This window comes from Saccostrea cucullata, unplaced genomic scaffold (genome assembly GCF_032062105.1).
Source record: "Saccostrea cucullata isolate Sc308-1 unplaced genomic scaffold, CSIRO_AGI_Scuc_v1 ctg2088, whole genome shotgun sequence".
In the NCBI taxonomy this organism is placed as follows: Eukaryota; Metazoa; Mollusca; class Bivalvia; order Ostreida; family Ostreidae; genus Saccostrea; species Saccostrea cuccullata.
The window spans coordinates 1-144,179 of record NW_026920228.1 but is presented as its reverse complement, the minus strand read 5'-3'; the positions used below and the strand labels follow the sequence as shown (position 1 = coordinate 144,179).

The window sequence follows — 144,179 nt, the reverse complement described above, 5'->3', positions numbered from 1 at the left end:
ATTTATTATCTCAAAAATTTCTGATTTAGTGATTCTTTCTTGGTTTTTTGTTGCTTTTATTTCTTAATCTGCCTACTTCTTTATGCTTTGTTATTATTGTAATTATATGTCACTTTATTGTTTTCATATTCGTCTTTATTGTAACAGTTTTTTTATCCTTATACATTTTGCCCTTATAATGTTGCTTTAATTTTTGTAATTCAGTTTTACTGTTCTTTTTAATTGATACAGTTTCTTAAATGATTATTTCTATTACAAAGTGAATTCATTACACAATATTGAAGTAATCAATGAAGACGATATTTGTCAAAATTTAGTAGCCGCATTATAACGCTAGGTGGCAGGGATATTGTTACAGTAATTTTGTTAAATATATGTAAACAAGCTTTGTGGTCACTGATGTTTGTGTCAGATTTTTAATTTTCTGCCTCAAATATGAATTTTTCACGAACTTAAGAATAGGGTCTATCAGAGTTTTTGTAATGTGATAATTCCATATTTATTTTCTCTGAAAGCACACAGGAATATTCATGATTTTAAATTTCATGATTTTGATATACTTTAAGAATATGTTCATTGAAAGGCCCCACTTTTTATAAAATTGTTTGACATATCACTTATTCTTTCAATGGACCATGAAAATTTTCCCCAAAAATCATTGCTCGAGTTTGGTGGACGATAAACACAGCAAATAAATAAGTTATTGTTTGGTTGTTCGATTTCGCATCATTTTGTATCTTAACTTTAACTTTAAAGCTGATCTTCACAAAATGTGAAAAATGAGAAACATTTAAATGTAGGAAGCATATAAAATAACTATATATTCCTAAAAAATTGAAGAAAAAAAAGAAGAAATATACATGTACTAGGTCAAATTTAATTCAAGTGATACCAGTACTTATTGATGTTTTCTTCGATCAATTTATGAAACTTTCATTAATTTGAAATATGATGCATATAAGGAGATTGCCTCTTTGATGTATATTTTGTAGATTGGAGAAATCAGCTGTGTGTTGTGAATAATTAATAAAGGATGTGTAATTATTAATTGTTTAATGTACAATGTTTGTAAACTACTAGTATGTGATGTAGTACCTGGAATATGGAATTAAATATTTTTTGTATCAAGTTTTTCCTCATTTTTCCTTAGATAAATTATTTGTTTAAGAGCAGTTTGAGCACCAAAGAAGATGAGGGAACAGGGCATGCAGAATGCCTATAGCTTCAGATATTAAGAAATCATATTCATTTTGTTATTTAATAATACATGTATTATTATTTAGATTAAGTTCTCATTATTGAAATTCATAAAAATTATTGACAAACCAAAACTTTTACGGGGAAAATTATCTTGAAAAAAAATTATTCTTTCATTCGAAATAATGTGGGATTTGTCGAGTTGTGGAATTTAAATCATGTTTTGATATGACTAAACAGACTTCAAGTATTTCTCGGAAAGATACGAATGTTTTGCCAAAAAAGTGTACTTTAAGGTATAATGGGTCCTTGCTCCATGTTTTTGTAAATAAAAAAAAATGTATATTTTATTGCAAACTTTTAGTATTATCCTTCAAAAATAGGAGCAAAGACCCCCACTGATATTCGTGTTAAAGTATGAAAAAATACTTTAGTGTTAAAAAATGAAATATCTTGGAAAATTGTGATGATTAATTGAGATTTAATTTTTCTCTTCATGAATTGTTACACTATAGGCACTTCGCCCGCCTTGTTCCCCCCATCTTCTTTATAACACCCACCCTCACATTTGAAAAAAAAAAGGATATTGGTTTTGCACCAATTGGTCAGTCTGTTATTGATCAAATAGACATCAAACTCGTACATTAATGTACACCGATACATCATATTGAGTTGATGTCCTCTATCTGAGTTAAGAGATCACCCGTGGGTTTCCGACGATCAGTGAAGAGGTCAATATCAAAGATCATATGGGTTAAACTATAATTATGAAAATAGAAAAATGTTGTCTGTAAAAAAGATTAAAGGTCAAGCCAGGGTCAAATAAACCTGGTCAATAGGATGATTTTTCCAGCTCAGTATAAAACAAGAGCCCCACGGGCCATATAGGTCACCAGCTTATTAATGCAACAACTTTTTAACAATTGGATTTGGTTTGTGTTTTAAACTATATTGATTGCTAATGCATTGGCATGCTTACTTTGTTTACTCGATACCTAGAGGTAGATCAGAGGAAAAAATAGAAAAAAAAATGCATTTCTGCTATATACTAATAATCAGTAGTGCCCCATCCCACAGGAACCACCTTGTGGCCACATATTTTACAATTTTCGAAAAGGCTTGCTCATCACAAGTGGTTGATTAATACCAGAAAAGCAGATTTTAAAGCATTAATTCATTTTCAGAATATCTACCCCCGTGGTACTCCTGACCCAGGGTCCATGAAATTCATCATTTTGGAAAAGACACTTTTCTTTATCATAAATATATACATGTACATGTAAATTTTAGATCATTGATAAAGTACCCAGGGGCAAAGGAAATCTTCAAAGAATTAATGTATTTTTTTAACACAAGAACCCCTGACCCAGGGGCCCTGAAATTCACAATTTTGAAAGAGGCATCCTTCCTAATCATAACCATGTAAATGATTAATTGATAAAGTACGCAGAAGCAGAGGAGAAGATTTTTAAAAAAAAATTAATGCATTTTCACTAAGTACTATTCATTCATTTTCCTATTGCACTAGTTATGGTTATTTGGGTCATGTGCATCTCCAGATTTATGAAGTACAGTTATAATACGAGAGGACCATTGGTTTGGATAAATACCACCTGCTGAACAGCTATTGAATACTGAGTAATCTTTGCCAGACTATCAATGAATGAGTTTTTCCATATTTCAGCATATGATTACATATTGTATTCAGTTTAATCCTGGGGGTGATTTGGTATACTTTAATATTTATTATCTCAGAAATTTCTGATTTAGTGATTACTTAGTCTAATTCATTGTTCAGAGTACATATTAGATTATAGTTTAGAAACGTTCCTCTAAAGTAGCAATGCCTGTGTTAAAACAATTTTAAGGCTATCATTTAAAAAAAAAACCGCTAAATTCCACGAATAATTTCACATGCATTGAGTAATTCGACTCAAAGGAAAATGGGAAGGGATTTCTTGGTATGTAGCTTTTTATTTTTATCAAATGACCGTGGAATATTACAATTCCTATTTCCTTCAAATTTCTACATTTTCTATGATGATCACTTTAATAATACTATCGGTTGCTCCCTCATCCTAACCAAATATATCATTTGACAAACAGCTACAACTTAATATTTTTCTCTGTTGTTTGTATCAGCAAAAAACACAAAATCATTATATAATTCTTAAAATTATTCTAAAATTCTTTTTTTATGCGTGTAAGTTTCCTTTGGATGATATCATTAATTTTGTTGCGGTTCTGAATCCACACGACTAGCTATCCTTCAACACACCCAAGTTACTTATTTTTTTGGATAAAATCTTTTCCTAGTATTAAGTATTTGTGTTTTTATATTTCCATTCATCGTTGCTCTATTTCAAGTCCCAGAAAACTAGTGCTAATTGTAACGGGGACCGTAACGACATTAATACGCTCCCCAATAACTTTTATAGTCATATTCCCTGTAAGCTTTTAAATAAGACAAACTCTATGCATTTGAGACTTTAACAAAAAAAGTGTACTATGTTCATTCAAATTTTATCATTGCACACTTACACATGTTAATGCATGTGCGTATGACCATATCATATTGTCTACACGACCTATATATTTTAATATGCTAAATATCAAAGTATTTAATCCAAAAGTATAAAAAAAAAACGCTCATTCAAGTGTATTTTTTATTTTACCCATTTCATGTGCATGCACGTGTATACATGAGTATGGTGACCATACCTTCTTGTAGAAGTCCATTACATCTATCTATGTTCTAAATTTCACCCCATTTGGTTGAAAACCAAGGGAGTTATAGCTATTTAAAGTTTCAGCCAATCAGATTGCAGCGCACGTACACGCACATGTATGCATGTGCATGGTTACCATACCTTCTTGTAGAAGTCCATTATATATATCTATGCTCCAAATCCCATCTTGTTTGGTTGAAAATCAAGTTTTATAGCTGTTTTAAGTTTCAGCCAATCAGATTGCAGCGCAAGTACACACACGTTTATGCATGTGCATGGTGACCATACCCTCTTGTAAAATCCATTATATGTATCTATGTTCCAAAACCCATCCTTTTTTTTGAAAACCAAGGGAGTTATAGCTATTTGAAGTTTCAGCCAATCAGATTGCAGCGCACGTGCATACACGTGTTTTCATGAAAATTGCTATATATCATATTGTAGGATATCGTGGCTATGGCTATGTTGAAAATTTCAAAGGATTTCGTCAAAAAACAAGAAAGATATTGAGACTTTAGTTTCAGCCAATCAGAGCAAAGCGCACGTGCATGCGCGTTGAGATCTTACTATTTTGACCATGTCATCTTGTCTATACTACTAATATATCCTTACATTATGACGCATTTATATAGCATTTCGTCAAAAAATATTTAAAGTTAAGTCAATATACCTTATATTGGCCATTTAACGTGTTGCATGTGCTCGCTCTTGCAAGCATTTGCGCGCAAAATGACCTTCTTTCGGCAAATCTACATAACATCCCTAGTGACCCTAAAAAGGTTTTACCTAAGTCGGATGTGTAGTTTACAAGATCACTCAAAGACAAAATTTTCCCAGGAATAATAATAATAATAATAATAATAATAAAGAAACAGTGTTTTTATATTTGCATTCATCGTTGCTCTATTTCAAGTCCCAGAAAATAATGCACATGGTTTAAAATGACACCAAATTGTATTTCCTTGGTGGTTTCATACGTTCATACATGTAGAATTCTTTAAATAATAAATATACTAGTATACAAAAATTTCTCTGTAAATTATTTATAAAGAAAGCAAACCCTGAAACAAGACCTCTTGTAATACTGAAGGTGAGATCTTTGACTACTCTTTAAGCAGAATGACAAACCATGCATGCTTTGGTGCATGTAAGCAAACAAAAGTCATAATGTTCGTATATTTTTTCTTAAATGTGGAGTCAATAGCAAATTTTTCTTTTCCTTCCGCTATTTATCTTTTCTCCGTCTAGATTTTTTTTCGAGATTTCTGACGTCATATGTTTGTACATATAGATATATAGGATAGCTATAATATTATGTATTTTCCATTTCAAATTGAATTTCCATTTAAAAATCTCTTCCTTATATATTGATTTTTTGTCGACCACTTCTGAAGTCGTCAGCCAGTGATTCTTGTAACTATTCACAGATAGATTTCCAGACTTTGTAACAAATGGTATTTATTGACTTGATTTTTTCAATAAAACAATTTACATGTAGTAAATCATAACAATTATATATATTAAAATAGAAAACAAAACAAACTTCCGGCTACGGTCAGCACCGTCCGATTTAAACAACTTACATATCATTGTTATCAATATTGGACCAAACACTTAGGCCATATAAAGCTCGTAATTTCCCATATTTGTTGTTAACCCCTACCTACATTCAATTGAAACTCTGTACCTCACTCCAAGGTCCAGAAAACCTGATATATTATGCTGACTATATAACAGTTGCATATAATTATAAATATATCAATTATTTATTTCTACATCACAATATAATGTAGCATATAAAACAAATAAAAAAATTTAAAATTTTGCTAGTACATATATAGAAATTTAACAAGAAAAAAATCACTCTTACAATACATTTAACCTAGCTAAAGCACCAAGGGAATGGATTTCTGTTCAGCATTACCAAATGTATGGAATGCCAACATAATTGTTGTTATAAAGTATCAGCTTATGAGCCTTACACACATAACTCAGTTTTTTCCTCGGAGGAATGAAAAACAACCTGGAAGAGGTTTCAGGAACAAGTTTATAAATCCCTGAGAAAATGGAAGCTGCATGGATTCACTTGGAAGGACATTTGCAAAGTCTCCAATCCCATTTTTTCGTTATGATGAAGATGATGTATGCATAAACTCGGTCTGAAATTTACATCAGCTGTCATTCAAATGAACTAAATGTTTTTTTGGGCTAAAAATTCCTGTAAATTTTGAAATTTTTTGCTTTTTTGAATACTTTGTAATAGGTCTAAAATGTTATCATAGTCCAGATGTTCCGGGTGCCAATCCCCCTGGGGTATCATTCTGTAGTCGATCTCGTCATCGCGAGAACAGCACGAGACTATGATGGTTCCCACTATCAGAATTATAATGGTGATAAGCATTAATATCCCCGCAATCAATAGACAGGTGTGCTCCACAGCCATAATAAAGGTTTCCTTAACATCTGAAAAAGAGGGAAATAAGTCTGAATATCACGTTTAAGTGTGGCATGGCTCAAGTTTACGTGCATCGACTGAATATCACTATATGTATATTCGCGAAACTTATGTACTCAAGATAGCTTTTTCCTGATAAACATTTTCACGAGCTGTGATCATTGTGATATATAAAATCCTTTACCATTACAAATTCTTACAAATCATTGAGCGAGAATAAATATTCGAGAGCAGACAGACTCTCAAAATTATACAGCGAAAATAAAGCTCCCGCGAATAAAGGTGATTAACAGTACTTACACATGCATGAAACATTTTATATACGTGAAAATTTTGTACCTGGGTGTATTTTAGTGCACGTGAAAGCGAACCCGCAAGATTTGTGCGTAAATATTTTTGCTCTTAGTAAAACTTGACATCTAGCCATACAGACTGTGTATGAATTAACCTTTTTTCATATTGATCCATTACTTCTAGGGTGTATTTTTAGTCGTGTTAACGCGTGATAAAATTTACAAAAAAGACAGAAATATTGAATTTATTTATAGATAACATATCATCATTGGTTTCATTTTTAATAATGCATCTTTACAAAAGTATTTTGAAGAACATTGACCTCAGTTGTATTATTGATATAAGATTATTATTTTAAGTAGCATCAAAACAACTACATGTAGTTATTGTGCCTGCATGGGAGAAACACTACACTGAAGAGCAGGTAGAAAGTCTCAAGAAATATTTTACAAAATACTTAAAAGAGAAATGAGTAATTTAAGGTACACGTAAGGGAGGAAATCGACGAATGAATGCGAAAACTGTAAATATACGTAAACTGTAAATATACGTAAACTGTAAATATACGTAAACTGTACATGTATATATACGAAAGGTGTGGTCAGTCTAGGAATTCAAGATCCCTTGATGTTAAATATGATCATTATGAAAATATGTGCTGTAAATGGAAAAAAGAAATACCTTCCAGGTAAGGTGTGACGTATTGCGGGGAGGATAGATTGTCCCCCGCTTCCACCCCTCTTAGTTGACAAACTGCTTCCTGTAAATATAAATGAATTGTTTGAATTATCCATCAGAGAGGTTTATGTAAAATTTTACTAGCATATATGATTTTAGGTGTAATTTTTATAAGATACTGACATCTTGAATAGAAATCAAAGAGTCAAAGAGCTGGTAAAGTATTCAAAGTGGGTTTTGCTTCTTGAGGCTGAATTGCGTTATATACCATGAAACAATTTAAAAGCCATTCTATATGCAGCAACTAAGTGGTTTTATTTCCATAGCAAATTACCAATATCGGCAAATATTTCCTTTTTTTAAATAAAATAAAATATTTTTTTTTGGGGGGGGGGGGGATAAGACATTATAGTGGAAATAAGAAAGCTACACAAAAGTCATGTAAATCCTTATGAAAATTTATACATTTAAGGGGGCCGACTATAGTTTCCATTGCGCAATATTTCGCGCATCACAGTAAAATGAAGCGTATTCACTGTTTTAATGCAACTTTTTTCGCTTAATTATCAAAATTAAACAAAATTAAGAAAATATAGGTATAAATATGTAATTACAATTTGATATAACTGATTTTTAACCGATTTTGCAATTGATAGATAGGTTGACGTCGTTGCAGTGTGTTTTTGACGTTATGATAATCTGTAGCTCTTAAAGGAAGGGGTAATAAAAATATTATTAAAGAAAAGGTAATAAACATACGCTCTTGAAATTTAAAACATAGAAATTTGAGAATATCTCCAATATTTTTATTATGTTTTCATGTGAATCCATTGCGTACGTCATATTTTGTAATACTCTACTGGTAACAAGATGGTAGATTTTTTTGTTTCTTTCATATATTGTATAATATAGTATTACTCATCAAATATTATAGTTTGAACAAAATGTCTATTGTAGTATTTGTATAATTTGCTTTAAAGTGCTAAAAATTGGCATTTTCCTATATAATCCTATAGTAAATATACCTGTATTTTGAGACGGTCCCTCAAAAATACCTGGACGGTAGATATCCCCCAAACTTTGCATGTACACTGAAGTTAATGTAAGTTATATACATGTATGGTATAAAAATGAAGAGTTTCGCTATTGTAGTTTTCACACAATAAAACTATAGTCGGCCCCCTTAAAAAGTAAAATGAAACATACGAAAATGAAATCTGACTTTATTTTGAGTCAATTCTAACTCGTGTTTGTTTTTTTTAAATTCTCAAACAAAATTATTAATAAACATTTTCTTGTCGAAATACTAGTAGCTAGGTCATTGTGTGATTGCTGAACCCTCCACCTCCGCTCCATCGAGTACTTATAGTTTAGATCCAGTTTCGGTGCCGTTTTATCTCCGTTAATTAAATTGTCAGAGTATCAAGATTATTTATTGAATTAAGAACTGACTTTGGACATATCAAGTGAGTTGTGACACTATATACTCTAGATATTATACCTTTCTTACTGCGTAAATAGTCTTTGTTCACATATGTCAAAATCGCATAAACACGTGTCGCACTATAAAAATAAATATCTCTTCGATATCAAAACCATTCAGCTAGAAAATTTACTAACATGACTCAACTTTTTCTAACAAATTGTACAGTCTGCTTACCTTCAAAGTTTTTAATATGGTTAATGATAAAAAACAAAAATATCCAGTGGACAACATAATAAAGATATATGCGTGGCAATCCTCAATATATAAAATATACTATAATATACTGTTATAGCAACAGGTTGATAATCGTCGATGTTATCCCGTGAACACGACAGATGGTGGCTTAATGAAGTGCATGTAAGTGACGAGAAAGTTGGGCGCGGATCAAAAAGCCATTTGATTCTTCGAAATATTTGGTTTTATATAGTTCGGGGCATAAAACATGCATGCATCATAAATAAGGCTGTGTTGAATCTGACAAAAATATGCGTTGCACCAAACTAAAACTGAAATCATTTTTTTTTAAATTTTAAACTTCCTATAAATACGGACTGGAAGCTACAAAATACATGACGATAAAAATCTGATATGTTTATGTACGGAAAGAAAAATTGTTATCTTTTAATCTCCCGTTGTACCGGGTATCATCTCCAGACTTCTTTAAATTACGCAGTGTAGTGAGTGTACATATTTGTCAAGATAACCTTTTTTTTTTTACTCATCTTTTAAATCCTTAACTCATCTTTTCCCATAAATACCAGTAGACAAATGGCAAATACATTAGATTATAAATGACCATTAAATACCTATCCTGGTGAAAATGGCATAAAATTTGTATTTTGTGATTACTTGCGTTTATCTGATATACCAAAAATAACATAAAGAGAAAATTTTATCCTCGTTAGCGTATTGTCTTTCTGACATACTTTCTTTTTATCAATAAAAATATGCAATATGACTACTATATTGATAAATAGAAAGTATGTCAGAAAGACAGTATTCTGTATAACATTATACTGTCTCCTAGCGGCTCGTAATAAATTAATGGCAAGTGGTCAGTATTTCTATTACTTTACATACATATGTTTTTAACCTGAAATACTTTACAAATTTACATCGTATACACATGCTTATAATAATACATATACATGTGCAAGTTGAATACTACGTATATTAATTAAGACATTAAACAAGTTTAATTTCCTAATTGCAAAAAAATCTTCATACATATAGAGAGTACTGTTATACAAATCCAAACATTAATTTGAAGTGGTTGGGGGGGGGGGATTGTAATAGGCAAAACTCTTTGGGATAAAAGAACTATGTACAACAGTTTAAGAGGAGTGGTGCTGACAAGCTGTTCATCTCTATATTGTAAATATGGCCAAAAAGTCTAAGTTGGAAAGTGTGGAAATTCCCGGAAAAATAATGGAATCGGAATTTCTTGGTAATATGCACATCTACATATTGTGTCCTAAATATCTACAAAGTTTGACGAAATTCTGTGCAGCGGTTTATGAGGAGTTGCGCTGACAAACTGTTCATCTCTATATTCAAGGTATGGCCAAATGCCTAAGTTAAAAAGTGAGGAAATTCCCGGAAAAATAATGGAATCGGAATTTCCTGGTAATATGCACATCTACACATTGTGTCCTAAATACCTGCAAAGTTTGACGAAATTCTGTGCATTTATGAGGAGTTGCGCTGACAAACTGTTCATCTCTATATTCAAGGTATGGCCAAATGCCTGAGTTAAAAAGTGCGGAAATTCTCGGTAAAAATAATTGAATCGGAATTTTCTTGTAATATGCATATTTACACATTGTGTCCTAAATATAAAGTTTGACGAAATTCTGTGCAGCGGTTTATGAGGAGTTTCAAACTGTTCATCTCTATATTCAAGGTATGGCCAAATGCCTATTAAAAAGTGTGGAAATATAATTTTTCCTGGTATTGTATTTGTGTCCTAAATACCTGCAAAGTTTGACGAAATTCTGTGCAGCGGTTTATGAGGAGTATATATATTCAAGGTATGGCCAAATGCCTAAGTTAAAAAGTGTGGAAATTCAAAAAATAATGGAATCGGAATTTCCTGGTAATATGCACATCTACACATTGTGTCCTAAATACCTGCAAAGTTTGAATTCTGTGCATATGTTGCGCTGACAAACTGTTCAATATTCAAGGTATGGCCAAATGCCTAAGTTAAAAAGTGTGGAAATTCCCGGAAAAAATAATGGAATCGGAATTTCCTGGTAATATGCACATTTACACATTGTGTCCTAAATACCTGAAAGTTTGATTCTGTGCATGTATGGGGAGTTGCAAGACACTGTTTTAAAACTAGTGTATTTAAGATATGAAACAAGTTTAATTTCCTTATACAATAGAGAGTACTGTCCTTTAGTCGTTGTAGGAAATAAATTGTCGTGCAACTTCCCAGTAAGCATATCAGAATAATACTAGAAGATTAAGATACGTGTAAATATACCTACTATTTTCACGTCTAACGGTGAAGATCAAGTGTTATATTTCATTGTGTTGTTTTAGAGGTCGTTTTTCACATGTTTTGTATATATAGAGCAAATATCATACATACTGTAGGTAATTCTATATGTACACGAACATATAATGTATAAAACGAGAGAGAGAGAGAGAGAGAGAGAGAGAGAGAGAGAGAGAGAGAGAGAGAGAGAGAGAGAAAGAGAGAGAATGTTCTGAAAAAGAAACCTGCCCATGGAACCATTTTCATAATTCTGCATGTACGACAAAATTGATAATTATCAAAAGTATTTGCATATGTACATGTGCATGTAATTATATATACTATAGTATGTATATGAAAGTGCAATTCAAACTTTCATGGCACAATGCTTTTTGTATAGACGCGCTTTCGATCTTATACTAAAATAACACGCAGAACTTTCGGCATGTCCAAGCCATTGCCGGTTGTTTTCATTTAAAAATCGTAAACAACATTGAGGTGAATAATAAATAAATCTGACTTACGTATAGACTACTTGAAATTTTAGCACTGGAATCCCTGACTGTGCACGTCAGTTGGTCCATTGTGGCGAGGTGGTGAGCTAAAATCAAAGATCTAGGTATTCAGTATACACTATACAGCATTCCATGTGGGCCATTTCGTAATTTACATGATCCTACCTGATCATGCCATTGTTGCTAACCAATATAAAAGTAAACATTCCTCAGGTGTGTCGAAATTAGGTCGAGCGTTAACTCGCGGGGCAAAAATGTAGAAAACCACCTTATATCAACACATAATTACAGAAATATTATGTGCATACATATATGCAATGTTTTTTTTTTTCACTTTCGTTATCGAGTCAACGAATTCCACCCTGCTATCTAAAGTTATTGTTTTCAGTTATTACTACCAGTTTATCTTTCTATTGAATATTGATTAAATATTTACAATCGATTCACAATGTCAATTTTGAACAAAAAGTTGATAATTCTATTTTGCCTTCATTCTTTTCATGTATGCATTCCATATCGAAAGCTTCCTTTTTTTTCATTAATTAATTCTGTTCAAATCTTTGTGTAATAAACATGATAAATGCTTACCGAAAAATTATTTAAGACTTAACGCTATATAAGAAGGATAACTCTGCATGCCTTCCACGATCTTTTGAGCTCCTGCGACATGTGCGTGACATGTACATGTATAGGATTATATCACAAGTAAAGTTCCTCGTGAAATAATTTCTTCCTGCATGTAATAAATCTCCAGTGATAATGTCAAGGACTAAAGCTACATGTTTCCAGATTTGATAGACTAGCTCTGAAACAATTACATGTAGAGGTACTGTGAACACTGAGCTCACAAAATGATACCCTCGCCTGATTATAATGACAAAATCCGTATTTTGCTTGGTATGTAGCAAGGGGGGGGGGGGGAGGGGCTGACCCCTCCCCCCGCTTTTTTCCAGACATACCCACTTTTACTATATAGAACATTTTCATTGAAAGGCGGTTTGCCCTAGCCATTTTTGGTTGCAGAATTGTTAAAAGGGAAAAAGTTAGACCCCCTAAATAGGATTTTTGATCTAAGACAGATTTCCTGCTTACCTTTCAGGTAAGTTGATTTTTTATAACACCCCCCCCCCGCTTGGAGGAGCTGCAGATGGGATGAGTACCCATCAATATTATAGAAAGAATGGTGTCCGTGTTTTGGGAAATCCAAAATATGGGTCGAAGATGTGTTTTGGGAAATCCAAAATATGGGTCCGATCATAAGGTAAATTAGGAGGTGATCAATGGAACTATGTAACAAAGATTAAGAGGAGTTGCTAAAAATACATGGGTACCCCAAACTGTAGAAGACAGACGGATGGACGGACGGACACCCCGATCACTATATACCCGCTCACTTTTTAAGTGGAGGTAATATAACCGGTGACGTAGCATCGTTTTTGAAAGTTGGGGTGGGGGGGGGGGTGGGGGTGGGAGGTAGAGAAAAACTTCCGAACTTATCTGGAAAACATCTTGACTTGAAAAAAAAGGAAAACTGTCCAAACTCAAAAATCTTATTTCGGGGGGGGGGGGGGGGGGGGGGGGGCTTTTCTTTCTATACAATTTTATTTTTGCCCAAACATAATACATGATTAAATGTACTGCAACAAAAAAGCTGGGGACAACCGGACTCTCAGATAAGCTTTAACTGTATTACAAAGTTGTGACTGGAAAAAATGGGGGAGGAGACGCTAAACAAAGCAAAAACTTGAAATGGCCTAATTTAAATTGACAGCAAAAGTCTGATTGCTTTTTATAACACCAGAGAGAGAGAGAGAGAGAGAGAGAGAGAGAGAGAGAGGAGAATACTAGTATTATATACAACAGTAAGTTAATTTACAAATTCAAATATAAATTACTTGAACATAGTGTTTTAATATTTATTTTTAAATATATTTTCAAAGGAAAATAAAATGTTACCTCCAAACAGAGCCGAACGATCCATGTCTTCTGATGTTCTGTATCCAGTGCTGATCAATATGGTAACAGACGAGAAATGATTCTAATTAATGTTAATGTCTATGTAATATATCAATTATTGTTTACTCGTACGATGTTACTAATTATAGTTCCTACACTAGACTTCCGAACATAGTGTTTAATGAGACTCTGCATCACAGTCACGGTATATTATATAAATTATGAAAGGACGATATTTATAGATTGTGACATAACATTTGTCTTTATCTTAATTATACCCTTGACTCACTGCTATACACGTGTGTATCGTGAAAACTGGACTTTATCCCATATTTTACGTACATAAGTGCATGCAAAATATACACATGGGCTTTTCCATATCAACACGCACTCCAATAATAATTCAATAACATACTATCTGCACTCATAAGATAAATCTCGCAGGACAGCGTATATAACAATTTGATATCATTTCCCATAAAAGCTGTAAATATCTCGTGCAGTAGGATTTTTTTTTTAAATATATATAAAACATGCAATACATATATATTTAAGCCTAATTAAATGTATTACTAAATACATGAACAGCACCTCTTAAAAACACCACGCAGCTTTCATGCTGAACTGAACAGACACTATTAATCAAAAAAAAAAAAAAACACTATCGACTGCTTACATACAGGTATACATTATTTGTTTAACTTAGTATGCTTACTTTTATAGAATTTCTTCAAGAATACCTCAGTCTTCCAATTTTCTGCCCGTAGAACGCGAGGGTGGGGGTGAGTTGGGGTAAATGTTCCTTCAATGTTGTTTGCTTTTACGATTTTTTTTTTTTGGGGGGGGGGGAGTCCCCCCTCTCTCTTTTGAAACCCTTGCTACAAACCTGATAGTGTATATTTTATCTGACGAAGGGCAAAATGCTATTCTTATAGAGCTAGATTCCGGAAGAGTTATGTCCGTTACCCTTCTGCATTATATATTCTTTTCTTTTTTGTCAAATTATTCTAAATCACTGGGATAATCATCTGACCTTGAAGGAGGTTAAAGTTTTTAATGCTAAAACTTTAAGTTGGAACAACCAGTTTCTTGTTTTCGTCCTTTTGAAAGTGGCTTTTGTGAGTGCTTTTTAACCTAAGCTTATATTTGTATATAAAGATATATTAGGCCCGTAGCAGCGTACGTGTTACCGAGACCTTGCAAATAGACCCCCCCCCAAAAAAAAAATATATATATATATAGATAGATAAAACAAGACGTGTTTGTGAAATACTGATGCCCTCGTATGACAACTTTTGGCGAAGATTGAAGTTTCTCAAATTTAAGTCAAACTAAAAGGTCAAGATGAAAGTGTTTTTACGAAAAGAAATGACTTGTTTCAATGCATATACCTGTGAAACATGAAAGCCCAAGCACTAACCATTCAAAATTTATGGCAAAGTTTTAAGTTTTTTTGAGTGGGTCAAACGCCAAGGTCATGGTCAGAGGGTCAAACTAAAGATATATCCGGGGGAAGACCTTGTCATAAGAAATACAATTTTGAAATATTAAAGCCCTAGCACCAACTGTTCAAAAATTATGGTGAAGGTTTCTGAAAAGTATATCAAACTCCAAGGTCAAGGTCAAAATTATTGGTATCCAAGGGAATGTCTTGTCACAAGGAAAATACCTGGAAAATCAAAGCCCTGGTACAAACTGTTAAAAAAACGCCCAAGGTTAATTTTTTTTAAATTGGTCAAACTCAAAGCTCAAGGTTAAAATGTCAAACATATTTATCTCCATGTAAAGGTCTTGTTACAGTGAATACACATATGAAATTTGAAAGCCCTAGAATTAACTGCCCAAAAGTTCTGGGTTAGTTAAAAGTTGGTTTTTTTTTCTTTACATAAAGGTGGTCAAACTCAAAGGTCAAGAGGTCAAATATTTTGGAACCCAAAATGGAATACTCCTGTGAACATTAAGGCCATTATATAAACTGTTAAAAAGAAATGTCCAATGTTAAAGTTTTTTTTTAACAATATTGGTCAAACTCAAAGTTCAAGAACAAAAGGTCCGACATATGTATATCTATGGAAAGGTCTTTTCACAGTATACACATGTGAAGTTAATTTGAAAGCCTTGGAATCAACTGCCCTAAAGTTATGGCCAATGTTAAAGTTAGGTAAATATTTGCAAAAGTTGGTCAAACTTCAAGGTAAAGAGGTCAAATATGCTGGTACCAAAAGAAAGGTCTTGTCACATGGAATGCACATGTAAAATTATGAAAGCCATAGCAAAAACCAATCAAAAGTTATGGGTACATGTAAGGTTATTAATTTTTTTGCGGACAAACAGATAGCTATGCATGTAGACAGACGGACGGACGGGGTAAAAACTATATATCCTTCGATTACGAGGAGCTTTAAAATAAGACAGAGAGAAAGATGTATTAAACATTTAATCTAACGTCATCTTAACTTCAAGGTGTACGATTCTCAGATTTTATTAGCACGCAGTGTATGGTTTGTTTTGTATGTTAAAATTTCTTTTATTAATCACTTGAATTAACGTACAATTATAAACACTGATGCGGCAGACTATTCGCGAGAAAACTCTTGCATTCCTCAGACTCATCAATTGGAAATAAATTCGGAAATAAAACTTTTATTGGCGTCATGCGCAGAAGAATCGATGAAACAATTCGCCAGTCACCTGTCGCAACAACCATACGGTTTTTAACCAGAAGTACTTATTAAAAGATTAACACATTCGTTTTTCACTCTTATGTCAAAATTTAAATTCCCTTCCTTTACTGTCCGATTTTATTTTCAATTATTGAAACCCGTGATATGCTTCACCGCAGGTGGTAAATTCATTTTTTCCCAATTCATTTAATGGGGACCTGCGACAAACATTGAATATTGGTTGAGCGATAATAGCTATACCAAAAACATAAACTAATTCGCCCCAGAGCCGTGTAGGTAATGAAATCCGATTTAAGGAGATTTAACTTTTTGTTCGCAATCCTTGAATTTCGTCTCGATTGAGTCTTCTCGTGGTCTCCGTAGCGACGTTCATATCATGTGACCACCTTAATCTCCGTGTTTTGTGCAATATGGCTATCAGTATTTAGAGACCCTATGGATCCGTTATTGTAGAAGATACCGTATTATTTTAGAGTAATTTATGGATTCATTAAAGATACGTTAGGTAGGTGTATTTTTTGTTTATATACTCTGTCATAAGTAATCATACATGTTTGCTATTAAGGATGTTTCGAACTTTATTTTGATTCTATTTTATCTTAAGATATATTAAAAATGTAGACTTGTTTTTGTTGATTTTGTCAAAATTGCTGTGTTATATGAGAACATCAGATAAAAAATAAGCAATTTACAAAATGGTAAAACGTGTATATAATTGTGATATGAATAATGATAGTTAAATAAAACAAAAATTACAGAATAAATGGATTCTTTGGAAATCGAATACTACTGTAGTAGTTAATTTACTGATAAGTTGAATATATAATCATTTTGTTATAATTTTGTAAATACATTTGCACAAATAACTTTTCGGATAAACTAATCTTGCTGTGATACTAGTGTTTCTTCAATTGTAAAATAAAAAAAATTTAGCAAGATATAAAAAGGTGGGGTATATTGAAAAATCGGATTTCATTGTTTTCAACGCATTAAAAAGGGCAAATTTCCGTTAGAAAATCCAGAAAGCAAACAGCAGTGCGGGATATATCCATAAGTCCAATGATTAAGGTCTATTTGCTAGCTTATTCCTAGCATTGATTTTAACTCTCGTTAGGAATTTTAAAAGCTCCTGTCTCTCAGTATTGGATTGAAAAAGAACCCGAGTTGAACAGCGACAAGATCTATTCACCTAGAACAAACCCTGTCAGTTTTCTAATGTCTGGTCGAAGAAAATAATACCTTTAGAAGGAAATGTTTTATATCGATCAACTCAAGTTTTGTCAATGGAAAACATACTTTTTTACACAGCTGAATTATTTAAAGCAGAATAACGATATGTAGGATTGTGTTTGTGCATATTTTAAAGTCTGAAATAAACCGTTTTCTGTTTTTCAAACGTAAAAAAAAAAAGAACAAAAACATGTACATAAATAATGATTTTTCTATTTTGCACAGAAAAAACCCCCAAGAAACCAATATTTTGTGTTAATGTATTGAAATTCTTGTAGATGTTTATACATAGATAATATATTCTGCATGCAGTTTGAAAGTCTGAATTTAATTTCATTTGTACTTATATGGGGATTAAGACTGTGTTTATATAAGAATTGCAGTATTGTTCGCCAGACTCGACGGGGTTCCCCACTGTAATATAAACAGCGATTATCATTTCCAATATTTGAATGCGATATCCGAGGCAGGCTTTAAATCCGTACCCCATTGTTAAATCAGCAATATATAATTCAAATGTCGGTGTTGTTAGCAATTAATATATCGAAATTCAACATTTTTCAATTGTGTTTAATCTATCAAGCTTTTTAGAAGTTCGAACTGAGGAATATAACTGCATTCTAAGTAGAGGTTCTGAGCAAGGATAATTTATATAAAACGTGTACTTGTTAAATGTTAAATAAATTTTCATGTTGACATAACGATTAATTCAAACAATTTAAAAAAAGCACTGGAAGTGATGACTGAAATAGTTGAACGTAAATACAGGTAAATAATTCAGAGCTGCTGTTGGAACTCGATGTTTGATGCTCAAAACAAAATTATTTATTCTAAAAAGTTGTATTCATTACATGTAGATATTTCTGTTGTCAACAAGATTAAGTCTCTTAACCAATACAAAAGTAAACACACTAATAATTTTTACCATAACCAAGTTTTAATCCTATTTTTTTTTTCAGATAGTAGTTAGAATATAAAAAGAAAGTCCAAGATGGCAGCTACGACGACGTTGCCAAAGATTACCCGTACCCCCCTCGCCACCCCCGTCCCTCCCACAATTCAGCGCTCCAATACTATGTACGGAGCCTACCCTCCGCGGGAACTCTCGAGCTCCATGAGCCTGGTCCGTATTCCTCCCAGGGTCAATCCTCTGGCCCCACCCCCGCCCCGAAAAAGAATCCAGGATCACTGGGAGACTGTAGAGCAACACTGGCACAACGACCAGAGGCGGATCTTAATGCAACAGCGGGAACACCAGCGGTACCACTCGGCCTGGGCCAAGGCTTTCTACGGAGCACCTGCCGAGAAAGAGCAATACAGGTCAGGGACTTTATATATAATATATATTAGCATATTTATCTTTGATCAGAACAAATGATCTGATTTATTGTGATATGAAAGCACCTGACATCTTTATATACATGTAGTTAACTGTGTCAGCTTATTTCGTTTATCTGGTTATTGTGTCATATATTGGCTAAAACATACTAATATCAAGCAGGACTTAAAGGCAGATTATTAAAAAAACACGAGCTTTACTTAATGTATTTTGTAGAAATGAGGGATGGTGTAAACTTTGAGTAGAAGGTAAATGCTAGCTAGATGCAATGTTATTAAACACAAAATGTACCCAGCATTCCGGTTCATTATTTTTTTGTGTCTTCGAATCTGTTGAGGCAACTGACTATATATAAAGCTATTCGTTTGTGTAACACACTTTAAAATACGACCACAAGTACCAAAATTAAAGACGTTTCCCATGGTCAATCGGTAATTATAAAATTCGTTCACTTGAACTGTGCATTTGTAGGACTACTATTTTTAATATTCTCAAAAAAGGAAGTTAATTATATAATGTCATTCTTTTTTATCTTTACAAATTGTGCATACTTCATAGGGCTTTAAAATATATCTTTCAATGGTAAGGGAAATTTCAGTTAACAAACCGTTCTTTCACTTCAAAAAACCTGTGATATATGTACACTCAGCTCAAGGAGGGGGATGTTAGCACAGCTTGCATTTGTGTTTCTTTAAATGTCATCATATCGAAAATTTGAATGAGTATCAAATACGAGCAGATTACCTGTTGCAACATATACCGTCATTACTCTTGATCAGGTGTTAAAAATTTCTGTTTAAAATTCTCCGTATCTAGGGACGCCTGATAGCGGAAGAAAAATGACCCCCTCTTACGTAAACTGTTTCGATCGTTAATCGTGCCTCGGTGTTCAATACAGTTTAGAAGGAACATTTGTAAATTTTAATTCCTTTGCAAACGAAAGATAAGCTTTTTCTCCAAGTTAATGTAGTCAGTTAGCGAGGCTGATTAGAAGAGCCTGACACTTTTGCTGGGGAGGTCTTATAAAGGCGACACGAATGTTCACTTGAGAATGCCACCCAAACGCTTGACTGTGATTAAATTGCCAAGGAAGTCAAGAACTTTTTGAAGGTCTATAAATCTCTCATCCATACGTAATGAAAGTTCTTATTTTTATACTATCAGAAAAGGCACTAGTTTTTTGTATGTACCAGTACACCTTAATTTCGACTTTAAACATCTTATATATAGATCTAAACTTCTCGCTGAACGTGCAAAATGTTAGCCTGCTTTTTAATGTTTAAAACTTAAATTTTCAAGTTCAATGGTTAAAAGAGACGTGTTTTCAAAATATGTATATTCTGTACGTATATGTTTTGTGAAAAACTTTCTGAAGAAGTCAAAAGATTTTACTTGTTTTGTAAATTTAAATGTCTAGTTTTTCTTTCAATATCGACGTTGTCAAGAACATAAAATTTAAACTCTTTCCTTTCAGTTTAATTTGACTCTCTTCACATTCCAATCAAACAAAAGAAAAGATCTGAATTCAGACAAAAAGAAAAAATATCAGTAAAACTTCAAAGGAAAGGAAAACTGTTAGGTCCTACGGCAAGTTCTCCGTATAAAAATGTGTTAACTTATGAGATATCTATTCATTCATTAATTTTTATGAATTTTTGAGAAATCTTTCAGTTCTGTAATTGGGTGATAGTTTTATCGCCATGGAACAGTTTACCTTAAACCTCATCAAACGTTAGGGAATTGACCATACATAAACCTGATCAAATGAACGTTTTAAATAGCATGTGCAGATGTCTCCTGGTAGTTCAAACGCCCGATTCCTTTTCGTTGGATACAGATTTAACCAAGAGGAATCTGGAATCGGTAGCCCCGATATATATCCTCGGGCTCAGCATAAGGCAAATTAACACCCCCTCTAGTCAGACCGCATTACGACCAATAAACCAAGATATTAAACACAGTGTCTGGCCTAGGTCAACATTGACTTTGATATAGACTGACAGTGTTCTATATTTCATAAAACGATGGTTTGTTTATCAGAAGTTTAATCTAGAGCATAAATTGAAAATCGAATACTTGAGACCCACCCAGAACGACGAAGAGAAGTATGTTCCTAATTTACCTTTGGAAAAAATATTGCCCAAGTAAAAATATTTATCATAATCTGTTAACTTCTTTCACATGAAAGATTTTCGTTTTTTTTTCATTATTAAACATTTTAAATTGGTCTGCATATTGTGATTTGCAGGTCTTTAATTAAAAAATTTCAGAAAAAGGACTTACTTAATATACATCCAAATGGGATAATATATGCATGATAGTCAATATAACATCAAAAGTAGCGAATAATACATACAAGGCACTTTCAAATTAAAGGTACCCCCCCCCCCAAAAGAAAAAAATCTATTAAACTGAAATGCACAGAAAAACATGTCAGTCCAAAGAAGTTCATTTCGATAATATCCAAATCGTGTTCAAGTTGTAAGTACACGCGTTTCAGATATCCTTCAAGCATAGGATAGAAAAGCGAAAGTTCAAACTTTTGGTCTGTTTGCTTTTAATTCAGTTAATTCATAATTAAATTATTAGTGATTGTGTATTTTTAACTGTTACCACCACTGAGACGATTCATAACACAATTTTTTTCTACATTACTTGTAAGGTATGTTTTAATTTTGAAAATAAATATTGGCATCGTCCATCCAGGTTAATGAGCAATTTAAATTCAATTTATGTAGAAGATATCTTGTGAAGTACTCTAGGAAGACAAAATTAAAGACTTAAAGTAAATTCTTGTCGTACATTTATTGATCCTAGCTTGCGATATAAATGTACATTGTTCATGACTTTGAATACAAGCGGTATATCATTTCGATATACATATTTATACAGACCTCGTATATAGCATTATCCTCAATACAGTTGGATAACTCTCTATATATGAAGTTTAATTACCCGCAAAGCCTAAATTTAACTTTCAAGTTTCCTTGTCAAATACATCTTTTTCTATTTTGTGACACAATATGTTAAGACTGGGAGCTAAAATAACTATTCAAACTTTTATATAATCTGTATTTAAAACTCAAATATGAGAGTTATGTAAAACGTTTACAGACCTACTTATAGCATAGATGAGAGGTTATAGTTTCTAACAAGGGTCCCCGCAAGGAGGAGTATCCCCTCGCAAAGAGCGTATCTATCAATCAAGGCAGTATTCCGATCCCGATGCAAATTACGTCATTTCCGTCTCGTAAAGCGCTAACTCATTCACAAACGAACACACAAGATTGTTTTACTATATCTTCTTCACCCCTTTGTGAGGGATAATAATGTTCATTATAGCATACCCTTTCATATTTTTGTTGGTCGTGGTTCTTATTCGACCAAGATTTCTTATTCGACCGCCACCGCATGTTGAGTTTTATTATTTACATCACGAATTAAATTTCCTCACCATCAACGTGTAAAAACATATCAACTGACAAATTAGATTCCATCAACATCTACATGTTCAATAATTTCACTTCTTCACTTTGACAGAAAACACTTTCGTGACGTTCTGAAACAACAAATGGCGGATCAAGACCTTGGTAAGAGCCTCGCTTTCAAAGAAAAATGTATGGAAAGCACGCAGTCCATTGCCTACGACAACGACTGTCGACAGAAAGACTTGGATGCCTTCATCAAAAAACACAACTACTTACAAAACTTCAGGGATGGAAACAAGGACGTAAGTTGATTATATAATAAACAAAATTATAGATTTATAAATTACATGTTTTTGAAAAGTACATGTGAAATGACAGTACAACTGAAGGAAATAAAAAGTCGTTAAAAGAAGATGCCCCCTTAAAGCCATTTTCTCTAAAAAGAAATATTTGTACTGTAAATATAAAATGCTAAACATAAATCATAATTCTGGGAAAGGAAACTTACATTTAAATAATTGCTATTTTAATACAAAGGAGTGAAAAAAATACATATTCTGAAGATTTTTTTTTTTTGCAGATGATGGAGAAAAAATGGCAAGAGTCACGAACCAACCGATTTTTGGAGCAGAGAATTGACCGAGAACGACTCCGATATAACCCTATCAACTGGTCCTGTAGTCTCAAATGATTCTGTACTAGAATGCTCACAGTTTTAATTCATGTTTACCAAGAGGGCATTATTTACAAAATAATGCACCGTCGGAGTTTTAGAATTGTATTACATTACCAAGAGTGTCTGTTATCTACAGATATCTTTCTATAAATTACATCACCGTTTTCATCACTCGGTTTCTTTGACTGTTTTTTTTAAAGAAAAAGATTTTGAAATCTAAAAAAAAAAAAAATAATTCACAACACAAATTTATTACCAAATTTCTAAGCATAATATGCCTATGACAGTGGACTCTATTTCAGTAATTATACTTCTTCAAAACTTTCACAACATTTATATTCATGCCTATTTTTTAATCTTTGCATATCTTACTGCTGATATTTTGTATCAGGTGTTTTAAACCATCAGTGTCCAATGACTTCAAACACAGTCACTGACATTGTGTGCTAGTGTGCGTGACTTTTTAGATGTGAATTCACCCTCTAAATATTTGCTCAATCCATGCCTTATCTTATATCTTCATACATACATTGCAAGACTAAAAAAATCACTATCAAGCTACTCCGACTCCTAATATTATCTTCGGTTTTATTTGAGTATTTCGTGTGCTTCTGTTCAGAGTTGTCGGTCCTGAAAGAGAAGAGCGGCTACTCTGGATAGATTACATTTAGGTGTGTTCAAAACACAGAAATTTTTGACCATGTGATATATTACTGTGATGAACAAAAGTATTTATCGTATGTTACTGCATATCATAATCATCTACATATTGTTATCAGTATTATAACATGAAATATATTTTATTTTTTGTTTTATTGTTGTAATATTTTTAATTAAAGTGCAGAATATCTGTTTTTATTTTTGATTGTACATACTATAATAGTTGTATTTTGGACCTTTGTACATTTACTTATTTCATTCTAATGCTAACCTAAAGGCTAATTGAAACATCAACAATTATATTTAAATAGCTCAAACCCAGGCATATATAGGGTACATGATATATGTGTCTTTCTTTGATAGATTGTAGATTATCAATCTTTCAGATGAAAACCATAGATTAGAATACACACTGTTGCTAACAATTGTTTCATTTTCTGTCTTATTAAAATCTTATGTTCTGGTGAAAATTTGTATACAATTTATTCCTTATGTTTCATAAGAAAGATAACTCTTGTGAAGAGAACGAATTCGTGGACCTGTGACATTTTTATGACCTTAAACACTGTTTGAACATATTCTTGTAATAATTTATATATGGCTTCTGAGATACAGGACAAAGATTAGAATACAAAGATTGCCTTATTATTAGAATACAAAGATTGCCTTATTATTAGAATACAAAAATTGCCTTATTGATGCCAAAAATTGTTCATAGCTAAATGTCATTGACTTAAAACTCAATGAATTTATTGCTCGCACAGTGTATTTCAAATAATTTCATAGATTTCTTTAAAAATCATGTGATTCAGGTTTTACTTTGATAATTTTACTTAGATGCATTTTGCAATCAATAAATTGAAATTTTCAAAAATATTTTTTTGAGGGGGCTTTAATGCTTTATATTAATTATTGCTTTCTATGTGTCCATGTATATTTATATTTATTTTCATAATTTGATAAAGCTTAAATTTGGTTCTTTGAAAAGATTTAAACGAAAACCTTTGATTTCCTTTGAGGATCAGTGTCCTGAATGAAGTCAAATGAAAAAAAATACCTTGAGAATTAAAACTACGAGACGAAAAAATCTAATCCGCAACTTTGGTCTAAAATAAAACTAGATCAATAGGAGATCGATCAAAGCGTCTAACTTTATATACATATCTACATAGAAATAGAATATTTTTTCTGCAAATATTCTGGTCAACAGAGTCACACAAATACACAGAGGGCTCTTAGCATTCTGCGACAAAACGGATACCCGAGTTGTTTAAATCAATTCTTCCAAAAGAGTCTTTTGGAGCGCGATATGTCTGACACACATTTTCTATAATGATATCAAACCGAGGATCTAGAGTGTCAATAAGAGATGACGTAGAAAAACTGACCCCAACCGTGTATTATACCGGGGAGGGACAGGAGTTAGAAGATGGAAGAGAAGTACAGAATTGACAAGTAAGTGGTCGTCTTCACAACTTCTAGAATTAATGGAAATCTTTTAACCACTGTGTTGTTTTAATTTACATCTAAATTAAATCTCACAATGCTAAAGATAAATCAAAATAAACTATAAAATGAATTGCAATTGGTATTCATTTGAGGACAATCCGATTAAAGACATACGCAACGTACATGTGTAAAAAAAAATCTACACTGCAACTTTTCCACTGCTACTTTTAAAAGATATTTGCAATTTTAAATTATAGTACCATAAGGCCACAACAATTTTATTTCTTGTTCGTCGGACATTTGATGAAAAAAATTACGGGCAAGCGGTTAAATAATAATATTATTACTCTTTTGTAGGCATAATTTTTAGGCGGAGCGTGAAATAATTTGAGCGGTCAATTATATTTTTTTCTGATTTGAAGAGTAATCAGATTAAAATTAAGATAAATAGAGCGGAAATGGAATAGAAAACGGCACAGAATTCCCATGGTGCGGGAAATTTAAATTAATATTATTTATATAGTTTTGTTTAAACACGAGCGCGCGGGTCCGACGAACAAGAATTTTAATTGGTGTGGCCTAAGATGTTTTTATGGAAAAAAAAATCAGCATACAATACATTACCAAGAGTTTTAACGAGAAATAAATGAAAATACTGACATTTTTAAAGAAAAATTAACGTAAAAATAGTTTTAGATGGCATTTCCCATAAAATTTGATTTAAAGGATGTGTACAGTATTATCAGGCATCATAAAATCACGAATAAGGTCCTTCAATAATAAGAACTTTTAAATTAAACAAGAAATACTTGACATTTAAGTTGCGTATATCCTTAAATATAATTTTATTAATTAGTTGGATTTTATATATTTTACATTGCACGACAAATTGTTGATTACTTCCAAATCGGTAAAGGTTAAAGAAGGAAATATATAACCATGGTAAAAAAAGATTCGGTCATTTTACCTGACAATTAGTCAAAATGGAAGAAATTTTTAATTAGTTTGTTACACGAGTGTTGAAATAACATCAGAAAGCATTTCAGTATATGTGTAACATTTTTGACGATTCATTCTTACCCTAACAATGATCTGTATCCCCCCTTTCTCTCTTAGGGAGAGGTGCGTGGAAGGAATTAGTTTTCCTCACTCATCGCTTATCCACTTGTGACTGTGAATAATCTTCAATTCTAACCAAAAAATTGTTTATCTGTTCATGTAATACAGCCTTTTATTTGTTAAGATGCGTGTACATTTAATTTTTCCCTTTTTAGACCCAAATTTCTGTCAGTGTTGAAGAATCAGATACTAGAACATGAAGTGAACAAGAAGAGAGATTTCTGGGAGAGAGCAAAGGAGAGCGACTTTTATATAGATATAGACAGAAACCATGTTGATAAAGAAAGACAATCCCGAATAAATAAACGAATCTATCTACAACAGTTCAGGGATGCAAATAAAGAGGTAATAAACAGCAACGTTCTACTTCAGTTCTTACCATAATCTTTTCCACAATGTGCTTATATAGTGAAGCTGAAAGAAAGACTGTTAGATTATAAATAAGGATACAAAATGTATTTTTGCATTGTACAAGCACATTGATTCCTCATGGAAAAAATAAAAATATATTTCAGCTCAGCTGCAACAATTGCACCACCATGGGGTACACAATCTGTTGTTTTATTTCCTTTACAGTTAATGGAAAAGAAATGGATGAAAGAGAAGAATGAGAAATATTTAGATGATAGAATGGACAGAGAGAGATTAAAACTGGAACCCATCAACTGGACAAGGACGCTACACTGAAACAAACTAAAGAAACTGTTCATATATCTTAAAACAGCTAAAAATGCTGTATTATTAAAAAAGAAATATACTGTAAAAATATACAGTAAAACAAATATCCAACATATATAGCAACAAATACTGTAAACTACAAAACATACAGTATCCTTTTGACTTGTCTACCCTCGTACTTACGTAACATGGAACAATTGTATTTCTTGTTGAGTTTTGTTGATTGCAATAAAAATTGTTGAATCTTAAGTGTCTCTGAAATTTAATTTAAGGCTATATATATATTCAATATTTTTAAAATTAATTTGACGTGACTTTTGATTAAATTGACTAAAATCATACTGATATTGAAGGTTTTCGTCGTTTTGCATTTTGATGACTACTGATGAAATTAAAAAAAAAAACCTATTAAGACAGATGCATGAGAAAAAGCACCCAATGCACTACTTAAAAATAATATTATATTTACATGTCTGTCTCATTAATCACAGTTATATTGACCTTGATCGTGTTTTGCGGGTTCAGGGTCATGTTACAGCCTTAAGATGCTAATTATAATGAAGAAGGGCAGAATGAAATTTAAAAGTTATTCTCCTTTGTGATATCATAACACTGTATATGGTATGACTATATGTATCAACAGTGTTTTTTTTATTCTTTCTTCAAAACACACCAATCCCAAATGTTTGTCACAATCAACACTCCACTTCTCCGTTAAATTTGGCAAAATTTCTCCTCATGAAGGGAACACAGTAAATAATACCGGGTCCCTTTTTCATTGATTATTTTTTATGCCCCCGTAAACGAAGTCTCGGGGGTATATAGTTTTTGTCGTGTTCGTCCGTCTGTCTGTCTAGCTGTCTGTCTGTTTGTCTGCAAAAACATTAACCTTGCCCATAACTTTTGATTTAATGGAGCTATGACTTTCATATTTCACATGTGTATTCCTTGTGACAAGACCTTTCTTTGGGTACCACAAAATTTGACCTTTTGACCTTGAACGTGGAGTTTTACCCACTTTTACGCAAAAATTCTAAATTTTTACTTTGGCCATATCTTTTGAACAGTAGATACCAAGACATTTATCTTCACAGATATATTTTTTATTGAAAGACCTTTCATTGGATACCAACAACTTTGACCTTGACCTGGGAGATTTCCGTACTTATGAAAAAACTTTAACCTTGGCCATAACTTTTGAACAGTAAGGGATAGTGCTTTCATACTTCATATATGTAATCTTTGTGAAAAGACACTTCACTGGATACCAAGAACTTTGACACTTTGACCTTGGAGTTTGACCTACTTATAAAAAGCAAACCTTGACCGTAACTTTTAAAGGGTTAGGTCTAGTGCTTTCATCCTTTACATATTTAATTGTTGTGACAAGACCTTTTATTTGATAGCATGACGTTTGACCTTGACTTTTGAGTTTGATTTACTTTTTAAAATTTTTAACATTGTCCATAACTTCTGAACGGTTTGGACTAAGGCTTTCATACTTTACATATTTCTTCTTTGTGGCAAAACCTTTTATTGTATACCAATTACCTGGACCTTCTGACCTTGACCTTGGAGATTTCCGTACTTATGACAAAACTTTAATCTACTTTCATATTTCAGAATTGTATTTCCAATGAGCTTGCATTTAAGAAAAGTTTAATCTTCGCTATGTTGCCATACGGGGGCATCAGTGTTTCACAAACACATCTTGTTTTTATCACTTTCATTCCATGCAAAATCATTTCTTACAGGAGTTGGCATTACTTTTAATTGCACCAACTTTTTCAGTTACTAAAAAAATTTACTAACATAATAATATCCTTGTTTTATTACACGAACTATAACATTATATACATTGTAGTTTCTAGTAACAGAAAATTTTGGTAAAATTTATGTGTGCATATTTCCTGAGGTCAAATTGATCATTTCTGCTGCTGTCTTCAAAGTTATCTCTCATTCCCTGAATGTTCTGAATCCAAAGTGACAATAAAATTTTTTAAGTGAAAATAGATTCTTTATTTAAAAACTTTTTTCATATACATGGCAAAAAATATTTCAGAGAATTTATTTTGTTTATTTTGAACATTAAGAAATGCAACTAAAATTGACGCACAAACTAAAGCGGCTAGAATTAATCTTAACCATAACGGCTAAATCATTGTAGTTCGGAACAGAAAACTTTCAAATTCACTTCAAATTAAATGTAAGAGAAACATTTTAAATCAATAGCATGTATTTTTTTTAAACAAATCTCGAAATATTTCCACAAAATTTAATATTTACTTAAACTTTTATACGTGGCGTATTACGAAATTTCTTAATGTACTTATGAACACAATTTAAAACTTGGCTTATAAACAAAACGTGAAGCAACCCCTGGAACAGATATACATACATGAGACAGAGGACTGATTTAATACAACAGACATATAACAATACAAACGGAAGGACCGTCCAATTCTGAAGCTGATAAAATCAGTATATTCAAAAGCTTAAAGAACCTTTTTGAATAAACATCAGACGAAAAATGTCTAAAATGTTCTCTGCAGTTATTTAACTAACTGATAAATCAAATAATACAAAAAATGATGACAGAAATTAAATGAAAAATAAACAAAACAAGAGTATATATATGATAAACAAGTACATATGTACAAAAACAGAGGCAAACTTAAAAGTACATTCAATTTTCATCCAAAGATGTCCGTAAAAAAACAAGTCCACCAATTAAAATTAAAGTTGAAATGGTGCAGCGATGTTTTAAAAATAAAATGAAATTAAGATGTTCTTATTAAATTTTCAATCACTACGAGTCTAAAAATAAATAGTATTCAATGGTCAAAACAAGTTACTAGTACTCAAAAGGTCAATTATTAAAGAACTCCTTTAATATGCAGGGTTATGTTCGGTTTCTAGCGTCAAACCAAATACAGCCATATATTTTGAATTAGTCATGTTAGTAATAACATGTTTACATACATATTTTGGTAATTTTCATCTGCATAGATAGTTATTTTCAGTACGTGTTATTACGTATTCAAGAATGCCTTTTAGTACCAAAAAGGTTTTTAATTCGTTTTCCGGTATCTGCAAACCAAAGACGGTATGGCTTTCTTTTCACTTTCCACATGGAGTCGCGAACTTATTTGTTTGGTCTAGCAGAAGTTCTTATCGTCTTGGACATGGTGGAACCGCCGATAAACAGATTTCTGGTTTGTCGATCCCGATCAGACAGTGCTTGTACGACCTTGTACAGTTCATCCAGTCGGTCGTTCTGCTTTCGCAGTGCATCTTGGTAGGCTTTGTCCTCTTGACTGGCCCGTTCCTGTTGGCTGTTCAGCAGTTTCTCAATCTCACGGGAGAGAGTGTCAACACGCATCTTCAGGTCCATCTTTTCGCGCTCGGTTCTCTCCAGCTCAGCCAGAAGGTCTTCTTTGTCCGCTACGAGTTGGTTGATCTTGCATTGATCCTGGATCTCGTTGTCCTTGAGAACTCTGTTGTCACTCTCCAGTTCCTGAACCCGATCTCTAAGCTCAATTATCTGTCCACGCAAGACTTCTCCCTCGTTCTTCAAAGTGTTGTTATCTTTATTCAAGACGGACAATTTTTGCCATCTCTCGTTTTCTTTCTCGCGCATCTGAGAATGCGTATGTTGTAGCTGTTCGTATTTCTGCTTGAGTTGGAGGTATTCCTCTTGGTAGGCTTGAAGACTTTCAATACTTTCAGATAGAGCATTCAAAGCCTTCTGGTTTCCTTGTAAATAGTTTGCTTTTTCCTGCTCCCATTCTTGCTTGAACGTCGCCAGTTTTTCGTCGACGCGCTTGTCGATGACGTGATCAATTTTCTTCTCGATTCGAATTTCCAAGTCGATCCTTTCCTCGTGGCGCCTCCTCTCGAACCCGTCTAAAAGATCATTGGTCAGTTTACCACTGAACTCTGCAAACATATGCCCCACCGCTACCGTTACCCTGTCTGCGATTTTGGCGCCTCCATAGTGAGGATCGTGATTTGATGACGTCTTCGGTCGACTGATTGGAGAAGGGCTCTGGGGGGCGGGGGATTCAGATTTGAGTGTATCCGTGTCGTCGTCAACAAGGTGGTAAGCGGGTTGTCGGTATATCGAGGTCTTCGATCTCGACACTTTCTCTGGAACCCCGGCCTGTAAGATTGAAAGAAAATGCATGAAAATTGGAAATTGACCAAAAAATTACTCAGTCAAATAAATGTCAGCTAATTAACTTTTTTATTAATCAATATTCTGCTTTCCTTTCGAATTATTCATTTTTTCCCTCCGTATTCACATATCAGGTACTCACATTTGTTTCTGTGGTCTGTTGTGTTAGGACAGCTGTCGTTGGGCGGGAGATGCTGGTCTGGGGTCTGACGTATGTGTCACGTGCTACAGTTGTTTTTCTTCCAGGAACTTAAAATAAATTTTGAAATAATTCATAACATCTCCTAAATCCATTCATTAAATTATAATTCTTGTGAACAGATAAATCGACCCTATCAACGCATTTTAACATTCATGTGTATCTGGATGTCCAAATTTTTTGCAGTTGTTAAAAAACAAATAGAATTCAAGTCAAATTTTCACCTTTTCTCCTAACTTCTCCCAAGTAATGTGAAATTCATTATCCATATACAGACTGCGAATTTTTGCAAAGTCATTTCATGAAGCATTTTGTTTCACGATTTAATGCAACTATTTCATTGTTTGTAAATACACCAAGATTAATTAGTTTAATTGATAACAAACATAGATAGAACTTTAAAATCTAAGGACAGGAATTTACCAAATTTAAAATTTTCATTAAATATACCGATTTAACCGTAGACCGATTTACAGCTCGGTTGTATAAGTTAGATGGCAAGTGCAGATACAAATATGCATAGAAAAATAATGGAGAAAAGCGAATAAATAAATCTTTCGGGGTTTCGTGATACATTTTCAACACCTAATATATCTTTTAACACCTACCATCTTTCTGTAGTTTTTCCACGATATTGAAGAACCGCTCCTCCTCCAGTGACGCAATGAATGCCGGGAACGTTCCGGGGCCCGGGGAAGCCAACAGAAACTGTATAAACTCGTTGAATTTTTTATGTGGTGTTGGCGGCTGAACTTTTTCAATCCTTTCTCTTTGTTCCATTGTCAAAACATTTTTCTCAACAAGACGATCAAGAATAGGATCCAAGTATCCTAACCGTTCTTTCAAAAACGTTATGTTCGAAGTAATTCGCTTCCTTTGCTCCGAATCCATGTTAAAACTTTTAGCAAAAAAAGGGTCCAAATTGAAGTCCGTCGTATCGTTTTAAACTGTTCAGTCTTTGAGTCAACTCTTCTATCTGTTTCTCTGAATGTTCAGGAAGGGTCTGTTTTTGGCACAATGCACAGTTCCCACAGCCCGTGGTTTAATATCTCCAAAACATCAGAAGGACTGTACATAACATGCGTCCTGACTTTGCTAAATGTTTCAATACATAGTTTGACCTGGGGCCTCTTTAAGGGTGTGTACAATGCTTGATAATTATCCTGCGTTGTATATGAATTAAGTTTGAACCTTGATAGATATATTTTTTTGTCCAATATCGACAATTTTCTCACATTTGATGGAACAAAAAGCAAATTACTAGTATTGCAAAGGTGAAATGAAATACACATGTATTAATATACAATTAGTACATAATTTTGGATTACTTATACGTGTATATTTTAAGCTGTTTAACATCAACAATTGACGATGTATTTATTGTAATATAACAATGTTATGTACGGTAGAGTAAAAAAAATCGTTCACATATTTAAAGGTAAATTAAAAGTCTATATCTCAGTTCCCTAGAAGCCCCCCAATAAAAATTTAAAATACATCTTTTTAAAATATACAGTGTCGAGTGTCTTCGTTTGATGGTATTGTTTTTACTCGAATAAAATCCCAATCGGATCATCGCATTCTAATGGCGGACATCACTTAAAACAATGGAACTTGGTAAAATGAGTTCCCGACACTGATGGCGGTGATTATAGGATACGATAAGCGCGTGGCAATGTCACAATCACTATTCATACGCCGCTGACGTAAGAATAAAGTCAGGGATAATGTACATGTAATATAAGTTTACACTGATCAGTTCGGGTCAAATATTTCCCAAAATTTTCCTTTATAGTTCTGGCGTAGGACCATAAAATATATTACCCGGTTGGAAATATTAAAGCGCGTTTGCCCTCTCTCTAGCTACCGACTGGTTCAAAACGGACAGACTCGAAACTTTTTTTAACCTTGAAGAAACGATATTTTTATTTTTTATTCCTGAATGAAATCATTCCGTCAACATCGTATACTGAAATTTTCTGGAAAACCTCTCCAACCTAAACATGCAATATACCGACCTAATAACCCTGAGTCAGGAAGGAGTTGACAAACATTTAAAGTTTCAAAAATGGTCTTATGTGCAAGAGTTTATGATGATTTCTTCCCTACATACTTGATTCTTTTGGTTTTTGAATTTTGAATTTTGAATTTGATTTATTGAAATTGTTCATTGCACTTTCAATTGCTTTAAGTTTTTTGTACAATTTAATCCCATATACAATTTATTCAGACTTTTAGAGTTTTCTAGATCGTTACAAATATACGACAGAAGTGAATGGAAAAATAACCTTCATCGTGAGATGTCGAGGTTCATAAATAGATGTATTTACTTTCTGATTGATTCTGAAATATCTGTAAATGGTATCAAGGTCAATTGGGAACATAACCTGAGAGAGCATTAAAGATATAAATTCTTAGAGACGTGGAATGTGCAATAAAATTGTGCAATGTTTATCTTGTAGCGCTATTCGCTGATTCATTACATGCCACAGTATGCCATAAAAGTTTTTATTTATAAGAGCAAGAAATTGGTGTGATAAATGCACAAGTCTACTTTTGGGTAACGCACAATTTTTTTTTTTTTAATAAAAAGAAATTTAAAGTTTCACGCGCTTCAGAGACTAGGCTAGTTGTGGAATTGGCATATTCTGTTACGTCAATCTACTGTGACGTCACAATAGAACAGCACGTAAAACTTGAATCGGAATGCTGCAATGGCGATGAAAAATCGAATAAATAACGATTTGCACCTTCCATATCTCAAAAGAAAATTCAATTTTGCGACTCGAAAGCAAATTTATGAAGGTAAGATAAAAAATATTTAACGGCATCCTTTTAGTTTATTACAGAGAGCAATATTTTTCAATTCGACCTTTGTTATCTTGTGCAGGACCTCGTAAAAGCATCACCGTATGTAAAATAAAAAAAATCAAAGTAGTAAACATTAGAAACAATAAAAGGTAGAAGTAGAGATCTTAGAAAGTTAATTAGTTTGCAGCATTAATATACAAGGCTAGTGATGCTAAAATTTCATTAGCTGTACAGTTTATTACCGGGTTTACAGCGGTGATTGGGAATCAGTATTTATTCAGTCTTCGATTTTCTCGCTTTCGCATATTCCGGTAAAATAATTGTATCTGGTACATATGATGATGGGAATAACAAGAAAAAGAGAGACAAGACGAGGTAAGGGAAATTCCATTAGATTTTTAAGGGGTAGGTGTGGGTCATAAAGTAGTATACCACAGATCCCAAAAAGTAAATCTTGTTATCCCAGCCAGCTTCTTGTGTTTTGTAGTTGTTATTTAGGCCTATTATAAATTCTTTTGTCACTTGATGAAAAAAGAAGGAAGTTTATATTTATTTTTTGGAAAGAACGAGGGCGCTTTTGATTGGCATTCGGCAGGAATCTGGGCGTACTTGAAAAGTGAAAATTTTATCCACATGTAATATGAAATTTTAACATTCATTTTATTTATCGGGTTCCTGTGAATTGGGAAAGGAAAATTATTTCCCGATAGTGAGATTTGATTTGCTTAAAAATAACTTCAAAATTGGCTAGATCGGGCATTTAGTACAAAATGTTACATTTTTAAACACGTTTTTCTAAAAATTTTCTAACTCTGGGTCTTCTCTCCATGATTTTGAAACGTTATTTGTGTGTATTTGAATTAAAAGAAACGAACATACATTTGTAAAAAATGGAGAGAAGACCCAGAGTCCAGAGACCATGAAAAAAACTTTTTCTAAAAAATCCAATTGTGTAAATGTTGTGCTTCTTTTTCCTTTTATAACAAAATGAGTATGTGTAGCCGTAATAGCTCAGTATGATGGGCTACCTGTTTAGTGCACCATAAATAATTTTTTTTTGGTTCGAGCCTCGCATGGGGCGTTGATTTTTTTTAATGCCAACAATCAATTCTTTTGTCAGTTACAATTTATGTACCGATTTATTCAAATTTTGAATTAGATAAATTTTGGTTCAGTTGCACCAAGAGCGAAATCAATTTCGATCTTCTATTCTACTTACACTTTGATGTACATGTACACTTATCGTACGTCTTTTATCTAATAGGTGTTTTAATAATTTTTTTTTGGTGAAGCTTTCCTTTGTTATTGTATTTCCTAAGAATAACGGGTATAAATATTACAATCTGATATGGTATTCCAAACTTAATGAAAGAAAAATCCTATGGCTGTGTTTGTAAAATCTGACCAGCTACGGTCAGCCAACCAAATCATGGACATCTAAACCATAAATATTTCGTAGAAATGATTCCTGCAGATCACACGGCAAATGCGCCCATCTTCTTTGTTTTTCATGTTTATGCATGGCTTGAAACTGAGAAGAAGAAAAAAAGCCTGGTTTGACAGGAAAATTGAAATTATGATAAGCTTAAATATACGGTTTCATTTGAGATTCGTAGCCATCAATAAAAAATAAATGGATAAATGGAAAGAAAATAGAAGTCAAAATGTTACCGTAACTCGTTCTTATAAAACGTTACAAAACATTTTAAAGATTAATTTTTGACACAAATAAATTTTTAATTCTTGTTTATCACTTTAATGGCTGTTTGAATTTATATCTGAATAATTCCATGCTTTTAAAGTGAGCTTTGAAGAGAACTTTACATTTGTACTTTAAAATGAATAATTCTGTTTGTGTCAAAGACATTTTATTCTCTTTGAAATAAAAAAAAATCGATTACGCGCATGTATAGGCAAATTTAGATGTGTCAATCTTTTATGCAAAATTAATTTAGTTTTATCATTATACAACCACGAAATTCTGTTAAACAACCACCACCGGAAATAATGCAAAAAATTAGCTTGTTGCAAAAATATTTTTCCATCATAAAAATAATTGATAACATAAAACAGCTTTCTTTTCTACCCGATGCATTGATTTGGATCGAATTCAAAGAAGTAAAAAAGCAAATGAAGGTGATCGGATCAAAGACGGCCAATAAACCGAGGCCAATAATTAGAAGTCAATATTAAGGAGGAAATTGAATGTAACATTAAAAGGGGTTCATTTTATTTAAGTCGGAATTAAAGCTAACGGTACAGATCAAACAGAATGGAACATATGAAATATGAAATTCACTTGAAATAAAGAGAAGAATAATCGATTTTGTATAAAAGTATCTGTGCATAGTCTTATACAATACACACGATGTGTTATTATATTTAAAACATTATCTGCGTCCAAATGTTATAAATTAAAAATTTGCAATTTGCTTAAAAACATTGTTTATGCATTAATGAGAAACTATATGATTATATGTATATTTCTTACCAAATTTAATGACATTTTCTGTTCTCCTTAATCGAAAGAAGCTCGATCCGCCGATTTTCCAAATTGTTGTAAATATGAGAATGTCTATTAGTATCATGTGTTTTTTTTCTGAGACGATAGTTAAGCGAATGAATGGAAAAATATGGAAATATATCGCATATTGTATGAAGATATGTATGATGAGATAAAGATATAAGGTACAATAATACACGTGTTCTTTGTGGTCATTGCCTATCAGAGGTATCAAATTCAATGATCATAAATGGTCTGTAACAATTCTATAATCAATGAAAAGAAACTTTTCTAAAATAAATCATTATTCATAAAAAACCTGCAGCTTTTAATTTTGCTTACATGTGCTTGTAATTTGTAAAAGGAAATTTCAAAACTCTGCTCAATATAGCCGAGTCAAATATATACAATGATTGATTATAAAATTCTGTAAATGTAATACTATAAAAGTGTAAGAATGATTTTCTTTACATGGCTTGTCCAAAATATTTTCGTGTTAACCATTGTTCGTATGTATTTTTAGTCACTCGAGATGCCATGGGGAACTATATCGTTCCCCCGGAGGGAAAACCCCTGACGTCACTTGGTGAGTATCTGTTTGATATCAATATTCGGTATTTCTGAAAAAAAAGGTTACTAAATATACAAAATACAACTCACGCCATCATGCATATAAAAATATCAATTTTTTTTTTAGGTTAGGAGGGGGTCAAGCTCTATTTCAATTTAAACAGGGGGATAAATAAAAGAGAAAAAAAAATGTTTAGTAAAAGGAAATTCAATAAGAAGGGATATCTAATGTTTGTACACATCTATCATTAATATACAACATAGAATTATGGACCCCGATAAAGAGAAATGATACCAACACCTAAGGTACTTTAATATATGGGAAACTTTACAGAAAGTTGAGGGTTTTGGATCCGCCTTTCGGGGGGGGGGTCTTTAATATTAATACGTTTTGGAAAATACGTTTTGTACAAAGTGTATAAACTGTAATTAAAAAGATCTATTCAAGCGATTTTGCTCTTCGTATACATTAAATTTTGAGAGAAAAGCCACTTGCAAACATAAAAGAATCATATACACGTTTCGATAATCTTGCAAATAAATATATAATCTGACTAATTACAGGCATCTCAGGATATTTTATGTTCTACATTTTCTCATTAACAATACTTTCTTTTATTTTCAAAAAGTAGGGTAAATATATTTAATTTTCGATATAATCAACAAAAGGGGTAAGATTTATTCATTACTTTAGAACCGTCAACGGTCAAACAGAATTGCATTCGAACGTCGGAACTGCCATTTAATTGCTTGAATAATGCAATTCAATCGTCTGGCACTCCACGTTTTATGTGCACTCTAATGAATTGATAATGCTGCTGACAAAATAATGTCTGGGACAACAGTAACGTTTACTGATTCATAAAATAAAGGGGTCGATAAGCACTGCAATACACTGATCGATTTTACTGTATAGCATTGCGTTTTGTGTATTGGTTATTTAAAACTGCTCGATTGAAAATTAAACGAAGAACTGTTTAATTTAATGATCATGTGCATCGAAACATAACACTCGTTTTCTTAACATCGTATTATCTACAAAACAATGTGATCGCATGGAATGTTTTAAAAACAGTATCTTTTGATAGGTAAAAGTTAAGTACATGTACATTTATACATGATAGATTGTGTTTTGGAGATGATATCCATTTTGTCAATGCAGGTATTTTCTCATAATTTCCTTCCATACATGTATATAAAATAATGTTAAAATATGATTAACAAAGCTCTAAACAGTTACGAAAAGATATATCATATAAAGATGAGTTTATCTTGCATTTCATTTTCAAATTGGGATTCTTGTCATATTTCTCCAGGGAAAAATCCAAAAATAAATGCATGAATAACAATAAATCAATGTTGCTCCTTAAGTATGCGAAAATGTGTGCAAGTTTACAATGTTTTCGCATATATTTGTCAAAAATAATGTTTTATACACGTTTAATCAAATTAAGTCAGTTACACTGTACTTATATTTCATTTACTCTATATCACACCAAAGAGCAGATCACTCTAACTACATAAATCTACAAGGGACTTCAGTAGGCCGTCTTTATTGTTTCCTTAAGTTAAGATCCCCCGCCCCTTCCTAAAGTTAAAAATACTAATTCAAGTGCCACTAATATACATGTTCGTTATCTACATAATACGTATCTGAATCAAATAATTTATATTTTTTATTTTAAAAATAATGAAAAAGTTATACTAAAACGAAAAGCCGACAAAATAACCTGCTAATCAATCATTTGCACGGGGTCTTTTTTTCTTTTTCATTTTCAGATAATGTGAATGTCTGAGAGCCATATAATAATCACTAATACATTCCACATATAACGATATATGTCAGAAGACCTAAATCACAAAGTACAGTAATGGATTTCCCCAAATTTGATAATCAGTGCCACTGTAGCCGAGGAGAGATAGATTCTCATGAAGATATATTGTAATAGTGGATATCGATATCCACCATTACAATATTTATATCATTTAAAGCCCAAGGTCATATTGGGGTCACTGTCATTTCATTACCCCGATCTAAGGATAAGGAGATCCATTAAAGTTTTTTTTTTTTACATAAAAATATATATAGTAAAATATTTTCATTATGAATCATGCGCAATAATTAGTATATGTAAGCTAAACCAGTTTCGGATAAAGTCTAGGATTTTTCCACCAGAAAAAAGCATGATAAACAGAGATTTGCCTGCTATTTATATACATGTATATGCAGTCTATATGAAAATGTGGACTTTTGTTCTTTTTGTATAAAGTAGAGTCTTGTCTTGAAATGAAATAAAATAAATAAATAAATATTTGAGTGTTTTTACACGTTTTTATGCAAAATTGCTTTAATTTTGTAGCACGAAATATTTCCAAAACCAAAACCAAAAAAAAAAAAAAGCTCGAAAAAAGATACCTAAAAGTAGATTTCAAGAAACTTTAGGACTTGTTGTGTGTTTTCACTTCATTTAAAAATTATTTTTATTTTATTTAAGGTGATCCAACCCCTGGACCCGCGGATTATCTACCTTTAATCAGTCATAAGGAATCACTTCCCCATTACTCTATTTCCGGAAAACATCAAACAAGAAAAGGTAAGATTCGATATTTAAAGAGAAAATTAAAACTCTTCAGCTCTTTTTTGAATACAAAATTATTACATGTAATTTTATAATGCTGTATTTCAAATACGCACAAGTGTTTTTTTTAAAAATGTTTCTGAATGAAATAATTAAGAGCGATCATATGTGCATATGAATGATATAAAAATACATGTATAATTTGTCATTGACTACAGTCTGTAAAAACCAATAACATTAAAGCATAGCATCTTCTCTTAAGAGTGTACATCGATCCCGACTTAATTATTTGCGTCACTTACGTTAGGCACACACTAACTCACTCATCCACTAACTTACTATAGACACAAACTCACTCATCCACTAACTTACTATAGACAGTAACTCACTCATCCACTAACTTACTATAGACACTAACTAACTCATCCACTAACTTACTATAGACTCTAACTCACTCATCCACTAACTTACTATAGACTCTTACTCACTCATCCACTAACTTACTATAGACACTAACTCACTCAACCACTAACTTACTATAGACACTAACTCACTCATCCACTAACTTACTATAGACACTAACTCACTCATCCACTAACTTACTATAGACACTAACTCACTCATCCACTATCTTACTATAGACACTAACTAACTCATCCACTAACTTACTATAGACTCTTACTCACTCATCCACTAACTTACTATAGACACTAACTCACTCATCCACTAACTTACTATAGACACTAACTCACTCATCCACTAACTTACTATAGACACTAACTCACTCATCCACTAACGTACTATAGACGCTAACTCACTCATCCACTAACTTACTATAGAGACTAACTCACTCATCCACTAACTTACTATAGACTCAAATTTTGTTGCGAGTGGGTTTTAATTAAAATAAAATCGAAGAAATTAATAAAGTTATGAGTATTTTTTGCTTTTTGACAGACAGTGGTAATCCCGGCCCCTCAGATTTTTCTACCAGCGGGGACTTGATCTGGAAAAACAAAACAGTTACTTTCAAAGGAAGAAGTAAATGTTCATTTGACGAAGAAGGTGAGATGGTTTTGTGTAGAATAATTAAGTATTCCTATAAGCATAAATAATTTTGGGATCGAATTAAAGACATCCAACAGACTGCCTAAATAACCATAAATGTACATAGAGAAAAAAAAAATCACTTATATATAATACTACGCATTTGACAAAGAACTTAATGTATCATTAAGACTTCTCGTTGTTCCAGTAATGAGCATAGGTACTTTTTATTTCACTCTTAGCTGAGAAGTACTGTACAGTTATCGGACCAGCGAAGTACAACTCTAGCTATCAACAGGTAGGAAATAATTGTGGTCCAAAATTTAGTATCGCCCACAAGCAGCGTGCTGACGTCTATACCGGTCCCCCCAACAGTCAGGTTCAGCCCGTGGACTCCCAAGGTAGGCTATGGAATACCGAGAAAAACTTTACACCAGACACTTCACAATTACTATTTTATTGGTGGTATATAATTTTTTTATATAACATAATTTCAATTTATAGGTTTTTCAACACCCGGACCGAATTATAGACCAAATTCCTCTTACTTCGGTCGAGGTCCAAAGAAATCATTTGGAGTAGCAAGGACGACAGTTTGGAAGTACTCACCAGGCATGTTATCAATGATTTTCCTCAAAAATTAATATTCTGACGTCCATGTACCCGGCCAGACTTTCTATATTAAGCTACATGTAACGTTTATGACGTAACGTCAGGAATTGCTACTAATAGGAAATAATACGCTCAATCCGTTTAGAGCTTACATTTACAGTACAGTCTTGATAATAAACATGTAGTGTTTCATATGAAAGCAAAGGATTTTTTTCTCACCAATAATGTTGTAACAAAAAGAAGTATTATTACAAGGTATGTACACATTGACAGACTACAATATTCCGGAATAACGTCAATTTTCGTCCTGTCCCGTTGTAACAGAAAAATACCTTCAACAGATTTTATTTTAGAAAAAAGTTGAAAAATCTTCTCGCATCTCTTTGATAATTTACAGGATCGTTCACTTACATCATATTTAGACATCCTATGTTTGTTGTCAACCTCTGTTAAGAGAATAGATACCCACGTCCTTTGAAAAAAGTCCTTCAAGATGTCCCATTCAATGAAAATTTAGTGTAACGCATTTTCCATCGTGAAAAAAGAAAAATTTGTCGGTAAAATGTACAAATTTGAATTGACATACAATGAGTACTTTTAAACAACAACTTGTTCCAAAAAGATAATCAAAATTTTCCAGGCGCTAAGGTTTTTAATCGAACATAATCTGTGTCTTGCAAATATGTCCCGCTGCGTAAATGACGCAATGTCAAATATATATTATTTAATAGTTTATTAACTTATTCCGAATTCAAGAGGCAATGTTTATTAAAATTTATATCAGTGGAAAGTACTGAGAAATTACTTTTGATACATAAAGGTTTCATAAGATCTTACCGGTTAATAAGAAAATTACTAGAGAATCGAAATGTCTTGCAGAAATGTCCCCAGCTGCTTAAAATGACGTATGACGTTCTATGAATGCACGATTTGGGACATACGTCAATGTGCATTTCCTATTAATTTATTTGCGTATTGTTGTACCCTTCATACTTAACATGTTCATCTTTGATTATCACTTCTCTGTATCCTTAAACTGCTTTTTTCTGTTGATTTTTTTAAATGATCACCATAAAACGATTACTAGTATCGCATACAAATGTAGTTAAAATTTTAAATCCATCCAAGTGCAGAATTTTCAATATGCAAGAGAGAAAACAATGATAGAAAATTAAAAATACAGCGTAGTTTGTTTTGATGACCTGCTTCATCGAAAAAAGTATATTTACCCAAGGTTCTGTCAACAAATTACTATTAATAATTACTTCAATGGGATTACATGTAATTCTTTAAACACTGCACGTTAACAATTCATATTGACGTTTTGACGTTACAACGTTGAGTGGCAATTCCTGACGTTGCATCTTATGCCTTCATTCCAGGTCCCTGTGATTACATTGTTAACCCGACGTCACGTGGTCCGTCCTACTCCTTTGGTTGTAAACTGCCGCCCCCTCCAAATGTTCAACAAAGTACGGTTAAGTGATGGGATAACTAATTGATAAAAAGTAATCAATTCATAAACAATTCTTCTGCACTGGAGTTCAAAATAAAAACTTATTTTTTGTTAATGTCTGCTGAGAGTCAATAACTTGTATACAATTAGAATTTATATATATACTCTGGATCCATAATTTATCAAAATTTCCAACTGAAAACAAAATTTATATGTAAATTTCTGCACACCGAGCTGATGGCAGATTATGTATTATATCTGTAGCCGTTAATAAGGACAGCCCTGCGCCGAACACGTACGATCTCGGTACTACTATTGGTAGAGCCACGTCTGTAATCATAGCGAGCAGGAGGCAGGAGAAAGACAGAGACACAAGTAAGTAACCTTCATTACCTCAAGTTAAACAAGAAAGCACCATTAATTACCTCTCCTGTTAAACAAGTTAAACCGATGTAAATTTGCATAAAAAAGAGAAAATACGAAAAAGTTACCTATTTTCTTACCTCGCAACCTTAATTACCTCACAGATTAAACAAGTAAGCAACCTTAACTACGTCTCAGGTTAAACAAGCAAGCAACTTTAATTACGTTTCAGGTTCGACACGTAAGCAACCTTAATCACGTCTCAGGTTCAACACGTAAGCAACCTTAATTAAATCTCAAGTTAAGCAAGTAAGCAACCTTAATTACATGTACATCTCAGATTAAACACGTAAGTAACCTGAATTACGTTTAAAGTCGAACAAGTAAGCAACCTTAATAACGTCTCAAGTTAAATAAGTAAGCAACCTTAATTACGTCTCAGAATAAACACGTAAGCAACCTTAAGTCTCAAGTAAAACAAGTGAGCAGCCTTGATTACTTCTAAGGTTAAATAAGTAAGCAACATTAATTACTTCTCAGGTTAAACACGAAAGCAACCTTAATGATGCCTTAGGTTTAACACATAAGCAACCTTAATTATGTCTCAAGTTAAACAAGTATGCAACTTTAATTACGTATCACGTTCAACACGTAAGCAACCTTAATTACGTCTCAGATTAAACACGTAAGCAACTTTAGCTAAGTTTCAAGTTAAACAAGTAAGCAACCTTAATTGCGTCTCTTGTAAAAGACTTTAGCAACCTTAACGTCTCAGGTCAAACAATTAAGCAGTTTTAATTATGTCTCAGGTTAAGCAAGTTAGCAACCTTACTTACGTATCAGGTTAAGCAAGTAAGCAGTTTAAATTACGTCTCAAGTTAAACAAGTAAGCAACCTGAATTACGTCTCAAGTTAAACAAGAAAGCATCCTTAATCACGTCTCAGGTAAAACACGTAAGCAACCTTAATTACGTCTCAGCTTAAACACGTAAGTAACCTTAATTACGTCTCAAGTTAAACAAGTAAGCAACTTTACTTATGTTTCAGGTTCAACACGTAAGTCAAACAGGTAAACGACATCAATTATCACTCAAGTTTAACAAGTAAGCAACATTAATTACCTCTCAGATTAAGCAAGTACAAGTAACCTTAATTACTCAAGTTTAACACTTAAGAACCTGTGATAATACCTCTCAAGTGAAACAAGTAACAAGCACCCTGAATGACCTCTCGGACTTAACAACTGAACTCTATATGAATTACATCTTAGGGTAAATAAGGAAGTTTCTTCTCAGTTTCAATATGTTTATAGTTCCTTTTTAAATTACTCTGAGGTTATATAATATTATTAAATTTAATTCACCAGGACGATTAGAGGATGTTTTAGGATAAAAATATTCTTATATAAATATCTTGTTGCATACACTTGCACAATAATTGATCTATAACGCAATATTTTTATCTTTATAATCTATGATATGATTTTATATGATTTGCTTCTCTCAAAGATATATTTCCATCAGTGCATAGGGGTCCTTCGAATGTCAAAAGGATTTTCTTACAATATATGAAAAATATTTGATAAAAAACCACATTCTTTTTTAAATTTTCAAGGTGGACCATCTCCTGCACGATATTACCTTCCGGAATCCCTTATCAGAGACAACAAAGCTACAACCCTGGCATACAAGTGGTTTGATCCTGAAGGTACTGTAACGAAAATCCACCCTGATCACAAGTGAATGATATTTCATAAAACGTCCAGATTGTGGCGCCAGTAATGTTTCAGAGTCGAGAATTAGACATCTCATTCTGAAACAATCATTGATTTTGAGGCTCTGACAAACTATATAGGTATATAGTGTAAATATAAAAACCTTTCAGTTTTTAAAGCCAAAGAAAATAAAACTTCACTAGAATCATGAGTCAATATTTTGCGAGATCAATGATGGATCTGAATAGTTCTAGTAGCCACATAGGGGTTCCCCGCCTCGACCTGAAAAAGACGCTGAGTCACAACGATCTCAGTCCGCGGACATTCTTCACCACTGGTTCAAAGTCTGACATACTGAGTCCGCGGTACTTCGAGGACACTCCGGCCCCTAATTCTTATCGAATGAAGACCACTATAGGCAGTACACCAGGAGTATCATTTAAAGGTGACCGGAAACGAAACTTCGATTCAGCCAGAAAAGAGGCTTGTTTTCTTCTGCCAAATTTAGTAGATGATACGCCCGGTCCAAATGCTTACAACGTGGAAGAAAAGTTTGGTTTTGGGAGTAGTAGAGCTTCATTAAAAGGTCGTCGAAGTGGACCGTTTCAGTCAAATCGAGGTCAAATGCACATAACACCCCAGTTTGATGAAAGAGGCTCAAGACTACTGGGCCCTCAAACTTACGATATACCCTCATCAATCGGAAAAACGCAAGGGGTCTCTTTGAAAGGAGATCGTGAAAGAAACTTCAATGAAACACCAAGACTGAACTGTGGGTTCCTTCTTCCAAAAACTATAGAGAAAACGCCTGGGCCCGGAAGTTATAATATTGGCTCAACAATGGGAGTTCATTCCCCGTCTCCGAGTTTTAAAGGTAGTAGAAGTAGCCTTGGTCCATTTCAGACCGACACTGGCCGAACATATATCGGTCCTGAATTGTCGACAAATCGAAGGAACGATAAAATGTACGACGTTCCTGTAGCTGTCGGTACCACTCCGGGTGTGTCAATGAAGGGAGATAGGCATAGACAGTTTGACACAGCTAAGACCCAGAATGCTGTGTTCTTAGTTCCGGATATGATTGATCAAACTCCAGCACCAGGAGCATACGAGATTAAAAGCACAATCGGAGCAGAAACTGCAGCAGTATCGTTTAAGGGATCACGTGCTGAAAGCAGAGCACAAACGAAGCAAAAGTCAAGACAGCGGGCATTTGTTGAAATGAATACACCTGGTGTTAGTTTTAAAGGAGACCGAACCCGACGATTTGATCACCTGAAAGAATATCACGCTACATTTTTACTTCCTGCTGAATCTAATGATGCTCCCGCCCCGGGTTCATACAACATTAAAACAACAATCGGAAGTGGTTTCAATGGTTTAAAAGACAATCGGGTTCGGGATCACTATGGTGGACCATTCCAAGGAAACAGTGGTCCAATGTATATCAAACCCGAGATTAACACAAAAGATAAAACACCAGGACCAAACGATTATAAAGTGAACAGTTCGACTTTGTTTTCTTCCCCTGCCGTCTCCCTCAAGGGGAGGCGACTCAAATCCCTTTTTGGAGGTACAAATGTTTGAAGAGTGTGTTTGCTGTGTTCGGGGAGGTTATAGTAGTGGCTACACGATTCCTTAAAACCGTGTTCATCTTAGCACAAATACAATCTATTTTTTTCAGCGATATTTATTAGCTCACCTGAGCCAAAAGCTCAAGTGAGTTTTTCTGATCAAAATTTGTCTGTTGTCTGTCGTTTTCGTCGTCTGCGTCGTCGTAAACTTTTCACATTTTCATCTTCTCAAGAACCACTGGGTCATTTTCAATCAAATTCTTGGGTGAAGGGGATTCATGTTTGTTCAAATGAAGAGCCAAGTCCTCTTCCAAGGGGAGATAATTATGAATTAATAAAAAATTAATGTCATCTTTTAAAAATCTTCTTATCCATAACCATTGGGTCAGGAAAGATGAAACTCATGTGGAAGCATCCTCAGGTAGTGTAGATTCAAGTTTATTCAAATCATGACCCCCGAGGGTAGGACGGGGCCACAATTGACGATCAAAGTTTTAGATAGGCATACATAGGAAAATCTTTTAAAATCTTCTTCTCCAGAACCACTGGGCCAGGAAAGATGAAACTCATGTAGAAGCATCTTCAGGTAGTGTAGATTCTGTTTTGTACAAATCATGACCCCCGGGGGTAGGGCGGGCCACAATGGCTGATCAAAGTTTAACGTAGGAATATATTGGAAAAGTCTTTGAAAATCTTCTCCAGAACCACTGGGCCAGAAAAGATGAAACTCATGTAGAAGCATCCTCAGGTAGTGTAGATTCTATTTTGTACAATTCATGATCCCGGGGGTAGGGCGGGGCCACAATTGACGATCAAAGTTTTACATATGAATTTATAGGAAAAATCTTTGAAAATCTTCTTCTCAAGAACCACTGCGCCAGTAAAGATGAAACTTACATGATAACATCCTCAGGTAGTGTAGATTCAATTTTGTTCAAATCATGACCCCCAGGGTAGGGCGGGCCACAACTGACGATCAAATATTTACATAGAAATATATAGGAAAAATCTTGGCCAGGAAAGATGAAACTTATGTGAAAACATCCTCAGGTAGTGTGCCGGTAGATTCAAGTTTGTTCAAATCATGACACCCATAGGGAGGACGGGACCACAATGGACAATTAAAGTTTTACATGGGAATAAATACATAGGAAATTTCTTTAAAACTCTTCTTTTAAAAAACCATAAAGCCATGATTGGTCATATTTTTATAGCATCCTCACGTAGTGTTGATTCAAGTTTGTTCAAGTCATGAACGGGAAGTAGGGGTTGGGTAGGGTTGGCCACAATTGGGGATCAAAGTTTTTATCAAGGAATTTTTTTCCCCAAGAACAGAAAAACCATGTTTAATCATTTTGATATGGAGGCATCCGCAGGTAGTACAAAGTCATATTGGTTCAAATGAGGGCTCCTGGCAGGGGTAGGACTGGGCCACAATTGGGGGGGGGGGGTGTCAAATGAATAAACAGGAAAAAAATCATCTGCTCGAAAATAGCAAAGGCATTTGTTGTATGGAAGCATCATCAGGTAGTTGGTAATATAAGATTCCAGACCCCCCAATGTAAACTTCTCAATACTGAAGTGATTTCTGCTTTTATTTCCTAGCCAATGTGCTCAGGTGAGCGATGTGGCCCATGGGCCTCTTGTTTTGGTATAAGGGTCATTTTTACAAGTACTGCAATGTGATATTTTACACACAGTCAAATTTTGCCATGTAGTTCAAAGCTTAGACTTTTCTGAGCTTTCACTTTTAGATTTCATAGTGTCAAGCTTTTATATATGCAGATTGTGGGTATTTTTAAAAACTTATGCATTGTTCTCATTTATAATGAAAAGAGCGGTGATCTGTAAGCACCAGTATATAATTCTTACCAAAAATATAACTGACTTAAAATAAAAATTCATATCTTACAGAAATAAATGTTCCTTAACCTAATGAAAATATGTTTGAAGCTTTCAAGTTTAATTTTACAAGCTTCAACTAGATGTCCTCTAAATTGTTACATTCAATTTAATCCAGAGCCAACACGACCAGGTCCCACGGATTACACCCTAACGAAAGCAAACCTCCGGAAGACCCCGATGTTCACTAACCGCCAAAAAACAAAACCGTCATTCCCGGATTCTCTGAATTATACTCCAAAAGGTAGTGTTTTTTCTTCTCCTGTAAGCAACATAGATATGACTGTAATATATCTAATATATCATGGTATAAATCATAGTGATGGAGTTTTTAATGTTTAATTTATGATGTTTGGTTAGCTGATAGTTTTTTTTTTAAAATTATGCGCTTTTTTCTTTAGCAATTTGTGGCCAAATAAATAATTTTATACCTTAATATACAATAAAGGTTTTAAAATAAATTTGTAAAAAGAACAAATGGATTTTTTTTTTTTACACTTCGTGTTTCTAGAGACATGTCAATTTTAATAATCATATCTACACTCCTTTTTGACGTCAGACTCCGTTGATTTACCCGGACCTGGAAGTTACAGTACCCGGAAGAAGTTCTCAGCCAATGATTCTCCTGCTTACAAAATTGGAGAGAAACTCCAAGAGAAACTAAGTGAGATTTAGCAATTTATGCTATTTGAAAATATGAAACTCAGCACTACATTTTAACTTTTCTGCGCCTCGGTTGACAATGGATTTCTTGGGGTGAAATTTTTCAATGTTACACTCTACTACTGCTCCTCAGTTGACAGTGGTTTTCTTGCTTGGGACGAAAGTTTGCTATGTTACACTCAACTACATGCAAGATTTATATAATTTTTTATATTTTCATGTAAATAAGTTGAATCTGATTGCTCGAAAAACATTTGTTGAAAAACACTATTACCCGCTGAATAATGAAGCCACGCCCTCCAGCGTAGCAACAGTCAACATTGCTTGACGACGGGTGATATTCCAAAAAATAGCGACTGCGCAGAATTTATGCGCGCACGGTTCACTGTTCTATGTATTTTTATAAAACATTCAGTATAATATAATGAATATTGCATGTAGCTGAGAGTAACATCGAAAATTTTTATATATTTATATAATATCGTGCTTATTCATTTTCAGACGAAAATCCCGCCCCAAACAAATACGAGTACGAAAAGGGAGTGCCAGAGGGCCCTGCCTTCTCCATGGGAAAACGATTTGATATCCCAGATAGTGAGTATTAACTTTATTTGATATCCCAGAGATTGGGTATTTGCTGTATTTGATATCCCAGATAGTTACCGGGGGTATTCTTAATTTAATGTGTTTGATATCCAGGATAATGAGTATTATCTAGCAGAATTTGATATTCATGATAGAGAGTATTTACTGTATTTGATATCCCAGATAGTGAGTATATACTGTATTTGATATCCTAGATAGTGAGTATATACTGTATTTTATATCCCAGATAGTGAGTATATACTGTATTTTATATCCTAGATAGTGAGTATATACTAAATTAAATATCCTGGATAGTCCTTGATTTGATTTCCCGAATTGTGAATGATAACTGGATTTGATAACTGGTTAATTTGTTAAAAGTCTTTTTCTATTTGATATCCCGTAAAGTGAATTCGTATTTACTATTTTTGATATCTTTAGATAGTGAATTTGATATTCCGGATAGTAAGTATCTGGGATTTAATATTCCCGGATGCTAAGTTTATACTGGATTGATATCCTTGAAAGTGAGTACATGTACGAGTATGTTATAAATCTGATATCCCAGGTACTGTGTATACGATATTTGAAATCCCAGATAGCGAGTTAACTGAAATAATTTTTTGGATAGTTTTTTTTTTAAGATTTGATATCTAAGATAGTCTACACGAATTATTCTACCTTAAACGTCAATATACAGAAGGTGTATATACAGTGTTCTCTTACAGTGTTACTGTGTACCCAAATTCAGGATTTCATATCTTACTTTTAATATTATTAACTGTTTGAAATCCCGAATAATGAATGAACTTGTTTAACAACAACGAATTTGAAGAAATTTAGACTGATAAAAAAAAATAAAATTATAATTGGGGTTTCTTTTTTTTCAGGTCGGCTAAGTCCCGGGCCTGCCACATATTCCCCACAGGATCTCCCCGGTGCCCCCAAATACTCCATGACGGGGAGACACCCCAGCTCCAAAGGTAAAATAATTGCGTATATATCTGGAGAAATTTCACAGAGAAATTAATCCAGAAACGATCATAAAGTTTTGTGCGCAATATAAATACATTTTTTTTCATTGTGTGACACTGTACATCTGTGGTCGTCCATCCCGATTCTTTTCAGACCAGCGAGCTTCAAATTTACAGCTCATGTCAATCGTTCTATGGAAGGGACGTTAAACAAGCAAACAAACGAACCATTTCAACCCTTACAACGGTCATTGTGATTCAGGAGCATAAACTTCACGTCATAACGTAGTGTTCAGAGGATTTGTTTTAAAAGTTCATCCTTGCGTTGCGGATTCGAATCCCACTGCGCTAGGTGGAGACCGGTCATTAGGATTAAACTTTTCTTTGTTTGTTTGTATGTTGTTTAACATCCCTCTCGAGAATTTTCATATGGAGATGCTTCCACTTGACATTGGAGAGCTGCAAATTTTATCCTATACTCGGCACTCATGGCCGTTGAGAAGGGAGGGTCTTCTCAGTGCCAGCACCTACTGCGACACGGGACCTCGGTTTAAACAGTCTCGTCCATAGGACCGGTCTCCTTGGTTCCACAGTGGGATTCGAACCCGCGACGTAAGGATGAACTCCATACTTCGCGACTCTAGAGTAGACGTTCTAACCATTGCGCCAAGCGGGCGACTAGGATGAAACGTAAATTATCAACCAAGGTCCCATGTAACAGTAGGTGCTGGCACGAAAATATTCCTCACTGCTCAATGGAGACAGACTAATTTTGCAGTGGAGGAGTCTCGCTGTGAGGAAAAATTTCTCGAAGGGAGATAAACAAACATATATATAAAGAAACAATCAATTTTCAAAACAGTCAGAGTGGCGTGATTCCGTACTCCTACAAGTGAGAGACTCGGTTAACGTCCCTACGCTCCTTATATACCTCACCTTACATCCGACATTTTGGACAGAAAACATTATATCATACATAATATATCATACATAAATCATAAATAAATAATTCATAAATCCTTGCATGGGAGGTAAAAATCACAAGAAATAATTTATTCAGTTTGCATCACAGGCACCAAACTCCCTTGAATTTTTGACTCCCTAGTATATGATAAAGAGCAACTCGCTTGAATTTTTGAACCCCTAGTATATTATAAAGAGCTCTTTATACATATATTAGACATATGCTAGGGGGTCAAAAATTCAAGCGAGTTTGGTGCCTTTGGTTTGCATCATAGTTCATTGAATAAATCAAAATTGTCAATTTGTCATTATTTTAATTTGTCACTTGAAGCACTTTTGATTTTGCTTCACGTTAACTTAACGGATCGCTAGTCGGAAAACTATGAGGCGCCGCTTTGGTATTTACTGGTAAAAATTGATATCACCTATTTGAATAGGTGATATCACTTATTCGAATTGGTGATATCACCTATTCGAATTGGTGATATCACCCATTCATTTTCAAAAGGTGATATCACCTATTCGAAAAAGTGATATCACTTATTCGAATAGGTGATGTCACATATTCGAATTTGTGATATCAACTATTGGAAATGAATCACCTATTCGAATAGGTGATATCACCAATTCAAATCAAATAGATGATATCACCTATTTGAATAGGTCAGTGGCGGATCCAGAGGGGGGGTTACGGGGGTTGCAACCCCCCCTTTGGATTTGCAAAAAAGAAAGAGAAATTACAAAGTTCCAATTTTTGGTTGTGTTTTTACTACAGAAAATGTAAGGTGAAAGGCTAATGTTGTAATATATAAAGAAATTTGGTTGTAAAAACAAAATAAAACCCCATCCCTTTACAAAATAGGATTTTCAGGTTCTGGGATTTATTTTCCTTTCTTTTTCAAAAACTTTCTGGTAATGTATACAAGTACTTTTTCCCAGATTGATCAACGTCCCACTTTCAAAAACCATACTCCACCCTGTATCGATATTCTATTGAGTTATTCAACTATATGCATGTGTACAACGTACGTTTTTAACTGTTTTCGCCTTCACCCCCCCCCCTTTTGAAAAAAAACCTCAACCCCCCCTTTGAAAAATTTCTGGATCCGCGCCTGTAGGTGATATCACTTATTCGAATAGGTGATATCACCTATTCAAAATCTGAATAGGTGATATCACTTATTCGAATAGGTGATAACACTTTTTGGCAGTTAATACCAAAACGGTGCCCCATAGAAAACAAAATTTCAGTCAACTTTATTTCATAGCGGAAAACTTTTTCTTTTCGTCAGAATTTTTGCATTTCATTCCCGAATTTTAAACACGACTTGAATGTCAAAAACTAAATTTTTTTAATAAAACGATTTATTTCTACTTGGAGTTTCGGCGGCGAAAATATTTTACAATGTTTGCTAGAGATTACTCGGCGCCAAGTCAAAAGTACAGTCATGTATCTCGGCGTGAACCTCTAGCATGCAAAAGTATGCGATTTCACAGTGAGATATAAACTTTACAAATCCCCACAACATGAATTTCAGAAAGACAACAAAAATAATACAAGTGCACATGTTAAAGTGTTATAAAAGAAAGGCATCTATGATAACACCTGATATTTTTTATTTCAAAACATAATATTAATTTTTTTTATCAGTTGAGGAAGGACCAGGTCCGAATGCATACAATCTACAACATGATCAGCATACGGAAGTCGGAACATCGCTTAAAAGTAGAGCCAGTCCGTATGTGTATTCCGGATTCCAGACTAACAAGTTTATGGAGGATAAAGGGTCCAGTACTCTTGCTGCTCAAGGCTGATTTCTTCGTTGTTTTTTTATTTAGATATTGAAAAGAAAGTATTGAATATCTTGTGATCAGTATACTCAATATGACGTATTCTATCAGTATTGAATTTTTTTTCATTTTATAGTCATAATGTACATGAACATGTATTTGATATATTATATTATATTTTTTTTTTTATATATTTAGTATTTTATTTTCCTTTTGTAAAATGGACTTATTTGCCAATAGATCAATTCACTGCAGTGTAATATTGATTTGATGTATATAAACATGTATATTATTTTTGATAATCAACAATGATAACAACTATAAGTCTAAGGTTAATAATGGGTTTCAAAAATAAACATTGTAAAAATATTTTATATAACAAGTTGTCAAGACATTAAATTATTATTTTCATGAAAAAATAACAATTATTATTGATCACTTCATGTATGCACTTAATAAACACATTTATTTATTTAAAATAATGCGTTTTGGTTGTGTGTCATATTCTTGCGCGATAGTACACGTACTCCATGTTTGTCTCTGCAATAAAAACTGATGGTGAAATATGGTATAGTATCCAATGGATGTGTGATCTCATGGAGAAACAAGAATTCAGTATCCAAACAATATGCAGAGTTCTGATATTCCGGCATGTGCACCTGAACACCTTTATCTTGGAAACTAAGGAGTAGTTATCCAAACAAAAAAAGTATCTTTTTGGCAGCCCCCTTATTTTCCTATGAACACGGTATTTTTTTCTACAAATATGTATTTTATATTTTTCACATTTTACAGACAAATAAAGTACATGGTTATGATAAGCAATGCTTGGCGTGTCTTCCCAAATTGTAAGAGTTTTGGTCCTTGGAACAGACCAGAGGCGTCGGAACCGGGAAGGGGTGGGGGCTCCCCTTTTCTGCAAAGATACTAGTAGATATAATATAGGCATTGAGCATTGGGGCGTAGGTTTATCTTCCCCCCTCGCAAGAGGTATGTTGCAGTTTAGGTCAAAAAAGAGGGCTTAAATAGGCTTTGCCTTCAGCCCAATCCTATTCACTTTTATTTGTGAATAAAATTTTGTATAAAAAAGGGTAAGTGGTAGTGTTTGTAAAAAAAATTGGTATTAAAAGAAGTTCGATCCTGGGTACTAGTGTACAGTCAATGATGAAGACGGCAGCTCTTCCAAAGCTGAATATGAAATTCATGGTTCCTGAGTCTAGGGTTCCAATGTTAGAGCGAGGAACTATTGATCTTGTAATAAATAAATTAATTCTTTTAAAAAAGACTTTTCTGCTCTTGGGCCTCTAGCAGGCAAACTACATGTACGTCATATTCTGTAACAATGATAAGCACTGTTTACTTTACTAAATTCGAGAAATTCTTGGTCAATGGGCCAAGGGATCCCTCAGTTTAAACCCGGGCCTGTGAAAATCATTTATATTTTTCATTTTTTAGCTCCTGCATACCAAGCAGACATACACTGTACCACTGAGAAGCACCTACATTGTAGTTATGATTAGGAAGGGAGCTTCTATCTAAATTTTGAAAGTATCGGCACCATATGTGAGGGGTTGTGATATTAGGGTGGGACACTCATTTATCAAACTTTAAGCATGGTTTAAAAAAAACTAAAAATATATCATGTTGTAAATATAGCATATTATTTGTATTTAATGAAAAAAAGGAATGTACATATTAACATATTTCCGAAATGTGTATGAATCAATAGAATAACCTTCAACTCTTGACCCCATTTCAAAAAAGATACGATAGATCCTGGTTAAAATCTGGGACGTTGGAAACATTATCTATAAATATTTATTCAGAGCAACCTGTACCTGGCTAAGTAAGGTGGCCATGGCAGACTAAAATTTAAAGCCTTTCAGAAATCGATGAAAAACCTCGAATCAACTTAATTGCAATGGCCTTCAATTAAGAGGATTTAGAATTCGAAATGTATTTCATTTTACAAGAGCGAAGTAAGAGGAACAACTGTTTAATTTTTTTTGTGTCACGATGTGATCAAGAGAGTGGCTTGCTTGATAATTTGCTTATATACATAACATTATCACGCAAGCCAATTGATTGATCATTGTCATGAAACCAAAACGTCTGACAGCTATTCCTTAAATTTAGATGCTCTTGAATCTGCAAATTCACGTGATACAAGCCCCGCTTCAGTCTCTATTTGTCCCGCTCCGTACGTGACTTTTTTAAAAACCGCGCCTATCAATGAACCAGTAGATTTATGTAGAAATAAGATATTTTTACTTTTTGTAATTTTATCTCGGACGAAGACATTGAAAATGTAAATATTACACGTTATGAACGCCACGTTATCAGATACCGTAACTCGATCCAAGATCATTAAATTTGGAGGCTAGAACCATATTATAAACGGAATCACGGAACTGTACCGTACATATTGTTCGTGGCGCAGAGTAATAAACATACCTTTTTCTTGATCCTATCTTTCTCTGTAAAGAGCAATATCAAATTTTACATTCATTCTTATCATATTCCTCTTCAACCTTAAAAAACAATCATGTGATCTACTTAATATTTTTGCAAATCTGTATTACTGAAAGCAAAAAGGTTGAAAAACTGGGTTATTTCGACATAAGTTACGCTCCATAACACAAAACACTTATCTAAATCATTCTGCGCTTCAAAACGGAGTGAAAATGTCCACAAAAGGTAGGTAAATCATAATTTGGGATAAGACTTTTAATGACAAAATAAAACGAAAATAAGCAAAAATACATTTAGCCGTCACAAATAATCGATCAGTGCAATATACACTACTGAATTATATATTCCCTTAGATTTTAAAACAGAGAACTTGCATTCTCTCATGATGTTTTATGCCCCCGTAAACGAAGTTTCGGGGGTTTATAGTTTTTGTCGTGTCCATCCGTCTGTCTAGCTGTCTGTTTGTCTGTTTTTCCGCAAAAACTTTAACCTTGCCCATAACTTTTGATTTAATGGAGCTATGACTTTCATATTTCACATGTGTATTCCTAGTGACAAGACCTTTCTTTGAGTACCACCAAATTTGACCTTTTGACCTTGGAGTTTGACCCATTTTACACAAAAATTCCAAACTTTTACTTTGGCCATATCTTTTTTACAGTATATACCAGGACTTACATACTTCATATATGTATACTTTGTGGCAAGACCTTTCATTGAGTACAAACAACATTGGCCTTCTGACCTTGACCTTTGAGATTTCCGTACTTATCAGAAACCTTTAACCTTGGCCATAACTTTTGAACGGTAAGATATAGGGCTTTCATACTTCACATATGTAATTCTTGTGAAAAGACCCTTCATTGGATTTAAAGAACTTTGACCCTTTGACCTCAGAGTTTGACCTACTTTTAAAATACAACCTTGACCATAGTTTTTGAAGGATTAGGACAAGGCCATTCATACTTCATATATTTAATTCTTGTGACAAGACCTTTCATTTGATATCGAAAACCTTGACCCTTTGACCCATTTTAACACAAAAGAATTTTTACTTTGGCCCTAATTTTTAAAGGGTAGATACTAGAAATTTCATGTTTCAATTATCAATTCTTGTGGCAGGACCTTTCATTTGAAACCAACAATTTTAACCTTTTGACCTTGGAGATATCCGCACTTACGAAAAAACTTTAACTATGGCCATAACTTTTGAACGGTAAAGGCTAGGGCTTTCATACTTCACATATGTAATCCTTGTGAGAAGATCTTTGATTGGATATCAACAACTTTGACCCTATGAACTTGACCTTGCATTTTCACCTATTTTTTTTTTTACAAACTTTAACCTTGGCCATAACTTTTTAACAGTAGCTAGAGCTTTCATACTTCCCATATGTAATTTTTCAGACAAGGCCTTTCTTTAGAAACCAACAACCTTGACCCCCGAGTTTGACCTACCTTTAAAAACGTTAACCTTGGTCATAACTTTTGAACAGGTGGTGCTAGGGTTTTATATTTCACATTTGTATTTCTTGTGAAAAGGCCTTACTTTAGGTAAGACCATATTTGACCTGCATTTGAGAAAGCTTAACCTTCCCTATGTTGCCATACGGGGGCATCAGTGTTTCACAAACACATCTTGTTTCAACAGGTTTACGGGAGAGGTTGAAGGATGGTGAGAGCCTCATTGTGGCAGAGGGATATATATTTGAATTTGAAAGACGTGGTTATTTGAAATCCGGAAGTTTTGTACCGGAAGTCGTGCTCGATCATCCGGAGCTTGTCAAATCCTTACACGAAGAATATGTTCATGCTGGTAGCGACGTTGTTCTCGCTTTTACGGTAATTTTTATATTATGGCCAAGATAAGTCTTTGTTAAGTAAGCCTTGTTCCATCAGTCCAAATATAACATGTATTTTTATATGTATTATACTACCTTCCCTTATTTAGGGAAAATATACATATACAACATTTTTGAATTTTATCTCTGTGTTTTATTTTCCTAAGCGTCTCGTTACTACGACGGCCATTTTGAATTTGGACGATCACTAATGACACATCACTGTCATTGAATGTCAATTCAATTGACCTAAACAGAGGTCACGATAACTTTTATGTATCTTAACACATCATGTCCCTATTTTTTTAATCTGATCCTAGTTTCATTCTCATTGCATTAAAAAGATTCAAACCTGCTCTATCTCTTTGTATGCAAAATAATCCTAGCATTTTAGCAATATGTTCTTTTTATATGCATTCGAAAATAAATCATATTGGAATGACTAGAGACATTTGTACATGGGAGGCTGCATTAAGATCTTGTACTTGCTCCATTTATTACCAAAACAAGTGCCTATGTTTGGCTTTTATAATCAGAGACAGATAAAGCCCCTTTGCTGACTTTTTGTTTCATAAAAACTACTTAATTAGGAAATCATAAAAATAATCTTGATTCTTTGCAGTATTACGCCCATCGTCAAAAACTAAAGCTGGTTAATAGAGAGTCGGACTTAAAAGCTATGAATATGAAGGCTTTACAAATAGCGCGGGAAGTTGCAGACAACACAGGTACATTGATGGCAGGAAACATCTGTAACTCCACCATTTACAAAAAAGGAGACGAACAGGCAATACAGGATACAAGAGATATGTTTAAGGTAAGAGAAACAATACTTAGTATTTCAAGTAGAAAAATGTTAAAAATCTTTTCATCTTAAACTGATATGAATTTTTTCTATAGGGAATAAGATAAAAAATCAAAGTACTAAAAGTACTGAAAGCCGATTATCACGCTTCCATCTAGGATTTACATCAATATTTAATGTTCGCGATGAAAGGCAGGTAAGTGTAAATTCTCTATATTAGGAAAGTAGTAAATCCAAAAATCATTTTTATTTTATTGTATAACGGTCTAGAATCATTTTAACATTTAAATTAGGTGCCAAACTGACCGGATTGACTGACCGAATTTGAACTGAATTAGGTTGAGATCCAAACCATAGCCCCAGTCCACATTTCTTTTCTAGTCCCTCGTGAAATAATTGTTTTGTTATCTAAATTATTTGTCCGTCTCAAAATTCATTCGCTTATAGTGCCTTTACATCCAATTTTAAACCTTTTTATACAGGAACAAATAGAATGGGCGGTGGAAGGACATGCGGATTTTATCGTTGCTGAGACATTTAGTGAATTTGGAGAAGCTATGCTTGCTTTGGAATGCATCAAACAATTTGGAAAAGGTATATATGGTAATTTTTAAGTGACTGGTTGCAGTCGATTCCAGTTGATAACTACTGATATATCAAGCAAATTTAACACTTTTCACCGATAACTTCTGAAGGAGCTTGGTACACGTACATGTGATGTAAAAAAATCTTCCTTACAAGGCCTCTTTCTGACACCTCTGCAATAATATTTAGGGAAATCTTTTTGATATTATTGACAATTAATCTGATTAAAATCAAAGTCTTTGATCCGCTTGTGTTTTGCGATCTATGGAATGGGCTCAAGGGATCTGATTTTAATCAAATAACTTATTATAACTTATTTAAAAGGTATTTTACAGTCTGTGACTCTAATTAATTAAGTCACATTTTTAGCTTTTGCGCATTACAATTTCTGATAATTGTTTTTAGAAGGAATATTTATTCATATCGATTTCTTACATAAAAAAGTGAACATGCCGACATATTTTGAACTGTTTGATTTCGCAGGATTACCTTCTGTGATAACGTTGTCGGTCCCTATGACGACAGTAATGATTGACGGGATACCTGTGGACGAAGCCTGCAGACGACTGGAGGAGGCCGGGGCTGACGTAGTAGGTGTTAATTGTGGGCGGGGTCCAGAAACAATAATTGAGCCGCTGACACTTATTCAAAAGGCTTGTAAAGTAAGAATTTTATTCATATCTCCGGATTCCATTTTTCCTTTTATCATTCATTTACACCAATTTGTATATTGTCAGACTTTCATCAATTACATTCAAACTAGAATAATCGTTTTCTAGTTCAGATGTTTAAAACTGAAATATGTTTATTCTGTTTAGTATCCTATAGATCGAGCCTGTATTAAATATCAAAAAATTATAATTGAATAACTCAGTATTTGTTAGTATTTTCCTAATTTGCAGGGACCAATCGCAGCGCTGCCTGTTCCTTACAGAACCAATCAGAATCAAGTGACGTTTTTCTCTTTGACAGTGCCAGGAACAGGTGAACCGTTAAAATATATTTTTTTAAATATTCAATATACACATTAAAATAGATTTTAACAAGGTGTGTTTGTGAAACACTGATGCCCCCGTATGGCAACAAAGCAAAGATTAAACTTTTCTTAAATGCAGTTTTGATTAATTGGTACCAAAAGTAGGGTATTCTCACTGGAAAAACAATTGTGAAAAATGAAAGTAGGCCAATGTTAAAGTTTTTGCAATAAGTACAAAAATCTCCAAGGTCAAGATCAAAAGTTCAAGGTAATTGGTATCCAATGAAAGGTCTTGCCACATAGAATACTTACGTAGAGTATGGAAGCCCTAGCCCTAACCATTCAGAAGTTAAGGCCAAGGTTAAAAAATATTAAAAGTGGGTCAAACTCCAATGTCAAAGTCAAAGGGTCAAAGTTCTTGTTATCAAATGAAAGGTCTTGTCACAAGAATTAAATATGTAAAGTATGAAAGCACTAGCCCTAACCCTGTAAAAATTATGGTCAAGGTTTGCTTTTTAAAAGTAGGTGAAACTCAAAGGTCAAAGGGTCAAAGTTCTTGGTATCCTATAACAGGTCTTCTCACAAGGAATACATATTTGAACTATGAAAGCCCTATCCCTTACCGTTCAAAAGTTATGGCCAAGGTTAAAGTTTTTTCACAAGTACGGAAATCTACAAGGTCAAGGTCAAAGGGTCAAGATTGTTGGTATCCAATGAAAGGTCTTTTAACAAAGAATACATATGTAAAGTATAAATGTCCTGATATATACTGTTCAAAAGATATGGCCAAAGTAAAAGTTTAAAATTTTCATGTGAAAGTGGATCAAACTCCAAGGTCAAGGTCAAAAGGTCAAATTTGGTGGTACCCAAAGAAAGGTTTTGTCACAAGGAATACACTTGTGAAATATGAAAGTCATGGCTCCACTAAATCAGAAGTTGGGCAAGGTTAAAGTTTTTGCGGACAAACAGACAGACAGACAGACACTCGGACGGACACGACAAAAACTATATACCCCTGAAACTTCGTTTACGGGGCATAATAAAAATATTTAATATTGTATTGTACAAAATGTATGGTGTTGTGTATCTGCAGTTGATTTAACAGTGTACATGTATGTATCTTCATTAAGCTTATCATTTAAACGATAATTATACACATACATTGATTTGATAGCTTCACAGAAATGGGTAGCTGCAGATCTGTAGCTGATCTGCAGCGCTATGGTTTTAAATATTTGTCTTTGACCATAACGCTACAGATCCCGTAATGCAAAAAAGGTGCAATTTACGGCGCAATATTTTTTGCGCACTTTTGGGGAGAATTTCTCCACTTTCTAGCATTGGTCAATCAACTACCTTTCACTCCCTAGTTCTAGACACATTCTGTAGCCAATATGTATATTTTATCCACCTCCCAACCATTTATAGTTGTCTCTACAGGCAATAAAATAAATTGAAGTGAACCTAACATATAATTTTAATCAAGCGAGCATATCACTTGTAGAGACGAATATAAAGGGTAGGTAGTTGGATAAAATATATAGATTAGTTAAATAATGTGCCTAGAATTAGGGAGTGAAAGGTAGTTAATTGACCGATGCTGGAAAGTGGAGAAATTCTCCCCAAAAGTGCGCAAAAAATATTGCGCCGTAAATTGCACCTTTTTTGCATTACGGGATCTGTGGCGTTATGGTCAAAGACAAGTATATAAAACCATAACGCTACAGATCTGCAGCTAAGAAATGGGAAGGGATTAAAGTAAAATATATCCTAAAAGCTTTTGGAAATATTTCAACATTAAAGAGAAAAAAAGAGTCTTCCTGTCCTACAGCAAATTGAAAAAGCTTTCTTTTCTGATTTGTAGAGAAAATGGCATTTCCTCTGGATCTTTCTTCTTGTTATTGTACTCGCGAGGAAATTCGGACGTTCGCGGAACAGAGCAAGGCCTTAGGTGTCCAGTATGTTGGATTGTGTTGTGGGAACGCCCCCCACTTTCTCCGGGAGGTAGCAGCAGTGTATGGAAAGTCAGCTCCGCATCTGAAGTACTCCCCACAAATGGAGAAGCATTTTATTTTCGGAGATGAGAAAAAGAATGATCCTTATTTTACAAAACAATACAAAACTGTTATGACGAAAAAATAAAGTTGAACTTGACATTTGACATTAAAAAACGATGTAGTGGAGTTAAGAAATATATATTATAATAATATATGTGATTGTCATATTATAAATTCTATATAATTTTATTTTCTAAATTAATTTTCATATGCAGTTATTTTTCATATCCTTATTCTTCATATAATACATCTATTGAATGAATATTCATGTAACTTCATTACTAAATGAAATAAAATATTTTCATCTTCATAAGTCTATGAAAGTTCGGAAATGTCTAAGCTTAGTTAAAGAACGTGTGTGAACAAGGGGAGCATATAACAAACAATATATCTTTGGGAAGCTTGGTAGATTATAGTTTGTTCTTTATTTACTATAGTAATTGAAGTAGGCCTACATGTAACTATTCTTATTAGTTCACTTGAGTCACTCAGGTGACCTATATTGCTATCCGTTTTCGGCCGTCGTCGTCGGTCGTGTGTTAACATTTGAACATTTTCAGCTTTTTCTCTGAAACCACTGAACCAATTTCAATCAAATTTAGTATACAGCATCTATGGGTAAAGGGAAACAAAAATTGTGAATTTTATGTTCCTCACCACCCTTGGGCCTGAGGGGTGGGGCAAAAACCACTAAAGGGTAATTCTACAACGGCAAACAATGTCCCGGAAAATTTGGCCAAATATTTATGAATTCCTGAAAATTATTTAGACATTGTTCTTGTTCATAGACAAAATAAACCTTCTTTTTATAATAAAGTATCGCTAATTATCTAATTGAAGTAAAATTCATCTACATTAAGCGACATTAAAATGAGAACTTCTTAATAATATCCATGTCCCTTTTATATTTCTGAAGAAGTGCAAGTCATTCAGATTATTAAAAAAAAAAAATCCCTATTTCTTTTTACCAACTTATTTTCCGAGGAATTAAATTTCATCCATAAATAAACAAAAACGTTCACATTTCTTTAATTTAAAAAATAAACTCAATATAAATCTGTCCCGAATGTTTTTGTCATTTCCGCAACGTGATACTGATTTCAATGGACTTGTGTGGTGTTCTTTGTGACTTAAGCACATATTTGTATGACGTTGTCAACATACCCATCTCCATTAGCATGCAGAAGAAGGTGGCAATGTCGAGGTAAGAATTATATAAAAAATCAATCATTTTTATCGTAACTATAAGTTGTACATTTATTTATTGTCATTACCGAACATTCGGTATCTTCAAGAATGCTCTTGATTTTCTCTTCGCAAAACGCACTTTGAAAAATACACAATGAAGACAGTAGGAAAACGAAAATATACCCGCCATTATCTTTTCTACAAGCCCCCTATATCAAATGAAATAAAGAAACATCATTTCCGAAACGGTCATTACCACAACAAATTTTACAGTTGTGATAATGATTGATTGATTGATTGTATACTGTTTAACGTCCCTCTCCAGAATATTTCACTGATATGGAGACGTCACCATTGCCGGTGAAGGGCTGCAAATTTAGGCCTATGCTCGGCACTCAGGGCCATTGAGCAGGGAGGGATCTTTATCGTGCCACACCTGCTGTGACACGGGGCCTCGGTTTATACGGTCTCATCCGAAGGACCGCCCCATTTAGTCGCCTTTTACGACAAGCAGGGGGTACTGAGGACCTATTCTAACCCGGGTCCCCACGGGATGTTGTGATAATGACTTTAACGTTTCGGTAATGATATATTTAGGATTTTATACGATTAATAGCGAAACAAAACCGTTCCATGTTAAGTAAAAACACTAATCAAACCAATAAATTTTATAGTTACACTCCCTGTTGATAACCCTGAAATAAGTTATTGTTTTAATTTAGTTAAACCACATTTAACCTTTTTTTTTAAGGCATGGATATCCAGTCACTGGAAATTAAAAGGAAGCTATTAGCAGCAGAGGAGATCACAATCAAATCTGAAAAAGAATTATCAACTGTAGTTAACATTCCACATACAGAAAATACCGCAAGTATATGGGCAAAAACTGTATGTGACGCTCGTGATTGTTATGAAAAAAAATCAAAGGAGCATCTTAAACTAGTTACCAAAGCTATCAATTCGAAACAATGCCACTGACTTCTACAGAAAGATCGAGAAGATGGCGGGAACGTCAAAAAGAAGACCCAGAGAGACACAGAAGATATCTTGAAAAAGAAAGAGAAAGATACAGAAAAAGAAAAAACAAAGGCGACATAAAGGGAATTGAAGATATGTCTGAAAGAGAAAAGAGGGCTACAAGAAAATCATGGAGGAAGAATCAAAGAAACAAGAAAATGAAAGATAAAATCATATTAGACGCAGTCGATCGCACAGACACCTCCAAATTTCCCTATAGGAACGATGGAAAGGAGACCAGACACAAGCACAAGAGGAAGGAAAAGGGTGCGAAAAGATAGAGCCAAAGCATATCGAGAAATCAAACAGATGAAAGTAAAACTCCCTTCGGTGGAGAGGAGGGTTGAAAAAGTATAAGAAAAGATTACAAAGAATGAAGAAAAATCATACCCCAAGAGGCACAGATTCTCCAAGATCGAAAACTGATCAACTTTTAGGGGAACAAAATGTTACAGAAGAAGTTAGACGTACTCTTCTATTTCATCACACTGTAGTAAATAGCATAAAAGAAAAATACAAAAACTCACAAAAGCAGAGAAATCGACGGATCATAGCAAACGTGGTATCGTCAAAACTTCTTCGGAAGTACCGCTTGAAAAAGTTTGCTTTCAAGCAATTGGCATTTGATCGATGTAGGAAGATACGAGAAGAAATAGACTATAAAGAAAAGTACAGAGAAATCGCCGTATGGAAGAGCTAAGAATGTACGTGAAGGTATTTTTGCAGCGAGACGATGATAGTCGCACGACAACTGTCAAGAAAGAAACCATAACTCGCCACAAAATAAAAAAGCAGAAAAGGTATCTTAGTGACAGTTTGGTGAATTTACATGTAAAGTTCAACAGCGAGAATCCACAAAATTCCCTGTCATACTCTTTCTTCTGCAAGTTAATACCGTTTTGGATTGTCAAGCAAAAATGCAGAGAAACATGCCTTTTCATTAAATGTGCAAACATGCAGTACCAGATAGACAAGCTAAACGATTTGAAAATTTCATCCACACAAGATATTAACATTCTCACATCTAAAATTTGCTGCAGTGAAGATAAACAAAAGTGCATGTACAGAGAATGTGAAACATGCGCTCGGCTAAAGGTTCCATTAACCCTTATCATGCTTTATAATATTTGTATAATGTTATAACAGGGTGCTGCATAAAACAATAAAATCATTTTTTAAATATTAGTGTCTTTAAATTACAGTAGAATTTTTATTTCTTAAGATACATCCCTAATCCTTATATAATTTTTATAGTTTGAATCAGCACAAATGTCACTCCATTATCAGATTCATTCTAAAAACTCACCTGTGTAAGTTACAGGTAAGAAAAGGTAATGCATGTGCATTCTACACAAAACTACACTAAAATTTCATTCTATTAAAACAAATACGATTTCTTTCAATCAAAAACAGTTTTGATGCGATGATATTTCATCACTTTTTCCTATACATATATCTACTGTGATACAGGTACGCTCAGGTAAGACAGGTACGTCAGGTAAACCTCGTTAACCAAGAAACTAGAGAAAATATTCAGTTATTTATGTTTATTTATTTCAATGGTGTGAATAATTGTAAAAGGAAAATACTAAACAAGAACAAAGAACTCAAATTGGCACGTTTTATTTCGGAGACGTGTCCACAACATCCCAGTTCTCGTGTATATCGTCGTCTGCATAACACCAACTTTATCCAACTAATATATCTACATCTCCGGTATAAATTCGTTGAAATTAATAAAACGAACATACTCAAAGCACTCAAAAGCAATATCTTTTCCAAATTACCAAGATAATTTAAGATAAATGCGGTTATTCGGCGTTGTTTAGGAAGAAATCGTCATTGTCGATACATTCCGCCATTTTTGTAACTGAAGTTAACAAGGAATACAACCTGCGTCTTTTTGATGAGCTTTTGTACTTTCAACCAATGAAATCAGGGCTTATAAACAGTGTTTCGGTGTGTAAAACGGATATGATGAAATACCAACACAAAAATCGTTTTTACAAGAGTTTTTTATTCTTAAAATAGGAATGGGAATTTCCGATATTCAAAAACGACTTATGCCGCGAAAAGCACTGAAACGTAAAGTTGCCGACCGCGGCAAATGCCGCGATTAGCAAGATAAGGGTTAAAAGATCATGATCCAGGTTTGGAAGTGACTTTGAAAAAATGGACAACACGGCGCATAGAAAAAATTAAAAAAGAAGACAACGGAGAAGAAAATATTTCCACAGTGTCAATGACTGTGCGACAAGAAGAGAGTGGTTCAGTGCTGTCATTGCTTCAGGACTTTAATGAAAACATGTCAAAAATTTGCCGCCACATATATAATGTACGACACCAGTATAAAACTCTCAGACGACTAAGAGAGAATATGAAAGAAAACGAAGTTGCCATTCACTTGGACTTTTCCGAAAATTATAATTGTAAATATGATAGAGAAATTCAGAGCGTCCACGTTGGAGACAGTCAGACTCAGGTCACACTTCACACAGGTGTTGTGTATAATAGCAACGATGTAATGTTTTCGTTCTGTACCATGTCTGTTCACAATAAGCATGGCCCGGCTGCCATTTGGGCTCATCTTAAGCCAGTATTAAACAGCGTTTTGCAAATGAACCCCCAGACTGACACAGTTCATTTCATTAGCGATTGGCCTACTACACAGTATCGCTGTAAACAGAACTTTTATTTATTTTGCACTCTTTATCTGGAAAATGGATTCAAGTCAGGGTCGTGGAACTTTTTGGAAGCCGGTCACGGCAAAGGACCAGCTGATGGTATAGGAGGGGCAATAAAAAGGGCTGCGGGTTCCTCTGTTGCAAATGGAGGTAGCATAGTAGATGCCAAGTCCATGTACTCTGCTCTACAGAAATTGAAGGTGGAGTTGTATCTTGACGAAAACAATATCAAGAATGTTGAAAAATGTATACCGTCAGACTTAACAGCAATTCAAGGAACAATGAAACTACATCAGGTATGTGAGCGAAACAAAAATTTTTAAAAATGCACATGTAATAAGATTGGTTCGAGGAGGTAAGCTCTATTCAGCTTCGTTTTTTTTTTATTATCCAGTAAATGCATCTGAACATAAATGACCTAATATATTATAAGGGACCTTAAAGTTATTTCAGGAAGCTAAATAAACCATTCAACAAAAAGTAAAACAGAGGCATTTTCTTTGGAAATGTTAATTTGGTGTAATTCATGAATAGTTGAAGAAAAAGACAACAAAACAAAACAAAAATTTTAAATAGTTTATTGATAAATATTTACACAATGTACTTTTAGGTTCAGACTAACAGGCTGAGGTCTTTACGGGTAAGGGTTTATGCTTAGACCAAACATGTATCTGTTTTGACCTGAGAGTGTTTACTTTCGAAGGAGGATCATCAAAAGCACTCGAATCATCTGATAGATCGACAGTACTCAAATCATCTGATAAGCATCATAAAGTTGAGCAATGCTTGTACGAAAGTAAACTTGGAAAGTGGTGTGTCGTTCGCTATGATGGGCTGCCGAATCTCGGTGTTGTACAAAATGTAGACGCAACTGATGTAGACGTTAAGGTTATGCATAGAATTGGTCTTAACAGATTTTTTTGACCAATGATCGAGGATCTGCTTTGGTATGACCATAAGGATATAATTTTGTTTATTAAACAACCAGCTAGTGTCGGTTCAAGGCATTTTCAGCTCTCTAAGTCAGAATGGGAATATGTTGCACAGGCATTATAACTGTAATCTTGGCAATGGTTGAGTAATGTCAAACTTAATTTGTTTAATATGTAGTTTAATTGTTTAGACGTTTATTATGATTTTTAGCTCACCTGAGCCGAAGGCTCAAGTGAGCTTTTCTGATCAAAATTTGTCCGTCGTCTGTCGTCGTTGTTGTCGTTGTCGTCGTTAACTTTTCACATTTTCATCTTCTTCTCAAGAACCACTGGGCCAATTTCAACCAAACTTGGCACAAAGTATCCTTGGATGAAGGGAATTCAAGTTTGTACAAATGAAGGGCCACGCTTTTTTCCAAGGGGAGATAATCATGAATTTGTTGAAAATTAATGGCATTTTTAAAAAATCTTCTTCTCAAGAACCACTGGGCCAGGAAAAATGAAACTCATGTGGAATCATCCTCAGGTAGTGCAGATTCAAGTTTGTTCAAATCATGACCCCCGGGGCAAGGGTGGGGCCAAAATGGCCGACCCAGAATTTACATAGGAATATATAGGAAAAATCTTTAAAAATCTTCTTCTCCAGAACCACTGGACCAAGAAAAATGAAACTCATATGGAATCATCCTCAGGTAGTGTAGATTCAAGTTTGTTCAAATCATGACCCCCGGGGCAAGGGTGGGGCCAAAATGGCCGACCCTAGTTTTACGTAGGATTGTATAAGAAAAATCTTTAAAAATCTTCTTCTCAAGAACCACTAGGACAGGAAAGATGAAACTCATGTGGAATCATCCTCAGTTAGTGTAGATTCAAGTTTGTTCAAATCATGACCCCTGGGGCAAGGGTGGGGCCAAAATGGCTGACCCAGAATTAATATAGGAATATATAGGAAAAATCTTTAAAAATCTTCTTCTCTAGAACCACTGGGCCAGGAAAGATGAAACTCATGTGGAATCATCCTCAAGTAGTGCAGATTCAAGTTTGTTCAAATCATGACCCCCGGGGCAAGGGTGGGGCCAAAATGGCCGACCCAAGTTTTACTTAGGACAATATAGGAAAAATCTTTAAAAATCTTCTCAAGAACCACTGGGCCAGCAAAAATGAAACTCAAGTGGAATCATCCTCAGGTAGTGCAGTTAGGAATATATAGGAAAAATCTTTAAAAATCTTCTCAAGAACCACTGGGCCAGGAAAAATGAAACTCAAGTGGAATCATCTTCAGGTAGTGTAGATTCAAGTTTGTTCAAATAATGACCCCCTGGGCTAGGGTGGGTTCAAAATGGCCGACCCAAGTTTTACATAGGGATATATAGGGAAACCTTTTAAAATCTTCTTTTCAAGTACTTCAAAGCTATGATAAGTGATATTTATATGGAATCATTCTCAGGTAGTGTAGATTCTAGTTTGTTCAAATGATGAACGCTTGAAAGTGGGGGGGGGGGGAGGGGGGGTGGTGGAGTAAATTCAAGCATGATGTGCTCAGGTGAGCGCTGTGGCCCCTGGGCCTCTTGTTTGTCTGTTCTTTTAGCAAGAAATGTTGTTATCATCTCTATTGGCCTTTTAATGATTTATTTCATTAAACATGCTTGTTTAAACACTACCATTGTACTGTGTTCTTATTTACTGTCATTACCAAAACATGGTGTCATTGCCACAGCACAAAGCCATCACCACAACGATCATGAATTATATCGAAATCAACCTTTTATTGTAAGTATTGCTTATATATCAAAAACCAAACACATATCTTACATCCATATGAACATTTCAATATGATAATCAGCATTATGAGGCTAACATTTGGTTTAAAAAAATATAAATAAATGTCAGTAAATCGAAATTAATAAGAAACTGATCACTTAACGAACATTTAAACGGAAAGATTTGCTCATTTCATATCAAAATATAGTCTATATAGTTGAGTGTGCCATTGTAATATATCAATGTGAGTACACGATTTTAAATATTTAAAGCAATTCTTCAGCTTTAAAGTGACAAATCTTGTTGCGGTAATGACGTCGGCGTAGGTTATGGCTTCATATAAATGTGTTTCAATGTAGATATAGTAAAGTTACCTTACTGCTGAAACTTAATCACAAAGGTACACTATACAGAGAAGCAAGCCAGCTGTAAAAAGAAGTCTGAATGCGCAATTAATTTTCAAGATTACAGAATAGTCAAAAGCTGGTCAAGTTAAAGAACTATCCTAAAATTAATGAAATCTTTAAAAATCTTCTTCTTTACTCCTGGACATCAAGCAGTCAAACTGTTGGCATGAATGTAATCAGCATTGAGTCCTCTGCCAAAATTGTGAAATTCATGGCCCCAGGGTCAGTGGTTCTAGTGCTTGGGCGGGGCTATATAGATTATATAGTGAAAATGCATTATTTTTTTGAAAATCTTCTTCTCTGCTTCTGGGTATTAAATACAATAACTAAGTACACAGTTATGATGAGCAAGAGTGCTTCTACCAAAATTATTAATTTTATGGCCCTAGGGTCAGGGGTTCTGGTGTTAGGGCGGGGCTCTATGATTATATAGTGAAAACTTCATTAATTCTTTGAAAATCCTGGGTATTATATACCGGTAGACCAACTAAGTAATAGTTATGATGAGCAAGATTGCCTCTACCAAAATTGTGAATTTTATTGCCCCAGGGTCAGGGGTTCTAGTGTAAGGGTGGGGCTCTATTGATTATATAGTGAACTAATTCTTTGAAAATCTTCTTCTCTGCTTCTGGGTATTAAATGAACTACCGGTAAGTAAATAGTTATGACGAGCAAGAGTGCCTCTACCAAAATTGTGAATTTTATGGCTCCAAGGTTAGGAGTTTTGGTGTTAGGGCGGGGCTCTATCGATGAATTATATAGTGAAAATACATTAAATCTTTGAAAATCTCTGCTTCTGGGTAATAAGCAGATGAACTACGTATATGGTTATGATGAGCATGGGCCCTTTTTCCAGAATTCTGAATTTCAAGGCCCCTGGGTCAGGTGTACCATAGGGGGGGGGGCTCTACTTATATACTGAAAATGAATTTATTGAAATCTGTTCCTTGATATTAATCAAACATTTTTGACAAGCTATGGTGCCTTTTCAAAATTTGTGCAATGTGTGGACCTAGGGTCAGGGGTTCATGTGTGGTAGGGGCACTACTGATTATTGCTGAATATTGCTGATTAGTTGAAATGCATTTTTTGTTCCCCTAACCTGCCTTTAGGTATTAAGTAACCAAACCAAGCAATTGCTTTAAGTGTATAGTTATGATTAGCAAGGTGCCTCTTTCAAAATTGTGAATGCCACAGCATCTAGCTTAAAACATAAACCAAATTATATCATTTGAAAGTTGTTGCATGATGCTCAGATGACCTATAAGGCCCATGGGCCTCTTGTATAAAATTATTACTATTTGATTTTTTGGATGTATTTATAGATATGAAACTGAATGAAAATAGTATTAATTTGAAAAACATCTTTGGAATAATTTTAGGTACAAGCTAACAGTATTGTAATAAAACTAAAGATTTTTCCTTTTCAGTATCTTCTTTTATTTCAACAATCCAAATTAGAAAACAAAAAAAATCTTTTCTAAGTTGATCTATTTCATCCCCATCTAGTTGTAATAAATCTCTCAGCACGTGATCTGTATGTTCCCCTAGCGTAGGTGGCGCTGTGGGAACATGTCTCGGGAAATCACTAAATCGAACAGGAGGCCCTAAAATGATGATACTGAATTATGGGTAAATTTTCGGGCAAGTACAAAGGAAGACAAAAATAGTCCCATCCATATAATCTGTTGTAAATCAGTTTTGTTATAATAATATTTTTGAATGATTAAAAGTATTCATAATAATTACATCGATTATATTCTAAATTTATACATGTACATGTATGTACAAAACAATAAATGCAAATTACTTTTTAATGAATATTCACAAACATTTAGATTAAAATAATTTAGAATTAATGGTGACCTGACAACAAAGCTTTATGATAAACATGATGACTTTAACTTTTTTATCGCGAAATTTCCTTTCTTTTTTGAATCAATTTATCCTATCGCCTAATTCATAATGGTTTTATGTCTCCCCATCGTTTCCATATGCAAGAACAAGCTCTGCGTAAGCTTTTAGCAAACAAGCTGATGAAACAAGGATATCCCAAGTTGTATGGCCGATATATAGAATAACATTGTAAGCAAATACAGTCCATCATTACAGTAACAGATAACCGATGTTTTTAATATATTCTATATGTACAAATTGTTAGGCCATTATTTATATAAAGAATTTCCTACCATACGGATTTTTTTTCGTTTGCCGGATCAAGAGAAGGAGCACACAGCGGGTGTGATCGGTCAACGTGGTTTGTTATTTCTCTATGGCACCTGATCCCACCTCTTATATTTTCTGAGGTCCGCTCTGCTCCTGATTTGTATTGATTCAAAATCTTTTAGTTTAATTTTTGTTCGTTATCTATGTCATATTTCAAGTACTAGATAAACGTGAAAATTATTGGAATAATGTGATACAAAATAGTGATCGATTCTTAAACATAGCAACACAACTGTAAGATCTGTATAATTACAACTCTTTAACCAATTCGAAAGTCATTTTATTTTTTTTCAAATTACCAAATGCAAAGGTTATCTTTTAAGAGATTAAATAATAAATCACCAAAAGTCCTTTCTTATTTAAATAGCAAGTTTAAATAAAAAAAAGAACAAATCCTACCTGGAAGGCGTATATCACCGGCTGTGGGGTGACGTATCTCTTGAATCATATTGTTATGTAGTGCCTGTAATTATTTGACCCAGGATATTTATCTGCATACCTTTATAAATACAAGTTGTTCAGAAAGATGGCAGAAAATAAATTAGAAAATATATAGAGCACAACCTCCGATCCAAAATATGCAAACAAATAATGAAAGATCTGTTTCTGAAGATCAAAAAAAAAAAAAAACAAAAAAAAAAACAAAACAAAACAAACATGTATTATATTTTGGATAGTGGGATGTGCTCATATTTTAATTCTTTGCTGAAGGTAGTCAAATACGTATGTTTTCTGCAAATTTCAAGAACATTACAATTTCTCAAACCCTGTGTTCCAATATCTGGATTTTCAAAAAGAAATTTTATCAAAGGAAATGAAAGCACTAAGTGTCAACTTTATTTTGGTAAAGAGGGTCGTAGTCAATTAATTGATATAAGTACAGGGTCATTTTATGCATAAAGTGAACCTAGCTCCTTGCATTGATAACCGATCGCAAAGTTTAAGGACCCTCTCTACACCAGTGCAAAAAGTTTTTTGGACATTGAGAAAACAAGATGTGTTTGTGAAACACAATGCGCCCAGCGGCAACAAAGTTAAAAAACCAATATTTTTAGCATATAGGACACAGTCAAGGTCACAAGGTCATTGATCTTGGTATCATTTGAAAGAACTTGATTAGTGAGGTATGCATACGAAATATGAAGTCTCTATATCTCATGGTTCAAAAGTTATGATGAAGGTTCAAAAAGCTATTTTTAGCATATAGGACACAGTCAAGGTCACAAGGTAATTGACGTTGGTGTCATTTAAAAGAGCTAAATTAGTGGAGTATGCATACCAAATATGAAGTCTCTTTTATTCATGGTTCAAAAGTTATGGCGAAGGTTAAAGTTAAATGTGTTCATATTGAGCTTATCTATTTAATTTTCACTATATGATATGTGGCATTTACCCCCAGGAAAAATGTTCAAACTCAACAATAAAGCATTGAAAAGAAAACATTATTATTTACTTTCATAGAAAAAAAATCATGTAAATAACATGTTTAATAAATTTATCTTGGCCTTTTAAAATGCTAAGAATATTTGAATTGATAAAAAAAGAGTAATATACTGTTAATTATTTTTGTAGAATTTAGATATAAGGCAGACCACTCTAAATGCAGAAAAATACCAAAGAATCAGAACTCTTTCAGTTAATATGTTTGATTGGTTAAAATCTTTAATTTACATTCGGAAACGTGCATGTTAGAGCTAGATTCAAATTCCTTATTTCTATTATGGTAAACCGGTTAGTTTTTACAGGGATGGGTCTCTTCCCTTCGGACTTAGCATTCGGTAGGACTGGTTTTGGATTTTTTTTTTTAACACATCTTTTGTACATCTGTTAGGTAGGCATTATTTTTCTATTGACAGTCATTAGCAAGATAGGTTGTTAGTACACCAGTTTTTGTTGTAAAAATATTATGTAAATATCTTGTGCTATTGATAAAATATAAATGTTGCCATAATAAATACTTCTTAATTTCCAAACTCTTGTTATGAAAAAATCTTGGTTAAGTAAGCCACTTTCGTGACTTACTGAAATACAACAGGTTTATTTGGAAAGTAAGAACTTGGAATAAAACGCGAAGTTTACTATTATTGATAATGAAAATGTGTGTCATTTAATGAGTTAACTGAGAATAAAAGAGGTATTAATCATACGATCATGATCGTTACACAGGTATCGTTTAATGTTAAAATTGCATAGGTACCGTGTACTTTTAAATAAAGTTTAGTTTACAGTAATGAAAGATATGGAGATAACGAACAGTATTCAAGATCAAAAGTCCATAAAACAATACAAAACAGGAGCAGAGCAAACACGAACCCCCAAAACATCAGAGGTGGAATCAGGTGCCATGGATGAGTGTGCTTCCCCTGCCGACCGATCACAACCGCCGTGTGCTACTTGTCATGGTCAGGAAATAATGGAAAAACCCGCCGTCAATTCAGTGTATAAATGCATGTAATGGACTAACAATGAGTATAAAAAACATCAGTCAGCATTTGCCTCAAAGATAAATTGTATTTGCTGACAAGGCCATTGTATCGAGTAAGAACTTACGAAATTAAGATGTTTGTCAAGGTTGTAATGCCGTGTATTTTTTGTAAATTGTTGTTCTTCGACTCCAGGTTTCTCCTATGTGCGAACATTGTCATTTTTTTTAAATGCAATTTCTATCTCCATGTAAAATTTTGCAATGGAAAAGCATATACATGCCATTCTTTGAAAATCCCCTTAACATTTTTGTCTTGAACGGATAAACAACATAGTTCATTGATAACAAATAGTATCCAAGTTCCAAAACTCATTCAAACAATACAAATCAAATACAAATTAGAGCAAAAACTGACTCTAAAACATCCAAGGTACCGGTAGTAAATGTATCAAGTGCCACTGAGGTATATATTTATCCCCCGCAGACCGGTCATACCTTGTGTTCCTTGTCATGATCGGGAAATAACCAAAAATTAATCTGTAGACTATTCAGTGTATAAATAATGGCTTAAAATAAGTATGGAAAACGTCAGACAGCATTTGACTTAATAAATTGTATTTGCTGGTCATTATATCGACCATAGAACTTGAGAAGGGATTACTTAAACATGAATGCTGATATTCTTGTTTCATCAATTTGTTTGTCAATATCTTACCTCGTTTTAGAAATTGTTCATATGTAGAGTATGCTCTTACATAGTGATTCAACTGAAACCGTTCTCGGTAGCTCGGATGGTAGTGCGCTCGCTCCGTGATCGGGAGTTCGAATCTCGGCGACTGACTTAAGTCGATGAAAAATGGTTAGCAACTGTACCTTTGCCATGCACTTGAAGTGAAAGTTGCGGGTCCTTCGAATGAGGACTTATAAACCAAGATCCCGTGTCAAGACAGGGATGATAAAAATCCCTCCCAGCTCAATGGCCGTAGAAGCCGAGTAAAGGTCAAAATTTGAAGCCCTCTACCGGTACTTGGTAACGTCTCAATATACAATCAATCAATCGAATCAACTGAGATATGAAAACCCAATATGCAGATGATAAAATTATGTATTGCCGCATAAAAGTGGGAAGTTGAATATTTGAAAAGTTAAACACGTCGCGTTTGTCATAAAGCTTTGTTGTTAATTTACCATCAATCTTTTATTTAAGTAAAATATCCAAATACGAAATAGATTCTTCAGACTCTGTGGTATCTTTTATATTAGGATTATTAGAATATACCGCGTCGATACACGAATGGATATTACCATTGTCAATTAATACTTCAACATATCTAAATGTATAATGTTCTCCTATTGATACTCACATTGTACTGTATATAAGATTTACATGATGAATCATTTTTAATAAATTGCAACGAGATTACTTAAATAAAATATTTTCAATAGCAAAATTCAAGATAGATCAACCTACTTTGATAAACACATTCAGTAACATGAATTTAATTCTAGACACAGGTACATGTACTAGGCATAATTAGGCATGGAAACAATTTTGTTCGCTTTTCAAATACAAGGTATTGTACATGTAAACAAGATCATGCTCATGTGACAATACATGTCAATTACCGACATATGAATATTTTGAATAAATTCTGCCTCAAATGAATACAAAATCTGACAAAGAAACCATGGTCATTCAAGATGCCATATATATTAAAATATAATCAATTAGGAATCAGCAGATTATTTGTAAATTATACATACAATTAACTAATTGATATTTGAAAGTGCGTATTTCAATGCAACAAACAAACATATCAAAACTTTAATATGTAGAAAGAAGAGAAACTAAAATTTCTTGGAGAATATCATTACCTCGTTTCATTCACCTCGTGATCGAGGACCTTTATTAACTTCGTATGATAAAACGAAAAAAGTAGACAGTATTCAAATGACAAGAGATATATTTTACTTATCTGTATACAATGAATCGTCAATTATGTACAAATAATTATAATTATATCAGTAAGAGAAATTGAGAATGTACTATGGGCTTGAAATGGAAACAGCAAGGAAAAACCCCTAGGCCAGCCTTAATGCTTACGCAATTTCCTTTCTTAGAAAATTGAGAAATTTCTTATCGGAAAGTTTTCCAAAAATGGTTGATTTTGATCAAGAAAAGTAACTCCGCTATACTTATACCCACCATATTATAAACATGAGTGCCCTTCTTAATGCGTCTGTGTGTCTTTTGATTTCAAACTAGAAAAAAAACCCTGACATTTTTCATATGATAAACAATTTGTAACATGTTAATACATAGATATTTTGACCATTTTATTATACAGACAGAATATTATTAAAGCCTTTCCTTACATGTCCTAAACTGAGAAAGCAATGGAGACTTCTGTTCACAAATACTTCGGTGTGCGCCTTTAAAATATTTCTCTTGAGACAGAAAGAAAATTTAATGAAACCAAATGTGTAAAATAAAACCGATCAAGTCAATCTTTGGTTTTTTTCTCTCAATCAAAGAAAAACGTTTTTCATTTGTATACTATACATTAATTGCCTTTTCATTACGAGAATTTTTTTTTACTTTTCCCCCTTGTAACATGTTTAATTTTCACTTGAAACAACCTAATATGATGAAACCGAATCTCGCAAATAAAAGCTTATGTTAAACCCAGAATGATCTGAGACAAAGTCCCTGCACTGATGTGTTAAATTTATATTTTTTCCTAAAATTCAACTCGACTTGATTATTGAATAAAACCACGAAATAGTTTCTAATACATTTTCACAGATAAAAAGAATAAGAGCTATCACAAGGTCAATATCATGTTACATGCAGTGGTTACATCATATCTCGTATACGATGTTTTCAAATCATTATATAAAGTTGTAAAATCATTATATAATATGGTTCAATCATTATCTGCATTACTATTGTCATTATATGAAGTGGTCGAATGCTTATATCCGGTGGATCAATCATTACATGCAGTTGTTACTTCATTTTACATGTTATGCAGTGGTTAAATCATTATATTGTGGATATGGCAGGTTGGGAGGGAATGCTCACTCTCTTATGACATCTAATTCCACCTCTGGTGATTTTAGAAGTCTGTGCTTACTCTTCTCCAGATCTGCATTGTTTAAATGGACATTGTGTTAAAATAATGTTAGTTATAGTTATATATATATATATATATATATATATATATATATATATATATATATATATATATATATATATATATATATATATATATATATATATATATAAGACTCCAAAGTGCGATGGTGATGCCAAAGTCCGATGGTCTCGGTTTTACCAAAGACATCAGTTGGAGATAAAGTGAGGAAAGTGAGCTCGTCTTAGTTTTATGGTCCCGCGGCGTGATCTGTGGATTGTGTGGATTTTCTGTGGATCTGTGGATTTTTTTTCACTATCACGTTTTGCTAGTATTTGCTATTTAATTACTATTTAATTAAAATGAGTTTGTAAATTAAAGTTTTATTTTCAAATCTGAAAAATATCTGAATTCAAATTCAATTATTTAATTGAGTTTATAGGAATGCATTATAAACTAAGCACAAAATATTTAATCAACAACATGAATTCTTTAAGAGTTATCTTAAATTAATTCTTTTATTATGCTTATTTCCTCATTGCAATTTAAGCACTTAATAATGATACATATTTTTACGAGCAATGACATTTTGAAAACTTTCTCTTCAATATACAAATAAATGTCTAGGCTTAATATAGAAAATAAATCCACATTTTTTTTCATTAAGGGTGATATGGTCAACGCGGATTTAAATTCTCTTGCAGATTTATGTTTCTTCATAATTATCATCAAGGGTATCTTATTCTATATGGCTATTAAATACAAAAAGCATATACGACATATAATGCAGTAAATATTTAAGCGAGGTTTAACCGGATGCCAAAAGTCAGACTACGCATGCGCGAGAATGCTAGAGAGTTCACCCTTTGGACAACTAGAATAATTCGCCCTACTCGAAATAGAATATGCCTTTCATTGGCAAATCTCGCTTTTAAATTTGCATATCGTATCTATATATTCATTGGCGGATGCTATTATGCATAATTATATTTTATGTACAAACTAAACATTGATTCTATGGCGCAAGCATTTTAAAAAAGAACTTGTAGTATATAGATACATATTGTAACTTAACAACTTGAATTAAAAACTTCATTCAACGACTTGTTCTAGGTTTTAAAAGAACAAGTCTTCACCGGTATTAGTTTTGTGCATCAAGGTTGGTAATATAATTTGATATACAGCAATCCAAGTAAAGTTTGATACCGGCCTGTTGCAACAGTTTTCCATGTGGGGGAGGGGGTCTCCGAAAAAAAAATCTGCGTACTACAGAGCTGTGCTACACGTGTGTCATTAGATCTATTTTTCTTATGGTAGATTTCTTCCATACAAATCCAGAACAGATGTCAAGTCGCAGCCGTTTTGGGTGCGTTACATGTATCAACATAGTTTTTTTTTTAAAATGACAAAACTATAGGCCAATCGGAGATAAAATTTAACAAGTTTGTTATGAAAATATTATCAGTCAAAGTAGGCAGATCATTGTAGAAAATGTGAACGAATCTACATGAATATTCAGAAACTTAAAAATTGTCTTTAATTGAATATCGGTTAGAAACGCATGCGTATGGTCCACGTATTGCAGTCCCTTTTTTAAATGACAGCAACTTGTTATTTACTTTAAAGGAGATACGGTTCTGTCCAATTTTAAGAGAACTTAAAAAACATTTAAAACTGATCTCATCGACACCGAAAGTTTGTTCTATTTACCTATGCGAACTTTGAAACAAGAAAAACAGTCGTCCGTGGTTGGAATGGGTCCCCCAATCCAACCAAGGAAGATTGTCGTACTTATTCAAAAGTTCACATATTCAAGTAGAACAAATAAACCTTCGGTGTCGATGAGATAAATTTTAAACGTTTTAAAGTTCTCCACATACATAAACACGCATACATGTAAAAATATCGCTATGTAGTCATTTTTAGTGCTAAAATTTTTAAGCACCAAATTTGACACGAATTAAAAAAAAAATAAAATGTCAAATATTCGGGGACACCCCGTCCCTTCCTCGGGACAAAGAGAAAGATTACGAAGTCAGAACAACAATTAAAGGAAAAAAGAAATTATCAGAATATCTTCTTTGGAAAAGGGAAATGTCGGATTACCACTTGTAGTATATATAACATTTGTTTAACGTTTGTGTTTATTTATGATACTGAGCTTTACTAATTTATTCAATTGTGATAGCCTGCTTTGCTTGCGAAGAGCTGTAAACCAGTAATAAAATTCAGAAGGAGTTATGGTTTTTGCCCTTTGATTGATATGCAAGAGATTTTTACATCCATTTTTCTCTTTTTATCCATTCTGGCAAAACTTCAATGTCTTCTCTACACTATACATACGTCTATAGAGGTCTAATATATTCTTTAAATCTTCAAGATCAGGCTTCTATTTTTGCCATTTTGAAATAATTGATTGAAGTTTTAGACTATCTCGGTACATTATCTAGTAGGATATGGAATTAAATTATGTAAATGAATTAGTTTTTTTTCTTCCAAGATGCATCTTGTCACAAGTCATTTACCCAGTACATACACGTGCCCTTGTCACACACACTAAGAAAAGCATTTTTATTGTAATGTCCTATATTTTACCTCAGGTTTTGATATTAAGAATGGACATTTAATATGTACTCAAATGTGAATGCCAAAAGTGACCACATGGAATATTGAACGCCCAAATATGTTAAAGAGCTCATGCATGCTTTCATGGTGTGGTGTCGGTGAGGGTAAAAGCTTCTATTTTTTATGTTTTGTTTAGAAATTTTACTTGAAAAAGACGCTATAGGTTTATCTAAATGTCAATTTTTTATGATAAACGTGATGACTTTAACTTTTCAATCATCAACTTCCCTTACTTACTCAGCAATATACCTTCGTTGACTGTATACGGGGTATATATATCTCAGTTTATTCGATACGCAAGAGCATGCTGTACGTATGAGCAATATTTAAATAGAGGTAAATTATTGACAGACAAAATGCTGAAAAAAGAATATCAAAAGTCAATTTAAAAATTAGTCAAATACTGTCTGACTTTCTTACACTGATTGTCAGACCATTATATTTGAATTGTAGACGGATTTTCTGTTATTTCCCGATCGTGACAAGAAACATTAGGGCGGATGTGACTGGTAGGCAAAGGATGCTCTCTCCTCCATGGCACGTGATCCCACCTCTTATTTTTCTTTTAATTCTTTTAATTTTTACCTGACATGAAAACGTAATTTATTTTATGTCATTTAATTGGATGGGATACATTTACGATTTGATTTTAATTTCAATAGAGAATATGTAGAAGGAGAAATAAGGATCAGTCCACAGAAAGAACGTTATATTCTTTTGTCTTTTACCTTGAGCTTGTAAAGCTCTTTATCTACATTAATTCTCTTTTGTTGTTACCGGTATACCTTTTAAGATTTCCTATCTACCCTTTGAAAAAGTATTAAGAATAACCCCATATGCATTTTTTCTTACATTACCAATTTTTATCAATAGGCCTACATAAGACTGGGTTTCTCAAAATCTCCAAAATATATAATAAGGTAGCTGCTCTCAAAATAACACGATAATTTGTTTTGCATCGTTTACTGAATACAGGGAAATTTTCGCCCCATTCGCCCTACCTTTTGCCCTAACCTCGGTTGGGCGAACTTAGAAAGGGGCACAATTAAAGAATACAGTATAATTTCTTTCAAAATACAGTGAATGGGTGAATTTAAAACGGGATCAAATTGTTGTGAAGGGTGAAAGGGCGAAAACAAAGCTGGGCGAAAATAACACTGTGTACCGCATTATTTTTAAAGAATCTCGAATGTATTTGCAAAACAAGTATCATTTATTTACTGACTAAAGATGTCTTCAAAACCGAATGTAAAGATAACTTAATTTAGCGCCTTTTGACGTCAGCGAAAAACGGTCTTTTTAAACAGACTATATTAACAGTTCATGGACCGACAGTCGGAGAAAACAGTCGAACTGTTGGACTTTTTAAAGTAAGAAATTATATAGGGACTGTTTAGTAGGGGAACAACAATATCACTGTGTAGAAACAGACTATGTAGCTAGGGTAAAGCTCCTACGCTTCAAATATCCATGAATAAATATCGGTGAATACTAATGAGAAACCTTACTTTATTTTGCACCAATTTGTTTTGCAGCATCAGTTTTTCTTGATCAGAAGGAGACTACATTTAACTCTGCGTAATTAACCAGAAAATGCGTGACGAAGTTTTGCCGTAGATTAGGGTAAAGTCTTAGAACTGTTTCTTTACGATTAGGGTAAAGTTTTTTCGAGACAAGGGTAAAGTTATTTATTATACAAACTAAATGTACACAGAACAACTGTTTCATACAATTAATAAAGTTGAGAAAGGCTTTCTGGAATATTCAAATACTGTTACTTTTTAAGGTAGTATTTTTTACCCTGCATAGAAATCATGGAAGCAAAATTAATCGTCTAACGTACTTAACATGTATCTCTATTTTAAAAAGGTTATATAACAGTAATTGTATATAAATAAAACATTTTTTAGACATTGTATTATGATGGGCATAGCTGTATCAATATCTACAAAAATGGTTTTGAGTTTGTTTTATTTTTTTTTATTTGTTTTGTTTTGTTTGACGACGTATTGTCAATTAACAATGGTAGTTTCCATTCTAATACCGATACGGTACGGTTGGCATGGGATGCTCACTCCTTCATGGCACCTGATCCCACCTTCGATCATGTTTTGGAGGTCCGTGTTTGCTCTGCTCCTATTTTGTAATTGTTTTATGAACTTTTGTTCTTAAATACTGTTCGTTCTCTCCATATGTTTTATTGACAAATGTGATGTCATTAAGTAGTCGAAGTCAATACCTCGGCTCCCCTTAAAAAACTTTTTATTCGAATAGTTCTTAATTTATTTAAAGATTTAATACTACTGATTTTATTTGTGCTATTCTAAATACTTTTATGCAACTTTAAAGGTGCTTAGACACACATTTGATGTTAATGTTTTCTCCAATTTTCGGCAAAATATTGTGACTGATATGCGACAACAAACCATCGGGGTCTCGCGCAGACCATCGGACTGGCGGCATCATCGGACTTTGGAGTTTTACCTATGTTACTATAGCCTTTCACACGGAAATATAACTTTAGAAACTTACTCTATAAATCTGGAAATTATTGAAACTAGGAATTTCGGGATGTGTTTATAATTGATACATCCTTGCAAAGCAAATTTTATCCTTAATACATGTACATGTACTTATGAGAAGTGAAAAAAATTTTGTGTTTTAATAAAATATATTCAAACTACAGTCCAGAAAAATTATAGTATAGAAATTTGGGAAAGCAAAACCAACTCAACAGTATTATCAGTCCGTACTCAGTGATATGTACAGAGTTGAACACGGTAAAACGTCGACATTAACAAAATGTTCGTCCCCTGTTTACAAAAACAGAAACTTTTCACAGGTGTTCAACTTGTCAAAGAAACACCTTTAAAGAAACACCTTACAAACAGAAATTTTAAGAATCAGAACCCCGAATATAGATTTATTTTCTCTCTCTCGAAGAAATGCTTTGCCAGTTACCTCAGTAGATACAGCAATGATACTTTTTCGCATCGTTTCTCGATCATAGATCCAGTGTAAGAATACTACAAATTTTCTGGCCATTATGCACACGTCAATACAATAAATGAATAAATACCCCCCTTTCTTTATAATTTTTAAATAAATGATCTGTAGATGTTTGAAAATATTTTCGCTGCTTCTAAATCAAAAGAGTGTTGTTTTTCCTACTTATTTTGTTATATTATGTCCATAAATAGGATCATGAACTAACTGCAAGAAGTAGTAATTCGTTATTGCTCTCGGTTCATTTTAAAACCAGAATTTTTCCGTTTCATGATGTTTTGTGAAATGACTTTACGAAAAGGCCCAGAGTGTGTGTCGAGTCTGCTTGAAATGAAAAATGTAGGGTAACGAACAGTGATCTATCACTGAAAACCACAAACAATATAAATCTGTGGACGGGGTATAAAACACGGACCCCTGGCAATTACAGAAGTAGGATGAGTTGCCTAGAATGAGTAAACATCCCTAGAAATAGGATGTTTTAAGTCCTGAAACAAGGAAAATTATATTTTACACGTACTTTACCCTAGTCACCCAAAAAGCTCAGAATATCTTTACCCTAATCTAAAATTTACTTTACCCTAATCATGCTCAAATTTTGTATTCGCAATCTGGCTTTATTCAGCGCATGTCATGCCAACGTTTTGCAATAGTTGTGTTCTTCTGTACGAAATAATTCGATTTTAACAAAATTTATAATACAAGTCTGTATAACGCTGAAACTAAGTGCAAAATAATCGAAGCGTATTTGCTTGTCGCCATCTTGGACTAGGGTAACGCACTTTTCCCTAGTCCGTTTCTACACAATGAATATATTTTTCAAGAAAATCAAATAAATCTCGAACTGCGTGAAAGAAAGTTTTTATTTAGCGTAGCTGGACAATTTCAACTTGAAACAATTAAGAGGGCTACGATTTTTTAAAAAAAGTCTATAAGAATTTACCATTTTTATTTAGCGGGACATGATTCTCCAGGTCTATGAAAATTTTTAATTTTAATTTAAGTCAAATCTGTCGAGAATACCAAGGATATAATTAACTTAGTAGACTATTTCTGTTTGGTCATTCTTTCTTCCGAAAATAAGTTACGTCATCGGTTCATTTATGCAGGTAGCGAAATCATATAATGTTTTGCTATATTGAACAGGCTATTTCTTTTTAATTAATAAATACTTTTACTTGATATATAAATTGTTACATTTTGAGATTAAGAAGGTTTTATAGGATATTAAAAAATTTTTTTTTTGAAAAAACCCAAGTTATATATTTATTTGTAATATGACCACAAGAAAATATCAGAATGATGATTCTAGATATGTGATTTCAACATGAAAATTTAAATGACAAAGTATACTAAAAATCTAGGGTAAGTCGGAATTGTTCATTCTTGCTTGTCGATCGACAAGGAATGCTTTATAATCTTATATACCTGATCCCACTTCTGTAGTCTACAGTTTTTCATAGTTTGTAATTTCGTTGTCTTCACCAATCATTAAAATTCTAGTTACTGGACACAAGACAAGTTTTAAAATATTTATTAAGAAAGGTGAAACGGTCAAGGGGTTAAAATGATTACATGTATTTTGTCTACTTCTTCCTTGTTAATTCTCAGATAACCAAGAATTTTACTTTGCAATTACTGAAAGTTCAATTGAAAAAGAATTACACTCGTTGAACGTCACAAACCATTTACTCTACCGCTCGTGCAGAACGTAGGATTAGGAATGGAAACATGTAAATTAGACACACATATATATGTATATATTATTTAATGATTACAAAATAACGCATTTGTATGTTAAATTGGAATAAAATGTGTTGTAATGAAGGTTATGACGAGCAGCACTCCGTAAATGAGGAGACCAGAATGACATGCCAGCCATACTTTTTGATCTAAATAAAACAAGTTGGTTTCAGATTCAGTTTTCCTACACGGACATTATTTGTCACGTGTTTTTTATATGTGGGCCAAACTGATACCAAGAAAGTTAATGGGTTCTATTGAATTCCATTATCAATGAGTAAATATCTTGTGACTAAGGTCATTGAATACATGTTATATTGAGATCTGTAAAACATTTTTTTCTGTTTTAATTCTTGCAAAAACACATATTGTCAAAAACGTTTGAATCAACCTAGCTTACTTTTTCCTTCTACCCAAATCGATACTTTTATCAATATACTCATTGAAAGCGGAAGACCTTCTTGCTATTCTTCGGTTTCTTTTTCATTTTTCTTCTTATATATTATTAAGGTCTTCCATCTTCAGCGGAAGACCTTCTTGTTATTCTTAGGTTTCTTTTCCACTATTTTTATCATCAAAGTCTTCCGTGTTCAGCGGTAGACCTTTCTGTTATTCTTAGGTTTCTTTTCCACAGTTTTTATTTTTTTTTCTTACAAAGTTTGTGCACGCGAGTTCTCAAACACGGCTTGCTCGATCTTCATAAAAATTTCAGGACTGATAGAACAAAATATATATATATATATATATATATATATTTTTTTGTTTTGATGACGTCACTTCCGGTTCCGAGATTTTTGCATTTTAGTGAATCCTATAGGGTCAGTTTGTCTGCGAGTTTTCTCAAAAATGGCTTAGGATAGAAACTTTTCAGCAATGATAGAACAATATATGTAGATGTGACATACATATTTCATTTTCTCCGGAAGTGCTGCATGCCGATGCTCGTTATGGTCCGAAAAAGGGCTTGTCGAGAATTTTAAAATTTCTAACACCTTTCCTTCGATATCTTTTTACCAAGAAATATTTTGTTAAAACATACAGAACAAAAGAAGTGTAGAATTACATGATCTTTCAAATGATATCTAGAAAAAAGAGATGGCCCCTTACATAATGTTTTTTCTCAATGTTTAAAATTATTGAGAACTTGTAACACATTAAAGAAGCAAAATTGTTCAAAATGTCAAGCTTCATCTAATGGGGTCGTCAAAATACGTCGGGTGACGTCAATTCCGGAACCGGAATTAGTTAGAAAATGCATATTTTTGCCGTTCTTGACAACTTATTTGTAGCATATGTCACTGGAAGCATAAGACCTAATTTTCCGTCCGTTGACGTCACTTCTAGTCAAACCGGAAGTAGCAAAAATGGCTTACTTTTGCTATAAAACATAGATTTCGAGGATTTAAACCATTTTTGGACGTCATTACTCATTCTTTTTTTTTAAAATGTAACTTACCTCCGGTCAAACAGGACGGAAGACCTACTCGTTGCTTTGCAACGAGCTTTGCTCTAGTTGTTATTTATTTTGTTTTTTTCTTACCGATGTTGTACACGCGAGTTCTCGAAAAGGGCTCGCTGGATTTTCATGAAACTTTCAGGACTGATAGAACATCAAACAAACTTGATATATGATTTCTTAATTTGATGACGTCACTTCCGGCTTTGAGATTTCCGCGATTTAGTGATTTTCAGGGGGTCTCATTGTCCATCATTTTTCTCTAAAATGCTTTTAGACAGAAACATAAGATTTTCGGCGATGATAGAGCAACACGTGCTGATGTGACACACACCTCTCCTTTTCTCCGGAAGTGCAGCACGTCGGCGCTAGCTATGGCTCGAAAAAATTTTCCTATCGAGGATTTAAAAATTTTTCACACATTTTTGCAATATCTTTTTACATGTTAATATTTTGTAAAGACAAAAGTTGTAAAGAATGTCACGATCTTTCAAAGAATATCAACGTTAAGGGGATGGCCCCTAAAATTAGGGGCCTAGAGGGGCCGAAAGTTTTTCCTTGATATTTCAAAAAGTATTAAGAATTTGTAATATGTCAAAGAAGCAAAGTTGTTCAAAATGTCAAGCTTGATCTATTGGGGTCGTCAAAATACGTCCGGCTACGTCACTTCCGGTCAAACTGGAAGTAGTCAGAAAATGCCCATTTTTGCCGTTCTTGACATGTTTTTCAGTAACATCTGTCACTGGAAGCATAAAGCTTAATTTTCCAGCCGTCGACGTCACTTCCGATCAAACCAGAAGTAGCAAAAAAGGCTTAATTTTGCAATAATTAACATTGATTTGGAGGATTTAAACTATTTTTGGACGTCATTACTCATTTTTTTGAAAAATGAAAGTTACTTTCGGTCAAACAGGACAGCTACTAGTTGCTTTGCAACGAGCTTTGCTCTAGTTATTCTTTTTTTTCTTACCGATTTTGTGCACGCGTTTTCTCGAAAACGGCTAGATGGATTCCCATGAAACTTTCAGTACTTATGTAACATTACTTGAACCTTATACATTTTTTTTTTCGATTTGGTGACATCACTTCCGATTTTTTGATTTTCAAAGGGTCCCCTTGTCTTCAGATTTTCTCGTAAACAGCTTTAGTTAGAAACATGAAACTTTCAGGAATGATAGACCTATATCTATAGATATGCGTAAGGTATTTCATTTTTATCAGAAGTGCCGCACGTCGGCACTCGCTATGGCCCGAAAAAAGTCATAGAGCGAATTTCAAAATTTCTAGCATATTTTCTACGATATCGTTTTACCTGGAAACATTTTGTTAAAACATATAGAACAAAGAAGACTAGTGTAGAATTCCGAGGTCTTTTCAATGATATCCCGAAAAAAAGGCTGGCCCCTAAAATAAGGATCTATTGGGCCAGAAGTTTTTTCCTTATATCATTAAAAGTATTGAGAATTTGTAATGCATCAAAGAACTTAAGCTGTTCAAAATGTCAAGTATAATCTATTGAAATCGTCAAAATACGTCCTATAACGTCACTTCCGGCCATGGCTCGAAAAAAGGAAAAGCTTCCCAAACGGAAGTAGTCAGAAAATGCATATTTTTGCCGTTATTGACTCGTTTTGGGGTAATATATGTCACTGGAAGCACAAAACTTAATTTTTCGGTCATCAACGTCACTTTCGGTGGAACCGGAAGTAGCCAAAATTGGCTTATTTGTGCAATAATCAACATACTTTTGAGTGATTTAAATCACTGGAGTTATCAGTACTTATTCTTTTTAAATTAAACATTACTTCCGGTCGAACAGGACGGAAGACCTACTCGTTGCTTTGCAACGAGCTTTGCTCTAGTTAAGGTCTTCCGTCTTCAGCGGAAGACCTCATTGTTTTTCTTAGGTTTCTTTTCCACTATTTTTCTTAGTATTTTTTTCTTACCGATTTTGTGCATGCAAGTTCTCGGAGACGGATTTTCGTGAAACTTTCAGGTCTGATAGAACATCAAAAAATCAAGAATTTTTTTTTATTTCGATGACGTCACTTCCGTTTCGGAGATCTTCGCGATTTTTTTCCTTTTTAGAGGGTCACTTTGTGCGGCAATGTTCTCAAGTATGAAATATGATAATATTTTGAAGTATGAAATTTTCAGTGATGATAGAGCAACTTTTGGAGAAGTGAATTGAGTATATCATTGTCACCGGAAGTACGAAGCGACGACGCTCGCTATGGCCCGAAAACAGTCCTTTTGTAAATTTCAAAATTTCTAACTCCTTTTCTATGATATCTTTTTATTTAGAAATATTTTGTGTAAACATATAGAACAAAAATTGTGAAGAATCTTGAGATCTAATTGATACCTTGAAAAAGGGCTGACCCCTAAAATAAGGGATCTAAAGGGGCCAAATTTTTTCTTGATATCTCAAAAAGTATTGAGAATTTGCAATACATCAAAAGAGCATAGTTGTTCAAAATGTCAAGTAAAATCTATTAAAATCGTCAAAATCGTCCGGTGATGTCACTTCCGGCCAAACCGGAAGTAGTCAAAAAATGCATACTTTGGCGTTTTTGACATATTTTTGGGAAATTTTAGCTTAGTTCTGCAATAATTAAAACATATTTGGAAGATTTAAATAATCGGAGACGTCATTACTCTTTTTTTTTTAAAAAAAAAAGGAAACGTTACTTCCGGTCAAACAGGACGGAAGACCTACTCGTTGCTTTGCAACGAGCTTTGCTCTAGTTATTATTAATTGGGTTTTTTTCTTACCGATTTTGTGCACGGGAGATAAGATGACATGGTCAAAATAGCAAGATCTCACGCGCATGCACGTGCGCTTCGCTCTGATTGGCTGAAACTAAAGTATCAATATCTTTCTCGTTTTTTGATTAAATCCTTTGAAGTTTTGAATATAGTATTATATTAGGGAAATCTACAGCCTGATATGTAAGAATTATCATGAAAGCATGCGTATGCACGTGAGCTTGCAAGAGCGCGCACGTGCAACACCAGAAATGTCCAATATGATTGATATATACGTAACTTTTTAATTTTTTTATGAAATGCTTTGAAACTCGTAATATAAGGATATATTAGAAGCATAGACAAGCGGGCATGGTCAAAATAGCAAGACCTCACGCGCATGCACGTGCGCTTCTCTCTGATTGGCTGAAACTAAAGTCTCAATAACTTTCTTGTTTTTCGACAAAATCCTTTGAAATTTTCAACATGGTTATACATTATGAAGATCTACAGCATGGTATATAAGAATTATAATGAAAAGCATGCGCATGCTGCAATCTCATTGTGCTGCAGTCTGATTGGCTGAAACTTTAAATGCCTATAACTTTCTTAGTTTTCAACAAAAGAGGATGGAATTTAGAATATGAATAAGTATAATGGATTCCTACATTATGTTACTATCAAAATTGAATTCACGAACATGCATGCATGCACGTACGCGCAAAATATGCAAAATGACCAATATATTTGTAAAACAGTAAAATGTATATTGTAAAGATTTTTTTTATTATTGATTCTCAGGATATATAAATATGTTAATTGTTTAGACAACATGCCATGATCATCTTGCATGTGCATGCACGTGCGTGTGTGTACAATGCGTTAAATAACTTATTGTTGATATCATTGTAGCTTTTATAATTCTTTATGAAATCCTTCGATACTGATCATATTTTTTAAAAATATCTTACAGGAATTAGGCACAAAAAGGGAGTTGGGGAGCGTTTGAGGAACATCTGTAACGGTCCCCGTTACAATGAACACTAGTTGCTTAAGAATTGACCTGTTTATCACTTTGGACATCTTAAGTATTTTTTCATACATTGACATGTTTGTTCAAGACAACTTGTATCATAAAAGTCCTGTTTTCATATTAAGATAAAAGAATGATTTGAATCATTGAGAATGGCAAAGAATTAAAGTTTGGTTATCATTTTCCCATATATCTTATTGTTGCTTTCAAAAAACTTTTTTGATAAACTATGCACATCTTCATTCAGGCTCATTTAGAATGAAAACAAGATGTGTTTGTGAAACACTATGCGCCCAGCGGCAACAAAGTTCGAAAAAGTTATTTTTAGCATATAGATCACAGTCAAGATTACAAGGGCATTGACCATGGTTTTATTTGAGAGAGTTTTTTTTTTAATTAGTGGAGTATGCATACCAAATATGAAGTCTCTATCTCCTATGGTGCAAACGTTATGGGGAAAGTCCGAAAAAGCTATATTTATCATATAGGTCAAAGTCAAGGTCACAAGGGCATTGACCTTGGTGTCATTTAAAATAGCTTAATAAGTGAAGTATGCATACTAAATATGAAGACTTTATCTCTCACGGTTCAAAAGTTATGGCGAAGATTAAAGTTGACAACAGACAGGCAAACAGATAAACGGACAAACAGACAGGACAAAAACAATATACACCCTTGATTTATCGACCTGAGCTCATGAAACTATGATAATATAATCCGGAAGTATTCTGCGTTACTGATATGAATAGAACATTTTTAAAATGTATTGGCAGTGAGTCAAAGGGATCACAAACGAGTTCAGAAACTTAGATATACTTGGTAGCCTTCTCGAAATACAATATTTTGTGTAAATTGTCAAAATATGATACATGTACATGTATTAATATGATTTACTACATATTCATAGTAGCAATAGAAAGCGAAAAGAAAATAAAATCTTCTTTGAATGCACTGATATACATTTTACTTTTTCACGTTCATTTTGAAAAGTGGGAGGTTAAACAAACAAACAAACTTTACTTACTAACTAAATATATATCTGTTCATTAACGGGAATATTGCTCTCTGTGAAACAAACAAAGGTATAGCTTTTTCAGATATCCCAAAATTATTTTCTAGAAAGTTTTCAAGTGTGCATTAAGGACAATCATACTCAAGAGGGACTTTCTAACTTACTAACTAAATATATTCCTGTTCATTAGCGAAAATATTGCTCTCTGTGAAATAAACCAAGGTTTAGCTTTTTCAGATATCCCAAAATTATTTTCTAGAAAGTTTTCAAGTGTGCATTCAGGGGCTTTCATTCACAGTATTAAACTTTGCTAGTTTGTAACTTCCATGAAATATATATATATATATATATATATATATATATATATATATATATATATATATATATATATATATATATATATATATATATATATATATATATATATATATATATATTTAAAAGTAAAAATCCAAAAATATCACAAAACATTTACTGCTAAATAATATATTAATAATAATATATTAATATAATATAATATATTAATATAACATATTAATATATTAATATTAATATTAAGATGTTAGTTTGTTATATATTAAAAATATTTTTGGATTTTTACTTTTAAATATACAAAAAACTGTACCGATTCTTCATTTTGTTTTGAAACTATATATATATATAAAACGTTATTTAAACACAATGTCCATTTAAACAATGCAGATCTTGAGAAGAGTAAGCACAGACTTCTAAAATTACCAGAGGTGGAATTAGATGTCATAAGAGAGTGAGCATCCCCTCCCAACCTGCCATATCCACAATATAATGATTTAACCACTGCATAACATGTAAAATGAAGTAACAACTGCATGTAATGATTTATCCACCGGATATAAGCATGCGACCACTTCATATAATTACAATAGTAATGCAGATAATGATTGAACCATATTATATAATGATTTTACAAATTTATATAATGATTTAAAAACATCATAATTATACGAGATATAATGTAACCACTGCATGTAACATAATATTGACCTTGTAATAGCTCTTATTCTTTTTTATCTGTGAAAATGTATTAGAAACTATTTCGTGGTTTTATTCACTAATAAAGTCGAGTTGAATTTTAGGAAAAAATATAAATTTAACCCTTCAGTGCGGGGACTTTGTATTAGATCATTCTGGGTTTAACATAAGCTTCGATTTGCGAGATTCGGTTTCATCATATTAGTTTGTTTCAAGTGAAAATTAAACATGTTACAAGGGGTAAAAGTAAAAAAAAATTCTCGTAATGAAAAGGCAATTAATGTATACAAATGAAAAAAGTTTTTCTGGGATTGAGAGAAAAAAACCAAAGATTGACTTGATCGATTTTATTTTACACATTTGGTTTCATTAAATTTTCTTTCTGTCTCAAAAGAAATATTTCAAAGGCGCACACCGAAGTATTTGTGAACAGAAGTCTCCATTGCTTTCTCAGTTTAGGACATGTAAGGAAAGGTTTTAATAATATTCTGTCTGTATAATAAAATGGTCAAAATATCTATGTATTAACATGTTACAAATTGTTTATCATATGAAAAATGTCAGGGTTTTTTTTCTAGTTTGAAATCAAAAGACACACATACTTTTCTATGTGATGCATTAAGAAGGGCACTTATGTTTATAATATGATGGGTCTAAGTATAGCGGAGTTACTTTTCTTGATCAAAATCAACCATTTTTGGAAAACTTTCCGATAAGAAATTTCTCAATTTTCTAAGAAAGGAAATTGCGTAAGCATTAAGGCTGACCTATGGGTTTTTCCTTGCTGTTTCTATTTCAAGCCCATAGTACATTCTCAATTTCTCTTACTGATATAATTATAATTATCTGTACATAATTGACGATTCATTGTATATAGATAAGTAAAATATATCTCTTGTCATTTGAATACTGTCTACTTTTTTCGTTTTATCATACGAAGTTAATAAAGGTCCACGTTCACGAGGCGAATGAAACGAGGTAATGATATTCTCCAAGAAATTTTAGTTTTTCTTCTTTCTACATATTAAAGTTTTGATATGTTTGTTTGTTGCATTGAAATACACACTTTCAAATATCAATTAGTTAATTGTATGTATAATTTACAAATAATCTGCTGATAATTCCTAATTGATTATATTTCAATATATATGGCATCTTGAATGACCATTGTTTCTTTGTCAGATTTTTGTATTCATATGAGGCAGAATTTATTCAAAATATTCATATGTCGGTAATTGACATGTATTGTCACATGAGCATGATCTTGTTTACATGTATTTGAAAAGCGAACAAAATTGTTTCCATGCCTAATTATGCCTAGTACATGTACCTGTGTCTAGAATTAAATTCATGTTACTGAATGTGTTTATCAAAGTAGGTTGATCTATCTTGAATTTTGCTATTGAAAATATTTTATTTAAGTAATCTCGTTGCAATTTATTAAAAATGATTCATCAAGTAAATCTTATATACAGTACAATGTGAGTATCAATAGGAGAACATTATACATTTAGATATATTGAAGTATTAATTGACAATGGTAATATCCATTCGTGTATCGACACGGTATATTCTAATAATCCTAATATAAAAGATACCACAGAGTCTGAAGAATCTATTTCGTATTTGGATATTTTACTTAAATAAAAGATTGATGGTAAATTAACAACAAAGCTTTATGACAAACGCGACGTGTTTAACTTTTCAAATATTCAACTTCCCACTTTTATGCGGCAATAAATAATTTTATCATCTGCATATTGGGTTTTTATATCTCAGTTGATTCGATTGATTGATTGTATATTGAGACGTTACCAAGTACCGGTAGAGGGCTTCAAATTTTGACCTTTACTCGGCTTCTACGGCCATTGAGCTGTGAGGGATTTTTATCATCCCTGTCTTGACACGGGATCTTGGTTTATAAGTCCTCATTCGAAGGACCCGCAACTTTCACTTCAAGTGCATGGCAAAGGTACAGTTGCTACCCATTTTTTATCGACTTAAGTCAGTCGCCGAGATTCGAACTCCCGATCACGGAGCGAGCGCTCTACCATCCGAACTACCGTGAACGGTTTCAGTTGAATCACTATGTAAGAGCATACTCTACATATGAACAATTTCTAAAACGAGGTAAGATATTGACAAACAAATTGATGAAACAAGAATATCAGCATTCATGTTTAAGTAATCCCTTCTCAAGTTCTATGGTCGATATAATGACCAGCAAATACAATTTATTAAGTCAAATGCTGTCTGACGTTTTTCATACTTACTTTAGACCATTAATTACACACTGAATAATCTACAGATTTTTTTTCGTTATTTCTCGATCATGACAAGGAACACAAGGTATGACCGGTCTGCGGGGGATGAATATATACCTCAGAGGCACTTGATACATTTACTACCGGTACCTTGGATGTTTTAGAGTCAGTTTTTGCTCTAATTTGTATTTGATTTGTATTGTTTGAATGAGTTTTGGATCTTGGATACTATTCGTTATCAATGAACTATGTTGTTTATCCGTTCAAGACAAAAATGTTAAGGGGATTTTCAAAGAATGGCATGTATATGCTTTTCCATTGCAAAGTTTTACATGGAGATAGAAATTGCATTTTAAAAGAATGACAATGTTCGCACATAGGAGAAACCTGGAGTCGAAGAACAACAATTTACAAAAAATACACGGCATTACAACCTTGACAAACATCTTAATTTCGTAAGTTCTTACTCGATACAATGGCTTTGTCAGCAAATACAATTTATCTTTGAGGCAAATGCTGACTGATGTTTTTCATACTCATTGTTAGTCCATTACATGCATTTATACACTGAATTGACGGCAGGTTTTTCCATTATTTCCTGACCATGACAAGTAGCACACGGCGGTTGTGATCGGTCGGCAGGGGAAGCACACTCATCCATGGCACCTGATTCCACCTCTGATGTTTTGGGGGTTCGTGTTTGCTCTGCTCCTGTTTTGTATTGTTTTATGGACTTTTGATCTTGAATACTGTTCGTTATCTTCATATGTTTCATTACTGTAAACTAAACTCTTTATTTAAAAGTTCTTCGAAACACGTCTACACGGTACCTATACAATTTGAACATTAAACGATACCTGTGTAACGATCATGATCGTATGATTAATACCTCTTTTATTCTCAATTAACTCATTAAATGACACACATTTTCATTATCAATAATAGTAAACTTCGCGTTTTATTCCAAGTTCTTACTTTCCAAATAAACCTGTTGTATTTCAGTAAGTCACGAAAGTGGCTTACTTAACCAAGATTTTTTCATAACAAGAGTTTGGAAATTAAGAAGTATTTATTATGGCAACATTTATATTTTATCAATAGCACAAGATATTTACATAATATTTTTACAACAAAAACTGGTGTACTAACAATCTATCTTGCTAATGACTGTCAATAGAAAAATAATGCCTACCTAACAGATGTACAAAAGATGTGTAAAAAAAAAAATAATAAAATCCAAAACCAGTCCTACCGAATGCTAAGTCCGAAGGGAAGAGACCCATCCCTGTAAAAACTAACCGGTTTACCATAATAGAAATAAGGAATTTGAATCTAGCTCTAACATGCACTGGGTGAAAAAAGTGGTTTCCCATCATGGTAAACTTTATGGAATCCACATGGAAACTTCAAGTTTACATCATGTTTCCCAGTGGTTTCCGTAGCGGATGCTAGGTTATTCCGCCAAGTTTCCGTGACACGGAAACCTCCTACGCTCCGATTCCATAAGGTATCCCGAACCACGGAAACCTCTGTACACCTGAAGTTTCCCGAACATCCATGTAGTTTCCCGTAATGGGAAACCTGAAGATTCCACTGGTTTCCAGAATCAGGAAACTTGATGGAATCGGAGCGTAGGGGGTTTCCGTGGAATGGAAACTTGGTGGAATCTTTAGGTTTCCTTTTACGGGAAACTACATGGAAGCTCGGGAAACCTCACGATTCTTAAGTTTCCTTGACTCAGGAAACCATATGGAATCTGAGCGTAGTGGTTTCCGTGGAATGGAAACTTGATGGAATCTTTAGGTTTCCTTATACGGGAAACTACATGGAAGCTCGAGAAACCTCACGATTCCTTAAGTTTCCTCGACTCAGGAAACCATACGGAATATGAGCGTAGTGGTTTCCATAGAATGGAAACTTGATGGAATCTTAAGGTTTTCTTTTATGGGAAACTACATGGAAGCTCGTGAAACCTTATGATTGCTGAAGTTTCCTTGACTCAGGAAACTATATGGAACTTGTGTAGCACTTTCTGTGTGGCGGAAACTTGGTGGAATTATCTGGAGTCCCATTCCTTGTGGAAATTACTGGGAAACTTCAAGATTCCCTAACTTTTCTAAAGGAAGCAATGTGAAATAATGCGTATTCTTTTAAAAATCTATCAAAAAAAAAAATTATTACATGTAAAAGAAAAAAGCATTACCATTTTGTATGTTTAATAATTCATTTGATGTACAAAAACTGTAACTGTATTTTTCAATGATATCAAAATATTAAATAAATTCAAATATCTTAAATAAACAATGGAACAGTCTTTCACATTTAAGTCCATTCATAACGGTCATTAAGTACTTCTTTCAACATCAGTTTCCTGGTTTTCTTCTCATCACCTATGATCTGCAATATTCATACAAAATATATGATGTCAGAATTATAATGCTTGAATATAACTTAGAAATCTGAAAGATCAGTCAATGTCCTTTAATATACCAATATCAATAATTACTTTCCATGACCATGATACATATGATTTCAGCATTTAATGTATCTCTTTAATATAAATGCTTTTTGATAAATGAAAAAAAAATAACATAATATAAATAATGTTTTCAGCCTTATTATGTCATTGAGAATATATTACTACATGTATCTCATACCAAGAACCCTGCTTTAAGTTTGATTAGTTTGAGAGAAAACATACCCTTTATAATAACAAAAATATTAGGGAGAGATTTTTTTTTTAAATTTTGATATTCAACCTAGAAATTGGTTGAAGATCATTGCAGACCCTCCACCCCATTGCACAAAAGCTAGATTACACCAGGGGAGAAATATACTCTGGACTACGATTTTAAACAAAGATATACAGTAGATTTTGATACTGACCTTTGACCTAGAAAATTAGTCCAAGGTCACTCTTCATCCTCTATCCACAGGCTCTCTGTAGTTTAAGTTTGAGAGAGAAATATGCACAGAACAAGTGATTTCAGATGAAGTGATGGGTAGACACTGTCTTAGGGCATCCAAGAATAGGACCTAAAAATAATGCAATATATATGTATTACAGTATATATACACATGTACTAGTATGTTAATGATTTATCATATGCTGCATTGGACACATATGATTTTATTATGGTTTAAGTATACATGTATCTTATGAGTAATTTTATACAGGTATTGCATGTACGCTCAGTTTATTTAAGAAATAAATAACAAGTTTTTAAACTTCAATGGGAGAGATACCACAAATGTATATATTAACAAGTAATTTAATTTTTTTTTTACATATATTGAATAACATTATTTACATCCATTCATCATGTTCATGAATTGGCTGATCAAAATTCAGTCAGTTTTAGATCTATATGATATACCATAAAGGACTTTCACATTTACAAAAGTTATCCCCCTTCGCAGGGTCGATCTGGGGTCAACCCGCTTAAGACGCTGTTTTCCCTCTTTAACCGTATCAACTTTGAGGGACAATATCTTGGAAATAAAATCTGTATGAACATATTCATTATGATTTTCATGTTGCCCCCGTACTCTGGCAATACACATCGTAACTGTCCAATATTTTTGAAGATTGAAAATATTAACAAGTAACTTACAAAGGACATTGTGGAGGAAATGAGCGATACGCCGACAATTGGAGAAAACTCTTAAGAATGTGAAACTCGTCTATTGGTGATGACAATTCCTGTTTTAATGTCACTGAAAAATTAAGAGACATTAAAAATTTAAGCCCTATTGTCATACACGCATGCAGTTTTTTCATCCATATAACCTTTTAGTATCATAAAATTTACCAAAATTTAATACTTCAAATAATTTTATTGAATATCTATAAAATAAAGGAAACTCTAAAAACTTAGTGACTTGCAGAAATTATTCCTTGGAGAGAAAAAAATCTATCATATTTCATATAAATATGTGCATAATGAGCCTTTTTTATTCATTTAGAACATATGGTATGTGCCTCACTTCCCCAAGAAATTTTCAAAGACAATGGACTATCTGTAAGCAGAAATCATTGCTGTTTACTTACATTGGAAAAGTTTATGAAAATAATTAATTTCCTATTTTTTTTTATTTTAAATAATGCTAATTAAAATAATTTAATCTATTAAAAATAATCTAACTGACTGTAAAATAACATTTTTCATAATCTTAATCTATGGGCAGATCACTCTAACTTCATAAAACTACCTGATATTAAAGTAGAACTCTTTAGTGTGCAGCTTTTAGAGCTTCCTTGAAGTAATCAAAATACTGACCAGCAAGAAATCAGTTAATAAGCATTTCCTTTTTTTCATTCAAATTTTTGGAGAGATCTCAGAGTTTTTTCCTGTTCAATTCAGGTTCAAGACGACAAAGTTTAATTGAAGTGTATGTATTAGAGAACTGATTGTTTGTCAATCATAGCAATACACACATAACATGGAGGGGGCAAATTGTTTCAGCCCTAGCTTTTACATAAAACTTCTTGTAGCTCACAGTTCAGTATTTAAATAAAATTTAGAATCTTTTCTTTTTCAGGCAATTGTCATATACATACTAATCATGAATGAATTACCACTTACCAAATGATCACATCCTGAATCATCATACATTTTCTATGATTTTATCTCACTGGTTTTCTTTTAAAGTCACACAGTTTTCTTCTCTCTGAAATGATAAATCATGTCTAGGTACTATTGCATTCTAATTTAAACTAATTATGTAATAGCATTAGCAACAACCGGGATGGAAGAAAAAATAACCAGAAGTCTCTGTTGAGACTGTAGCTCTACTGGTTTGTACTTATCAAAAACTGATGCACAGAATTATGTATCTTAGTATAGTCTACTTGTGTGCCAAGTTATATTGAAATCAGACTAAAATTTAAGGAGGAGTAGTGTTTGCAGACAGATGGACAGACAGACAGACAGACGGACGGACGCCGGACGCATTACTATCGCATAAGCTCTTCTGGTCTCTGACCAGTAGAGCTAAAAACAAGATGCGCTTGAGAAACACAGCAACAAAGTTTGAAAATGCAATTTTTTTTAGCATACAGGTCACAGTCAAGATCACATAATCATTGTCCTTGTTGCCATTTGAAAGCACTTCATTAGTGGAGTATGCATACTAAATATGAAGCCACTATCTCATATAGTTCTAAAGTTATGGTGAAGGTTTAAGTTGACAACAGACACTCAGACAGACACACAGATATACAATTATGGCAAAAGTTTGAACATTATAACTTGGTATACACACAGCCACTTCGAGGTATCAAGGGTAAAATTCACAGCACAGCGGGACTGCATTTTGACTTCGAGGGATCAAGGGTTTCGAGAGATCAGGAGTTCGAGAAATCAAGAGCAAATCTGCTTAGTTATATAGTGGAAAAAATCGGGACCAGAGGCTCACTTCAAGCGATCAAGAACTTCCGAGAAATCGAAGTTCAAGCCATCAAGAGTTACCCGTATGTACAGATAAAAGTAGCATTTTATTATTTGCAATTTTGACCTAATGACAGCTAAATTTGCTCAGTAAGACAATACCGTGTACATGTACATGTATGTAAGTAGTTTTATTGTGCATGATTATTTACTTATTTTCTTGATCTTCTCAACTTGAAGTGTTCTGTATTTTATTACCAAGTTTGTAATAAACATAATGAAACATACCCTTTTCCACATCACATCCTGTATCAGACCTTCGACCAATATCAGCCCTAGGGCCTCTGTCCCTCTGGCTGATATTGGTGTCTCGGGCTAGGATGTGATATGGAAAAGAGTATGTATTATTCGCTATACATTGACCTACTCAGGTCAATAATTGTGAAAAAACTGATAATTCAAGCTGATGATTCATTTGCATTTCTTGACATACTATCAATATTAATTCACTATTAGGCTTTTCTTTTTTTACATCTTCATCTCAACAGGTTAGACATTACAAAAAAAAATCTTTTGAGCAGTAAACTATTTCAATAAACAATAAAACAAACCTAATCTCTTCAGAAAAGTGGACAGGCTTTCACCTACATTCACTTTTTTATGTATATTTTTCCTCCATATCGTCGTCATGCATATGATTAAGGGTTATGCTATATTCGCTACAATCTATTCCAACTGTTCTGATGAGGATATCCTTCATGAATAATCGGATAAGCTGAGATTGAAGACACTTTTTGTAAAAATATCGATGCTTTTATCAAAGTTTTGAACAAAAAATATTTAATTTATACTTTGCCATAAGTCGTAAGTTCCAAAAAACAAGAGTTGGCTATCCGAAAAGTCAGAAAACACATGTATTCAAAACCGGATGTTCTACAGTCTGAATTTAACTACGAAACCATGCTCGGTGAAACTATTATCATCCGGATAATTTGAGCGGGGTTATAATATTTTTTTTAATTCCGAAAAGTATTCATTTATATAAAGAGAGAGAACATACATATGGAGCATACATTTTAATAAACATGATAAAAGGCGAAACGTTGCCATTTTACAACATACAGCATGCACATGCACGGTGCCTTTGGGGCCTCCATAATCTAAGTTATGCTATATCACTGTCTCAATTTTTTTTTTATCTCTCTCTCTCTTTCTCTCTGCAATATATACACTTAACAATTTAAAACTTAGGTATCCAACTTTTCAAAATGGCGTCATAACAAAAGTTGCCTCCGATAGGCCTAGTGAAGATTTTTTGTTGCCAAATATTACAACTATTTACCGTAAAAAGTTAACAAAAATATACGTACACTAATCCTTCATCGTTGGCCATTGCATTTATCACAGTCTTAAAGACACTGGGTGGTGAAACCATCTTAACTTTTCACATTTACCAGCTGCTTACACCTTCTTCTTCGTCCTTCTCGATCCTCCAAAAATGGCGCCTCGGGAAATTGACCAATGAAATAAAGCGCCTACAGAGCGATGCAGGATGGGAAATATAAACTGTTTACATTCACTATGATTAAGTGTGATTATGAGACCTTATATTAGAATTAAATTAAGTTTTCCCCTTTTCATGGAATAAAAAGAGGGGCTCCTAAATATTTTTGCCGATATGATGTGTAGGCCTTGTATATTTAGGAAAAAAACGGTTAAATACATGAGGCAAGAGCAGAAAAAAAAATGTTTCTTGCTTGACACCTCAACTTATTTGCCTTCGGGATATGGGTTTCGGGGCTTGGTTGTTGGTAGTGGCCGTCCTTGCTGAAATTAAGTAAACCCCCCTCTCCCCGCTTCTTTTAACTGTTACATGCATGATTATGAATTTATAATGTCACACCAAAAGATGTTAAATTTTTAAAAGCACATTTTTTTTATTGTAAACTTTCCACAGGAATCCTAAAAGGCATGAAAACGAGCTACAATTATAATATGATTATCAAGAACAGTTTTTTTTTATTTCAATAGTGATGATTGAAAAGTTCGGTGATTAATAATTCATTGCTAATAAATTGTTGTTTTTTTTTTTTTTGTGTGGGGGGGGGGGGGATTAAATTACTAATTGAACTCCCTCCTTTTCGGGGTTTAATTAGATTTTGAGCCTGCTATCAATATTACTGGTGGACCTGCTAGACTTTTCTCTAATTGCTACATGTACATTAATTGTACTTTAAACTCCTTGGCCTTTAGCTAATAAATTTCCCACATCATTTTAACACGTAAAATTGTTAAATGAATCAGAATGTTAAAAACCCTTTTCTTAGGAGAGTTATATCTCTAGGTGGAACAAAACTAACATCTTATCAAAGGCAGGAAAATATAACAGTATTTTAATTCAGTATTTTAGTCGTAATTGGTATAAGTGAAGTCATGGGAAAGATTATGTCGAAAGTCATATACTCGTTGATGTGCAGGGCTGTACTTATGCATACAGCTTTAGCTGGTCCCGCCCTGTATTTCTTTATTTTTTTTTTTTCGTTAAGAAATCTGGTAAAATAAAATCTCGGTTAGTTTATTACTCTAACGGAAATTACTTTCCTACAGGCCTGAAGATCGAGTCTATTAGCCACGCAAGTTTTTTTTTTTTTTTTTTAAAAGAGTAGCATGTCGGCAAATAAAAATAAAGTAGTGTACAACATAGATAAAGAAATGTTTGTTGAAGTATTGACAAACTTCATACCTTTATAGAATGAAATCAACAAAAACTGCACAAAAATACAATCGTGACAATTATACAATGAATTAATTATACAATTACATGTAATTCTTTTAATAGATTGCCTTAGCATGCACTACTTTAAAAGCCATTGTTCTTAAGGAAAACAAAATCATGTAAGATATGATAGACTTTTCTTTATCTAGAGCAATGGCCTTTGGAGAAAAAAAATGGCTGAAAATTTTAAAGTTTGTTAAATATAATGTATGTGCATTTAGGACCCTACATTGTAATTTCATGCGAAAAGTGCAGGCGTTTACTACACGGGGATCTGCGTACATATTTAAACAAAAAAGGAAAGAAAAAAAAAAACGTTTTATGTGATGAATTATATTATAAACATTTCTCTAATAAATGTCTTTGTAGTACGTTAGATTACAAATTTCACACAAAAACCCATCAACAATATTAAATACAGTTTTGATTTCACATTGATCTATTAACGTCATTCTGATTTAATATAATTATACACGACGAGAATTAAGATCTATTCAATACCTATAGAAAATTATTTAATTTCTAAAGAGGATAGTTTTATTTTAAATCAGTAATGAAAATTGAAATAAAAATTCTAAATAGTTTGTTCTTTCATTGAACTTCTTAAATGTAGGTTATTTTATAAATATGTTCTCTTGTATAACTTTATTTATGGAATATACAATTTTTTAAATGATAAAAGAAACACGAATCATCATCTTAATTTAAAAGAATTTTCGGTCGGAGACTGTGTGTGTACATGCTCGACAACAGCCCATTGTTCCCTTTAGGTACAAAACCGTCTCAATTCACATAGAATATACAAAAAATACACAGTGACAGGTGTCTTCGCGGCACGTGTCTCCACCTGAAATGGCACGTGAGGACAGGTGTCCCTAAATACACAGGCCGGCCATAGTGACTTTTTCAAAAGCGTTTTTTAGGGGGGGGGGGGGGGCTTCTCAAGGAAAAAATGAAAAGCAACCCACCCACCCCCAATAATAAAAATAATAATTTAATAAATTAAAAAAAAAACAATATTCACTATTAATAGTAAAATACTAGTATGATAATACTCAACCCCCAGCCAATTCGATGAATGATTCTTATCTGACCAATTTATTTTAATATATTAATTCATATTAAAACAAAATCTTTATCACTTTCTAAACTTGTATTTAAAAACTTGAAACACTAAAAATGTAATTTTGACAAACCAACTGAAGTATTTTTTTCCTGACGGATTACCCCGGTATATAAGAAATGCCAACCTCTGGTATCTAACACAAATGCCTGGTAAGGTACCTTGATGTCTTGTGAATACATGTAATTATGTAAAAATAATTCTTCAATGTCAATTGCAAAATATTGGAAAAAAAATTAATTATTTTATTGAGGAACGTCTCACCTGTCCTTAATCAGTAATCGTAACTTTACATATTTCTTTATTTACTTTTTAATCGATCTTTTTAGTAAACCTTTTCTGTAAATAATTTCATTAAATGTACCCTTCCTTAGCTCTTCCATTTTTTCAAAGGAACATTCATCATAGACAACTTCAAGAAAGTGGGATCGGAAATGATTGATTTTTACATAACTGCATGCACTTACTTTTTTCTATTCCACTTCACGCATTCTATACGAGTTTACCAAAACTTATGTGATAAATCAAATTTAAAATTAAATTAAATTAAATAAAATTCAGTTAGATAAAATTAAATTAAAATTGAATTGCGTTCAAGGTGCTGAAATATTAAATTTTGTCACACAGAAATACACATCTAGTTATTTTAACTGTTTGAAGTTAATAATTTTGATACAGCATGTAAACACTTTTGAAATATTTCTATAACTGGTAAAATATGGTAACATAATTAAATATTTAACTTTTTGTAAAATAAAAGGTAGGTGGGTTAGTATTGAGATATACTTTCAAAGTTTCCCTGCCTGGGAAACATGCGGAAAACAACACATTGGTGGCTTCCATGTCGGGAATCTGTATGGAAACCACTGAGGCATGTTTACATGGTTTCCTATCTTGGGAAACTTACGGGAAACCACAGGTTGGTTGTTTCCATATCAGGAATCTACATGGAAACCACCGGGGCATGTTTCCATGGTTTCCTATCTTGGGAAACTTACGGGAAACCACAGGTTGAATGTTTCCATGTCGGGAATCTATGTGGAAACCACCGGGGTATGTTTCCATGGTTTCCTATCTTGGGAAACTTACCACAGGTTGATTGTTTCCATGAAACCACAGGTTGATTGTTTCCATGTCGGGAATCTATGTGGAAACCACTATGTGGTTTCCATAAAATGGAAACTATATGGAAACTACTGATGTCACGATTCACGGGTTTCCAAATTTGGGAAACCTGGCTTTTCATCCTGTGATGCACGTTTCCGAATGTAAATTAAAGATTTTAACCCATATTAACTGTTTCCATTTAGAGTGGTCTGGTATATTACTCTTTTTTTATCAATTCAAATATTCTTAGCATTTTAAAAGGCCAAATTTTATTAAACATGTTATTTACATGATTTTTTTTCTATGAAAAATAATAATGTTTTCCTGCTTTATTGTTGAGTTTGAACATTTTTCCTGGGGGTAAATGCCACATATCATATAGTGAAAATTAAATAGATAAGCTCAATATGAACACCTTTATACAATATATTTATGCGCCCGAATCGAAAGATCCGATGCGTATATTGTTTTTTTCCTCTCTGTCTGTCTGTCTGTTTGTCTGTTTGTCTGCAAACTTTAACCATGAATAAAAGAGACTTCATATTTGGTATGCATACTCCACTAATTTAGCTCTTTTAAATGACACCAACGTCAATTACCTTGTGATCTTGACTGTGTCCTATATGCTAAAAATAGCTTTTTGAACCTTCACCATAACTTTTGAACCATGAGATATAGAGACTTCATATTTCGTATGCATACCTCACTAATCAAGTTCTTTCAAATGATACCAAGATCAATGACCTTGTGACCTTGACTGTGTCCTATATGCTAAAAATATTGGTTTTTTAACTTTGTTGCCGCTGGGCGCATAGTGTTTCACAAACACATCTTGTTTTCTCAATGTCCAAAAAACTTTTTGCACTGGTGTAGAGAGGGTCCTTAAACTTTGCGATCGGTTATCAATGCAAGGAGCTAGGTTCACTTTATGCATAAAATGACCCTGTACTTATATCAATTAATTAACTACGACCCTCTTTACCAAAATAAAGTTGACACTTAGTGCTTTCATTTCCTTTGATAAAATTTCTTTTTGAAAATCCAGATATTGGAACACAGGGTTTGAGAAATTGTAATGTTCTTGAAATTTGCAGAAAACATACGTATTTGACTACCTTCAGCAAAGAATTAAAATATGAGCACATCCCACGATCCAAAATATAATACAAGGGTTTTTTTTTTTTGGTTTTTTTTTTTTGATCTTCAGAAACAGATCTTTCATTATGTGTTTGCATATTTTGGATCGGAGGTTGTGCTCTATATATTTTCTAATTTATTTTCTGCCATCTTTCTGAACAACTTGTATTTATAAAGGTATGCAGATAAATATCCTGGGTCAAATAATTACAGGCACTACATAACAATATGATTCAAGAGATACGTCACCCCACAGCCGGTGATATACGCCTTCCAGATAGGATTTGTTCTTTTTTTTATTTAAACTTGCTATTTAAATAAGAAAGGACTTTTGGTGATTTATTATTTAATCTCTTAAAAGATAACCTTTGCATTTGGTAATTTGAAAAAAAATAAAATGACTTTCGAATTGGTTAAAGAGTTGTAATTATACAGATCTTACAGTTGTGTTGCTATGTTTAAAAATCGATCACTATTTTGTATCACATTATTCCAATAATTTTCACGTTTATCTAGTACTTGAAATATGACATAGATAACGAACAAAAATTAAACTAAAAGATTTTGAATCGATACAAATCAGGAGCAGAGCGGACCTCAAAATATATTAGAGATGGGATCAGGTGCCATAGAGAAATAACAAACCACGTTGACCGATCACACCCGCTGTGTGCTCCTTCTCTTGATCCGGCAAACGAAAAAAAATCCGTATGGTGGGAAATTCTTTATATAAATAATGGCTTAACAATTTGTACATATAGTATATATTAAAAACATCAGTTAGCTGTTACTGTAATGATTGACCCTAGGTCCACACATTGCACAATTTTTGAAAAGGCACCATAGCTTATCAAAAATGTTTGATTAATATCAAGGAACAGATTTCATACAATTAATTCATTTTCATTATATAAGTAGAGCCCCCTCCATGGTACACCTGACCCAGGGGCCTTGAAATTCAGAATTCTGGAAGAAGGGCCCATGCTCATCATAACCATATAGGTAGTTCATCTGCTTATTACCCAGAAGCAGAGAAGATTTTCAAAGATTTAATGTATTTTCACTACATAATTAATCGATAGAGCCCCGACCTAACACCAGAACTCCTAACCCTGGAGCCATAAAATTCACAATTTTGGTAGAGGCACTCTTGGTTATCATAACTATGTACTTAGTTAGTTCATTCAATACCCAGAAGAGGAGAAGAAGATTTTCAAAGAATTAATGCATTTTTACTATATAATCAATAGAGCCCCACCCTTACACCAGAACCGCTGACTCTGGGGCCATAAAATTCACAATTTTGGTAGGGGCAATCTTGCTCATCATAACTATGTACTTAGTTATAATAATTGTATTTAATACCTAGAAGCATAGAAGAAGATTTTCAAAAAAATAATGCATTTTCACTATATAATCTATATAGCCCCGCCCAAGCACTAGAACCACTGACCCTGGGGCCATGAATTTCACAATTTTGGCAGAGGACTCAATGCTGATTACATTCATGCCAACAGTTTGACTGCTTGATGTCCAGGAGTAAAGAAGAAGATTTTTAAAGATTTCATTAATTTTAGGATAGTTCTTTAACTTGACCAGCTTTTGACTATTCTGTAATCTTGAAAATTAATTGCGCATTCAGACTTCTTTTTACAGCTGGCTTGCTTCTCTGTATAGTGTACCTTTGTGATTAAGTTTCAGCAGTAAGGTAACTTTACTATATCTACATTGAAACACATTTATATGAAGCCATAACCTACGCCGACGTCATTACCGCAACAAGATTTGTCACTTTAAAGCTGAAGAATTGCTTTAAATATTTAAAATCGTGTACTCACATTGATATATTACAATGGCACACTCAACTATATAGACTATATTTTGATATGAAATGAACAAATCTTTCCGTTTAAATGTTCGTTAAGTGATCAGTTTCTTATTAATTTCGATTTACTGACATTTATTTATATTTTTTTAAACCAAATGTTAGCCTCATAATGCTGATTATCATATTGAAATGTTCATATGGATGTAAGATATGTGTTTGGTTTTTGATATATAAGCAATACTTACAATAAAAGGTTGATTTCGATATAATTCATGATCGTTGTGGTGATGGCTTTGTGCTGTGGCAATGACACCATGTTTTGGTAATGACAGTAAATAAGAACACAGTACAATGGTAGTGTTTAAACAGACATGTTTAATGAAATAAATCATTAAAACGCCAATAGAGATGATAACAACATTTCTTGCTAAAAGAACAGAGAAAAAATCATAATAAACGTCTAAACAATTAAACTACATATTAAACAAATTAAGTTTGACGTTACTCAACCATTGCCAAGATTACAGTTATAATGCCTGTGCAACATATTCCCATTCTGACTTAGAGAGCTAAAAATGCCTTGAACCGACACTAGCTGGTTGTTTGATAAACAAAATTATATCCTTATGGTCATACCAAAGCAGATCCTCGATCATTGGCCAAAAAATCTGTTAAGACCAATTCTATGCATAACCTTAACGTGTACATCAGTTGCGTCTATATTCTGTACAACACCGGGATACGGCAGCCCATCATAGCGAACGACACACCACTTTCCAAGTTTACTTTCGTCCAAGCATTGCTCAACTTCATGATGCTTATCAGATGATTTGAGTGCTGTCGATCTATCAGATGATTCGAGTGCTTTTGATGATCCTCCTTCGAAAGTAAACACTCTCAGGTCAAAACAGCTACATGGTTGGTCTAAGCATAAACCCTTACCCGTAAAGACCTCAGCCTGTTAGTCTGAACCTAAAAGTACATTGTGTAAATATTTATCAATAAACTATTTAAAATTTTTGTTCTGTTTTGTTGTCTTTTTCTTCAACTATTCATGAATTACACCAAATTAACATTTCCAAAGAAAATGCTTCTGTTATACTTTTTGTTGAATGGTTTATTTAGCTTCCTGAAATAACTTTAAGGTCCCTTATAATATATTAGGTCATTTATGTTCAGATGCATTTACTGGATAATAAAAAAAAAACCGAAGCTGAATAGAGCTTACCTCCTCGAACCAATCTTATTACATGTGCATTTTTAAAAATTTTTGTTTCGCTCACATACCTGATGTAGTTTCATTGTTCCTTGAATTGCTGTTAAGTCTGACGGTATACATTTTTCAACATTCTTGATATTGTTTTCGTCAAGATACAACCCCACCTTCAATTTCTGTAGAGCAGAGTACATGGACTTGGCATCTACTATGCTACCTCCATTTGCAACAGAGGAATCCGCAGCCCTTTTTATTGCCCCTCCTATACCATCAGCTGGTCCTTTGCCGTGACCGGCTTCCAAAAAGTTCCACGACCCTGACTTGAATCCATTTTCCAGATAAAGAGTGCAAAATAAATAAAAGTTCTGTTTACAGCGATACTGTGTAGTAGGCCAATCGCTAATGAAATGAACTGTGTCAGTCTGGGGGTTCATTTGCAAAACGCTGTTTAATACTGGCTTAAGATGAGCCCAAATGGCAGCCGGGCCATGCTTATTGTGAACAGACATGGTACAGAACGAAAACATTACATCGTTGCTATTATACACAACACCTGTGTGAAGTGTGACCTGAGTCTGACTGTCTCCAACGTGGACGCTCTGAATTTCTCTATCATATTTACAATTATAATTTTCGGAAAAGTCCAAGTGAATGGCAACTTCGTTTTCTTTCATATTCTCTCTTAGTCGTCTGAGAGTTTTATACTGGTGTCCTACATTATATATGTGGCGGCAAATTTTTGACATGTTTTCATTAAAGTCCTGAAGCAATGACAGCACTGAACCACTCTCTTCTTGTCGCACAGTCATTGACACTGTGGAAATATTTTCTTCTCCGTTGTCTTCTTTTTTAATTTTTTCTATGCGCCGTGTTGTCCATTTTCAAACCTGGATCATGATCTTTTAATGGAACCTATAGCCGAGCGCATATTTCACATTCTCTGTACATGCACTTTTGTTTATCTTCACTGCAGCAAATTTTAGATGTGAGAATGTTAATATCTTGTGTGGATAAAATTTTCAAATCGTTTAGCTTGTCTATCTGGTACTGCATGTTTGCACATTTAATGAAAAGGCATGTTTCTCTGCATTTTTGCTTGACAATCCAAAACGGTTTTAACTTGCAGAAGAAGGAGTATGACAGGGAATTTTGTCGATTCTCGCTGTTGAACTTTACATGTAAATTCACCAAACTGTCACTAAGATACCTTTTCTGCTTTTTCATTTTGTGGCGAGTTATGGTTTCTTTCTTGACAGTTGTCGTGCGACTATTATCGTCTCGCTGCAAAAATACCTTCACGTACATTCTTAGCTCTTCCATACGGCGATTTCTCTGTACTTTTCTTTATAGTCTATTTCTTCTCGTATCTTCCTACATCAATCAAATGCCAATTGCTTGAAAGCAAACTTTTTCAAGCGGTACTTCCGAAGAAGTTTTGACGATACCACGTTTGCTATGATCCGTCGATATCTCTGCTTTTGTGAGTTTTTGTATTTTTCTTTTATGCTATTTACTACAGTGTGATGAAATAGAAGAGTACGTCTAACTTCTTCTGTAACATTTTGTTCCCCTAAAAGTTGATCAGTTTTAGATCTTGGAGAATCTGTGCCTCTTGGGGAATGATTTTTCTTCATTCTTTGTAATCTTTTCTTATACTTTTTCAACCCTCCTCTCCACCGAAGGGAGTTTTACTTTCTTCTGTTTGATTTCTCGATATGCTTTGGCTCTATCTTTTCGCACCTTTTTCCTTTCTCTTGTGCTTGTGTCTGGTCTCCTTTCCATCGTTCCTATAGGGAAATTTGGAGGTGTCCGTGCGATCGACTGCGTCTAATATGATTTTATCTTTCATTCTCTTGTTTCTTTGATTCTTCCTCCATGATTTTCTTGTAGCCCTCTTTTCTCTTTCAGACGTATCTTCAATTCCTTTTATGTCGCCTTTGTTTTTTCTTTTTCTGTATCTTTCTCTTTCTTTTTTCAAAGTACGTTTTGCGAAGAGAAAATCAAGAACATTCTTGAAGATACCGAATGTTCATTAATGACAATAAATAAAATTAATGTACGACTTATAGTTACAATAAAAATGATTAATTTTTTATATAAGTCTTATCTCGACATTGCCAGCTTCTTCTGCATTCTAATGGAGATGGGTAAGTTGACAACGTCATACAAATATGTGCTTGCGTCACAGTGAACATCACACATCTCTATTGAAATCAGTATCACGTTGCGGAAATGACAAAAACATTCGGGACAGAATTATATTGAGTTTAATTTTGAAATTAAAGAAATGTGAACGTTTTTGTTTATTTATGGATGAAATTTATTTCCTCGGAAAATAAGTTGGTAAAAAAAATAGGGACTTTTTTTTATTTTTTATCATCTGAATGACTTGTACTTCTTTAGAAATATAAAAGGGACATGGATATTATTAAGAAGTTCTCATTTTCATGTCGCCTAATGTAGATGAATTTTACTTCAAATAGATAATCAGCGATACTTTATTATAAAAAGAAGGTTTATTTTGTCCATGAACAAGAGCAATGCCTAAATAATTTTCAGGAATTCCGGACATGGTTTTCCGTTGTAGTTAAAGAATTGCCCTTTAGTGGTCTTTGCCCCACCCCTCAGGCCCCAGGGTGGCGGGGACCATAAAATTCACAATTTTTGTTTCCCTTTACCCATAAATGCTGTATACTAAATTTGGTTGAAATTGGTTCAGTGGTTTCAGAGAAGAAGCTGAAAATGTTCAAATGTTAACACATGACACACGACCGACGACGACGGACGAAAACAGATAGCAATATAGGTCACCTAAGTGACTCAGGTGAACTAATAAGAATAGTTACATGTAGGCCTACTTCAATTACTATAGTAAATAAAGAACAAACTTTAATCTACCAAGCTTCCCAAAGATATATTGTTTGTTATATGCTCCCCTTGTTCACACACGTTCTTTAACTAAGCTTAGACCTTTCCGAACTTTCATAGACTTATGAAGATGAAAATATTTTATTTCATTAAGTAATGAAGTTACATGAATATTCATTCAATAGATGTATTATATGAAGAATAAGGATATGAAAAATAACTGCATATGAAAATTAATTTAGAAAATAAAATTATATAGAATTTATAATATGACAATCACATATATTATTATAATATATATTTCTTAACTCCACTACATCGTTTTTTAATGTCAAATGTCAAGTTCAACTTTATTTTTTCGTCATAACAGTTTTGTATTGTTTTGTAAAATAAGGATCATTCTTTTTCTCATCTCCGAAAATAAAATGCTTCTCCATTTGTGGGGAGTACTTCAGAGCCGGAGCTGACTTTCCATACACTGCTGCTACCTCCCGGAGAAAGTGGGGGGCGTTCCCACAGCACAACCCCACATACTGGACACCTAAGGCCTTGCACTGTTCCGCGAACGTCCGAATTTCCTCGCGAGTACAATAACAAGAAGAAAGATCCAGAGGAAATGCCATTTTCTCTACAAATCAGAAAAGAAAGCTTTTTCAATTTGCTGTAGGACAGGAAGACTCTTTTTTTCTCTTTAATGTTGAAATATTTCCAAAAGCTTTTAGGATATATTTTACTTTAATCCCTTCCCATTTCTTAGCTGCAGATCTGTAGCGTTATGGTTTTATATACTTGTCTTTGACCATAACGCCACAGATCCCGTAATGCAAAAAAGGTGCAATTTACGGCGCAATATTTTTTGCGCACTTTTGGGGAGAATTTCTCCACTTTCCAGCATCGGTCAATTAACTACCTTTCACTTCCTATTTCTAGGCGCATTATTTAACTAATCTATATATTTTATCCATCTACCTACCCTTTATAGTCGTCTCTACAAGTGATATGCTCGCTTGATTAAAATTATATGTTAGGTTCACTTCAATTCATTTTATTGCCTGTAGAGACAACTATAAATGGTTGGGAGGTGGATAAAATATACATATTGGCTACAGAATGTGTCTAGAATTAGGGAGTGAAAGGTAGTTGATTGACCAATGCTAGAAAGTGGAGAAATTCTCCCCAATAGTGCGCAAAAAATATTGCGCCGTAAATTCCCCTTTTTTGCATTACGGGATCTGTAGCGTTATGGTCAAAGACAAATATTTAAAACCATAGCGCTGCAGATCAGCTGCAGATCTGCAGCTACCCATTTCTGTGAAGCTATCAAATCAATGTATGTGTATAATTAGCGTTTAATGATAAGCTTAATGAAGATACATACATGTACACTGTTAAATCAACTGCAGATACACAACACCATACATTTTGTACAATACAATATTAAATATTTTTATTATGCCCCGTAAACGAAGTTTCAGGGGTATATAGTTTTTGTCGTGTCCGTCCGAGTGTCTGTCTGTCTGTCTGTCTGTTTGTCTGTTTGTCCGCAAAAACTTTAACCTTGCCCAACTTCTGATTTAGTGGAGCCATGACTTTCATATTTCACAAGTGTATTCCTTGTGACAAGATCTTTCTTTGGGTACCACCAAATTTGACCTTTTGACCTTGACCTTGGAGTTTGATCCACTTTCACATGAAAATTTTAAACTTTTACTTTGGCCATATCTTTTGAACAATATATATCAGGACATTTATACTTTACATATGTATTCTTTGTTAAAAGACCTTTCATTGGATACCAACAATCTTGACCCTTTGACCTTGACCTTGTAGATTTCCGTACTTGTGAAAAAAACTTTAACCTTGGCCATAACTTTTGAACGGTAAGGGATAGGGCTTTCATACTTCAAATATGTATTCCTTGTGAGAAGACCTGTAATTGGATACCAAGAACTTTGACCCTTTGACCTTTGAGTTTCACCTACTTTTAAAAAGCAAACCTTGACCATAATTTTTACAGGGTTAGGGCTAGTGCTTTCATACTTTACATATTTAATTCTTGTGACAAGACCTTTCATTTGATAACAAGAACTTTGACCCTTTGACTTTGACATTGGAGTTTGGCCCATTTTTAATATTTTTTAACTTTGGCCATAACTTTTGAATGGTTAGGGCTAGGGCTTCCATACTCTACGTAAGTATTCTATGTAGCAAGACCTTTCATTGGATACCAATTACCTTGAACTTTTGATCTTGACCTTGGAGATTTTTGTACTTATTGCAAAAACTTTAACATTGGCCTACTTTCATTTTTCACAATTGTTTGTCCAGTGAGAATACCCTACTTTTGGTACCAATTAATCAAAATTGCATTTAAGAAAAGTTTAATCTTTGCTTTGTTGCCATACGGGGGCATCAGTGTTTCACAAACACACCTTGTTAAAATCTATTTTAATGTGTACAGTATTGATATATTTAAAAAAATATTTTGAAATGTTATTCTATCTTGTTTAACTGGTGATTCAGATATCCGGATGCTTCACATATCCGGACAAATTGACTGGGAACCAAAGAGTCCGGATAAATGAGGGTCCACTGTATATTGAATATTTAAAAAAATATATTTTAACGGTTCACCTGTTCCTGGCACTGTCAAAGAGAAAAACGTCACTTGGTTCTGATTGGTTCTGTAAGGAACAGGCAGCGCTGCGATTGGTCCCTGCAAATTAGGAAAATACTAACAAATACTGAGTTATTCAATTATAATTTTTTGATATTTAATACAGGCTCGATCTATAGGATACTAAACAGAATAAACATATTTCAGTTTTAAACATCTGAACTAGAAAACGATTATTCTAGTTTGAATGTAATTGATGAAAGTCTGACAATATACAAATTGGTGTAAATGAATGATAAAAGGAAAAATGGAATCCGAAGATATGAATAAAATTCTTACTTTACAAGCCTTTTGAATAAGTGTCAGCGGCTCAATTATTGTTTCTGGACCCCGCCCACAATTAACACCTACTACGTCAGCCCCGGCCTCCTCCAATCGTCTGCAGGCTTCGTCCACAGGTATCCCGTCAATCATTACTGTCGTCATAGGGACCGACAACGTTATCACAGAAGGTAATCCTGCGAAATCAAACAGTTCAAAATATGTCGGCATGTTCACTTTTTTTATGTAAGAAATCGATATGAATAAATATTCCTTCTAAAAACAATTATCAGAAATTGTAATGCGCAAAAGCTAAAAATGTGACTTAATTAATTAAAGTCACAGACTGTAAAATACCTTTTAAATAAGTTATTTGATTAAAATCAGATCCCTTGAGCCCATTCCATAGATCGCAAAACACAAGCGGATCAAAGAATTTGATTTTAATCAGATTAATAGTCAATAATATCAAAAAGATTTCCCTAAATATTATTGCAGAGGTGTCAGAAAGAGGCCTTGTAAGGAAGATTTTTTTACATTACATGTACGTGTACCAAGCTCCTTCAGAAGTTATCGGTGAAAAGTGTTAAATTTGCTTGATATATCAGTAGTTATCAACTGGAATCGACTGCGACCAGTCACTTAAAAATTACCATATATACCTTTTCCATATTGTTTGATGCATTCCAAAGCAAGCATAGCTTCTCCAAATTCACTAAATGTCTCAGCAACGATAAAATCCGCATGTCCTTCCACCGCCCATTCTATTTGTTCCTGTATAAAAAGGTTTAAAATTGGATGTAAAGGCACTATAAGCGAATGAATTTTGCGACGGACAAATAATCTAGATAACAAAACAATTATTTCACGAGGGACTAGAAAAGAAATGTGGACTGGGGCTATGGTTTGGATCTCAACCTAATTCAGTTCAAATTCGGTCAGTCAATCCGGTCAGTTTGGCACCTAATTTAAATGTTAAAATGATTCTAGACCGTTATACAATAAAATAAAAATGATTTTTGGATTTACTACTTTCCTAATATAGAGAATTTACACTTACCTGCCTTTCATCGCGAACATTAAATATTGATGTAAATCCTAGATGGAAGCGTGATAATCGGCTTTCAGTACTTTTAGTACTTTGATTTTTATCTTATTCCCTATAGAAAAAATTCATATCAGTTTAAGAGGAAAAGATTTTTAACATTTTTCTACTTGAAATACTAAGTATTGTTTCTCTTACCTTAAACATATCTCTTGTATCCTGTATTGCCTGTTCGTCTCCTTTTTTGTAAATGGTGGAGTTACAGATGTTTCCTGCCATCAATGTACCTGTGTTGTCTGCAACTTCCCGCGCTATTTGTAAAGCCTTCATATTCATAGCTTTTAAGTCCGACTCTCTATTAACCAGCTTTAGTTTTTGACGATGGGCGTAATACTGCAAAGAATCAAGATTATTTTTATGGTTTCCTAATTAAGTAGTTTTTATGAAACAAAAAGTCAGCAAAGGGGCTTTATCTGTCTCTGATTATAAAAGCCAAACATAGGCACTTGTTTTGGTAATAAATGGAGCAAGTACAAGATCTTAATGCAGCCTCCCATGTACGAATGTCTCTAGTCATTCCAAAAAAGAACATGTTGCTAAAATGCTAGGATTATTTTGCATACAAAGAATAGAGCAGGTTTGAATCTTTTTAATGCAATGAGAATGAAACTAGGATCAGATTAAAAAAAATAGGGACATGATGTGTTAAGATACATAAAAGTTATCGTGACCTCTGTTTAGGTCAATTGAATTGACATTCAGTGACAGTGATGTGCCATTAGTGATCGTCCAAATTCAAAATGGCCGTCGTAGTAACGAGACGCTTAGGAAAATAAAACACAGAAATAAAATTCAAAAATGTTGTATATGTATATTTTCCCTAAATAAGGGAAGGTACGTATAATACATATAAAAATATATGTTATATTTGGACTGATGGAACAAGGCTTACTTAACAAAGACTTATCTTGGCCTTAATATAAAAATTACCGTAAAAGCGAGAACAACGTCGCTACCAGCATGAACATATTCTTCGTGTAAGGATTTGACAAGCTCCGGATGATCGAGCACGACTTCCGGTACAAAACTTCCGGATTTCAAATAACCACGTCTTTCAAATTCAAATATATATCCCTCTGCCACAATGAGGCTCTCACCATCCTTCAACCTCTCCCGTAAACCTGTTGAAACAAGATGTGTTTGTGAAACACTGATGCCCCCGTATGGCAACATAGGGAAGGTTAAGCTTTCTCAAATGCAGGTCAAATATGGTCTTACCTAAAGTAAGGCCTTTTCACAAGAAATACAAATGTGAAATATAAAACCCTAGCACCACCTGTTCAAAGGTTATGACCAAGGTTAACGTTTTTAAATGTAGGACAAACTCCAGGGTCAAGGTCAAAAGGTCAAGGTTGTTGGTTTCTAAAGAAAGGCCTTGTCTCAAAAATTACATATGGGAAGTATGAAAGCTCTAGCTACTGGTAAAAAGTTATGGCCAAGGTTAAAGTTTGTAAAAAATAGGTGAAAATGCAAGGTCAAGTTCATAGGGTCAAAGTTGTTGATATCCAATCAAAGATCTTCTCACAAGGATTACATATGTGAAGTATGAAAGCCCTAGCCTTTACCGTTCAAAAGTTATGGCCATAGTTAAAGTTTTTTCATAAGTGCGGATATCTCCAAGGTCAAAAGGTTAAAATTGTTGGTTTCAAATGAAAGGTCCTGCCACAAGAATTGATAATTGAAACATGAAATTTCTAGTATCTACCCTTTAAAAATTAGGGCCAAAGTAAAAATTCTTTTGTGTTAAAATGGGTCAAAGGGTCAAGGTTTTCGATATCAAATGAAAGGTCTTGTCACAAGAATTAAATATATGAAGTATGAATGGCCTTGTCCTAACCCTTCAAAAACTATGGTCAAGGTTGTATTTTAAAAGTAGGTCAAACTCCGAGGTCAAAGGGTCAAAGTTCTTTAAATCCAATGAAGGGTCTTTTCACAAGAATTACATATGTGAAGTATGAAAGCCCTAGATCTTACCGTTCAAAAGTTATGGCCAAGGTTAAAGGTTTTTTTATAAGTACGGAAATCTCAAAGGTCAAGGTCAGAAGGCCAATGTTGTTTGTACTCAATGAAAGGTCTTGCCACAAAGAATACATATATGAAGTATGTAAGTCCTGGTATATACTGTAAAAAAGATATGGCCAAAGTGAAAGTTTGGAATTTTTGTGTAAAATGGGTCAAACTCCAAGTTCAAAAGGTCAAATTTGGTGGTACTCAAAGAAAGGTCTTGTCACTAGGAATACACATGTGAAATATGAAAGTCATAGCTCCATTAAATCAAAAGTTATGGGCAAGGTTAAAGTTTTTGCGGACAAACAGACAAACAGACAGCTAGACAGACGGATGGACACGACAAAAACTATAAACCCCCGAAACTTCGTTTACGGGGGCATAAAACATTATGAGAGAATGCAAGTTCTCTGTTTTAAAATCTAAGGGAATATATAATTCAGTAGTGTATATTGCACTGATCGATTATTTGTGACGGCTAAATGTATTTTTGCTTATTTTCGTTTTATTTTGTCATTAAAAGTCTTATCCTAAATTATGATTTACCTACCTTTTGTGGACATTTTCACTCCGTTTTGAAGCGCAGAATGATTTAGATAAGTGTTTTGTGTTATGGAGCGTAACTTATGTCGAAATAACCCAGTTTTTCAACCTTTTTGCTTTCAGTAATACAGATTTGCAAAAATATTAAGTAGATCACATGATTGTTTTTTAAGGTTGAAGAGGAATATGATAAGAATGAATGTAAAATTTGATATTGCTCTTTACAGAGAAAGATAGGATCAAGAAAAAGGTATGTTTATTACCCTGCGCCACGAACAATATGTACGGTACAGTTCCGTGATTCCGTTTATAATATGGTTCTAGCCTCCAAATTTAATGATCTTGGATCGAGTTACGGTATCTCACCGTATCTGATAACGTGGCGTTCATAACGTGTAATATTTACATTTTCAATGTCTTCGTCCGAGATAAAATTACAAAAAGTAAAAATATTTTATTTCTACATAAATCTACTAGTTCATCGATAGGCGCGGTTTTTAAAAAAGTCACGTACGGAGCGGGACAAATAGAGACTGAAGCGGGGCTTGTATCACGTGAATTTGCAGATTCAAGAGCATCTAAATTTAAGGAATAACTGTCAGACGTTTTGGTTTCATGACGATGATCAATCAATTGGCTTGCGTGATAATGTTATGTATATAAGCAAAATATCAAGCAAGCCACTCTCTTGATCACATCGTGACACAAAAAATTAAACAGTTGTTCCTCTTACTTCGCTCTTGTAAAATGAAATACATTTCGAATTCTAAATCCTCTTAATTGAAGGCCATTGCAATTAAGTTGATTCGAGGTTTTTCATCGATTTCTGAAAGGCTTTAAATTTTAGTCTGCCATGGCCACCTTACTTAGCCAGGTACAGGTTGCTCTGAATAAATATTTATAGATAATGTTTCCAACGTCCCAGATTTTAACCAGGATCTATCGTATCTTTTTTGAAATGGGGTCAAGAGTTGAAGGTTATTCTATTGATTCATACACATTTCGGAAATATGTTAATATGTACATTCCTTTTTTTCATTAAATACAAATAATATGCTATATTTACAACATGATATATTTTTAGTTTTTTTTAAACCATGCTTAAAGTTTGATAAATGAGTGTCCCACCCTAATATCACAACCCCTCACATATGGTGCCGATACTTTCAAAATTTAGATAGAAGCTTTCTTCCTAATCATAACTACAATGTAGGTGCTTCTCAGTGGTACAGTGTATGTCTGCTTGGTATGCAGGAGCTAAAAAATGAAAAATATTAATGATTTTCACAGGCCCGGGTTTAAACTGAGGGATCCCTTGGCCCATTGACCAAGAATTTCTCGAATTTAGTAAAGTAAACAGTGCTTATCATTGTTACAGAATATGACGTACATGTAGTTTGCCTGTTAGAGGCCCAAGAGCAGAAAAGTCTTTTTTAAAAGAATTAATCTATTTATTACAAGATCAATAGTTCCTCGCTCTAACATTGGAACCCTAGACTCAGGAACCATGAATTTCATATTCAGCTTTGGAAGAGCTGCCGTCTTCATCATTGACTGTACACTAGTACCCAGGATCGAACTTCTTTTAATACCATTTTTTTTACAAACACTACCACTTACCCTTTTTTATACAAAATTTTATTCACAAATAAGTGAATAGGATTGGGCTGAAGGCAAAGCCTATTTAAGCCCTCTTTTTTGACCTAAACTGCAACATACCTCTTGCGAGGGGGGAAGATAAACCTACGCCCCAATACTCAATGCCTATATTATATCTACTAGTATCTTTGCAGAAAAGGGGAGCCCCCCCTTCCCGGTTCCGACGCCTCTGGTCTGTTCCAAGGACCAAAACTCTTACAATTTGGGAAGACACGCCAAGCATTGCTTATCATAACCATGTACTTAATTTGTCTGTAAAATGTGAAAAATATAAAATACATATTTGTAGAAAAAATACCGTGTTCATAGGAAAATAAGGGGGCTGCCAAAAAGATACTTTTTTTGTTTGGATAACTACTCCTTAGTTTCCAAGATAAAGGTGTTCAGGTGCACATACCGGTATATCAGAACTCTGCATATTGTTTGGATACTGAATTCTTGTTTCTCCATGAGATCACACATCCATTGGATACTATACCATATTTCACCATCAGTTCTTTATTGCAGAGACAAACATGGAGTACGTGTACTATCGCGCAAGAATATGACACACAACCAAAACGCATTATTTTAAATAAATAAATAAATGTGTTTATTAAGTGCATACATGAAGTGATCAATAATAATTGTTATTTTTTCATGAAAATAATAATTTAATGTCTTGACAACTTGTTATATAAAATATTTTTACAATGTTTATTTTTGAAACCCATTATTAACTTAGACTTATAGTTGTTATCATTGTTGATTATCAAAAATAATATACATGTTTATATACATCAAATCAATATTACACTGCAGTGAATTGATCTATTGGCAAATAAGTCCATTTAGCAAAAGGAAAATAAAATACTAAATATACAAAAAAAATATAATATAATATATCAAATACATGTTCATGTACATTATGACTATAAAATGAAAAAAAATTCAATACTGATAGAATACGTCATATTGAGTATACTGATCACAAGATATTCAATACTTTCTTTTCAATATCTAAATAAAAAAACAACGAAGAAATCAGCCTTGAGCAGCAAGAGTACTGGACCCTTTATCCTCCATAAACTTGTTAGTCTGGAATCCGGAATACACATACGGACTGGCTCTACTTTTAAGCGATGTTCCGACTTCCGTATGCTGATCATGTTGTAGATTGTATGCATTCGGACCTGGTCCTTCCTCAACTGATAAAAAAATTAATATTATGTTTTGAAATAAAAAATATCAGGTGTTATCATAGATGCCTTTCTTTTATAACACTTTAACATGTGCACTTGTATTATTTTTGTTGTCTTTCTGAAATTCGTGTTGTGGGGATTTGTAAAGTTTATATCTCACTGTGAAATCGCATACTTTTGCATGCTAGAGGTTCACGCCGAGATACATGACTGTACTTTTGACTTGGCGCCGAGTAATCTTTAGCAAACATATATAAAAAAATACTTTCGCCGCCGAAACTCCAAGTAGAAATAAATCGTTTTATAAAAAAAATTTAGTTTTTGACATTCAAGTCGTGTTTAAAATTCGGGAATGAAATGCAAAAATTCTGACGAAAAGAAAAAGTTTTCCGCTATGAAATAAAGTTGACTGAAATTTTGTTTTCTATGGGGCACCGTTTTGGTATTAACTGCCAAAAAGTGTTATCACCTATTCGAATAAGTGATATCACCTATTCAGATTTTGAATAGGTGATATCACCTATTCGAATAAGTGATATCACCTATTCAAATAGGTGATATCATCTATTTGATTTGAATTGGTGATATCACCTATTCGAATAGGTGATTCATTTCCAATAGGTGATATCACGAATTCGAATATGTGACATCACCTATTCGAATAAGTGATATCACCTTTTCGAATAGGTGATATCACCTATTGAAGATGAATAGGTGATATCACCAATTCGAATAGGTGATATCACCAATTCGAATAAGTGATATCACGTATTCAAATAGGTGATATCAATTTTTACCAGTAAATATCAAAACGGCGCCTCATGGTTTTCCGACTAGCGATCCGTTAAGTTAACGTGAAGCAAAATCAAAAGTGCTTCAAGTGACAAATTAAAATAATGACAAATTGACAATTTTGATTTATTCAATGAACTATGATGCAAACCAAAGGCACCAAACTCGCTTGAATTTTTGACCCCCTAGCATATGTCTAATATATGTATAAAGAGCTCTTTATAATATACTAGGGGTTCAAAAATTCAAGCGAGTTGCTCTTTATCATATGCTAGGGAGTCAAAAATTCAAGAGAGTTTGGTGCCTGTGATGCAAACTGAATACATTATTTCTTGTGATTTTTAAACCACATGCAAGGATTTATGAATTATTTATTTATGATTTATTTCACGCATAATGTTTTCTGTCCAAAATGTCGGATGTAAGGTGAGGTATGTAAGGAGCGAAGGGACGTTAACCGAGTCTCCTACTTGTAGGAGTACGGAATCACGCCAGTCTGACTGTTTTGAAAATTGATTGTTTCTTTATATATATGTTTGTTTATCTCCCTTCGAGAAATTTTTCCTCACAGCGAGACTCCTCCACTGCAAAATTAGTCTGTCTCCATTGAGCAGTGAGGAATATTTTCGTGCCAGCACCTACTGTTACATGGGACCTTGGTTGATAATTTACGTTTCATCCTAGTCGCCCGCTTGGCGCAATGGTTAGAACGTCTGCTCTAGAGTCGCGAAGTATGGAGTTCATCCTTACGTCGCAGGTTCGAATCCCTCTGTGGGACGTGGATACCGGGCCTATGGATGAGACTGTTTAAACCGAGGTCCCGTGTCGCAGTAGGTGCTGGCACTGAAACCTCCCTTCTCAAATGCCATGAGTGCCGAGTATAGGATAAAATTTGCAGCTTTCCAATGTCAAGTGGAAGCATCTCCATATGAAAATTCTCGAGAAGGATGTTAAACAACATACAAACAAACAAAGAAAAGTTTAATCCTAATGACCGGTCTCCACCTAGCGCAGTGGGATTCGAATCCGCAACGCAAGGATGAACTTTTAAAACAAATCCTCTGAGCACTACGTTATGACGTGAAGTTTATGCTCGTGAATCACAATGACCGTTGTAAGGGTTGAAATGGTTCGTTTGTTTGCTTGTTTAACGTCCCTTCCATAGAACGATTGACATGAGCTGTAAATTTGAAGCTCGCTGGTCTGAAAAGAATCGGGATGGACGACCACAGATGTACAGTGTCACACAATGAAAAAAAATGTATTTATATTGCGCACAAAACTTTACGATCGTTTGTGGATTAATTTCTCTGTGAAATTTCTCCAGATATATACGCAATTATTTTACCTTTGGAGCTGGGGTGTCTGCCCGTTATGGAATATTTGGGGGCACCGGGGAGATCCTGTGGGGAATATGTGGCAGGCCCGGGACTTAGCCGACCTGAAAAAAAAGAAACCCCAATTATAATTTTATTTTTTTTTTTATCAGTCTAAACTTCTTCAAATTTGTTGTTTTTAAACAAGTTCATTCATTATTCGGGATTTCAAACAGTTAATAATATTAAAAGTAAGATATGAAATCCTGAATTTGTATACACAGTAACAATGTAAGAGAACACTGTATATACACCTTCTGTATATTGACGTTTAAGGTAGAATAATTCGTGTAGACTATCTTAGATATCAAATCTTAAAAAAAAACTATCCAAGAAATTATTTCAGTTAACTCGCTATCTGGGATTTCAAATATCGTATACACAGTACCTGGGATATCAGATTTATATAACATACTCGTACATGTACTCACTTTCAAGGATATCAATCCAGTATAAACTTAGCATCCGGGAATATTAAATCCCAGATACTTACTATCCGGAATATCAAATTCACTATCTAAAGATATCAAAAATAGTAAATACGAATTCACTTTACGGGATATCAAATAGAAAAAGACTTCTAACAAATTAACCAGTTATCAAATCCAGTTATCATTCACAATTCGGGAAATCAAATCAAGGACTATCCAGGATATTTAATTTAGTATATACTCACTATCTAGGATATAAAATACAGTATATACTCACTATCTGGGATATAAAATACAGTATATACTCACTATCTAGGATATCAAATACAGTATATACTCACTATCTGGGATATCAAATACAGTAAATACTCACTATCTGGGATATCAAATACAGTAAATACTCTCTATCATGAATATCAAATTCAGCTAGATAATACTCATTATCCTGGATATCAAACACATTAAATTAATAATACCGGTAACTATCTGGGATATCAAATACAGCAAATACCCAATCTCTGGGATATCAAATAAAGTTAATACTCACTATCTGGGATATCAAATCGTTTTCCCATGGAGAAGGCAGGGCCCTCTGGCACTCCCTTTTCGTACTCGTATTTGTTTGGGGCGGGATTTTCGTCTGAAAATGAATAAGCACGATATTATATAAATATAAAAATTTTCGATGTTACTCTCAACTACATGCAATATTCATTATATTATACTGAATGTTTTATAAAAATACATTATAACAGTGAACCGTGCGCGCATAAATTCTGCGCAGTCGCTATTTTTTGGAATATCACCCGTCGTCAAGCAATGTTGACTGTTGCTACGCTGGAGGGCGTGGCTTCATTATTCAGCGGGTAATAGTGTTTTTCAACAAATGTTTTTCGAGCAATCAGATTCAACTTATTTACATGAAAATATAAAAAATTATATAAATCTTGCATGCAGTTGAGTGTAACATAGCAAACTTTCGTCCCAAGCAAGAAAACCACTGTCAACTGAGGAGCAGTAGTAGAGTGTAACATTGAAAAATTTCACCCCAAGAAATCCATTGTCAACCGAGGCGCAGAAAAGTTAAAATGTAGTGCTGAGTTTCACATTTTCAAATAGCATAAATTGCTAAATCTCACTTAGTTTCTTTTGGAGTTTCTCTCCAATTTTGAAAGCAGGAGAATCATTGGCTGAGAACTTCTTCCGGGTACTGTAACTTCCAGGTCCGGGTAAATCAACGGAGTCTGACGTCAAAAAGGAGTGTAGATATGATTATTAAAATTGATATGTCTCTAGAAACACGAAGTGTTAAAAAAAAAAAATCCATTTGTTCTTTTTACAAATTTATTTTAAAACCTTTATTGTATACATTAAGGTATAAAATTATTTATTTGGCCACAAATTGCTAAAGAAAAAAGCGCATAATTTAAAAAAAAACAAACTATCAGCTAACCAAAAATCATAAATTATACATTAAAAACTCCATCACTATGATTTATACCATGATATATTAGATGTATTACAGTCATATCTATGTTGCTTACAGGAGAAGAAAAAACACTACCTTTTGGAGTATAATTCAGAGAATCCGGGAATGACGGTTTTGTCTTTTGGCGGTTAGTGAACATCGGGGTCTTCCGGAGGTTTGCTTTCGTTAGGGTGTAATCCGTGGGACCTGGTCGTGTTGGCTCTGGATTAAAATGAATGTAACAATTTAGAGGACATCTAGTTGAAGCTTGTAAAATTAAACTTGAAAGCTTCAAACATATTTTCATTAGGTTAAGGAACATTTATTTCTGTAAGATATGAATTTTTATTTTAAGTCAGTTATATTTTTGGTAAGACATATATTGGTGCTTACAGATCACCGCTCTTTTCATTATAAATGAGAACGATGCATAAGTTTTTTAAAATACCAACAATCTGCATATATAAAAGCTTGACACTATGAAATCTAAAAGTGAAAGCTCAGAGAAGTCTAAGCTGTGTAGAAAATATCACATTGCAGTACTTGTAAAAATGACCCTTATACCAAAACAAGAGGCCCATGGGCCACATCGCTCACCTGAGCACATTGGCTAGGAAATAAAAGCAGAAATCACTTCAGTATTGAGAAGTTTACATTGGGGGGTCTGGAATCTTATATTACCAACTACCTGATGATGCTTCCATACAACAAATGCCTTTGCTGTTTTCGAGCAGATGATTTTTTTTCCTGTTTATTCATTTGACACCCCCCCCCCCAATTGTGGCCCAGTCCTACCCCTGCCAGGAGCCCTCATTTGAACCAATATGACTTTGTACTACCTGCGGATGCCTCCATATCAATATGATTAAACATGGCTTTTCTGTTCTTGGGGAAAAAAATTCCTTGATAAAAACTTTGATCCCCAATTGTGGCCAACCCTACCCAACCCCTACTTCCCGTTCATGACTTGAACAAACTTGAATCAACACTAGTGAGGATTCTTACATAAAAATATGACCAATCATGGCTTTATGGTTTTTTAAAAGAAGAGTTTTAAAGAAATTTCCTATGTATTTATTCCCATGTAAAACTTTAATTGTCCATTGTGGTCCCGTCCTCCCTATGGGTGTCATGATTTGAACAAACTTGAATCTACCGGTACACTACCTGGGGATGTTTTCACATAAGTTTCATCTTTCCTGGCCAAGATTTTTCCTATATATTCCTATGTAAATATTTGATCGTCAGTTGTGGCCCCGCCCTACCCTGGGGGTCATGATTTGAACAAAATTGAATCTACACTACCTGAGGATGTTATCACATAAGTTTCATCTTTACTGGCGCAGTGGTTCTTGAGAAGAAGATTTTCAAAGATTTTTCCTATAAATTCATATGTAAAACTTTGATCGTCAATTGTGGCCCCGCCCTACCCCCGGGATCATGAATTGTACAAAATAGAATCTACACTACCTGAGGATGCTTCTACATGAGTTTCATCTTTTCTGGCCCAGTGGTTCTGGAGAAGATTTTCAAAGACTTTTCCAATATATTCCTATGTTAAACTTTGATCAGCCATTGTGGCCCCGCCCTACCCCCGGGGGTCATGATTTGTATAAAACAGAATCTACACTACCTGAAGATGCTTCTACATGAGTTTCATCTTTCCTGGCCCAGTGGTTCTGGAGAAGAAGATTTTAAAATATTTTCCTATGTATGTCTATCTAAAACTTTGATCGTCAATTATGGCCCCGTCCTACCCTCGGGGGTCATGATTTGAACAAACCTGAATCTACACTACCTGAGGATGCTTCCACATGAGTTTCATCTTTCCTGACCCAATGGTTCTGGGTAAGAAGATTTTTAAAAGATGCCATTAATTTTTTATTAATTCATAATTATCTCCCCTTGGAAGAGGACTTGGCTCTTCATTTGAACAAACATGAATTCCCTTCACCCAAGAATTTGGTTGAAAATGACCCAGTGGTTCTTGAGAAGATGAAAATGTGAAAAGTTTATGACGACAACGACAGACAACAGACAAATTTTGATCAGAAAAGCTCACTTGAGCTTTTGGCTCAGGTGAGCTAATAAATATCGCTGAAAAAAATTGATTGCATTTGTGCTAAGATGAACACGGTTTTCAGGAATCGTGTAGCCACTACTACAACCTCCCCGAACACAGCAAACACACTCTTCAAACATTTGTACCTCCAAAAAGGGATTTGAGTCGCCTCCCCTTGAGGGAGACGGCAGGGGAAGAAAACAAAGTCGAACTGTTCACTTTATAATCGTTTGGTCCTGGTGTTTTGTCTTTTGTGTTAATCTCGGGTTTGATATACATTGGACCACTGTTTCCTTGGAATGGTCCACCATAGTGATTCCGAACCCGATTGTCTTTTAAACCATTGAAACCACTTCCAATTGTTGTTTTAATGTTGTATGAACCCGGGGCGGGAGCATCATTAGATTCAGCAGGAAGTAAAAATGTAGCGTGATATTCTTTCAGGTGATCAAATCGTCGGGTTCGGTCTCCTTTAAAACTAACACCAGGTGTATTCATTTCAACAAATGCCCGCTGTCTTGACTTTTGCTTCGTTTGTGCTCTGCTTTCAGCACGTGATCCCTTAAACGATACTGCTGCAGTTTCTGCTCCGATTGTGCTTTTAATCTCGTATGCTCCTGGTGCTGGAGTTTGATCAATCATATCCGGAACTAAGAACACAGCATTCTGGGTCTTAGCTGTGTCAAACTGTCTATGCCTATCTCCCTTCATTGACACACCCGGAGTGGTACCGACAGCTACAGGAACGTCGTACATTTTATCGTTCCTTCGATTTGTCGACAATTCAGGACCGATATATGTTCGGTCAGTGTCGGTCTGAAATGGACCAAGGCTACTTCTACTACCTTTAAAACTCGGAGACGGGGAATGAACTCCCATTGTTGAGCCAATATTATAACTTCCGGGCCCAGGCGTTTTCTCTATAGTTTTTGGAAGAAGGAACCCACAGTTCAGTCTTGGTGTTTCATTGAAGTTTCTTTCACGATCTCCTTTCAAAGAGACCCCTTGCGTTTTTCCGATTGATGAGGGTATATCGTAAGTTTGAGGGCCCAGTAGTCTTGAGCCTCTTTCATCAAACTGGGGTGTTATGTGCATTTGACCTCGATTTGACTGAAACGGTCCACTTCGACGGCCTTTTAATGAAGCTCTACTACTTCCAAAACCAAACTTTTCCTCCACATTGTAAGCATTCGGACCGGGTGTATCATCAACAAGATTCGGCAAAAGAAAACAAGCCTCTTTTCTGGCAGAATCGAAGTTCCGTTTCCGGTCACCTTTAAATGAAACTCCTGGTGTACTGCCTATAGTGGTCTTCATTCGATAAGAATTTGGGGCCGGAGTGTCCTCGAAGTATCGCGGACTCAGTATGTCAGACTTTGAACCAGTGGTGAAGAATGTCCGCGGACTGAGATCATTGTGACTCAGCGTCTTTTTCAAATCAAGGCGGGGGACCCCTATGTGGCTACTTGAACTATTCAAATCCATCATCGATTTTGCAAAATATTGACTCATAATTCTAATGAAGTTTTATTTTCTTTGGCTTTAAAAACTGAAAGGGTTTATATTTACACTATAAACTTATATAGTTTGTCTGAGCCTCAAAATCAATGATTATTTCAGAATGAAATGTCTAATTCTCGACTCTGAAACATTACTGGCGCCACAGTCTGAACTTTCTATAAAATATCACATTCACTCATGATCGGGATGGATTTCGTTACAGTACCTTCAGGATCAAACCACTTGTATGCCAGGGTTGTAGCTTTTGGGTCTCTGATGAGGGACTCCGGAAGGTAATATCGTGCAGGAGATGGTCCACCTTGAACACAAAATGATATGCTTTTAAATCAAATAATTTTGCATTTATTGTAGGAAAAGCTTGTAGCATTTGAATGACTCCTTTTGCACCAATGGAAAAGATTTTTTTTAAAATAAGTAATGTATCATATAACAAGAGGCCCATGGGCCACATCGCTCACCTGAGAAGCTTTGACCATTTTGTTCTTAACCAGATTTCCCCCTTGTAATACATAATGCATCCCCACCCTACCCCACTAATCATAATTTAGACATTTTGAAATCTACACTACCCAAGGATCCTTCCATGTGCACATAAGTTTCAGCTTTTCTGGCCTAGTGGATCTTGAGAAGAAGATTTTCAAAGATTTTTCCTATATATTTCTATGTAAAACTTTGATTCCCAATTGTGGCCCCGCCCTTCCCCAGGGGGTCATGATTTGAACAATTTAGAATATACACTACCCCAGGATGCTTCCACATAAGTTTCAGCTTTTCTGGCCCAGTGGTTCTTGAGAAGAAGATTTTCAAAGATTTTTCCTATATAAATTTATGTAAAATTTTGATTCCCCATTGTGGCCCCGCCCTTCCCCGGGGGGGGTCATGATTTTAACAATTTAGAATCTACACTATACCTGGATGCTTCCACATAAGTTTCAGCTTCTCTGGCCCAGTGGTTCTTGAGAAGAAGATATTCAAAGATTTTTCCTATATATTTCAATGTAAAACTTTGATTCCCAATTGTGGCCCCGCCCTTTCCCCCAGGGGTCATGTTTTGAACAATTTAAAATTTACACTACCCCGGGATGCTTCCACATAAGTATCAGCTTTTCTGGCCCAGTGGTTCTTGAGAAGAAGATTTTCAAAGATTTTTCCTATATATTTCTATGTAAAACTTTGATTCCCCATTGTGGCCCCGTCGTTCCCCGGGGGTCAGGATTTGAACACTTTATATTTCTATGGATAACTTTGATTCCCCATTGTGGCCCCGCCCTTCCCCGGGGGTCATGATTTGAACAATTTAGAATCTACACTACCCCAGGATGCTTCCACATAAGTTTCAGCTTTTCTGACCCAGTGGTTCTTGAGCAGAAGATTTTTTAATGACCCCACCCTATTTTGTCTTTTCTTGATTATCTCCCCTTGTGAAGGGACCTGACCCTTTATTTTAACAATTTAGATTTCCCTTCACCCAAGGATGCTTTGTACCAAGTTTGGTCAAAATTGGCCCAGTGGTTCTTGAGAGGAAGTTGAAAATGTAAAAAGTTTACAGACGGACAGACAGACGGATGGACGACGGACAAAATGTGATTAGAAAAGTTCACTTGAGCCTTCGGCTCAGGTGAGCTAAAAACATCGAGTTATATATCAATTATTGTGCAAGTGTGTGAACAAAATATAAGAATTTTATATCCAAAAACCATCCTACAATCGTCTATGTGAATTTAATTTAATTTAACCTGAGAGTAATTTAAAAAGGAAATATAAATTCAATTGTTGAAAATGAGAAAGAACTGCCTTGCATAACCTGACTTGTAAATAAATGAGTTCACTTGTCAAATCCAAAAGAAAATTAAGGGAGCTTGGACATGTTTAACTTGAGAGGTTTTCTTAAACTTGAGGTATTAAGGTTGCTACTTGTTTAACCTGGGACGTAATTAAGACTTGCTTATACTTGCTTAACTTGAGATAATTTTAAAAGGTTGCTTACTTGTTTAACCTGGGACGTAATTAAGACTTGCTTATACTTGCTTAACTTGAGATAATTTTAAAAGGCTGCTTACTTGTTTAACCTGGGACGTAATTAAGACTTGCTTGTACTTGCTTAACTTGAGATAATTTTAAAAGGTTGCTTACTTGTTTAACGTGACGTAATTTAGACTCACTTGTTTAACTTTAGGTAATTAAGGTTGCTTATTTCTTTAACCTGTGAGGTAATTAAGGTTGCTTGAGGTAATCAAGATTGCTTACTTGTGTCTCTGTCTTTCTCCTGCCTCCTGCTCGCTATGATAACAGACGTGGCTCTACCAATAGTAGTACAGAGATCGTACGTGTTCGGCGCTGGGCTGTCCTTATTTACGGCTACAGATATAATAAATGAAACATAAACTGTTCTGTAACCGCCATCAGTTCAGTTTTGGGAAATTGTCATAGAAATGCAGTTGTCAGTTGGAAATCTTAATAAAGTATGGATTGCAGAGTATATAAATACTAAGTGTATATCAGCTATTAACTCTCTGCAGACAATTAAAACAAGAGGCCCACTGGCCTTATAGGTCACCTGAGTATCATGCAACAACTTTCCAGTGATTGTATTTGGTTCATGTTTTAATCCAAAAGCCATGAAATTCACAAATTTGGAAAGAGGCACCATTGCTTATCAAAGGGCAGATTTCAAAGCATTAATTTATTTTTAAGTCAAAGTACCCCCCTGGTACCCCTGACCCAGCGGCCCTGAAATTATCTATTTTGAAAGAGGCCCCTTTCTTCATTACAAGGCCAGCATTTTTTTTTATGTTTAGGTTTAGTTATGAATATGAGAATTAAAATGTCCCGAATGAGAAGAAAATATATTTTTTTTTTTTTTGATAAATCAATTATTAACATCTGTACATTCTTTTTTTATGCCATTCTAAAAGGCTCCTTACCACTGGACACATAATGCTTACAAATACGAAAGTAGAACATTAATTGCTTATTTCATCATCTGCCAGTTTGGGCCAGTTTTATACATTTTGTGATGTTGGTCAATATGTATGTAAAAAATCAATTCTTTAAATGTCTTTCAATATATTTTAATTTTTTTGATATGTGTTAGGTGAATGTGTAGGCATTGTTCTAAAATTTACTTGATGCCTAAAATTATATTACTCCTATCATAAAACAGACAGGGAGTATTAGGGAGTAGGGTGAACATTTTTTCAATTAAGTGTAAAATAATTTTACTGGCTGATACAAATTCACTTATGCCTGTATATATTTGTATATTTTTGCCTTTTAATAGTTGAATTTTTTCTTTATTTCTTCAGGTTATTGTTTATTTCTTCCTCAAATGGACTCAACTTCTCCCATAGTTTTATTCATTACATCTGATGCATAAGCAACCCTTTTCTGAAGAATGATGCTTAGACTGTAAGCTATAACAGAGATCTAAACAATGTCGCTGACAATATGCAATAGCTACCACTGGCAGTTTAAACAGGTCCGGCACAATGTCTTGATTAAGCTATGTAGCTTAATTTAGCTATATAGCTTTATTAAGCTATTCGGAATAGCTTGATTAAGCTATTTTATCACACTTTTTTCTCAAATGTTTTATTTTTTCAGCAAATGCAAAAAGTCGCACCTTGGTGCAGTGGGAATATTAAACTTTGAACTCTTCTGAATACAATGCATGTAAAAATCACTCACCAAATTACGTCTCCTTGAGAGACTTTGTACTCTAATTTTTAAAAGTTTGGGGACTATTGATGAGTGACCACACAGTTATTTCTTGAATGAAATTATAAAGAAGGTCAGTTATGGCCAACAGGATAATTGATTAGTAACAGTTCAACACAATGAAAAGCAATCATACTTTTCCACGCCTCATCACACTCAACATGATAGTGCTGTTAACCAAACAATGGAAATTCATCTTTTGCATAAAAGTATTCAACAACAGCAATGTTAGAACTTTCTATGATTTAGGTTGTATTTTTGATAGCCCAAAGTACAAATATGAATAGTCAAATACTTGCGACTTTTTATTTATTTCTTACTAAAAACATTTTTGTTGAAAACTGCAGATAAATAGCTTTATTAAGCTATTTTAAATAGCTTAATAAAGCTATATAGCTATTTAAAGCTATATAGCTTAATCAAGACATTGTGCTGGACCTGTTAAAACCTGGGGGAGGAAAATAATTTACAGACAGATACTTTTGAAACAACACATAATTATCTCACCAGCATGTCATTGTGCAACAAAGTCGTCAGCATTTTATTTGTCCTTTGAACGGGTGAAACGTTTTGAATGGCACTCGAGTCGATGAATTTTACACTAAACCAAGCTATCTTCTCAGATAGATCTAGCATTATTTACCCGCCGTTTCATCTTAAAACCGGAAGTGCGACTTTGTAAATTTGAAATCTCGATCCCGACTCAAATTTGACAACGGAAAGAAAAAATTGTTTTATATTTTCTGAAAATTCTAAACCTTGAGCGGAGGGTTTATAAAACTGAAAATAAAATAAATCCTGGCCTTAAATATGTCATTAGATCATTAGAATATTAACCAGGAGCAAAGGATAAGATGTTCAAAGAATTCATGCATTTCACTATGTAATCATTAGAGCCCCACCCTAAAACAAGTACCCTTGACCCTGGGGCCATAAAATTCACAATTTTGGTAGAGGCAATCTTGCTCATCATAACTATGTACTTAGTTAGTTTATTTAATACCCAGGAGCAGAGAAGAAGATTTTCAAAGAAATAGTGTATTTTCACTATATAATCATTAGAGCCCCGCCCTAACACCAGAACCCTTGACCCCGGGGCCATAAAATTCACAATTTTGGTAGAGGCAATCTTGCTCATCATAACTATGTACTTAGTTAGTTTATGTAATACCCAGGAGCAGAGAAGAAGATTTTCAAAGAAATAATGTATTTTCACTATATAATCAATAGAGCCCCGCCCTAAAACCAGAACCCTTGACCCCGGGGCCATAAAATTCACAATTTTGGTAGAGGCACTCTTGCTCATCATAACTATGTACTTAGTTTGTTTATTTAATACCCAGGAGCAGAGAAGAAGATTTTTAAAGAAATAATGCATTTTCACTACCTACTTATTTAGCCCCGCCCTAGCACTAGAACCCCTGACCCCAGGGCCATGAATTTCACAATTTTGGTAGAGGACTCATTGCTGATTACAATCATGCAAACAGATTTACTGCTTGATGTCCAGGAGTAAAGAAGAAGATTTTTAAAGATTGCATTAATTTTAGTGGTCTTGGCCCCACCCCTCAGGCCCAAGGGGGGCAGGGATCATGAAATTCACAATTTTTGTTCCCCTTCACCCATACATGCTTTGTGCCAAATATGGTTAAAATTGGTTCAGTGGTTTCAGAGAAGAAGCTGAAAATGTTCAAATGTTAACACACGACGCACGACGCACGACGGACGACGGACAACGGACGACGCACGACGACGGACGAAAACGGATAGCAATAGGTCACCTGAGTTTACTCAGGTGACCTAAAAAGTTATTAATAAGCTTTTACTGTAAACGCCAATACAGACGAATTGTTTGTAGATTGATTACTTTCTAGTTTAATCAGTTAATTATAATTATCAAATATCAACCGTACTTTGTTGAACATTTGGAGGAGGCGGCAGCTTACAACCAAAGGAATAGGAAGGACCACGTGACTTTGGTTTTAGAATGTAATCACTGGGACCTGGAATGTAGGCATAAAGGTAAGCTTAGTAAAGAAAGTCTGGCTGTGTTCGTTTGAATATATTATTTCTGAGGACATTGTAATAACTTGCCCGGTGAGTACTTCCAAACTATCGTCCTTGCAACTCCAAATGATTTCTTTGGACCTCGACCGAAGTAAGAGGAATTTGGTCTGTAATTCGGCCCAGGTGTTGAAAAACCTATAAAATGAAATTATGTAAGGCGTTTAACAATATATCACCAAATATAAGGTAAATGGGAGCTGTGTGATGTAAAGCTGTTTCTTCAAAATTCCAAAGCCTACCTTGTGAGTCCACAGGTTGTACCTGGCTATTTGGGGGACCGGTATAGACGTCAGCACGCTGCTTGTGGGCAATACTAAATTTTGGACCACAATTATTTCCAAACTGCTGATAGCTAGAGTTGTACTTCGCTGGTCCGATAACTGTACAGTACTTCTCAGCTAGTAAACACAATATAAAAAGTACGCGTGTCACATTATTTGAAAAACGAAAACTTTATGATGCATGTAGAACTTTGTCAAGGATGAAATTAGCTGTGTGTCTTTTATATTTGTGTTATGTAGGCAATAGGTTAGATGCCCCTAATTCGATCTCAAAAATATTTTTGCCATTGTAAGTAATTATGCTACGCAATAGCACCTCACCTTCTTCTTCAAATGAACATTTACTTCTTCCTTTGAAAGTTACTGTTTTATTTTTCCAAATCAAGTCCCCACTGGTTGAGAAATCTGAGGGGCCGGGATTTACACTGTCTGACAAAGAAAAAAATTACTCATAAATATTAAAATGCGTTTATTTATTTATTCGATTTTATTTGAATTATAACCTACTCGGAACCAAAATTCAAAAGTAAAACGTGTGTGTGTGTGTGTTTGTGGATGAGAAAGATAGTAAGTGCGTAACGGAAGTGACGCAAATAATTTAAGTCGAGATCGAGATACACTCTAAAGAGAAGATGCACAGCTTTGTAATTGGTTTTATTACAGACTGCACTCAATGATAAATTATACATGTATCTTAATATCATTCGCAATTATTTAATTCAAAAATTACTCCAATTATTAAGCTCTTTCAAATGACACCAAGGTCAATGACCTTGTGACCCTGACTGTGCCCATATGCTAAAAATAGCTTTTCCAAACCTTCGCCATAACTTTTGATCCATGATAGGAGATAGAGACTTCGTATTTGGTATGCTTACTCTCCTAATTAAGTTCTTTCAAATGGCACCAAGGTCAATGACTTTGTGACCTTGACTGTGACCTACATATATATGCTAGAATTTTTTTTAAACCTTTGCCATAAATTTTGACCATAAGAGATGGAGACTTCATATTTGGTATGCATACTTCACTAATTACATATAAGATCTTTCAAATGGCACCAAGGTCGATGACTTTGTGGCCTTGACTATGACCAAAATGCTAAAAGTAGCTTTTTCGAACTTTGTTGCCGCTAGGTGCAGTGTTTCACAAACACATCTTGTTATGTATTCAAAAATTGAGCCGAATAGTTTTACTTTTTAAATTGAAACTTACCTTTACTTGTTTTATGTTTTCCGGAAATAGAGTAATGAGGAAGTGATGCCTTATGACTAATCAAAGGTAGATAATCCGCGGGCCCAGGGGTTGGATCACCTTAAATAAAATACAAATAATTTTCAGAGGAAGTGAATACGCAGAACAAGTCCTAAGGTTTTTGCCAATGGGTACTTTTTTTCCAGCTTTTCTTTGCAAATACCTAATGTGTACGAAAGTAAATTTTTATTCTTTCTCAATTTTAAGACAAGTCTCAACTATTTACCAAAAAATTAAAGTCCAAATTTTCATGTAGATTGCATATAATATATAAATATAAGGGAAATCTCTGTTCGTCATGCTTTTCTCTGAGGGAAAAATCCTAGACTTTATTCGAAACTGTGTTTAGCTAACTAAAGTCTTGCGCTTGATTCATAATAAAAATGTTTTAGTATATATTTTATGTAAAAGGACCTTAAGTGGATCTCCGTATCCAAAGATCGAAGGTTTTAATCTTTGTAGGGTAATCAAATGAAAGTGACCCAAATCTGACCTTGGGTCAGATGATATTGTATTGGCGGATATCGATATCCATCATTACAATGTATCTTCAAGTATTGGGGTCGACTTCTGTTATCCCCGAATGGAAAAGGATGGTAGTGGTCAACATTCATAATATGGGAATCTATCTCTCCTTATCAACAATGGACTTGATTGTTAATTTGGTAAAATCCATTACTTTATGATTTAGTTCATCTGACATTGTATCGTCATAGGTGATTATAGTAAAGATCTCAGACATTCACCTCGTCTGAAAATGAAAACAAAACACGACTCTGTGCAAGAACGATTGATTATCAGGTTATTTTGTCGTTTTTATACCCGCACTTTCTAAAGAAAGTTCGGGTATATTGTTGTTACTCATGTCCGTCCGTCCGTCCGTCCGTCTGTCACACTTTTCTTCCCTGAACTCCTCCTACATTTTACACAGTAGCTTAATCATCTTTTGGGAGATGGTTGGTGGGGTCATGTAGATGTGCAGTAAGGTTTTGGAATTTTGATTTTGCCCCGGGGGGTCAAATGGGGGTCGAAAAATGACGTTTTTTATGCAAAAAGCCCCGTCTTCCCTGAACTCCTTCCACATTTTACTCAGCAGCCTAACCAGCTTTTGGGAGATGGTTGGTGGGGTCATGTAGATGTGCAGTAAGGATTCGGAATTTTGATTTTGCCCCAGGGGGTCAAATGGGGGTCGAAAAATGACGTTTTTTAAGCAAAAAGCTCCGTCTTCCCTGAACTCCTCTTACATTTTATTCAGCAGCCTAATCATCTTTTGGAAGATGGTTGGTGGGGTCATGTAGATGTGCAGTAAGGTTTTAGAATTTTGATTTTGCCCCGGGGGGTCAAATGGGGGTCGAAAAATGAAGTTTTTTATGCAAAAAGCCCCGTCTTCCCTGAACTCCTCTTACATTTTACTCAGGAGCCTAATCATCTTTTGGGAGATGGTTGGTGGTGTCATGTAGATGTGCAGTAAGGTTTCGGAATTTTGATTTTGCCCTGGGGGGTCAAATGGGTGTTGAAAAATGACTTTTTTAATGCAAAAAGACCCTTCTTCCCTGAACTCCTCTTACATTTTACTCAGGAGCCTAATCATCTTTTGGGAGATGGTTGGTGGTGTCATGCAGATGTGTAGTAAGGTTTCGGAATTTTGATTTTGCCCCAGGGGGTCAAATGGGGGTCGAAAAATGACGTTTTTTATGCTAAAAGCCCCATCTTCCCTGAACACCTCTTACATTTTATTCAGCAGCCTAATCATCTTTTGGGAGATGGTTGGTGGGGTCATGTAGATGTGCAGTTAGGTTTCGGAATTTTGATTTTGCCCCGGGGGGTCAAATGAGGGTCGAAAAATGATGTTTTTTATGGAAAAAGCCCAGTCTTCCCTATTAAACTCCTTTTTCGTTTTAAACAGTGGTCTTATCCTCTTTTGGGAGAGTTCACTCTTTTGAAATTTTGTTAAAACATCAAGGTCAAGGGGTAAAAAATCATAGCATGTTGGGAAACATCTTGTTATGGGTAATGTTCACTTGAAATGTGAAAGTCGAATCTCTTCTCAATGAAAAGGAAATACAACATTAATGAAAACTAAGTTAAACTTCAAGGTCAAGGTCACAGAGTCAAAAAGTCATGATACATTTGGAAAGGTCTTAATATCACAGGTAATATGAATGCCCTTTCATTTACCTTTCAAAATGATCAATTTAAAGCAATTAATTTGTTTATGAAATTAGGTCAAACTTCAAGGTCATGGGTAATAAAAATCATAGTGTATTTAGAATGGTATTGTCCCATTTAATACTAATACACATGTTTAATATAACATCTCTTCTCATTCAAAATATATGACCATGATGACCAAGGTTAAATTTATTGTGACAGATGGGCAGATTAACAAACAAATGAGATTTAATGTACCCTACCTTTAGCGATAATGGGGACAATAAATGTCTTTGCTGTTCTTGAGAAGAAGATTTATGTTGGAAAAAGTCCCCAGCATATTTAAATGTAAATTGGTTGAAATTGGCCCAGTGGTTCTTAAGAAGTTAATGTCAAAAGTTTGCAGATAAACAGATGGACAACAGAAATCAGTACATTTCAGAAAACAGTATGCTTATAAATAGTTAATCAAGGTGCTTTGGGTAGCAAAATAAAGCTAAACTGGTATATCTAATTCATCCGCAGAGCTTAGTATATTTTAATATGCACAACCTTTTCAACTCTTATAATTATTTTTTAAAATTTATATCACAATGTCTCATTCAAGGGAGAACTAGAGATATGACCAGATGTATATCTGTTGAATATAAAATACGTACATGTATTCTGTGTTTTTTTTTTAGTAATTTGTTTGTTTGTTGTGACAGCAACTGTTATGGCAGCTTTTGGCAAAGGTTGAAGTTTCTCAAATGTAAGTCAAACTCCAAGGTCAAGGTCAAAGGGTCAAAATTGTTGGTATCAAAGGGAAAGTCTTGTCACAAGGAATACACATGTGAAAAAAGAGAGAAATCCCTAGAACTTCCTCACCTGTTCAAAAGTTATTGCCATGGTTAAAGTTAAATTGGGTTCAACTCTAAGGTCTAGGTCAAAAATAATTATACCTGTTGAAAGTTAACAATGATTACACATGTTAGAGCATGAAAGTCCTAGCACCACCTGTTCAAAACTTAGGCCAAGTTTAAGGTATTTTTCTTGTAAAAGTGGGTCAAACTCCAAGGTCAAGAGATCAAGAGGTCAAAATTGGTGGTACCCATTAAAAGGTTTTGCTAAAAGAAATTTAACTATGAAATATTGAAGCCATGTGTATAGCCCAATCCATTTAAAACTTATGGGCAAGGTTAAAGTTTCTGTGGACAGACAAACATACATAAACATAGGAAACAAAATATTTATAAATAGTCAAATTAAAAAATTTTCTACTATTATGGAGTCATAAGATCAATTGTCATTTCAGGTACAGGGAGTCAGTGGCTAGGGAGATCAGACCCCCCCCCCCTTGGAATTAGCAGTTATTTAAATAAGACTATGTACTGTAGAGAATAAAAATGACTTTGGACATCCTCCCCCTTAGAAAACAGGGACTCCACTATCATTGTTTTTATTATTATTTTTTATTTGCTTCTCAGGAAATCTTGGGCTGATTTTTTTGACTGAGGTGTGACACCCCCCCCCCCCTCTGAAAAAAAAAATTCTGGATCTGCGCCTGTATAATACTGAATGTCCGCAACGGGAGATAACTTGACAATGTGAAATTTGTCGACTGTGGCATGCGATGATCTTTGACCCTTTTTGAACTTCAACCTAACCATTTGCATTTATTTATTTTTATGCAATCTATACTAAATCTTGTACTTACCGAATGTCATAGGTCGTGACAACGAATTCATGAAATATAATCCATATAATCCAATTAAAACACAAATGATTTTAACTAACCACACTGCATCGTCAGCATACATGTGCTAAATAATCTCATTCGACAAACTTTGCTGATTCCGTTGCCAGTATGAATCGGCCGAGGTGTGCCGAGAGGTGATATCTATAAATATGATAATGGGTGACGCAAACCCAATGTGAATGTAGAAAATAAATGTTCACACGTAAAACTGTTTAGTACAAGAACAAATTTCAAACTATCGTAATAAACTATGTTTTAACATAACTTTGCCATCTAGGTCTATTTTTAAAAAAATGTGAGAGTGAGTGTGTGTGTGTGTGTGTGGGGGGGAGAGAGAGAGAGATAGGCATTGACAAATTAATCGGGTTGTATTTTCAATGGGTTTTTTTCCCGACCAAGTACTAAAATCAGTTTGCACATTTTGATAAATTCATAAAAAACGCTTTGTACTAAAATAATATTTTATGTCGTTGAGAAAGTAAATTTAAAAAGTTCCAAATTATGGGCAAAATATTTATCTGAATCTAATTAAGTAATTTACTTCAATCATTAATTAAATTCTGTTATTTCAGACTGGTAATGAATTAAGTATTCAAAATACATATGTGAGGCTCATAGATCATATGATCACCTGAAAATTTTATGCTCAATTTAACGAATACATGTACGGAGATAATTATAGAATTATTTTGACTTCTTCCTTGGAAAGTCCAATATAAAGGAGGGTGTATTTAGAGGCAAACACCATAGTGCAGGTATTACTGTCTGAATTATGTAGCTAGAGTGGTCTTCTCTTTGATATAATATGAAATCTAAGTTACTGACTCTATTTGATTAAACGTGTTCAAAAATTTATTTTTGACAAATATATGTGAAAACATCGCATACAGTAAAACTTACATATGTTTTCTCATAGTTAACAGCAACATTTTGTAATTCGGTTATCTTTCTATTTATAGAAATATGACAAGGACCCCAAGTTGAAAATGAACAAGAAAAACTCAGCTTTTTTCTTACTGTTGAGAGCTTCGTTAATCATTTTTTAACATTTTTTTTATACATATATGAAAGAAAAACATTCAAAAATACCTTCATTGGCAAAATGGATATCATTTCCAAAACACAGTCTATCATGTATAAATGTAAATGTTCTAAACTTAAAATACCTATCAAAGATACTTGTTTTTTAAAATATTCCATTCGATTACATTGTTTTGTAGATAATGCGATGTTAAGAAAACGAGTGTTATGTTTCGATGCACATGGTCTTTGAATTAGACAGTTGATCATTTAATTTTCAATCAAGCAATTTTAAATTACCAATACACAATACAGCTTGTGCTATTCAGTAAAATGGATCCGTGTATTGCAGTGCCTATCGACTCCTTTAATTATTTTATGAATCAGGAACCGCTACTATAGTCTCAGACATTATTGTGTCAGCAGCATTATCAATTCATTTAGAGTGCACATAAAATGTGGAGTGCCAGACGATTAAATTGCATTATTCAAGCAATTAAATGGCAGTTCCGACGTTCGAATGTAATTCTGTTTGGCCTGACGGTTTCAGAGAAATGAATAAATCTTACCCCTTTTGTGAATTATATTGTAAATTAAAAATATTTATTCCTAATTTTGAAAATACAAGAAATGAAATAGTGTTAATGATAAAATGTAGGTGATAAAATGTGCTGAGATGCTGGTAACTGGTCAGATTATATAAATATATGCAAGATTATCAAAATTTGTACATGATTCTCTTTCATGTTTACAAATTACAAGTGCTCTTCTCACGAAATCGCTTGATTAGACCAATATAATTACAGTAAATACACTTTGTACAAATCAAAAAAAAAAGATTTTCCCCAAAAAGAATTAAAAACAACAACAACAAAAATGCTCAGAACGGGAATGTAATAATACGTATAGGCGGATCCAATAACTTGCCGAACCACCCACAATTTTCAATACAGTTTCCCTTTTATACTAACATAACCTAAAGCTTTTGGATTTTTTTCTCCATATCGGTGTTCATATTCTCCTGTTGTTTATTAATATTAAATGTGTACAAACATTATACATGTATATCCTTTACTACCGAAGGCCCTTCACAGGCAGTTTCAAGCTCAAGCAGTTTATAAACATTTTTTTTATTATTTATTCACCTGTTGAAATTGAAATAGAGCTTGACACTCTCCGCCTTTAAAAAAATCCTTGTCATTTCTATGTTCATGATGGCGTGGGTTGTATTTTAAATATTAGTAACTTTTTTCAGAATTATACTCACCAAGTGACGTCAGGGGTTTTCCCGCCGGGGGGACGATATAATTTCCCATGGCATCTCGGGTGACTAAAAAATACATGACAATGATTAAAACTAAAATATTTTGGACACGCCATATAAAGAATATTAAACTTATACTTTTAGTATTACGGTAATTTAGAATCAATCTTTGTATATTTAACTCATCTACAGAGCATACATTTGATATTTTCTTTTGCAAATTACATGGAAACAAAATTAAAATCATCTGCAGATTTTCTTTAAATATTTATTTATGTTAGAAAATGTTTCTTTTCACCAATTATATAGAACTGTCGACAGACCATTTATGATCATTGTTATCTATGCTATGCAATGGCCACAACGAATAGGTTTATTCTTGCTTATTATATCTCATCATACATGTATTCATCTCCATACAATGTTACATATATAGATATATTTCCATATATTTACATTCCTTCGCTTAAAATTAGCGGAACTTCTTCCGATAGGAAGAAAAGACAATGTCATAAATTTGATAATAATTATAATAATTGTACATAAATAGTTTCTAATTAAAACATGAACAATAATTTTTTTTAATAGAAAATTGCACTTTTTTATCATTTATACGCACTTAATGTTTTGTTATTTTCTCTTTTTTTTTCTCACATATAATTTACTACAAACTAGTGTGCAATTGTAACGGGAACCGTTACAGATTTCCCAAACCCTAAATCCCTTTTGGGGCCCTATTTCCTGTAAGCTTCATTAAAAAAAACAAACTTGCATTTGAGACTTTAACAACTTTTACCCAGAAGTGTCCCAAATTCAATCAAAAAGCAAAGCACCTGCGCATGTGAATGCATGTGCGTAATATCATATCATCTATTACACAGTCTATGTATTTCAATATACTAAATATTAAAGTATTTAATCAAAAAGTATTAAAATTTGTTTCAAGTGTATTTTTGAATGTACTCATTTCACGTGCATGTACGGGCATACATGAGCATGGTGACCATACCTTATTGTAGAAGTTCATTTCATCTTTATGTTCTAAATCCCACCCCGTTTTGGGTTAAAACCAAAAAGTTTGTGTTTTAAGTTTCAGCCAATAGATTGCAGCCCAAGTACACGCACGTGTATGCATGTGCATGGTGACCATACCTTCTTGTAGAAGTCCATTATATCTATCTATGTTCCAAATCCCATCCTGTTTTGG

At 33.9% G+C, this 144,179-nt stretch overlaps 9 protein-coding genes and 1 long non-coding RNA gene across 13 annotated transcripts; 4 read left to right on the top strand and 6 right to left on the bottom strand.

The window, feature by feature from the left end:
* Positions 1–5,367: 5,367 nt before the first annotated feature.
* On the bottom strand, positions 5,368–13,997 carry LOC134245391 (uncharacterized). Of its 2 annotated transcripts, XM_062727681.1 has the most exons (4): positions 13,796–13,997; positions 11,849–11,925; positions 7,357–7,435; positions 5,368–6,389 (listed from the first exon to the last, which is right to left on the bottom strand). In XM_062727681.1, the coding sequence occupies exons 1-4, from the start codon at positions 13,818–13,820 to the stop codon at positions 6,118–6,120; spliced, it is 453 nt and encodes a 150-aa protein (XP_062583665.1). In that variant the 5' UTR covers positions 13,821–13,997; the 3' UTR covers positions 5,368–6,117. The 2 variants fall into 2 exon arrangements, with proteins under 2 accessions (XP_062583665.1, XP_062583673.1); XM_062727689.1 differs by lacking the exons at positions 11,849–11,925; positions 13,796–13,997 and adding an exon at positions 9,014–9,397.
* Positions 13,998–16,640: 2,643 nt separating this feature from the next.
* On the top strand, positions 16,641–24,002 carry LOC134245363 (uncharacterized). Its single transcript, XM_062727657.1, has 4 exons — positions 16,641–16,984; positions 18,669–19,029; positions 22,589–22,778; positions 23,057–24,002. Exons 2-4 carry the CDS (start codon positions 18,701–18,703, stop codon positions 23,165–23,167), a joined length of 630 nt encoding a protein of 209 aa, XP_062583641.1. The 5' UTR covers positions 16,641–16,984; positions 18,669–18,700; the 3' UTR covers positions 23,168–24,002.
* Positions 24,003–24,946: 944 nt separating this feature from the next.
* LOC134245352 (uncharacterized) lies at positions 24,947–27,307 on the top strand. The gene is made up of 3 exons (XM_062727649.1): positions 24,947–25,267; positions 26,536–26,725; positions 26,957–27,307. Exons 1-3 carry the CDS (start codon positions 25,242–25,244, stop codon positions 27,065–27,067), a joined length of 327 nt encoding a protein of 108 aa, XP_062583633.1. The 5' UTR covers positions 24,947–25,241; the 3' UTR covers positions 27,068–27,307.
* A 1,605-nt stretch (positions 27,308–28,912) lies between these two features.
* On the bottom strand, positions 28,913–32,434 carry LOC134245381 (myosin-2-like). The gene is made up of 3 exons (XM_062727672.1): positions 32,043–32,434; positions 31,378–31,484; positions 28,913–31,220 (listed from the first exon to the last, which is right to left on the bottom strand). The coding sequence occupies exons 1-3, from the start codon at positions 32,323–32,325 to the stop codon at positions 30,204–30,206; spliced, it is 1,407 nt and encodes a 468-aa protein (XP_062583656.1). The 5' UTR covers positions 32,326–32,434; the 3' UTR covers positions 28,913–30,203.
* Positions 32,435–34,126: 1,692 nt separating this feature from the next.
* Positions 34,127–53,688, top strand: LOC134245331 (uncharacterized). Of its 3 annotated transcripts, none has more exons than XM_062727637.1 (14): positions 34,127–34,239; positions 37,272–37,334; positions 39,814–39,912; positions 40,855–40,962; positions 41,187–41,345; positions 41,449–41,556; positions 42,939–43,028; positions 43,277–43,387; positions 44,990–45,082; positions 48,684–48,809; positions 49,125–49,229; positions 49,730–49,822; positions 50,704–50,796; positions 53,402–53,688. In XM_062727637.1, the coding sequence occupies exons 1-14, from the start codon at positions 34,149–34,151 to the stop codon at positions 53,563–53,565; spliced, it is 1,503 nt and encodes a 500-aa protein (XP_062583621.1). In that variant the 5' UTR covers positions 34,127–34,148; the 3' UTR covers positions 53,566–53,688. The 3 variants fall into 3 exon arrangements, with proteins under 3 accessions (XP_062583621.1, XP_062583627.1, XP_062583616.1); XM_062727643.1 differs by lacking the exon at positions 34,127–34,239 and adding an exon at positions 34,572–34,620; XM_062727632.1 differs by lacking the exons at positions 34,127–34,239; positions 37,272–37,334; positions 39,814–39,912; ... (4 more) ...; positions 43,277–43,387; positions 44,990–45,082 and adding an exon at positions 45,169–46,662.
* A 2,453-nt stretch (positions 53,689–56,141) lies between these two features.
* On the top strand, positions 56,142–62,425 carry LOC134245317 (betaine--homocysteine S-methyltransferase 1-like). The gene is made up of 7 exons (XM_062727625.1): positions 56,142–56,238; positions 57,665–57,855; positions 58,477–58,671; positions 59,142–59,253; positions 59,728–59,906; positions 60,147–60,228; positions 62,085–62,425. Exons 1-7 carry the CDS (start codon positions 56,226–56,228, stop codon positions 62,360–62,362), a joined length of 1,050 nt encoding a protein of 349 aa, XP_062583609.1. The 5' UTR covers positions 56,142–56,225; the 3' UTR covers positions 62,363–62,425.
* A 36,162-nt stretch (positions 62,426–98,587) lies between these two features.
* Positions 98,588–101,962, bottom strand: LOC134245309 (uncharacterized). Its single transcript, XR_009987379.1, has 3 exons — positions 101,713–101,962; positions 99,539–99,623; positions 98,588–98,669 (listed from the first exon to the last, which is right to left on the bottom strand). It is a non-coding gene; the product is annotated as an uncharacterized LOC134245309 (long non-coding RNA).
* A 10,723-nt stretch (positions 101,963–112,685) lies between these two features.
* LOC134245300 (betaine--homocysteine S-methyltransferase 1-like) lies at positions 112,686–119,094 on the bottom strand. Its single transcript, XM_062727612.1, has 7 exons — positions 118,998–119,094; positions 117,371–117,561; positions 116,579–116,773; positions 115,998–116,109; positions 115,354–115,532; positions 115,032–115,113; positions 112,686–113,025 (listed from the first exon to the last, which is right to left on the bottom strand). The coding sequence occupies exons 1-7, from the start codon at positions 119,008–119,010 to the stop codon at positions 112,748–112,750; spliced, it is 1,050 nt and encodes a 349-aa protein (XP_062583596.1). The 5' UTR covers positions 119,011–119,094; the 3' UTR covers positions 112,686–112,747.
* Positions 119,095–121,457: 2,363 nt separating this feature from the next.
* On the bottom strand, positions 121,458–129,673 carry LOC134245290 (uncharacterized). Its single transcript, XM_062727601.1, has 6 exons — positions 128,106–129,673; positions 125,994–126,119; positions 125,569–125,673; positions 124,977–125,069; positions 123,971–124,063; positions 121,458–121,836 (listed from the first exon to the last, which is right to left on the bottom strand). The coding sequence occupies exons 1-6, from the start codon at positions 129,469–129,471 to the stop codon at positions 121,673–121,675; spliced, it is 1,947 nt and encodes a 648-aa protein (XP_062583585.1). The 5' UTR covers positions 129,472–129,673; the 3' UTR covers positions 121,458–121,672.
* Positions 129,636–143,038, bottom strand: LOC134245280 (uncharacterized; the record flags this gene model as incomplete). Its single annotated transcript, XM_062727590.1, has 8 exons — positions 129,636–129,778; positions 131,728–131,838; positions 135,111–135,200; positions 135,292–135,399; positions 135,504–135,662; positions 135,867–135,974; positions 136,761–136,859; positions 142,976–143,038. Coding segments are annotated over 8 exons (881 nt in total), but the record flags the coding sequence as incomplete, so codon positions are not given.
* Between the last annotated feature and the right edge of the window lie 1,141 nt (positions 143,039–144,179).

What these genes read in the sequence shown, in the direction of transcription:
- LOC134245391 (XM_062727681.1), bottom strand. Translation starts at nt 13,820, where the DNA reads ATGGATCGTTCGGCTCTGTTTGGAG. An exon ending in AAATTTCAAGTAGTCTATAC is followed by an intron (nt 7,436 to 11,848) that starts GTAAGTCAGATT and finishes TTATATTTACAG; the next exon opens with GAAGCAGTTTGTCAACTAAG. An exon ending in CGTCACACCTTACCTGGAAG is followed by an intron (nt 6,390 to 7,356) that starts GTATTTCTTTTT and finishes CCTCTTTTTCAG; the next exon opens with ATGTTAAGGAAACCTTTATT.
- LOC134245363 (XM_062727657.1), top strand. Translation starts at nt 18,701, where the DNA reads ATGGCAGCTACGACGACGTTGCCAAAGATTACCCGTACCCCCCTCGCC. An exon ending in GCCGAGAAAGAGCAATACAG is followed by an intron (nt 19,030 to 22,588) that starts GTCAGGGACTTT and finishes TCACTTTGACAG; the next exon opens with AAAACACTTTCGTGACGTTC. An exon ending in TCAGGGATGGAAACAAGGAC is followed by an intron (nt 22,779 to 23,056) that starts GTAAGTTGATTA and finishes TTTTTTTTGCAG; the next exon opens with ATGATGGAGAAAAAATGGCA.
- LOC134245352 (XM_062727649.1), top strand. Translation starts at nt 25,242, where the DNA reads ATGGAAGAGAAGTACAGAATTGACAA. An exon ending in GAGAAGTACAGAATTGACAA is followed by an intron (nt 25,268 to 26,535) that starts GTAAGTGGTCGT and finishes TTCCCTTTTTAG; the next exon opens with ACCCAAATTTCTGTCAGTGT. An exon ending in TCAGGGATGCAAATAAAGAG is followed by an intron (nt 26,726 to 26,956) that starts GTAATAAACAGC and finishes TTTCCTTTACAG; the next exon opens with TTAATGGAAAAGAAATGGAT.
- LOC134245381 (XM_062727672.1), bottom strand. Translation starts at nt 32,325, where the DNA reads ATGGATTCGGAGCAAAGGAAGCGAATTACTTCGAACATAACGTTTTTG. An exon ending in GGAAAAACTACAGAAAGATG is followed by an intron (nt 31,485 to 32,042) that starts GTAGGTGTTAAA and finishes ATTTATTTTAAG; the next exon opens with TTCCTGGAAGAAAAACAACT. An exon ending in AACAGACCACAGAAACAAAT is followed by an intron (nt 31,221 to 31,377) that starts GTGAGTACCTGA and finishes TCAATCTTACAG; the next exon opens with GCCGGGGTTCCAGAGAAAGT.
- LOC134245331 (XM_062727632.1), top strand. Translation starts at nt 45,297, where the DNA reads ATGAGTCAATATTTTGCGAGATCAATGATGGATCTGAATAGTTCTAGT. An exon ending in TCTGAATTATACTCCAAAAG is followed by an intron (nt 48,810 to 49,124) that starts GTAGTGTTTTTT and finishes TTTTGACGTCAG; the next exon opens with ACTCCGTTGATTTACCCGGA. An exon ending in GAGACACCCCAGCTCCAAAG is followed by an intron (nt 50,797 to 53,401) that starts GTAAAATAATTG and finishes TTTTTTTATCAG; the next exon opens with TTGAGGAAGGACCAGGTCCG.
- LOC134245317 (XM_062727625.1), top strand. An exon ending in ATACAAGAGATATGTTTAAG is followed by an intron (nt 58,672 to 59,141) that starts GTAAGAGAAACA and finishes CTTTTTATACAG; the next exon opens with GAACAAATAGAATGGGCGGT. An exon ending in TTTGACAGTGCCAGGAACAG is followed by an intron (nt 60,229 to 62,084) that starts GTGAACCGTTAA and finishes TCTGATTTGTAG; the next exon opens with AGAAAATGGCATTTCCTCTG.
- LOC134245300 (XM_062727612.1), bottom strand. An exon ending in CATCAAACAATATGGAAAAG is followed by an intron (nt 115,533 to 115,997) that starts GTATATATGGTA and finishes TTGATTTCGCAG; the next exon opens with GATTACCTTCTGTGATAACG. An exon ending in TTATTCAAAAGGCTTGTAAA is followed by an intron (nt 115,114 to 115,353) that starts GTAAGAATTTTA and finishes CCTAATTTGCAG; the next exon opens with GGACCAATCGCAGCGCTGCC.
- LOC134245290 (XM_062727601.1), bottom strand. Translation starts at nt 129,471, where the DNA reads ATGAGTCAATATTTTGCAAAATCGATGATGGATTTGAATAGTTCAAGT. An exon ending in TCTGAATTATACTCCAAAAG is followed by an intron (nt 125,674 to 125,993) that starts GTAGTGTTTTTT and finishes TTTTGACGTCAG; the next exon opens with ACTCCGTTGATTTACCCGGA. An exon ending in CAGACACCCCAGCTCCAAAG is followed by an intron (nt 121,837 to 123,970) that starts GTAAAATAATTG and finishes TTTTTTTATCAG; the next exon opens with TTGAGGAAGGACCAGGTCCG.